We start from the raw sequence: 143,708 nt of genomic DNA on the forward strand, positions 1-143,708 counted from the left end.
ACTGTTATTTTACCAGGTAAGCGACGAGAACACTATTCTATTAATAGGAATTCATTCAAATTATCAAATGGGAAACGCCCACTTCTCCCTCTCAACTAAATTATTTTGAGAGATATCATATCAGTTGAATGAAAAACAACAATATTTCTACTAATCCCTATATTTACTAAACCAGATTCCTAACTGGCAGGGAATCGACGGCCGCCACCCAAGATCGTAAAAATACCAGCAAATCAGCTCCCAAGCGACTTTAATTTTGTAAATCTGTTCCAAAGTTATTCCCACGCATAATAGAGAGAATGAGTATACCAAACATTAAGAACACCTTCCTAATATTGAATTGGGTATGGCCCTGCTTTGCCCCTCAGAACAGACTCAATTCATTGGGGAATGGACTCCCCATAAGGTGTCGAGCATTCCACAGGATGCTGGGCCCATGTTGACTCCAATGCTTCCTACAGTTGTGTCAAGTTGGCTGGATGTCCTTTGGGTGGTGGACCATTCTTTAAAAACATGGAAACTGTGCTGAGTGGAAAACCCAGCAGTGCTGCAGTTTTGACACAAACCAGCGCGCCTGGCACCTATTACCATACCCTGCCTAAAGGCACTTAAATATTTTACATGTCTTGTCCATTCACAATCCATGTCTCAATTGGCCCCAGGCTTAAAAATCCTTCTTTAATCGGTTTCATCTACACTGCTTAAAGCGGATTTAAGTAACATCAATAAGGGATCATAGGTCACCTGGATTCACCTGGTGTCTATGTCATGGAAAGAGCAGGTGTTCTAATGTTTTTATACTCAGCATATGGGATCGTGGTACAAATGTAAGTAATGTTTTAAATGGTTATGTTTTAGTCTAATATTATATCTGTTTGGGCTTCTTAAAATAAATTTGCAGTTATTATTTGTGGATTATTACACCCGCCCTCTGACCATCCGCCAAGACAAAATGGGCCAGCAGCTGAATTCAGTTGATGATCCCTTATTCTAAACTGATTGTGAAGTGGGAAACCCCCCCCCCCTTCCCCCCCTCTCTTATCTCTCCCCTCCCTCTCCCCCTCCCATCCCTCCTCCTGCCTCTGTCAACTGTTTGTCTCATCTATAAGCTTCTAAATTGTAGTCAGGGCATGGGGGACATAAAGTATATGCGTGCGTATTTAAAGAACTCGAAAATATGTATTTGTCTTGGATAGTTTTCGAATCCTCATGCTAGTTGTGCTGTATGGAGAATTTGAGTTATGGACTAATACTCGTGTCAGTAATTACCTTTTAGTGCCGATTTTGGAGGTGAGGACAAAAGCCAAAGAGATTGATAGGCTGCTATGGTTCGCCTCATGTAATCACCAAATGCTGTAGGGCAGCATAAACCCAATCTCTTTACATCCTTGTAATGAACAACATGATCATCACCTACAACAATACCCTTGTCCGGAATAGGCGTCCATTTTCCTCTTCACTGTAAGTAACCTTCTTCCAGTATCAATGTGGACACCCACCCTCATCACCACCTCCTCCACATACCCCCAGTCAGACACTTTCTGTTAGGGATGAGTTAGAGGCTGAATGAGAGCGAGGCATCTTGGAGAACCAGGGCCAGTGGGTATCAATGTCTTAGCTTGGACCTGTCAGAAGGGCTTCTTCTCGGCTAGGGCTGTGTGCCTGGATTGCTGCCTAAGGCCTGACTTCTGCACTTATCCCCTGTCAGGTTTTCCACCTCCTCCGTCCTTCATCTCTCCCCCGCCCCTCCCACTTTTCTTGGGTCATACATCATATCTACGAGATACGGTCTGTTACAGTGTCATTAAAAAGGCAATGGATAAACCAAGAAACAAACAAAGCGCAGTGAGAAAGGTGGAGGGATGAGCAGGGCTCAGGGAGGGGAGAATGAAGTCTATACAGACAGAAATAACTCTAACTGTGGTGTGTGCTGGAGAACTGGCACTTTGAAAATAGTCCGTAACAAGTACATCATGAAATATAACTACGGAATCAAGCCTCCCTAGGAATAAGATGACATTTTTCACAAAAAGTGAACTATCCCTTTAAACACACAACATGCTAATCTTTCCGATGTATGATGTCACATTAACATCCATATGGAGTATGTTGATAATAACCAATACAATCACAAAACTCTCATAATAAACTGATATATTATCTAATGATTTGTGTTATGATAAAAAAACACTGAAGATGTCATCAGAGAGATACTACCAAGTAAATAGTGCAGAGTTATCCCCATAGCACCCCCTACTTGTTTGAACAATACCATTGCTCTGGACCATATTTAGTCACTGGGGCCCAGGCCACCTGCGCCTAGACTTTTAAGCTGCCCAGATTCCATCCAGACCCCACAGTCCTTATATGGCACAGTGCGTTGCGTCTCTGCATTTCTCTCTCTTTCTCCTTCCTTACCCACACCATCCTCCCTGATCTTGTGTTGACCAGAGCCACCAGCAGGTTCAACCCCTAGTCATCCCCACTCCATCTTGGTCCCTTGAACTGTCATCGTCGTTTTGCACACTATACCAATGGTGGTGTGCTCTTGCTTTGGCAGAGAGAGGCCCAGTCATGGCATCACAAAGCAAGGTGATTTATTGAGCCAATCAGGAGGTGTCTTATATGGGGCGTTCCATTGGACTAGAGAAGAAGTGAAGAGGGAGAAAAGGGGAATGTGGGGAACAAGGACACACAAACATGTGGGATCATCCCCCTTCCTCCCCCATCCTCCAGTGCAGTGTGTATCAAGGGAATCTCTCTCTTCCGCCTCCTCTAAAGTCCATCAAGATATATTTTCTCCTCTGGTAACAGCTGGGCTGCCTTGTTGGGAGTGGGACTGCACCCTTGTATACAATAGTACTGTATGTCAATGGGACTGGACCACAGAACCTCTGGGACAAAGTGCCGTTAAACATAATCAGAAGTGTCATGGACATCAGCCGATGGAGATGAATTGCCCATGTTATTTTTTTTGGCTGGCCTAAGTACCATCAAGTGAACAGACAGACTGGAGAGACACAGACTGTATATATATCCATGGGATATACTGAGATTCCCGTGATTTAGAGTTCAAAATAGAGAAAAGGGAGCCAAGTTTGAGTTAAATTGATGTCATTTCCGAAGGTTCTGTGTGATATGATGTGTGCGAGGGCTCTTGGTTTTGATGGAAATGTGCCATTTGGAAAGAGACAGTGACGTGTCAATCCTAAACATCATCCTTAAAAACGGACAAATGACAGTGATAACCACTGTTTACTATAGATGTTGTTGCATCCTTGACCTCCTCGGCCATGTTCCACAGTAGGCGTCAAATAGTCCTTGGATGACTCATCACCCACATATTCAACAGTTTCAATGAAGGTATAATATTAAATGATTACCATTAATTTAATTGCACATACAAGTAGGCTATACATATCTACTGTACACACACCCCATAACGTTTGCCATTATGCTCACTGAAAGAAAATGAATATGAAGAGATACTAAAGTGTACTATGCATACCAGATTACTATAAAGTGTGTCCGCGTCAAATTAAAATACGCATGTGCGCGCAGCCAAATTGCAATTCGTTCTGCTTTTCAGCGTCAACCACGCTGTGTACGCTTCAGTACCACGGAGTTTTCAAACAGTACCGTCTTGGACAGTACTTTTGCGCTCTGCCGTAGAATTTGATGCTTTTCTGCTGTCAGATCAGAGAGAGGAGGGTCTGCGTGCGACTCCACCCTCCGGGTTTAAATGGTAAAGCGAGGTATTATACCAGGGTAATTTGGACTGTTCGTCTTTGGAGTAGGCTACCCTGTCAACCGCAGGACGCTCCAAACCATAACTTTCCAAAACCCCCTGCTGATTCGAATTCATCAAATTTGTAAGTCATTTATTTTTATGCAAGGCCATTGTTTTACTTTGATACAAGTTGGAGAGAGTGAGAGTGCACTAGTTGTTTTGCGCGCACTTTAATTACGCACGCTTAGCGACATTGATTGTGGCTCTTGAAACTTGCATTTTTGTTCATCATATGTAGCCAATATTGAAATTCCTTCATGTGTTTAGGTTTCAAACACTGCATGTATTACTGAGCAAAATTACCAGAAATAGATATCAGATCTCAATTGTCACTGTTGATCTCTGTTACAATTGCATGCTTTTGACAGCTGTTTTTGCACGACTCTAATGTAAATGTAGAACAAGCCAAATCACCCCAGAAGAAATGACTATCAGTGGTAGCCTATACAATGTAACTGCTGTGCTGACATCTGTCTGACGCAGTCATATGATGATGTGGTTAAAGAGTCTGTGACCTTTGCATGTTGGCCATCTTTATCAGCGAATTCTTCCCTATATCAGTGCTGCACAACATTGCCTAACAATGCCTTTCTTTACCATGTTTTCTATACCCTAACCAGTAATGCTATCTATACAGTAGCCATGTTATTTATACTGTAACAGCTTGGAATAACAGCTTGACTGAATTATTTACACCAGTAGTGCCATGCCATATGGTATAGAAAGTAAGGGGAAGTTGACTTTGTATATCTGAAAGAAGAAACAGGCTGAACGCTAACCAGGGTGTTTCCTGTTCTCCTAATATGGTAGTTTAAAGCTGTCTCTGTCTCGATGCTGAACTTTGTGGTGTGGTGGCTCAGAGTAGACTTGTCACTTGTGAGAGTCCTATCCTCTCCAGTTTGCAGTGACACAAACCAGCATCAAACTGGAAAATGTCTGTGAGTGAGCAGAAAAACATTGGGGTCATCATCATAGTAACTGCGGTTGACCTGATGTTGAAACATAACCTAGTAGTTTGCTGACAGGAAAAGTGGTTATCATATGATTGTGCTGCATGGGAGTTTGAGTAAAGCAAGCATGTGGTTTTCTATCTCAGTCTGAGGACTTTGTTACTGCTCAGCTATCTTGTCTCTGGTTGACTTTGGCGATTCATTTTGACGGTCTTTGTCGATCCACCACAAAGAGCCTGCAGCATCATCTAAATGATGTTTTCAACTGACTTTCATCCAAGTTTTTGGTGAACTAAAGCACTGCTCTAAGGCACAAGTGAAAACAACATGGTCAGAAGGCCTATCAGGAGAAAATAAAGGCAGATCCTTTTAGAGGTGGAGAACGGCCAAACTGCCCAATAAGAAGAGAGATGTTTGGAGTAAGCAACACGTAAGACACAATAGCAGTAGAACCCAAGACTGAAATCCATCGTACTCTGACTATCTCTGGGCAGGTAGTTACAACATTAACCTTAATGTTTAAATGACCTAACACAAATGTGAGTTCATAGGCTTCATTCTTCTTCAATGTTACAGGACCAGGCTTTTACATTTTTATTTGGATGTACTGGATTGGAGTGTTGTTTATTCATCATCACATACCTCAGCATGCAAACCTATTTGAATCTGGTATCATTACACCTGGTTTTCGCCCACTAGGATAACTGTGTCTGTATTTACATGTGGGCCTATTGCAGTTCATCAGGACTCAGAGCACAGCAGATCAGTTGCCTGGCTACCCAAACTCCTTGCTCCGCCAAACGCTACGTTTGTTCTCCACAATGAGTCTGGATCTGAGTACTTCCCTGACGATTTCTAGAACGCAAACACATTCTAACTGTTCTGATTGGTCCCAGAAACCCGACTGCTTTTAGAATTTTTTTTATTGACATTGATACTCTGATTAGTTAGAAATGATCCTATTGCTGATGACTTTGTTTTGTCCAACACACCTCATTTTGACATCACCATAAACGACTTCAATGATGGCAGTCTCAGACTGAAGTATGTAGTGAACATAGAGCAGAGCAGAGTTTGAGTCATCAGGCAAGAAAATCAGGGCCTTAGTGTTAGTTGATACAGTATACCAGCTGATATACCAGAGTAGGGAATGTGTTAGATACTGTGATAGTTTGGGAGAATTACCTTTATTAGGCCTAACTCTTATCCTGGCATAGCTGAGTGCAATCCATTTGAGTCGTCAATGGATTGCACTATTATTAGGAAATTCGTTTTTGCAAAGAAGCCAGGAATCAGGGAAGGGATGGAATGATGAGGGAGAGGGTAAAGCCTTTCACAGGCCCAGGGGTCACCATTCAGCCCCTACAAATAGAAAGGTCAAGTGGTCTCCTGGGCAACCAGCCCATTCATACACAAATCATTTAAACAGTGGTTTATTTGGAACTGAGCGGGTCAGTGGATGTGCGTGTAAGACCACAGGAGGTTCCACTCTTTAATTAAGATGGTTCCTACTCAATCTCTATCATACTATTCTGTGATGAGTTGGACATTTGGCCCAGTCTGGTTAAAGATCAGCAGTATCAAGGACTCAATCACTCCTTCAGGTATTCGCTGTACATCGCTGTAGTGTACTAGATACCAGGGTTAGATATGACAATCAATGAGTTTTTATCTGATGATACATGAAGTGATTCCTTCTTATCTTCTGGCTTTGCTTCCTGGAAAGACCAACTTTGCTACTGAGAATTTCACCATCATTTTACTGTACCCTCCCCTTCCTTCTCCTCTCTTCTCTACCCTCTTTTCCTCTGCCACTCATTCTCCTGACAGTATTGACAAACAGAATCTTCTGAGACTCCTCTCCACCTCAGCCTCCCTCCTCATTTTCTCTCACTATCATGCTCTTCAAGTACGGTCTTAGTCTCTAGCCAGGCTGGACTGCTTCCTATCAGCAAACTGCCACCCTGTCAACCCCCTACTCAGACAGCTGTCCTCAGTGTACACTGGCTGAGAACAAAGGTGAACCCGCGTTGACACAAGATGAAGAGAGAGACGGAGAGGAGAGAAGGGGGTGAGGAACCACTGACCATGCGTTGAAATGACAAGAAGGGAAGGAAGGTGCTGAAATGTTAAGGATTAGGGATAAGAGAGAAAGATGTAGAGAGAGAGAGGTCTAAATTGTTTGAGAGGTGCAGAAAAGTTCAAGGGAGTGATGACACTTGTCTTGCTGCATCTACAGTACTGAAGGGGAGTGTCAGGAAAAGTCCACTTATCCTCAGTCAGTAAAGGAAATAGTTCATACTGAATCAGCTGTAATGTCTCCTCTTCATACACAACCTTGGACTACTGTGTTAGAGCGGCATGGTGTTGTGTACTAGTACGGCCCCAGGTTATTCTGTGCTGTGCTCTACAGCCATTGCAAATAAGGAACAGGATAGAGGACAATGTCCTTTTTCCTAAAAAAATGGTGTTTCAATCTGGCTAAGTGGATATTTATGCTTTTGTGTGTAGTTTGGCTCTGACTGGTCCCAGGGGACGCAGTGACAATCTTTCCCAGGAGGACTTGTGACTTGTTCGCATAGTTCCCATTTCTAGTCGTAGAAAGAGCATGCCAGTCTGTAACTGTGACTGGGCTGGATAGGAATGATGGGTGCAGGGACTCCATGATGTAGTGCAATGGATTATAGTCTGAATCTTATCGAGCAAGAGTAGTTTGATTTACCACCACAAAGGTCAACATTTATTATTAATTATGTCTTATGTCTGCGTAGTCTGATTGGACTTTAATGATTCTGACACACATTATCTTTTTAGACACTAGTATTATAAACTGGATACATTGCAATGGAGGCTGCTGAGGGGAGGACAGCTCATAGTAATGCCCGGAATGGAGTCCATGCAATGGCATCAACCACATCTAAATCACATGTCTGATACCATTCCATTGATTTCATTTCAGCCGTTATTATGAGCCGTCCTCCCCTCAGCAGCCTCCACTGACCCGTTGGTGTTTCTATTAGGGTGTTAAACACAGCAAGTTATTACCAAGATTCCAGTAATGCATTCATAACAGCACTGAAAGATAAAATACCAGCACTGAGTTTGCCATAGAACTGTGCACCTGCCGTGGCTCCACTTCCTACAGGTATGACTCAGAGCCCAGCAGCTAGCTAGCTAGCATCGCTCCCACCACACTACACTGTACAGCCACAGAGAAGAACAGCACAGCATGAACCATGAACATGAAAACCCCCCAAACGAGCTCTCCCACTCTGTCCGTGTTATCATTTTGGAGTAAACTCCAAATTGCGTGGACCAGCTGTAGACATACTCTTCCCTATAAGGGCTTTGTTTGGGAGTTGAACTTGCCTGGCTGTTTAGGTCCATCGAAAGGCCTGCTCCAGAGAAGCAGGCCATATATGGGCATCACAGCACGGGACTGCAATGTAGCGGACGGTGCTGCACACGGGAGAGAGGGATTTGTTTGTTTTTTACTTTATTGTTGGAGCATTTATTTTCTGATTACGGTATGGGTAAACCCCTCACTTGTAAAAGTGTATAGTACTTACAGTACACGAGTTGAGAAGATCGATGTAAGTCCTTATCGCATATGGTACAGTTACTTAGAACTCGTTTCCCAGAGTCTATCTTCATATCTAAACTAGGCACTATAATGGTTGTAGTCTCCCTTGTGGCTCGTGTGTGAGCATGTAGGAGGCTAAGCCCGAAGGGGGGTGTCTGTGAGAATTACTGTATTCTGGGAGTTTCTGGATGGATGAAGAAATGTTATTAACCCTTTGAGTGTCCATGCCTTCTGTGGACGTATGGCTGGCAGTGGTAGGAGAGTGTATACGTAGTGTCTGACTCATACACCATTTAGTTAATAACCCCTTGAGTATGTTTTTGAAGTGCTGGACTGAAAACAGAGTTTTCTGGGTGAGAAAGTATTTACAGAAAGAATCATGCAATTTATGGAGTTATACCACTTCTTTTGATATTTTTGTAATGGCTCGAACTTCAGGACCCCTGACCTTGTGGTTGCCGTGCACGACCCAGACCCATAACCCCCTTCTCTGAGTCAATGACTAGCCAAACAATAAACACATAAACCAAACCAAGTCAATCCAACCCAGTCTTTTAACATTTGAACATTTCTTCACTCTTTCTCCCACCAGCCCCCTATCTCTATCCCCATCTCCAGCTGGCCCCCCCAAAAGACAGAAGATCGTAGAAGATCCAAGATCCTCCTCCGACCACCAAGATGGCTAATAAAAAACAGATGACTGAGGACGAGAAGTTCCTCTTCCTGGACAAGGACTTCATCAACAGTCCCATGGCCCAGGCCGACTGGTCAGCCAAGAAGCTGGTGTGGATCCCCTCAGAGAAGAATGGCTTCGAGGCGGCGAGCGTCAAGGAGGAGCACGGGGATGAGTGCCTGGTAGAGCTGGCTGACAATGGGAAGAAGGTGACGGTGAATAAGGATGATATCCAGAAGATGAACCCTCCCAAGTTCAGTAAGGTGGAGGACATGGCCGAGCTCACCTGCCTGAACGAGGCTTCAGTGCTGCACAACATCCGGGAGAGGTACTTCTCCGGGCTCATCTATGTGAGTTGGACTCTCTACTTTCATACAGATACACACAGTCATACTTGTACAGTACACACTCTACACAACCTGAGGTAAATGAATTCTGTCCCACTGGGACAGACGTCAATTCAACGTCCATTCCACTTTGGTTCAACTTAATTTCCTTGAAATGACGTCGAAACAACGTTGATTCAACCAGTGTGTGGCCAGTGTGATAGGCCCATCTACATGAGAATATATGGTTGTAGAAGCACACAGACCCATAAATACTCACAATAATACTTAGTCTTCACAACCTTAGGAAGAAGTCCTTGATACCAGCAAAAAGGACTGTGATACACATGACAGTCAAGGGTAATTTCAAACACAGCAATTTAATAAGTGTAGAATAACCATGTTGGCTTATTATCAATAATTAACAGGTTGGTTCGAGCCCTGAATGCTGATTGGCTGACAGCCGTGGTATATTGGCCATATACCACATACCCCAGAGGTGCCTTATTGCTTAATAATAACCCTGCTCATCCTTGTTTTCTCTCTGCAGACATATTCTGGCCTGTTCTGTGTAGTGGTGAACCCATACAAGATGCTGCCCATCTACTCTGAGAAAATCATTGAGATGTACAAAGGGAAGAAACGCCACGAGGTTCCTCCTCACATCTACTCCATCACTGACAACGCCTACAGAAACATGATGCAAGGTACGTTCATCGTTCATAGTTACACCTCTTCCTGTTACTGTAGCTTCTTTGTCTGGGAAGGCAGGATTGGCGTCGATTCAATTCAGTCCATCAATTGACTGAAATGAAATGTTTGGAATTTCAGTTTACCTGCTGAATTGACTGAAATGAATGACATTTGATTTGATCCCAACCCTGCTTGAAGGCCATGGTATCTCACCACAGCTATTCTTCCTATCTAGCTAGCTGCTATCTTGGGAGAATTTAAAAGTGGTTTGTATAATATCAGCTGCTACAAAACAGTGATTGCAACAGTCTTGTGTCAGCTGTCCTTAGGTCAACAAACCAACAAAACAACATTTCCAATAACTCAACGATAGCTAACTCTTCAATACTCTTCAAAAGGTACAATATTTTATAAACTCAGCAGCAGCTGAACTGCAGTGCAGAATACTGCAGAGATATAATTAAGCAATAAGGCCCGAGGAGTGGTGGTAAATGGCCAATATATCACAAACCCTGAGGTGCCTTATTTCTATTATAAACTGGTTACCAACATAATTACAGCACTTAAAATAAATGTTTTGTTATACCCGTGGTTATACGGCTGTGAGCCAATCAGCATTCAGGGCTCGACCCAACCAGTTTATAATGCACATGGGCCATATACCACAAACACCCGAGGTGCCTTATTGCTTAAATATACTATAGCCTTACACGCTCTATCAATGCCCTCAATGGTCAAAAACCTCTCTTCCTGAAGTATGTGGGCTGTGAAACTGCATAAAAACAATGTGAAAACAGCTTACTTCAATGAAAGCTAATGAACAGAAGCAGAAAAAGCCTTTTAGTAGCTCATTCAAAGAGAAATCTGGACACGAGGTGACGATGGGCTAACTCTGCTTACAGTAAAGGGCTCTTGGCTTGCCCCTACAGTGCTAAGACTGAGAGAGGACAAGAGGCTAATATCCTGATGTGGACAACTCAGCATTTCCCACAAGGCTTTGTTATGTGGTGCCAGAGGTCAGGGGTCATGCGGACCTAGTTGACCCCAAGGATTTTATAAGAATTCTGGGGGATTTTCAGAGGAGCTTACTGACATCTGGCTTTAGAGAGATGGAGGACAGGAAGTCGGAAGACAGTTCCTGTTCGAATCTTCAATAAAATATGCTCTCCATTTTGCCTTTTCAGTCTGTTGCTTTAGGATTAAAGATAAACTTCCATAGTTTAAGTTGCTAACTTCTGACAATATTTCTGTCCATTTAAATTACTCATTTTGGCCCAAAAGCAAAAGTTCCCAGAGACAAACATTTCCGTATTTACCTCTTTGATTCAAGCACTTGTATAATTTGTTATTGTAAATTCTAATCAGATTTTAGATATCAGCCCCTTTTTTATGTTTTAAATTCTACATTTGACATTTTAGCTGTAAGTAAATGTTAACAGTTTATTTAAATGATCATCACTTTTGTGACGGTACATGTCAATTATGCGAAGATAAATGACACTATACAACAACATGTTCTCACAAGGGCTTTGTGGTTTTATCACATTTCTAAGACTGCCTTTTTTACAGCCAGTCACTGTGTTGCTTATCATGCATCAACAAAACTTAGATCTGACTCACTCAAACAAATCAATAACCACACGAAACAGACAAGGCTGTTGTTCTTCAGCTAAGTTTGTTGGCATACCACGTTCCTTACCAAGTCTCTACTTCAGCATGGCTACACTTCACCAGTTTAACACCACTGAGCCAAGCTGAGCCAAACGTATCGCACTGGCCTGCTTACTCGTCTACGGTAGTTGTGAAAAGAATGTGACACAAATGTATCCGAGTCAGCACAGCATGGTTCAGGTTGGCACGAAAGTCTAAAAAGAGTATTAGTGAACCTAACGTTGCAGTCAAACAGCAGATAGTCACCTCCTTGGGAAAAAACAACACCATCTCTCCTTTAGACCTCATTTTGACCCTTTTCTGACCAATGGGGTCCTCCCAGAACATGACCTTGAAAGCACATTGTAAATGATGTAAGAACCAACCCTCTCCATTGTTCAAAGTGCTGCAGCATGATGAGAGAAGTTAGAATAAGCCCTGTGATGCTGGCCAATCAGAAACACAATGACCTCACTCCTACTCGAGCTCAAGTTCCCTATTATGTAGTACCGGGTTTAAGCGCTGGATACATTTCTAGTCATACATTACAAAGAGGAGAGCAAACACACTGACTTGACTATCCTCTGTTTTTATCAGTCACTCCAACTTCATAAACTTGAAACCTCATGTTTATATCATTTGGATTTAGGTCTTAGATGGACTTTCTTACACTCGTAAATCACAGGTTAAGCCTGTGTATGTGTGCGTGCAGGATACCGATATACACACACACACACACAACAGGTCCCCCTAGGAGCTGCCTGCAGTTCTGTGGGTTCTTGTCAGATAGCATTTGACATTCCAGCTTAGTCAGAAGTAACACATTACTGTGTGTGTGTGTGTGTGCACGTATGGGTGTGTGCACGCAGCTCCTAGGGGGATCTGTCAGGTGAACAGGAAACAAGGCAGGTTGAGGTTAAACAAAACCACAACAAGAATGTTAAGCCCTCACTGGCTACATTTATGAATTGTGCCACTGACACGTTTATAACTACTTTGGTGTAGAATAACAAATAGTTAATCAATGTTTTTACCAGTGATTTAAAAAAAAAAAAGTTTTTACTATGTTTGATCTACGTTGGTCTATGATTGTTACACGATTTGATCTGTTTTGAGAAATGTGGAGTAATTTAAACAGCATTTTAGAATGTTTCTAGCTGTAAAGATCTTTTAAGCTGCTAGATGTGTAGGCGTGCTTATATGAAGAGTTTCTTTCCAAAACGCTATGTCCATTTTCAGAAATGTTGGAAAATTAGCTTTTATTGTTTAAAGAACTTATGAAATAGATTCGTTTTTTTTTCACTGTCTAATCATGGCATGGGGTTGTTCAATGACAGACATGTATTTGTTTGAAATCTATCACTTGATGGTTTCATTTCTGAGAGACAAATAATCATGTTTTTTGCAAAACTTTATATCTGCCTCAGTCTCAGAGAAATAAGTAGTACTGCTAGGTTTTACAAAGCCAAATGTAACAAATAACTACCTTTTTTTTTAATTAAAAAAAACTGTACAAATGATACATTTGTGACATCAATATCTAAAAATGAATCAATACAGTAATATGAGTATGTAAGTATGTAAAACATTTACATTTGACATTTTAGTCATTTAGCAGATCTTATTCAGAACAACTTAGAGTTAGTTCATTCATCTTGGGTGACCACATCACAGTCAAATATACAGGATATGAACATGCCATTCCAGCTAGACAATGAAAATACACTGAGTATACCAAGTATTAGGAACACCTTGGATTCACCTGGTCAGTCTGTCATGGAAAGAGCAGCTGTTCTGTGTATATACACTCAGTGTATAGCTTTTTCAAAAAACAAACACATTTTAATACACACCTAAAATTGATAAATAAAAATCTGAGAACAATAATATTTGAGGGGGCCCTAAGCAAAATGTTGCAAATTTCCTGCAATTCTACTCATTTTGTCATGGTGTGGAGAGAGAAATGTGCAGTTTTACAGCTAATTTCCTGCAATTCTACACAATTTATCATAAGGTGGAGAGAAATGTTTTTAAAATGATATCTGACTGAGAGACTAACAAAATCAATAGGGGCCCTCTGGTCGGTAATTCGACCATGATAACTACAAGTTTAGATAAGTTAGCTGCCTAGACTAACACCCCAAACATGTTGCTGACATGGGCTGACTGTCAGTGACTGACATAACAAGGGAAAAAAATGCAGATTCACAACAACATTTCGAAATTGCACCTTGTGTGTTCTACTATTCTAACTCCCAACAGTAAGTTAAGACCCCGACTCAACTTATTTTGTATTTATTTTTTATCAGAGGGGCCTACAAAAGCTGCCCATCTTTGGTGTAGTGTATGACTCATACTTTCTGTTGATATGCTGTATGTGTAGGAATCTACCATCTTAATTGCATGTACACACAGGAAATGTCAGTGTGTACATCTACAGCTATGGCGTGTGCATCCAGGGTCGTGAGTAAACATTATGACGATGGATGGTCAATAGCTTGCTGTCTACTCGGTCGCTATGTTTAGATTTGAGTGTTGGGAGTTTTTATTGTTGCTGATAGGATTTCCCATGACAGAATAGAGGAGATCCATACCCCTAAGAGGGATGACTAATGGTATGGTCCAAACAAACCCTTTAGAGGGGTGTCGCCGTGGCGATCCCTCCATGGGTCTACATGTACATTAAGAGGAGCAAGACTATCAACAACCTTAGCAGTGTCTGACATGGCACCCTATTTCCTACAGTGCATTCGGAAAGTATTCAGACCCCTTGACTTTTTCCAAATTTTGTTACATTACAGCCTTATTCTAAAATGGATTAAATAAATAACAAATCCTCAGCAATCTACACACAATACCCCATACTGACAAAGCGAAAACAGGTTTTGATTTTTTTCTCCAAATGTATTAAAAATAAAATACAGAATTACCTTATTTACATAAGTATTCAGACCCTTTGCTATGAGACTCGAAATTGAGCTGAGTTGCATCCTGTTTCCATTGATCATCCTTGAGATGTTTCTACAACTTGATTGGACTCCACCTGTGGTAAATTATATTAATTGGACATGATTTGGAAAGGCACACATCTCTCTATATAAAGTCCCACAGTTGACAATGGGTGTCAGAGCAAAAAACAAGCCATGAGTTTGTAGGAATTGTCCATAGAGCTCCGAGTTAGGATTGTTTTGAGGCATAGCTCAAGGGAAGCGTACCAAAACATTTCTTCAGCATTGAAATTCCTCAAGAACAAAGTGGCCTCAATCATTCTTAAATAGAAGAAGTTTGGAACCACCAAGACTCTTCCTAGAGCTGGCTGCCTGGCCAAACTAAGCTATGGGGGAGAAGGGCCTTTGTCAGGGAGGTGACCAAGAACCCGATGGTCACTCTGACAGAGCTCCAGAGTTCCTCTGTAGAGATCGGAGAACCTTCCAGAAGGACAACCATCTCTGCAGCACTTCACCAATCTGGCCTTTTATGGTAGATTGTTAGATTGTCCAGTTGGAAGCCACTCCTTAGTAAAAGGCACATGACAGCCCGCTTGGAGTTTGCCAAAAGGCACCTAAAGGACTCTCGGACCATGAGAAACAAGATTCTAGCAAGATTGAAATCTTTGGCCTGAATGCCAAGTGGCAGGGACTGGGAGACTAATCAGGATCGAGGGAAAGATGAACGAAGCAAAGTACAGAGAGATCCTTGATGAAAACCTGCTCCAGAGCACCCAGCACCTCAGACTAGGGCGAAGGTTCACCTTCCAACAGGACAACGACCCTAAGTACACAGCCAGCACAACGCAAGAGTGGCTTTGGGGCAAGTCTCTGAATGTCCTTGAGTGGCCCAGCCAGAGCCCGGACTTGAACCCGATCATACGTCTCTGGAGAGACTTGAAAATAGCTGTACAGCGACGCTCCCCATCCAACCTGACAGAGCTTGAGAGGATCTGCAGAGGAATGGGAGAGACTCCCCAAATACAGGTGTGCTAAACTTGTAGCATCATACCCAAGAAGACTCGCGGCTGTAATCTCTGCCAAAGGTGCTTCAACAACATACTGAGTAAAGAGTCTGCAAAAATGTATTAAAAAAAAACGTTTTTGCTTTATCATTATGGGGTTTTGTGTGTTGAGTGATGAGGAGGAAATGCACTGTATGTAGTGCAATACTTTTGACCAGACGCAGCCTTGCCTGTCTGCTACATAACAGATAAAAGTCTTAGATAATAGTCTTACAGCGTCTACACTTTCTTAAGTGTCTTAACAGTGTTATCTACAATCAGAGTCTCTGACAATTCTGTGAAATCTTGGCTCTCATCTCTCCTGGGAAGACTCACATTCCTTCACTAAGGCTTAGAAATTTGCCCTGCCTGCTCTTTGAAGTTTGAAGGCAATAGAGATGGGAAGTTCACATGCGATTGGGTTTTTTGTAAAAAGTTTCAGCTGGTGAGGATGATTTGGATGATGATTGAAATGTTGTTTTTCCAATGCCATTGTCATAAGGAGAATTTATATACATCTCTTATATGAAATGTTCTGTTTGATGGTGATTTGATGACAGGTCTTGGCTTTATCTCTCTGGTGAACTCGTGATTGGGATGAGACTAGAGGGACTTTGGAATTTTCCCTTTAAACCAATTGTAATTTGGGAGACTCCTTCTCTCATATCTTTCTGTCTCTCTCTCTCTTTTTTTCTTTCTCTCTCTCCGTATTTTATTTATCTCGCTTTTGCACTAGGAGATAGGGTGCCATTTCAGTTTGGCCCCTACTCTGTTTGGCGTTTTCCCCCTCTCCCAATGCCTCCCGTTCCCCTGTGAGGTTCTACTCCATGGCTCCGAGTTACATTTGGTGTCAGTGTTGTGTTTGAATCTGTTTTGAGCGTGTTTGGAAATGCTGCACAACCCTGGATGCCCCTCCTCTCCCTCTCTCCCCTCTGTGCCTTAATTAGGAAGAAAGGGGAACAGACAGCATTTTGCTGTGTGTGGAATGGAACCTAGCCCACTGCCAAGTCACGTCCAAAATGAGGAATAGCATCCTAGCGCTCGGTTCTTTCCAGCCTGAGCAAAGCCATACAGGCTTGCCTGGCTAGTGTAGCCTTGCGTAGCACATGCCCAGTAGGACCAGGGATGGGAATGATGGCCAGTAAGGAGAGATTTCAATCTTTGGGGAGTTACGCTAAATGACACAACATACGAGCCATGGGCTTTCTATTAGCAGATAAGGATAATGCACAGGGGGATTAACTAACCCTCTCTGCTGCTCTCTCTCTCGCTCTCTTTCTCTCCTTCTGCTCTCTCTCCCTCTACACCCCCCCCGCTGTTTCACATAGGTCATGTTTAGATTGCACTGGGCTCCAAATACTTTAACTTGATAATTGAACTAATAATATCCAAATGGTCTTTCTCCTTAACAGCATTCCCCAGACTCCAGACACACACAAGCACATAAACACCCTGTCAAGCATTTAAAGGGGGATACTGTTTCGTTATATCCCTACATGGACCTTTAGTATTTTCCTAGGATTTGTGATGTAATCTATTTTTGGGTTCACATATCAGGAATTGATAGTCATCGTATTGCTTAACACATCAGGTGGACATATTTATTTTCCAAAATCAAAGCATTTCCAAAAACAAATTGTCTTGTTTTCATGTTTTAGACATGGGAAAGCCCTACCAATTTCTCACTTGAGCAGTTGATTGAACTCATGCCCTGTTTGTACAAAGGTTCAACGCATGGCCGTACAAAGATGTGAATGCTTGGTTGATTTCTCTGGAGTAATAAAGTGTATGTTTCATATGATAGGCTGTGTGTGATCTGAGGACTGCACTGTACATCGAGACAAGAAACAACAGAACGTCATCATCGCTTAAGTTATTACTCATTAGCACCACTACTGAATACATCATACAGGAAGAGTTATAAAAATGAAATACTATCCAAATGTACAGGTAGCAGATAAACATACCAATACTGTATATGATTTACACACGTTTAGAAATGATTAATAGATATATCATTTTAAAGCAACTTAAAGTACAGTGAGTATGTTTTTGAATTTGTGGCCCTAGTGGGAATTGAACCCACAACCTTGGCGTTGCAAGCGACATGCTCTTACCAGGACCAGAAAAACACATCTTCTTGATTAACCAATCCAATTGTCTTACTATATGGTGTACTGATGTCAGATGCCCGTCTTTATACTGCATATGTGTATGTATGAGCAACCCTATCCTGACACAGGATTTTTATTTTTTCTGCAGATCGTGAGGACCAGTCCATTCTTTGCACGTGAGTAAAAAAAGAAGACATTTGACACTACACTATCCACTACACTATCCACTACACTTCACACTATACAGTACGTTTAATCCTAAATTACACCTTGTTGTTTTTTCTCCCCACATTTTTCCTAGACGTCACATGGTTGGATGAGGGGGGGGGAATTTAAGGAGGGGGATGTTGAAGAGGGAACAGTAACAGTTATGTAACCCATGGGTTACATAAACACACACTGTGTCCGAAATGGCATCCTATTCCCAATGGGCCCTGGTCAAAAGTAGTGCACTACATAAGGAATGGGGAGCCATTTCAGACACAGCCACAGTTAAACAAATGAGAGACCTCTAATGTCAACATTACCTTTTTCCAGCCTGCTACTGCACTACCCTAACACACTGTGGTCTGTCTGGTGGGATTGAACACTTTGGGGGACAACTATGGTGACATGTCTAATTGGTTTCACATTAAGGATGACAGGAAGTTCAGTGGGTATTTTGATGAATGACAGCTGAAATGCTCATGTCATACAGATGTAGGATTTTAATTTGAGACAGTTTGCGACAGCTGGAGAATAAACTTGCAGCATCAAGAAATGTGAATTATTATGTGTGTCACAGGCGTCGTATAGAGGAGACCAAGGCGCAGCGTGTTGCGTGCTCATAATATATTTTGATGAAAAAACGAACACTTAACAAAAGAAACAAAACAACAGCAAACAGTTCCGTCAGGTAACATACAACTAAACAGAGAATAACTACCCACGAAAACCCCAAAGGAAAACAGGCTGCCTAAGTATGGCTTCCAATCAGAGACAACGATAGACAGCTGCCTCTGATTGGAAACCATACCTGGCCACAACATAGAAAATGACAACATGGAATGAAACTCTAGACAACCCACATAGAAAACCCCAAACACATAGACAAAACACCCCCCTGTCACGCCCTGACCAATCTACTAGGGAACAATGACCTCATACCAGGGTCAGGACGTGACAATGTGGCTTATAATAAACATTTCTGTAGGGGTTGATGCATTTTTTGTTTATGGCAAATAAAGTCTGAAATTTGTAAGTGGAAATTACAAACTTTAGAAGCCGTTTGAAAAGTCAAATACACTCCAAGTTAGCATTTCCTGCTGTGAATGACAATGCTAAGCAACAAAATAGTGATCAAATTAAGATCCTACATCTGTATGTTGTGGGAACCATTATCCAGGGAGTTGTGGGGTTAGGGGTTAGAACACTTCTCTTTTTGTTCTCTCCTTTCTCCTCTTCTCTCCTCCCCTCTCTCCTCTCAGAGAGACAGGAAGTGTGCCCTGTCCTGATTATAAAGACAGATTATTTTTTGTTTGGACTCCATTTTGTTTGTTTACTCATTGCAGAGCAATTATTGAGAATCTCACTGGGACTGGGAGTGAAATGGAATCTCTTGTCTCAATTCTAGTTACTATATAGGCTAAGAGTTGTCAGGCCACACATTCAGGAACATCTTTGGGCCCTAGTTCTAGGGGTTTTAGCTAGTCAGGTCTACTACACATAACAAAACCCAATACACTTCAGCCCCTCTTGGCATGTTGTCTCGTGCCTATTTACAGTAAGCTCTACAGTACGTCAGAGCACCTTTCCTGTCAAGCCTCCAGTGTACCCAGTAGAGGAAATGGGAGGGTCCCTGTCTAAAGTAGAGTGCCCTGGAGCTCCGGGCTCCTTCTATTCTAAAGCGATTGATGACAGGATGCAGCATTCTCTGATCAAATCGACTCACTTCCTGAAGTTTTGCCTGAACAATTTACCAGAGGAGGCTTATTTGGAGAAGTGGGGTTTCATTTTTCTGTTTGTTTGTTGTAGTCAGGGAATGGGAGGTCGGTAATGCAGTAGGGTTGTGGATGGAAGTTTGGAGCTATAGGGTTTCAAAATTCCAGAAGTGTTCCTAATGTTTCCCCCATGTTTTTCCAAAATCCCCGTTGAAAGATTCCCGGAATCAGTAGGAAAAAATCTGCGAGGACATCCTCCAACAGGGATTTCTGAAAAACCTGGGAGCTTTTGGAAAACAAATTCACCTCTAGTTGGGTCAGCTAGGTATAAGCTAGGTATAAGCATGCTCTCTTTCCATATATAGGAGAAACATACGCTACGGGGAATGCCATTATTTGACATGCTCCCTGAGTGTGTATGAAATGAGACTGATGTATTATAAAAACATATGAACCAGGGACTGACTGTGTTGTCGCCATAGTAGACAGGGGTTTGACCTGGTGACGATAGCATTACTTTGTGAAGTATGTTGATGAACATGACATAGCACATGTCATAACAAGTCATGGCATACATAGTCAACATACAGATGTTGGATCTTAATTTGATCACCCTGGTGCGGGATCATTTTTCTACAATGCAGGAAATGTAAAGGTTGTAGTGTATTTGAGGCTTAAAAAGAGTTCTGAAGTTTGTAATTTACACTTTGACATTTCAAACTTGATTTTCCCATATGAAAATGTATCAATGTCTACAAAAATGTCCATTAATTATATTCCACATAATAATTCACATTTCCTGTTGCTGCTGGAATATTTTTCTGCTGTAGCAAACTGTCTCAAATTAAGATCCTACATCTGTAGGGTGGCAAACAATGTACTGTACCATCATCTTTTGAAGTCTAGAGATTTTAATTGCATTTGTTATGTCAATGTAATAGTATTTATATGATAGTGCTGTTTATAACAGCATTGTGTAGGCTTTGTGACAGACTCCTATTATAAATGGTTAGTTTTGTAAGACACATTTCACATAAAAGTGTGAACATAGACAAAACATGAGCTAATGGACTGCTGTTAGGGTGTGGTATGTTGACAATAACATGTTGTACACACACACACACACTGCAGTTTCCCATTCCATTGCTGAGTTTCTCCTCACAATCCTTAGTTACAACCAAAATAAGAATGCATAGGAAGTAGCCACATAGCTCACTAAATCCTTGCTTGGGGTCTTGACATCTCATTTATATGGGGTCATCTCTTTCTCTTTACAATAATTAGAGTGTAGTAAGAGACCTAGCATAATTTCCAAAAGTGAACCAGACCTGGGTTCAAATGCTATTCAAACTCTTTTCTTTCAAATACTTTGAGCAGTTGCTCTATTCTGCCTGGAGTGCCAGATGGGCGGGGGTGGACTGTTTTGGGATTATTCTATTATGTCCAATAAACCAGGCAAGCTCAATCAAGCACAGACAAAGTATTTAAAATAATTTTGAATAGCATTTGAACCCAGGTTTGGAATGAAAATGGCCAAAGCCCAGGATGCTGACCAGCTATCCAGACCAGTGATCCATGGTGGCCACCCTGACCCTGGGATGGTTTAAGACAAACTGTGTTAGAAGAGGAATCCCCTCACTTAGATATACAGAATGAGAGGTCTCTGTCTCAGGGCCTATAGGTCTCTCAGAGGATATTTTCAGGGATTATGGAGTTCTGTGTTTTTACAGTGTGTTGAGGCCTGGGTAGTGTTGTTCTAGACCTGGTGTAAGGAGTGACGCTGTAAGTGGTGTGTGAGTTGAGGCCTGTGTGTGTTGATGCACAGAGTTAGTGTAGTGTGATTTTAGGTTTTTGTATGACAGTTAATGTTGGGCCTGATGTGAGCTTGGTCTGTTGTATTTCGGTGAGGTATGAATGTTATGACGGAATTTTATGATAACATTCATAACGAATGTAGGTCTTCGTAGGAGAGTAGTGTGAATCAGACCTGATGCACAGTATATGCTGTAGTATGAGGTTACGACCTTGTATAGTGTGAGATGATGTCCTGTGGTTGAGGTCCTGTGGATGAGGTACAGATGTAGGATCTTAATTTGATCACACTTTTTATTGTTGAGAATTTTCCTGCACCTCAGAAAAGGAAGATGGGCTTCATGATTTACATAAATTCACTGAAAACCTGCACTAACACACAATTATATAAACAGTATTGCACTTTTCATGTAGTCTACTTTTGGCCAGCTAATACTTTTGGCCAGCTAACCACTGATCAAGCAACATTATGGACTAAACGTTAAAATTATTATTTTGCTATGACAATATACGTCAAATTATGATCTTACATCTTTATGGTGGATACTGGATAGATTCCTGTCGGCCCAGTCGGCCCCATGACAGACAGCCTCTGGTGGATCTTACGAACACCTCTCCTTTTATGGAGTTGTTAGAGCCAGCTGGACGCTAGACTGGGATCATTCAGACAGCAGCATTGCGGTTGGCGTCTCCAGCATCTAGAGATCAAAGGCCAATAAACTACTCTCCCTCATCCTTCTGTAGTTTCCTACCTCTGTTAAATATGTCAAATACCCACCCTTGGCCTTCTGGTTTAGAGGTGTAGGATATGTCTGATACATTTGTTCCCTGCCTTAGTCTTCCTTAAGCCTCAAATACACTGGATTAGGAATGCTGTTTTACTTGATCTGCCTTCAGTGTACATGGGTCTTTTCAGGTTATCAGACTTTTTTTTCTTTGGACCCCCTGGTTTGGTAGTGGGTCAGTCTGACCCTTTAGTTTCCTTTCATCATGGTATAAAGCAGTAGGGTAGAGCTAATCATTTGGTATAGGCACACAGGAAGAGGTTGGATGGCATTACATTACTTTGAACAATGACAAAAACGTTGTGCTTGGGAGTTGATTGTTGTTATTTCACTCTCACTCACGTGGTTCACGGTTTAATTCAAGTGAGTTATTGAACTGTGAACAATCTGTCAGTTCTGTTTTCCCTCTCTCTCGCTCACCCTCTGTTTTTCTGTCTCAAACTCTTTCTTTCTTTCTTTCTTTCACTCTCTCCCTCTGCCCCCTCCCCTCTCTTTCTCTTTCTGTACCCCCACCCTCTCTTTCTTTCTCTCTCTAACCCGTGTCTCCTGCTCTCCAGTGGGGAGTCTGGTGCAGGTAAGACAGAGAACACCAAGAAGGTCATCCAGTATCTGGCTCTAGTGGCCTCTTCTCACAAAGGCAAGAAGGACACCAGTGCTGTAAGTATACTGCAAACTACAACGTTTTTTGTATCTATCTATCTATCTAAGTGGCTATTGTGTGTCAAAAGTGGGGACCTCCCCAAGCCGGTTTCTATGCTCTAAGGGAGACTTGGCCAATGTGTGAGGAAACTGCCCCGTTGAATGATAATTCTGTACCGCAATTTCCTCCAAATAGACACAGCCAGGAGCATTTGTCCACGTGAGTAAAAAAGGGAATGACCCAAGTGTGTTTTGCGTGTGGTGGTGTATGCGTGTTTTCTCCTAGAAATAAGGATTGCATGCGAGAGTGGCTCACTGACAGGTTTTTTGTAGTAAAAAATATATTTCTGACAAGATCCCCCTCCTATCAAGTTCTCCATCTCCTTTGTTGTTGAGCTCAAAATAATACATTTTAAATGTACTATAACATGAGCAATATCATCCCATATCCCCATTGTGTAACAGTGTGCTCATAACTTCCTGATATTACCAGTTATGGACCTCACAACTAAAAAAAACTGCATGATAGTGATTTTTTTTAAATTAACATGCAGCCTTCTCATCCAAATACAAAATGGTAGATAATATGTCAGATGATTTACTTTATATTCCCCCTGAGTTTGGTTGTTAATGTTATGTCGTCCATGGTTTTCCAAAAACACTCTTTCACTGCTTGGGGTTGGAGCCCGGCATTGAAACGGTTAACCACCACCACAGATCGTCACAGATCAACAGAGCACAGTGTGAGCATGTCCATCTACCTTTTCCTGTCTATCAAACGACATCATATCCTGTCACCGAACCCCCCTTACCTCATCCCCTAATCCTAACATCCACCACCCGCCATTTTGTCCTGTGGGCGTTGTGGCGGCGTCTTGCTCCTCCGTAGCGTTACACAGTAGTTGTTCTACCACTTTTGATGATTTGCACCAGTGTGGAGTTTTTCAGACACCATGTGACCTACACGTGACCTTGTGATCTCTGACCTTTGCCCTTTTCATCACAACAGCCAGCTCTCTCGATCTTCGCCCCTGATTTAAAAAAAACAACAACAAAAAACGTGTATTTTCGGACAGCTCCCTACTGTCAGAATCATGCCTGAGTGAGATTCAAATAGTTGGGGGGTACAGGGAGGGGGGAGTAATAGTAATAGGGGGAGTAATAGTCATCATTGTACAGCAATGAAGGGATTAACTTCCAGGTCAAGGGTCAAAAGTTGTTTTTCTTTGCCATTACCCCTCAAGACCTTCAGGAGATGCAGTGAAGCCCAATCATAATTTCATTGTCCAGCCTTCTCTACTACCCACTGGGCACACACTGGTTGAATCAATGCTGTTTCCAGGTCATTTCAATTAAATTACATTGAACCAACGTGGAATTGACGTCTGTGCCCAGTGGGTACTTAGAATGCATGGCCAATACATCGCTTCATACTAAGTAGTATGCTAGTGTGGAGATTAGAATGTAATTCATTTTTTAGAAGCCTACCACCAGCAGTGAACTTAATATGCCTGCTTTAGAACTAGAGTGTCTCTCTCTTCTCCTCCCTCCTTCTCTCCTCCTTTATCTCTCCATTTCAACAGCCTATTAATGACTGATCCTTCCTGTCATCTGTCATTTCCCCTCGCTGTTTCTTTCTCTTTGTTTTTCCTGTCTCTTTTCTCTCTTTCTCTTAGTGGCTGTCTGAAGCGAGCAGGGCCTTCTTTTCCCTGCTGAAAAGGATCTGGTTGCTACTGTCTTTTCACTCAAGTACCAGTAACTCATTATGTTTTAAAATCCATTAACTTGGGTGAGGTTAATCTTTATCTTACTGGGAATTTGTCAATAAGAAGATTTGGCTGATGTGTTCTCATCAAATAGTTTTCTCATAGATCTAGATCTGAAAGGCATGTGACAGACACCTCTGAACACCAGTTAAATCATTTACCTCATTTACATTCATCTGCCCTGTGGTTTTGCACAACATTGTCCTGGTTTCAACTCTCCAGTCTAAAAACACTCATAAAAAAAAACAGGTGTAAGGACCACAACAAGCTATCATTCTCGGCTAGTCAAGATGGGAGAGGTTAAACCATCCACTGCTCCCCCCTCCCCCCTAAGCCAGAGGAGCATTGTTAAGTATGTGTGTGTTTGTGTACACGTGCACATTTCCGTGTGTGTGTTTGACAGAGGTATGCCTGCCTCTGACCCAGCCAGTAAGCTAACGCAGGCCCTTTGATCAAACTGCATATTATCAGATCTGTACAAAGCCTAGAGAAATGCAAAATATTTCATTCCTAGGAAGCACCTTTCTATAGAAATAACAATCCTGTCATCTCTGCGGACCTGGAACACACCCACTGCCTACCTACTAGCACACACTCATATCGCCACCCTCTGCTCTGGCCCCTCTCCAGACCAGCAACACTCTGAATCTACCACCTCCAGCCACTCCCTCCTCACATCCTTCCCCTGGCCCAGCCAGCGAACACTCTAGTGGGCCTCATTTCAACAATCAGGCCCTGGTTGTCTCAGTTTGAGGCAGATTAGTAGTGAAATAAGTCATGTTGGTAGGACATGTGTCCTCAGTGCATAGAGACTAATAGGGGATTAGATGTTCTGGAGTAGTAGGTGCTGTCCGCTCAGTTATAATGCTATTAGGCCCAGTCACGGTGTAGATATACACAGTGTAGAGATGATGATGATGATGATGATGATGATGATGATGATGATGATGATGATATAGGAGTCGAAACTGTTGAAAACAACTGGGTTTGTTGTTTAGGATCTATCTTTAGAAAATGTTCTTTTTTTTCAATTGACTTTCATAGGGCTTGTGCTGCTGTTCCAGCCTTTATTTGACTATTCTATTCACAAATGAATGTCACAGATTTAGTTTAATGTTTGTCATTACGTTGTCATGTCCAGGGGGAGCTGGAAAAGCAGCTTCTGCAGGCTAACCCCATCCTGGAGGCCTTCGGGAACGCCAAGACCATCAAAAATGACAACTCTTCACGATTTGTGAGTTCACCTTTCGCAGACGCGTAGGCCTAAAGTATTTGAGTGGGTCACAGAGTAGTGTCCACTTTTCATGAATCAATTCATTAATTCAAACTATTGATTCATGTAATTTGCATAATGACCTATATCTTTTTTGTGTTATTTAACATTCATCTGACAGTTGGATGTATACTGTACCTCATTGTGTAACATATGACCTACTGTAATCCTGGTGTACCTGTTCCCTTTAGGGTAAATTCATCCGCATCAACTTTGACGTGACTGGCTACATCGTCGGAGCCAACATTGAAACCTGTATCCTTACACAGTGTTACATACTGTAACTCTAAACTGGGGGATCCGGGTTCAGAAAAGCTGTTTTTTTTTTTTGTGTTCACTACCCTGGGAAAACAGCTACAAAAGCTCCTGTGACTTCTGTGTTTGAACAGTAAACATGAACCCAGACCCAAACCTGCGGTATTGGACTGTTGACACATTCCTGTTAGAAGTGTCATGGGTTCTCCTGTGACCGACGGTCAACACTGGGGAGGTCATTGGCATCTGCACAATCACAGAGTCTAAAAAGTGCTGTCACTCCAATAACTCTAAGTTCCCATGGAATGGAATGATGAGATAAGAAATGTTTAGGTTGGAATTATGTATTTGGGTCATGTTGTTTAAAGATGTTTTGGCACAGAGCCCTATTTGTAAAGGTTCATACATACTGTAGTTACAAGTTGCTGAACCGTCCATGTTATCACATACAGGTTGCCAAGAACATATCAGAAATGGAGATAATGAAGCGCCAGTGTCATCTAATATAATGTATAGTTCACCGTGTATGTTCACTGTAAGATGACAAAATAGACAAGCTTGTTTGTAAATAACTTTCTTTGGACTGTTTTCCTCTCAAGCATAAACTTGAAACTCCATCCAGAGCATTAGAATGTATATCCTTAACGGCTGTTCTCAGACCTGCTGGAGAAGTCTCGTTGTATCAGACAGGCCAAGACAGAGAGAGCCTTCCACATCTTCTACTACATGGTGGCTGGGGTCAAGGACAAGCTCCGCGGTAAGATCTGGGTTGTGTTCCCTATTCCCTAGGTAGTGTATTACATTTGACCAGGGTCCATAGGGCTCTGGTCAAAAGTAGTGCACTCTGTAGGGAATAGGGTGCCATTTTAGATTTAGATCAGGGTTCCTGATCAACCTGATGATTGTCATGGTGGAGGAGAGTAGGAGATTTAATCTGTACTGCAGGACAGGCAGTTGTGGAAGTCCCACTTTTCATCTCATTGACCCCAGACAACCAGAAGCAGAATCATTCTGTACACAATCAAATATTATTATTTCTTGATAATACAGAGCTCGAATTTCTAGAACTCTCCACTCCATCAATGAAAACCCTCAACCGTTGTTTTTCCAGATGCGCTCCTGTACGTGATTGAACGTAGAGCTAGAATTTCTAGAACTGTCATAATTAAACACACTGAATCATTGTCATTCCAGAGGAGCTTCTGCTGGAGAACTTCAGTGCCTACCGTTTCCTGATTGCGGGCCATGTCTCGATCTCGGGCCAGCAGGACGACGAGATGTACGAGGAGACCATGGAGGCCATGAACATCATGGGTATCACTGAGGAAGAGAGGACAGGTACTGTATCAGTCAATAAATTAATCCATTTATCAAATCAACACAAAAAGTCCTACATGTGACCATGAACATCATGGGCCTTACCGAGAACAAGAAGATGGGTAGTTTATCAATCAATCAACCTATTGATTAATTGAATCAGCTAATAAATGAATTGATACATCAATCAATTATTCAATCACCTTAACAAGTCCTGCATGAGACCATGCACAGCATGGGCCTCACTGAGGATGAGGGGATAGGTAGGCTACAGTACAGGGCTATTCTATTCAATCACAACAAACTCTTCATTACTAGAGCGATTACACTATACTGTATATATTATATGATATAACTTTCAGGAATAACCAGGCTATGACTTGGGTCTAGGGTTTTTTCTTCAAGATCACATGGTCAGGATAACCCGGTGGCCCTACATCAGTACGTCAAATACATTAGACCCAGTAAACTAGGTGTGCAGATCTTAGATAGCTAAGGGTGACTGACTAGCTAGGATGACAAGGGATAGAATATGGCAGGTCATGGCTGCCATTTTGATTTGTCCCTGTACTTACTGTAATTGACCTGTGCTGTCTGTGTCCTCTAGGCATCCTGAAGGTGTGCTCCACGGTGCTGCAGTTGGGAAACATAGAGTTCAAGAAGGAGAGGAACCAGGAGCAGGCCACCATGCCAGACAACACAGGTTAGAGGAGGACATGAGATGGCAGATAGTGCACAAGTTATGTATATATTATGTTGTTATTTGACATGGTATGTTATATGTTGTGCTATGAATATGGTATGTATTATGCCACTTATATTAAATGGAGTACATGCTGTATGTTATTAATGTGTAGGACAATAGCACATCTACTTTCTTTCTGGGTCTTTGTTTCTTACCTCTCTAGCGGCTCAGAAGGTGTGCCACCTCCAGGGCATCAACGTGGTAGACTTCACCAGAGCCATCCTCACACCTCGCATCAAAGTGGGCAGAGAGGTGGTGCAGAAGGCCCAGACCAAAGAGCAGGTACATATTGCTTTGGCAGGCTGAAATTCAGACAGTCCTGCTTGCCTGTTTCCCAGACTCAGATTTTATGTCCTGGACTAAAAAACATATTCAAAGGAGAATCTCCACTGTTTTTTGGTCCAGAAATAGGCCATACTGCTGGGCTGAATTTGAGACCGTTTTAAACTATGTTTAGTTTTCAGTTATCCATATTTTATTCTGTTTCCTCCAGGCTGACTTTGCCATAGAGGCCTTGGCCAAGGCTATGTATGAGCGTCTGTTCCGCTGGCTGCTAGCTAGGGTCAACAAGGCTCTGGACAAGACCAAACGCCAGGGAGCGTCCTTCTTGGGCATCCTCGACATTGCTGGCTTTGAGATCTTTGAGGTGAGTGAGGGGATTCATATGATTGCATGGAAGGATTCATAGGGTTCTATGTACGATATCTTGGATAAGACTTGGGCCACATGCTATACATCAAAGCTGAGCTATTAAGTTGTATTAAGGTGAAGGAAAAGACTTGGGGGCCTAGCACACAACCCTGCGGCACACCAAACTGTCTTTAGTGAAAACTCAAATTCTTCTTCTCTCCCGTCTCTTGCAGGATAACTCCTTTGAGCAGCTGTGCATCAACTACACAAACGAGAAGCTGCAGCAGCTGTTCAACCACACCATGTTCGTCCTGGAGCAAGAGGAGTACCAGAGGGAGGGAATTGAATGGAGCTTCATCGACTTCGGCCTGGACCTGCAGCCCTGCATTGAGCTCATCGAGAGGCCAGTGAGTGGGAAGACTGTAGAAAACACTCTTTAGGTGTAAAATGTATGCATTCAAGACATTAAATGGATACAGATTAAGACTAGTCCTTGACGAAATAGCATTCTCAGGGTAGATTCTACATTGAAAGAGCTTTTTAGTTCAGTGCTAGGCTTAATCTGTGTCCTGGAAACCTTTCCTAGATATATTAAGAAACCAGGAAAATATTTATTTGAGTTATGTTTTCTCCACAGAACAATCCTCCTGGTATTCTGGCCCTGTTGGATGAGGAGTGTTGGTTCCCCAAAGCCACAGACATCTCCTTCGTGGAGAAACTCATGAACACCCAGGCCAGCCACATCAAGTTCAGCAAACCCAAACAGCTGAAGAGCAAGACAGAGTTCTCTGTGCACCACTATGCTGGAAAGGTGTGTATCTATCATTTTTGTGGTGCTGTGTGGCTCAGTAAGAGGGTAAGAGGGACAAGGTTGTGAGTTCATTTCCCACAGGGATCACATACAAATACAAGAAATGTGTGGTGTTTTGCCTGTAGGTGGACTACAATGCTGATAATTGGTTGACAAAGAACATGGACCCTCTCAACGACAACGTCATAGCACTGCTTAACAGCTCGTCCAACACGTTTATCCAGGATCTCTGGAAAGATGGTAAGTCCCCCTGGACTCCAGTTAGTAGTTGCCTTTTTAGCATCGAGATGGAGTCTCAAGATGGATACATATACCCTTTCATTTTGTGTAACTAGCTCTGGTTGAAAATATTGCCTCCTAAGCGTGGTAACCAGATCTATTCCATGATTAGCCAACTGGTGTCATGTTTGGCATACAGGCTGCCAGTGTCCTAACCTAACCCAAATCCTAAAACAAACCCCCTCTCTGTCATAATGTGCCTCAGCGGACCGCGTGGTGGGCCTGGAGACCATGGCCAAGATGTCCGACAGCTCCATGCCCAGCGGCTCCAAGACCAAGAAGGGCATGTTCCGGACCGTGGGTCAGCTCTACAAGGAGTCCCTGGCCAAGCTCATGACTACGCTGCACAACACCCAGCCCAACTTCGTCAGATGTATCATCCCTAACCACGAGAAGAGGGTAGGCACTAGGCATAGACATTATTCACAATGTGGCCATTGTGCAATAGAACATTCAGCTGTGAATAAGATCTATTAGGCTGCAAGTCGAGGGAGGTTCCCTTCACCCTGTTGCCAGTGTCTAAGTGGAGTGAAGAAATCCACTTGATTCAATTTGATTTCTATTTGATTCAATTCCAGCCTACCTCAGTTCACCACTATTGTTCCCCTTGTAGGGGCATTCCATTTAAAGTGTAGTTGTTTGTTGATGCAGAGGAGAGGTGCAAGCAACTCCCTCTATAAAATGGGAAAAAATACCATATTAGATTAGCGGCAAGACGCCCTGTTTGTCTGATAAAGGCAATTTAAGACATTTGAATGGAATTAAGTGTTTCCTCCCCCAGGTGTGAAGGAGTGTTAAGTATTTTCTTCTCCAACTGCTTTTTCTACTATTTCACTTTCAATCTTAACCTTTTTAGAACAAATCTAAAGAATAACTTTATGTACTTATTTCTATTTGTAAGGTAAGGAGCCGTAAATAATCTCGCCCTTACTGTAATGTTTGCTATGCTTGGGTATTTGTAACAAATTGATGATGTTTGTATACAATATGTAAAGCAAATGTAATCACATTCATTGATCCTATATCCTGACCCGTTGTCCTCAGGCGGGGAAACTGGACGCCCATCTGGTCTTGGATCAGCTGAAGTGCAACGGTGTGTTGGAGGGCATCCGTATCTGCCGGCAAGGATTCCCCAACCGAATCCTCTTCCAGGAGTTCCGTCAGCGGTGAGTAGACGAATGGAAGAATCTGTTGCCTTAGAATGGTTAAACCAGCCTGGACACTGTCACTCACCATGGTTTCACCGTTCAGTCTGGTTTAACCAGACTATACTATTGCCTACTATCCAGTGCATTCAACATTGGCATGTATCAAACATAGCCAGTGGTAAACATTTCTCTTAAATCGGACTTTGTCTCTGTCTCAATATTTTCACTCTACAGTTACGAGATCCTGGCGGCTAGTGCTATTCCCAAGGGATTCATGGATGGCAAACAGGCGTGTGGTCTCATGGTAAGAAAGTGGAGCCATTTCCAAATCCTAGCATCAGGACTGTTATCATATCAAGTCTATAAAAACAGCCTTGCATATTCTCTTCTCTGGAATTCTACCAAGATGAGACACCAAGTACCAAGATAGAAACCAAGTTGGTACCAACTCTGCAACATACCAAGCTCAATTCCCCTTTTCTCACATTCCTTTCCTGTCCCATTTCCTGGTTCTGTAGATTAAGCACCTGGATCTGGACCCCAACTTGTACCGGATTGGTCAGAGTAAGATATTCTTCCGTGCACGGCGTGTTGGCCCAGCTCGAGGAGGAGAGAGATCTGAAGATTACGGTGGTCATTATCGCCTTCCAGTCCCAGGCTAGAGGTTTCCTGGCCAGAAAGTGAGCAATGGCCATAGTGTTGACACTGCTTTAATACAATAAAGCCCTCAGTCTATATATCAATTCTACCCAGCTAACAACATTTTGTCCTGGGAACATCCCCTAAATGTTAGCAAAAGTCCAGGGGACGTCGCAATGTAATGTTCCCAGGACAGACGTTTGTTCTATTTTTCTGATTCTGGTTCCGAAAGTGCCACCATGTATGCTGTTATTAGCACTGTCCACAATTGAAACTGAATCAGTGAAAATGGCTTTTATGAGCCAATAAATGCTACATTACAGTGGTCAATGTTGGTTCCGCTACTGCGTTCTAACAGGGCCTTTGCTAAGAGACAGCAGCAACTGATGGCCATGAAGGTGATTCAGAGGAACTGTGCTGCCTACCTCAAACTCAGGAACTGGCAGTGGTGGAGACTCTTCACCAAGGTAGAGTTTCAACAACATTAACTATTCAACACATTCCATTAGTTGATGTCTGTCCTACTTACCAAGGATATCAGATATAGACTTTGGTGGCGGATGCAGTGTTGACCAAGTCATGTCATCCTGACCTGCAGGTCAAGCCTCTGTTGCAAGTGACCCGCCAGGAGGAGGAGATGGGCCTGAAGGACGAGGAGCTGCAGAAGGCCAAGGAGTCTGCAGTGAAGTACGAATCAGAGCTGAAGGAGATCACCCTGAAACACACAACAGTATGTATAGGGGACCATTCGCCAGGAACACACTATGTGCTTTCCACAATCTTTGTAGGGATTATGTTGCCATTTTTCAGATATTAGTTTGAATTAAATTACTATTGTAACCCCTTTTCCCCACTTTCATTGCCTCAAAAAAAAGTATTGGCATTTACATAAGAAGTGTTATGAAATAAAAACATTAAAACTCGAGAAAGTTTGGTGTATCACAGGGTTGTGTGCTGGGCCCCCTACACTTTTCTTTCTATTCAGCTCTCTTTGCTTTTTCTCTGGCTCCTTTTCTATCCAGATTATGGAGGAGAGGAACGCATTGCAGGAGCAGCTGCAGGCTGAGACCGAGCTGTATGCAGAGGCGGAAGAGATGAGGGTGCGACTGGCCGCTAAGAAGCAGGAGCTGGAGGAGATCCTCCATGAAATGGAGGCCAGGTTGGAAGAGGAGGAAGACCGCGCTCAGGCCCTGCAGGTGGATAAGAAAAAGATGCAGCAACAGATGCAGGTTTGTTTGACCTTTTCTTTCCTTCTGTCTTTCACCTTGACTTTGTATTTTGGAGTTTTATTTCGGGGTGTGTGTTGCTAGTCATGTTAAGTCACGACGGTAGCCTAGAGGTTAGGGTTGCTGGTTTGAATCCTAAGTCTGGCAGTTCTTCTTGGTTCGTTTTTAGGACCTGGAGGAGCATCTGGAGGAGGAGGAGGATGCCCGTCAGAAGCTGCAGCTGGAGAAGGTAGCATGTGAAGGCAAGATCAAGAAGTTAGAGGACGATGTCTTAGTGATGGAGGACCACAACACCAAACTGTTAAAGGTCAGTTATAGTACTATGTCTCAGGCGTCATATGAGACATATTGTCAAGGCTATGGGCCATTAAAGGAACATTTGAGTGTTTTCGTCTATCAAGAGAGACTAGTGTGTCAGTTACCATATGTCTCAAGCATCATAAAAGAAGCATTGTCAAGTCTCTGGGCCCATGGGTCCATGAGTGCAATGAAGATTTGATAATGACTGTTGATCCTGTTTTCCATTTGTCCACTCAATCGGCATTTAATGAAAGCAGGGTTATGACATTTAGGATTTACACTGTGTGGTTACCTGTTTGCCATGTTTACCCTGTTTTAGGAGAGGAAACTAATGGAAGAGAGGCTAGCAGATTTCAGCTCCAACCTTGCAGAGGAGGAAGAGAAGTCCAAAAACCTGACCAAGCTCAAGAACAAACACGAGTCAATGATCTCTGAACTTGAGGGTTCGTATCAATCTTTTACCCCATCCAGACATCAAATAAACCACTCTCACTGGATACCACACCTATTCAGTTATCAAGCAACAATGCACATCTTTGTCCGTACAAATAGTGGCTTTGGGGGTTTTCCTGACCATGTGACCTGACCAGGAACAACTCCTAGCCATATCCATACAGGAGCATCCTATATCGTAACCAATCTGTGTTGTCCTTAAGTTTGTCGGAAGAACGTATTGAAGCTATTCAGCCACTACACACATCTTCATCCATGGAGTAACCTTCCATATATTTCTTTATCTTTTGTCCTCTAGTCCGTCTGAAGAAGGAGGAGAAGGGTCGGCAAGAGCTGGACAAAGCAAAGCGTAAGCTGGAGGCGGAGTCTAACGACCTCCAGGAGCAGATAGCCGACCTGCTGGCCCAGATCGCTGAGCTCAAAGCCCAGCTGGCTAAGAAGGAGGAGGAGCTACAGGCTGCTCTAGCCAGGTGGGCACCAAACACTGGATTTTGATATTTATTTTTGTAATTGTGTCACTTTTCATTATTCTTTCTTTTTGAGCCCCCTTCAGTTGTTTTATAGATCCTCACATGATACTGTGATAAAGTCAACATTACACTTGTATATGACCTCTAAAACACAGCACCAAATGTAACAAATGTAATATCTATTGATATTAACATCAGCTCAGAATACGCCTTCTTTTATTAGTGATACGTTTTATCTTGAAATCATCCACAAACAACGTATTAACAATGTATAAACAACATATAAACAATGTTCATCAATGTTCACCTTTTCCCCCTAGGCTAGAGGACGAGATGGCCCAGAAGAACAATGCCCTAAAGAAGATCCGGGAGCTGGAGGGCCACATCTCAGACCTTCAGGAGGACCTGGACTCAGAGCGCCAGGCCAGGAACAAGACTGAGAAGGCCAGGAGGGACCTGGGAGAGGAGCTGGAGGCCCTCAAGTCTGAGCTGGAGGATACACTTGACAGCACCGCTACCCAGCAGGAGCTCCGGTGAGTACAAATACTAGGCAGTGGCTCTGTTCCAATATCCACACTGGCATACCATTTAGTATGAAGCAATATATTCTTAGTGAATGCTAGTATGGACATTGGAACGTAGCCATTTGGTCATTTGTCTGTATATTCATACAGTCTAGGGTAGTACTTGGTCTATTCAATCACTCATGCAATTCATCATCTGTCCATCCATTCTTTCATCCATCCACCCACTCACCCATCCATCCATTCACCCATCCATTCATCCGCTCATCTCTGCAGGGCGAAGAGAGAACAGGAGGTGACCCTGTTGAAGAAGGCCATGGACGACGAGGGTCGGACCCACGAGGCCCAGGTGCAGGAGATGAGACAGAAACACACCCAGGCCGTAGAGGAGCTCACAGAGCAGCTGGAGCAGTCCAAACGGGTAAGGAAATGTAGCTACACTACTAGGCCTGTTCAAGTGCCCAAAGTTCTGTATCTGATTGTATAGCATCATCACTGGCCAGATTTGACGTGACTCTAACTGACTACATTCTGAAGCATATGATAACTTCATGTGTGCATGAATCCATCTTCCACAGAACAGGATACATTTTACTGTTCTATTATGGAAGCTCTATGTATTAGCACTCTGGTTTCAGGATACGGAAAAATCCATATGTATTAGATGCTGTGTGGGCCTACCTACATTATATAGTATTTCCATTGACTGGTTGAATCCCCTTCCTCTCTGTGTACCCCAGGTGAAGTCGAACCTGGACAAGGCCAAGCAGGCCCTGGAGAAGGAGACGTCGGAGCTGACGGTGGAGGTGCGCTCCCTGACCACGGCCAAACAGGACGTGGAGAACAAGAAGAGGAAGGTCGAAGGTCAGCTGAACGAGCTGCAGGCACGCTTCACCGACAGCGAGAAGCAGAAGGGCGAACTGGGAGAGCGGTGCTCCAAGATCACTGTGAGTGACGACGATGAGGGGTCGCACAATGATGACATCATCACACAGAGCCCATATGGCCATAATTCATAAAAAATGTGTACCTGCTGGAACACCCATAGACCCACACAGGGACCTTATTCTTTGTTCTTTGTAGAATGATATTAGTTATGTAGAATGACGCACGATGCAATAGATGAATGGATGAAATAGTCCATAGATATAGAAGACAAGTTTCACTAGCTAGATGAGATGCTGACTAATATCCCATCTCTTTCTCTACACAGATTGAGCTAGAGAGTGTCACCAACCTCCTGAATGAAGCCGAGGGGAAGAACATCAAGCTGAGCAAAGATGTCTCCACTCTCAGCGCCCAAGTCCAAGACACACAAGTACACACACATACATCCTGTTTATTCTGTACTGCATATTCATGCAAGCTAACATTTCATTGTAAGTATATTTTAAGTGAGATATTACCAAAAGGACTCACCGTAACTGCTCTATGTGTTGTTCAATGCTGGTTTATGATATCCTGTATGTAGAACTTGTTGCTCATTGGTTGGCGTTTGATACTGAACTTTGACCTTGTCTCTGCCCTCCTCAGGAGCTGCTGGCTGAGGAGACCCGTCAGAAGCTGCAGTTCTCCACGAAGCTGCGTCAGATGGAGGACGACCGCAACAGTCTGCAGGAACAGCTGGAGGAGGAGGTGGAGGCCAAGAGGAACGTGGAGAGACACGTGTCCACCCTCAACATACAGGTCAGAGTTCAGACACCGGGTCAGACACTGGCGTCAAATGGTAAAACCTCATTGAGATGGATACTGCATGTGAAGAGATCCATCTTGTTACCATTTCAAGTGGACATTTCCTGTGCGTTATGGTCCCAAAACAAGAGATCGTAGTGGTCATTTGGAGTTAGCGTATTGGGACAGTCAAATACAGCATCCACTTAAAATGAAGACTAGCTGGAAATGAGAAGGTGTTCTCAGTCAACAAACCTGGTAAAATAACAGTTAAATGAACAAATAATGAAAACATGAAGAAAGTACATTTATACACTTGTTTACACTATTTTCCTTGTATCACCAGCTGTCAGACTCCAAGAAGAAGCTAGAAGAAATGGCCGGCAACAATGAGCTCCTGGAGGAGAGCAAGAAGCGTCTTCAGAGAGACCTGGAAGCGTCCAACACCCAGTTCGAGGAGAAGGCCTCTGCCTACGACAAGCTGGAGAAGACCAAGAACCGTCTGCAGCAGGAGCTAGAGGACATCCTCATGGACCTGGACAACCAGAGGACCGTCGTCTCCAACCTGGAGAAGAAGCAGAAGAAGTTCGACCAGGTCAGTCAACCAACCAACTGCAAAACTGGTCGACATAACATTATAAGGATGGAAATGAGGCAATACCAACCTGTTTTGCCTGCTGGTACAACAGACATATCAAAATGCTGACAGTAATCAAAGCAATTGTGATGCATGTTATGTTAAAGATAAACAGGGTGTAGGAGAATGTAAATAAGGAGAAAATATTTACATAAACCATGCAACAACAAAAAAAAGACTTCTCTTTAACTACTTTCTCTGCCGTGTAAGTGAAATCAAATTTATTTGGACTTGAAAGTCATCTGAACTTACCTTCTCCACTTCACTCTTTCTTCCAGATGTTGGCCGAGGAGAAGACCATCTCCAGTAAGTACGCTGATGAGAGGGACCGTGCTGAGGCAGAGGCCAGGGAGAAGGAGACCAAGGCCCTGTCTCTGGCCCGTGCTCTGGAGGAGGCCCAGGACAGCAGGGAGGAGCTGGAGAGAGCCAACAAGTCCCTGAGGACTGAGATGGAAGACCTGGTCAGCTCTAAGGACGACGTGGGCAAGAGTGTGAGTGTGGACAATCAACTTCTCTGGAATCTATGGGCCAGATTCCCAGATACTGATCAAGCCTAGTCCTGGACTAAAAGTATCTTTCAATGGAGCCTCTTTCCATGGAGATTGAGCCTGATTTTTAATCCAGGACTAGGTTTAATCACTTTTTAAAATTTTTTTAAATGGCAATATTCTTAAACCACCAATAGGTGGCAGGCATGTCCACAACCTTTTCTCACCCACCCACCCCTCCATCCCATCTGTAGGTCCATGAGTTGGAGAAGGGGAAGCGTGGGCTAGAGGCCCAGGTGGAGGAGATGAAGACCCAGCTGGAGGAGCTGGAGGACGAGCTGCAGGCTGCAGAGGACGCCAAGCTGCGTCTGGAGGTCAACATGCAGGCCCTGAAGGCCCAGTTCGATAGGGACCTGGTGGGACGTGACGAGATGGGAGAGGAGAAGAAGAGACAGCTCATAAAGCAGGTAGGGAAAGAAGAAAAACTGTAAAGAGGAAAAGCCACCATCTTGTTACACAGAAAAGAAGTAGGTTCATGGATTAACTCTCCAGGGTGTTCAAACCAGTCTACACAATACTGACACACATTCACAGCAACAAATGATGTTGCTGAATTGAGCTGTGTACTCAGCCTTTGCTTTCTGTATGTGTGCTCCCCAGGTGCGTGAGTTGGAGACAGAGCTGGAGGACGAGAGGAAGCAGAGAGCCACGGCGGCAGCAGCCAAGAAGAAGCTGGAGGGAGATATGAAGGACCTGGAGGGACAGATCGAGATGTCCAACAAGGGACGCGACGAGGCCATCAAACAGCTGCGCAAGATCCAGGTGAGTGGGAGCGAACGATGATACTGTAACACATTACCTTACAGTGAAACTGTGATGTTTATGTGGCATTATGACAGCCTGTTCCTTATTTAGTCATATGTAGTATGGGTCTTATGTAACTGACATTCATGACACCCATCACAACTTATAAAGCATTATGAACGCCTTATGATGCCTTATAATGTAATTATGTCATTCCATCTCCAGGCCCAGATGAAGGACTTCCAGAGGGAACTGGAAGATGCCCGTGCAGCCAGAGAAGAGGTGCTGGGTACGGCCAAGGAGAGCGAGAGGAAGGCCAAGAGTCTGGAGGCTGAGCTCATGCAGATTCAGGAGGTAACGTCTGACTCACTGTAGATAGCATGGCACAGTGTGAAATGACACTCTACTTCCTATATAGTGCACTACTCTTGACCAGAATGCTATTTTGTGTGTGTGTGTGTGTGTGTGTGTGTGTGTGTGTAGGAGCTGGCTGCTGCTGAGAGGGCACGGAAACAAGCAGAGGCAGAGCGGGACGAGCTGTCCGACGAACTAGCCAGCAACACCTCTGGAAAGTAAGTAGAACCTTTACTAAATTAGTGTGATGTTAACAGCATTATAACACCTCTTGTATTTCACAATTTTTCCACAGTCAAATGAGTGGAATGAATTGGAAACAATGAATTGAACGCAGCATTAGATGGTGGTGTAGTGGATCATTGTGCAACTGAAACATTGTGTGGTAGTGGAGCATTCATTGTGTGACTGAAGCGTAGTGTAGTGGAGCATTCATTGTGTGACTGAAACATTGTGTGGTAGTGTAGTGAAATGTTGTGTGATTGAAACATTGTGTGGTGGTGTAGTGGAACATTGTGTGACTGACTGTTTCCTGTGTGCGGTTTCCAGGTCAGCCCTGTCTGATGAAAAACGTCGCCTAGAGGCTAAGATCTCCCAGCTGGAGGAGGAGCTGGAGGAAGAGAGCAGTAACATGGAAATCCTCAACGATAGATTGAGGAAGAGCACTCAACAGGTTAGACTGGCAGGATCCATCCTCCTAACGACCTGAAACACACTGTGACCACACCTTAAACACACTAGAACAGGGCTGTCCAACCCTCTTCCTGGAGATCTACTGTCCTGTGGGTTTTCAGTCCAACCCTCTTCCTGGAGATCTACTGCCCTGTGGGTTTTCAGTCCAACCCTAATTTAACACACCTGATTCAACAAATTAGTTGCTCAACAAGACCTTAAATAGCTGAATCAGATATGCTAAATTAGGGTTGACTGAAAAACCTACAGGACAGTGGATCTTTCCTTCCAGTTCTCTGCTGCCAATGACTGGAACGAATTGCAAAAATTGCTGAAGTTGGAGACTTATATCTCCCTCACTAACTTTAAACGTCAGCTATCTGAGCAGTTTACCGATTGCTGCAGCTGTAAACAGACCATCTGCAAACAGCCCATCCAATCTACCTACCTCATCCCCATAGTGTTTTTATTAACTTTTTTGCTATTTTGCACATCATCATCTGCACATCTATCACTCCTGTGTTAATTTGCTAAATTGTAATTACTTCGCTACTATGGCCTATTTATTGCCTTACCACCTCACGCCATTTGCACACACAGTATATAGACTTTTTCTATTGTGTTGTTGACTGTACATTTGTTTATTCCATGTGTAACTCTGTGTTGTTGTTTGTGTCTCACTGCTTTATCTTGGCCAGGTCGCAGTTGTAAATTAGAACTTGTTCTCAACTGGCCTACCTGGTTAAATAAAGGTGAAATAAAAAAAAAATGAAGAAATCTCCAGGAAGAGGGTTGGGCAGCCCTGCACTAGAACCACAACTTGACCTTTTATCAACCATGCTTTAAACCCTCATTGACCACCTCTTGGACGTACATTGACCATACCTTTAACCGTCAGTGACCAAGCTTTGAACTCACAGCGTCAGTTACCACATCTTGACCACTCTTCACACTCAGGTGGACCAGCTGAACAATGAGCTGCAGACCGAGCGCACCACCTCCCAGAAGAACGAGAGCGCCCGGCAGCAGATGGAGAGGCAGAACAAGGACCTAAAGGCCAAGCTGCAGGAGATGGAGAACCAGGTCAGAGATAGTAGATTTAATTTACGTAGATGTGACTACCTAGGGTTTCTCCCCATTGAGAAAATATTAAGTGTCCCTACTTTCCGGTCCATCTTAGTGGGCGTGTAGTGTACCGTTAAATTGTGGGGTATCGGTTTCTATCATCTCTGACCAGGTCAAGTCCAAGTTCAAGTCATCCATCACCGCCCTGGAGGCCAAGGTGGCTCAGTTGGAGGAGCAGGTGGAGCAGGAGAGCAGAGACAAGCAGGCCGTAGCCAAGGGCCTGCGCCAGAAGGACAAAAAGCTGAAAGATCTGATGATCCAGGTGGAGGACGAGAGGAAACAGGCCGAACAGTACAAGGAACAGGTATGCTGTTGTCATGCTGACAGCAGTCTTATGTCATATGAACACCCTCTTCTTCCTTTCTGCTAATGGCAGTGTTATGACACTCTTATGAACCCCCCCCATCTTACTCCTCTCCTCAGGCAGAAAAGGGCAACACGCGGATGAAGCAGCTGAAGCGCCAGCTGGAGGAGTCGGAGGAGGAGTCTCAGCGCATCACGGCTGCCCGCAGGAAGCTGCAGAGGGAGCTGGATGAGTCCACCGAGGCGAACGATGCCATGAGCCGCGAGGTCAACTCCCTCAAGAGCAAACTCAGGTACAGTGTGACCAATGACCCCAGAGTCAGGGCGGTGTCTTTGGCAAGAGTCCCTGCTCCTGACCCCTCTCCTGTGTACTGTAGTTTCACTGTGCTCGATAGAAAAGGATAACCCCACCCCAAATCAAGGCAGGTCCAATATATAACACTGAGTAGATTTACAACCACACTGACATTTCACACAATCACCCATTCGCCAACCACAATTAAATCTTCTCCCAATGGGCAAATGAGCATAAAGTACCCTTTTGGGGTTTGCAGATAACAAGTTGAACACTGTACTATAGTATATCTTTTTCCAACACCATGGCGAGTCCTCTGGAAATCAAAGCCTTTCTTGAATCTTTATTGCAGAGGCAACCCAATCCCAGAACCCAAGGAGTAACGTAGCAGGTACCTCTGCGCTCAGAAGTTTATCACCATTTCATTTTAACTTTCCATAACTTACCCCCATGCACTCTTGTCCAACTGACTGTGCCATTTCTCCGCCTGAAAGAGTGAAATATGGTTTATCGGTCAATATCTACAATAGAGCTTCTCTGATAGAGCTCATAGTCTGAAACAGTGCAAGAAAAGTGTATTGCACTTCCATTGTGTTCTTTCTACTACTGGTGACCATATTTTTCTCCATGCTTGGTTTAGTTGCCCTAAACCAAACTCATTTCTCTGTGTCTGTCTAGCCTGGTTCCAGATCTGTTTGTGCTGTCTTGCCAAATCCTATGGTCTCCGGTGACCATCGGAGTTGACAATACAGCACAAACAGTTCTGGGACCAGACTAGTGTTCGTCTAGACAGGAGTCAAATGAGTTAAAGATATAACCGGCCGGTGTGCAGCGTGCCTACTGTTACTATAACATCTTACTCATTCTGCATTTCAGCGATGCCATTTAATCTTCCTCGTGTTCAACACGAGTGTTTTTTACCCAAGTCTAACAAAACGTAATAGACAAGTTACATGAAATGATGTAGTTTGAACTTAATAGACCATTGTGGTCCCCACTTTAAACAAAGTACAACTTATAAAGGCTTTATATAGCATGCAAAAGGCCTCATAAGAACTACATAAAGGCTTCATAAATCATCTATAAGCATGTCATACTCTATAAAGGGTGACGTGACAACTAGAGTAGGGTGAATTGCCAAATGTGACATAACGCACTGTTTATACACCATTTATATTATGACATATGCTCACAGATGATTTGTGAAGTATTTATGTAGTGCTTATGAAGCCTTTATGTAGGCTATATAGAGCCTTTATAAGTTGTACATTGTTTAAAGTGGGACCATTATTGTAATAAGATGTCAATACTTTATTAACAGTGACGATCACAACCGGTCTGGTAGGTATTGTTAGACATCCATTTTAACTTGTTAAAACGAAAAGGTGGATAAAGGCAGAGTGATATACAGACGCAGACAATGGGAACAAAAAGTCCTCCAACATTGTCCTGAGGTTACCAGGAAACCTAGAATGGTCTTGCCCATAGCTCGTCTCATCTGTGTGTTTGTGTGTTTGTATGTGTGTCCTGTGTCTGTGTGTCTTGCATCGGTGCTGTCTGTCTGCGTTTCAGGCGCGGGACCGAGCCCTCCTTCAGCAGCGCACCGCGCCGTGTCGGGGCAGTGCCCGGAGAGGGGTCATCGATGACGCATCAGAAGAAGACGGGGACTCACAGGGGGACTACAATGGAACAAAGTCTGTTGAGTAGAAGAGCCCAAAACCATCCAATTAAATTCAGTATTACAAGCATCCAACCAATCAGACTCAGTGCCAGACAGACCCGCTTTACCAAAGAACACACAAGTGACTTCAACCTTACCCTTTCATATCACTTCCAAATATGATTCTCTATATCAATCACATATCGACTGCCTTCTCGTTCAGAGCACATAAGGCTTTTTACAATTCAAAATGGAGGCATAAGAGACAAAGGCGTAATAATTAATTTTGTTCAATTTTAGTGCCTGGGATGTTAGTGTGATTTTGTTCTTTTGCGACACTGTTTTGTACTGCACTGAATTACTTGTCCCTACGATACTTCCTTAGCATAATGTTGTACCCCTCGTAGGTACATAGGTTACATGTTGTTCCTTATACTCCTTTCATCTGGAAGGATAAATCCAGGTGTTACTATTCGTCACTTTAAATCCTAATTAATTATAGCCATCACATTGTATTTCTAGATTTATACATCTAGCGGTCATGTAAATCTATAATTCTATTTCTATGACGACATTATGACTTGTCCCGTCTTCTACACTGCTGTTAACTTTTAAGATCGTTATAGAAGGTCAATGTATACTATGACAAATGGTATACCTACCCAGCAAAAAAAAAAATGATGTAGTCCAAATGTATTTTGTTTGTATTCATTATAGCTGCCCCAATATTGGCGCACGGTTGCAACCATAGCAACTGTTGTGTTTTGTCTGTGGTAAGGACAGTGAATCGACCATATATATTTCATACTTCATACTTTGTCAAGTGTGGGTAGCAGAACACCTTCCTACTCTTAGAAACCAAAACCAGTCACCCCTTTCTCCTACATATTCCTATCAGACTTTTCTTGTTCCTAAAGTCTAATACTCATATAGTATCAACAAGACAGGTACTTTTTCAGTTGTGTACCTTGCCAAGTAGAATATCATCAAGGCCATTTTGTGCATGTCCAGATGCATATTCAACAAAAATATATTTTTGTTTTTCCTGCCACTGGTCACCTTTACAACAATGTTTTGTCTTTTTTTTACTCAATTGACGTTTACATGCCACTTCTTCAAATCTATAAATCGTGGAACCACCTGCACAATAAATAAGAGTGAAAAAGTAACCCTATTCCTCTACTATATGTCTGTCTCCACATCCTGAATGATATTGCCAAAAGCATGTTTAGAATGTTCATTTTATGTGTTCATTTTGATACAAAAAGGATTGCAAACCAACAGGTCAAAAGGTAGAGCACCTCAGGTGCATACATTTCAATGTAAATCCAGACAGAAGTTAGTATGTTAGTAACACACCCACAAACAGTTGCCAACGGTTACATGTACAGTTGTAAAAGAAGCTCTACAAACGGTACTTCCTGGTCCATACACAACAGCAGAGTACTTACATAAGAACAGTTGCTGTAACAGAGTTGTTTTGTAGACATATTATCCTGGTCTCAAATCTGTGTGTTCTAACCAACTCCTTTATCACGAGCATGACAGGGGAATTGGATAAAGCACATATGGATGGAGCCAATATAAACCAATGATATATATACACGTTGTAAGTACAAACGTTCCATCTGTTGTTGAGTAGTAACATGCCCTACGGTCATATCTGTCCTTGATATCGGACTATTGCGCCTCATTGGAAAGACATAAAAGGCTAAAACATATTTTAAACAGTACGTAATGAATTCCAAGAATTCACATATCCACCAGAATTCATACGTCCAGCATTAACAGTAACCAAGGCATCATCCATAATGGTTTTGGAAATATAGTATGAACTGTGCTTTATCTCGAAACCCTACTCTGTAAAATCGAACTCTAGTCTGTCAAATCTATTATTGCTATTTTGTCATCTTTGATAGCTCCTGATCTGATATGATCAGTCTTTTGACAGGAATTCTGGGTCAACTGACCTGCTCAAACTGAACCAAAGCTGTCTTTAGGCCACTTCCTATTAGAAACATCTGTAGTATAGATTCTATACATTCAGCAGTGCAGTGGTGCCCCTAACTCTCCAACTCATAAAAAATAAACATATTCAAACAAACGGAGAGAAAAAAAATCTAAAACTTAAAAACACCAAAGAAATGGCAACAGAAAGAAATGTCTTTGCCAAAGACTACATTTGAGATTCTCAGAAGTTTTAACTCAATGTACTTTCTCTGTTCCTATATCGTGCCTACCTTATAAAACATTCTGCAACTGCATGACAGGGTATAGGCTAGCTAGTCTGTGCATTTCTCACAGATAATACTTTTTCAAGTTACCGGGTAGAAGACCTTTAAAAGAAAGTATATTTGTACATTAAACCATTGCTTTTAACTCAAACATTGACCTGTAAAGTAGTAGTACCCATAACAAACTTCAGACAATCCTTTAGCTTTTACAGCAGATGGCAACAACACAGCACGAAGAAAGGAATAATACACATTCTCCAAAAGGTAAAGCTAGCCTAACTTAGACACACAGAAAGGAACCATGACTAGGCAAAACTTACATGTGGTGGTGATATATTGATAAAGGCAGCAATGCTAACACCACCAACTATCGACCAACTTCACTCTTCTGCTACAGCTGGCACACCAAGAATCCAAGATGGAGTCCAATCAGAGAACGTGGGTACAAGAAGGACCGGGTGTGGGGTAAGGGTTAGTGGCATAGTAGCAGGACTTGGGTTCAGAGGTCAAGGGATCAGCAGGAGGACATGCAGCAGGGTCAAGGAATCCTCACTTCTATTATTCATTAATAAAATAAAACTGTAGCGTAGCATCATGACGCGGCGGTTCTTCTCAGCAGAGTCCATGCAGCAAATAAGTTGAGAGGGAGCGGCTTCCTGGTTTGACTGAGGGGGAGGATGTTCAGCTGGTAGTGTAGTGAGAGGGGGACACAGTTTAAAGCCCTACTGATGGGTAGTACAGTCTAGTGCAGGGGTGTGGAGGGGGCAGGGGAGGCCCTCGTTTCATAGCAGGATCTTGACTCCCCGATGGTGACTGGGAGCCGTGGAAGGAGACCCCCCGAGGAGGCGCAGGTCCAAACTCTAACCGCTTCACCAAACTGAAAGACAGAACGTCTACCATGATGAGTAACACGTAAATCAACAAGTTATCAACAAGTTAATTTTAATGTAGAAGATCAGACAGAATGTTATGAGCAACAGGAACCAGAACAACAACAGATCCCACCCAGTTCATGTTCATTAGTTGTAGGATACCTAGTTGATTTCTCAGACCAGTATAAGTCTAAATGGAGAGTAAAGTACTTTTTAGTCCAGATGTCTGGCTATCTTGAGATGAATGCACTAGCTGTGGGTTGCCCTGGATGGGAGCATCTGCTAAATGTTGTGCCATGTACACCAAGTATATAAAACATTAACATCACCTGCTCTTTCCATGACAGACTGACCAGATGAAAGCTATGATCCTTTTTGATGTCACTTGCTAAATCCACTTCTATCAGTGTAGATGAAGGGGAGGAGATGCCTTAAAAAAAATATTCTTTAACCTTTGAGACATGGATTGTGTATGTGTGCCATTCAGAAGTTGAATGGGCAAGACAAAAGATTTTTCCATCTTCACCTAAAATAACATACCCAAATCTAACTGCGCGTAGCTCAGGACCTGAAGCAAGGATATGCATATTCTTGAAACCATTTGAAAGGAAACACTTAAGTTTGTGGAAATGTTATATTAATGTAGGAGAATATAACACATTAGATCTGGTAAAAGATAACGCAAAGAAACAAACATGCGGTTTTTGTATTTTTTGAAATGCAAGAGAAAACGCCATAATAATCTATTATGCCAGCACAGGCTCAATTTCGTGTGTATGTGCAACATTTTAGACTGACCTGATGAACCATTGCATTTCTGTTCAAAATGTTGTGCCAAAATGTGCCTAATTGGTTTATTAACACATTTTCAAGTTCATAACTGTGCACTCTCCTCAAACAATAGCATGGTATTATTTCACTAATTGCTACTGTAAATTGGACAGCACAGTTAGCTTAAATTCTTGTAAATCTTTCTGCCAATATCAGATATGTTTATGTCCTGGGAAATGTTCTTGTTACTTACAACTTCATGCTAATCACATTAGCTCAACCGTCCCACAGGGGACCCACCAATCCTGTAGAGGTGTTTAAGTGCCTTTTGAACGGGGTATGGTAGTAGGTGCCAGGCGCACCGGTTTGTGTCAAGAACTGCAATGCTGCTGGGTTTTTCACATTCAACAGTTTCCTGTGTGTATCAATAATGGTCCACCACCCAAAGGACATCCGGACAACTTGACACAACTGTGGGAAACATTGGCGTCAACATGGGCCAGCATCCCTGTGGAACGCTTTCAACACCTTGAGGAGTCCATGCCTCAACGAATTGAGGATGTTCTGAGGGCGGGGGGTGCAGAAGGTGTCCCTAATGTTTGGTATACTCAGTGTATATTATGCATTTAATTTGTGTTTTGATTTCTGTTTGGACCCCAGGAAGTGTCCACTGCCTCGGCAGCAGCTAATTGGGAATCCTAATAAATACTACTACTAAGTAAGCTGAATCTAGATACACACAATGCGACAGAAATAAAAATAAAATATATGATTTTCTCATAGTGACCCATTTACCTGTCGTAGTGTGGAGGGCTCATGCTGCAGGCCTGGATCTCTGTGCCCCCCTCTATAGCAGAGGGGGTACCGGGACACGACGGAAGAGCCGGTCTTTTCGGCGACGTGTCGTATACGAAGTCTCGACAAGAAGCCAACTTGGACTCCAGGTTCTAGAGCATCCAAGAGGGGAAATAAGTTGTATTACAGTCTCTGAGATCATCAGACACAGAACTGGAGATATGTTAAAAGGAAAATTCCATACAAATACCAAAAGATCGTTTTTGTATGGAGTTTTCCTTTAAGTCATTAAATTAGAGTTCTATTTTATACATCATTGAAGGTTCATGGTGATGTTATGAGGGTGGTATTAAATGCATAGGTCCTACTAAGACAACGTTTCTTACCCCAACTTTTCTTAGGAGCTCCCCGACGATGTTGAGTGCAGATATGCGAGCCGATGTAGTCAGGGGAGTTCCTGTTAGGTTATCCCCTAAACACAAACACATTTAGCACATATCACAACATCAAACTACAGCTACTCAGGCACAGAGTTTCTAAAGCCAGAGGCGCAACATCGCAAGACTTTCCCGGAACGCTTGCAAAACAGACCAGGCCAGGGTTTGGTGAAAAATTATTCTTTAGGTGTACATTTTCTCAATCTAAATGCGCAACCATGATTCGAGCCAGTGTCTTAAGTGGTTGAACATGTTATTACTCCAACCTTTTGAAAGTGACATGTTTTCATTTTCGTCAAAAACAACTTTATATCGAAGGATTGCCATTGATTTGACGGCCTGCTCACGCGCCGTTAAACCCGATGACGTGTTTCTACGCACGAGCTTAGCTAGCCAACGTCACCATGACATCGCCTACAAGTGTGATCGGGGATTTCTATTAGAAAAACATTTTTTGCCTATCTTCATACTGTACTGTCTTTGACTAAGGGATTAACTAGCATTCCACCATCATTAAATTATATATATTTTTTAATTAGGATAAAGTCATATGTCATTATTACAGTTTAACACAGCTACCATTGGTCTCACCCACCTCGACGAATGCTTGAGGCTGGGGTTTCTGGGAATATACCAAGTGGTTTGGAGGGGGTGGTCGGTATGGTGGAGCGTGATGATGATGATGATTCGGTCCTGTCTTTCTCTTTAGAGAGGCTACTGGGGGGGCGTCGCTCCTGGACCTGCTGTACAGCTAGCTCCTGTCGTAAATCTGCCCAACACAGAGAGAGAAGAGACAACAAATCAGATCTCAATACTGAGGACATTTGTGACATTGATACTACAGTACAAATATGGAAAAAGTCAATACAAGTAATCACTAATACGCAATGGAAGTCCCACCTACTTCCTGGTTCAAGTTTTTGAAGGGGCTTCAAGCTTATATCAAATTCATGAAAACGCAATAATTTAAGATACTGTACATGTAAAATTATATTCATATTTGTGGATTAATTTACTTTTAACTGATGTCTTTCATGAAGGTTTTCGATTGCATTTTCCCCCCGTAATCAAAAACCTTCATAAAGGCACTGGGTAAAGGTAAATTAATCCACAATTACAGTATAGATCTTAAAATGACCCCATTTTCATGAATATGATGATATATAAGCTTGAAGACCATTAAAAAACAGTACGGGACTTGAACCAGGAAGTAGACAGGACTTTTATAGCTGTAAATTCTACAAATAATGCCAAACTCATAATCTCACATTTGCTCTGCTTACTTTTTGAGGAATACAATGGGCAAGGTTGGATCAACCTGATATTACAATGTCAGTTACTCAACTATCAAATTACACAACATTTTCGAAACTGGTAACTAAATCTGGCAAAATCAGCAGTTCTTGATTAGAACATGAAATGAAAACCCTTCTTGTTCCACTGACTCACCTCTGGCTTCTCTCTCTCTCCCCCACACACAGAGAGAGAAACACATGGACCCCCATTCACCCCCTTACACACACAAACCTCTGGCCTCATCCTTTAGTCTCTGGACAGACTCCAGAAGGTTCTCCTTTTCATCCAGCTCACTCTCCAGGAAGGCGTTCCTCTCGATCACGTGGTTCATCCTCTGCTCAAAGTCCTCCAGGGACATGATGGTCGCCCTGTGAGACAGGACATTGGTCAGTCAGTTACTATAGTTATGTCTTAAATTACATCCTATCCTCCAGAGTGAGTGGAAGGACAGACATGGTTGAATCTGTATGTAGGCCTATGAAGTTTGTGACAAAATGGGTACACATTGGCTGGACACATTGTCAAGACACACACCAATCTCATTAGGGTGATTGGATAAAGAAGTGTCAGACAGACACTTCAGAGTTACAATACAATGACAACACAGCAGAGACAGGCTTTTTTTACATAGTTATTAAAAGTCCCTCATCAACATAACAACACTCAGTGTCATTACGCCACAATAATAACAACCAAGACGAGGGCAAAGTGTCCATACTGACCTCTTGGCCCTCTCCAGGTCATCGTTGGACTGCTCCAGCTCTCTGATGTACTTCTGGAGTTGGTCCTTGACCGCTGTGGTCTCTTCCAGGTCTCCCTCCAACATTGAGATCTGCCTAAACGCTTCAGAGTGCTGCGCCTCGTACTTCTCCTGCAAAAACACAGAACACTTCTTTTTGATGCATGTCTGCTGCTCATTTGTGGTCTTAGATGATGTTCTCCCTTCACTTCTTCACAGGCTTGTCCTTGACTGTCCCCCAGGCCCCAGAAATGTAGGCTTTTAGTACAATCAAGTATTCAATGACTTTAACCTTCCCTCTGGACTCAGCAGTATAAATAGTTGCTCAGAAGTCAGCTGCTCCGTGGTAATGAACACTCAGGGCCTCTGGTGATGGTGGCTATGATTTAGTGATGCTAGAGTGACTGTGTGTGTACTACTAGACAACTCAAGACACAGAAGGCGCTTTTAAGTCTACTAAAACATACCGAATACGGAGCCCAACCTTTACGTGATGGGATGCAGAGTATACAAGGTAATATGACGTGGTGATGCAAGACTACAGAATATGAATAGTGTTGGCCTTGACAATACAGGTGTTCTAGGTTCTAACCTGGATGTTCTCCAGTTCCATGCGTAGCCGGTTGTTGTTGGACAGTAGTTCTCTGTTCCGCGCTTCACACTGCTTCAGCTCAGTCTCCAGCTCCGCCTCATAGTCCCTACTCATTTGCTGGAACTCCTGCAACTCCTCCTGTGCCTCCTCAGCCCTGGACACAAACACACGTCAACAACGCATCTAACCTTCATAGCTAAACTATGTAGAAGGAAATCGCCACTGAATTCTGATCTAGGATTAGATTCAATTTTTTTGCTGTTACAGGGTGAAGTTAGGATGGTCATGGCTAGAAGGAATCCAGCTTTTGTCAAATTAACATCAGATTTGACTTTTCGTAGCAGGTTAGGAGAACTTACACAGCAGGTTAGGATAAATTGCTTAAAGTTAGGAAAAGGGTTAGCTAAACACACACACAAAAAATTAACTTTTGACGTTCATTTTACAAAAGCTGGATCCCTTCTAGCCATGACCGGTTTTGATTGATAAATGGTCAACTTCCTAGATATACAATTACGAACAACTTCAGAGATACAGATTCGGATTGTTTCACTTCTATCCATTATCCACACATCTAGGCCAACCAGTTTGGCTGCAAGCTACCAACCATTGGTAAAATTCCTTACCTTTGCTGGTGTTTGTCTGACTGATCCTTCCAGAAACTCAGCTCTTCTTCTATGGACCCAAATTTGGTCGTCTTGGGCTCCCCCATGTCTAACGTTACAGCTGACTCTATGGTTTCACAAAACCTAGTAAAACATCTAAAGTAAAGAAGGAACATGGCACTGGTCATGTTGAGGCAGGCTCTTGTTTGTCTAGCTAGTTAGCTATGGAGATCAATTAACCATGCAATGGAATGCATGATGCTTGCATGCATGTTGACACTTAACAGTTAGCCCAGTAGGGTTAGCTAGGTAACGTTAGACACATGATAGCAAACTGTATGTTTTTTTTTTTTTTTTTACAGCCCGTTGGAATGTCCAGTTTGATCAGATAACTATTCAGTTACTTTAGCTAGCCTATTCAATAAATACATTAAGATGTTGGCTAGCTAACTAGCTAGTTTAGCGACATCACAACCGTTACGCGAAAAACATATAAACTGTTGTGCGATACACGATAGTGAAGATTTCCGACTTTCAGAGAGTAAAATATACGGCAGAATGCTTACCTGAACGCTGATAGCTAAGAACATGTAATATTACCTACCTAGTTAACAGTAGATCAATAACATAGATAGCAAAACGCTATCAGGAAATAAACTGCCCTTCTACCCAAATCCAAACGATTACATCCCCCGCGTTTACAGCCCGCCATTGGTGGATTGAGAGGATGACGCAAAGCACAGGCATTTCAACCAATCAAGTTATATTTCCTGGAAGACTGAGTGTAGACAACGGGGTTCACTTTATTAGTCATTCGGTGCACCGTTACAAGTTCTAAGAAATTAAAAACTAGTTATGTAATAAATAAACCGTGTGGACACAAACAAAGGTATCGATTTGCTAAACCAATTTCCCACTAGAAAAGTGGGAACATTACACGATTTGAAATTGACGGACGTTCCAGAATAGAGAGAACGGGTGCATTGCCTTCCTTAGCAAATTATTTATTCCATTACAGGTTATTTAGTAGTTATTTTACATTAAAATGGCTACAAATTTGATCAGCATACTGTTGTAGTTATGGTAAGTTTCGTTTTGAGGAATTTGATAACCAGCTAGCAAGGATATAACGATAAGCTCAGTGGCAAGGACGCTTGAAACTAGTTGGGTGCTTTGTGTGCAATTGCGACAGTGGTTGAATCGTTTTTGGCAAATCTATGTTAAAAAAAACGTCTGGTTGCTAGGTAGACAGAACGCAAAACAGTACTACGAAGGGATATGATGAGAAGAAAGGAAGTAAAGTAGCTAGCTAGCTCGCCAGTCAGGTAAGAAATAACCAGTTATCTAGATAAATACCCCATTCAAATACGTTGACATAGCATGATGTTAGCCCTTGTACCTACTACTAAGCAGTATGTAGCGGGTGCTGTCTCAACAAACAATCGTCAGTTAGCGTTAGTTGGCTACCTAACCAACCTAGGCTAGCTAACTTGTCATTTGTCAAGGTAATGTTATGAGGAATTGCCACAATAGTTTTAGAGAAGAAGCTCTGTCGTATGGGTTGTGCCGCAAAATTGTTTAGTTTTTGTAACTACTTTCAAGCGAATCCATGTAGCTAACTTACTTTGGTTAGCTGCTAACCAAACACTGAGATTGGTTTACGCAAAGTCCTGTTAGCTAGGTACACTCCTCGTTTCACCACTAACATTAACCAGTGAATTATGAGGGAAGTTGGTCATGAACATAGCAAACGAACACGCATTTAGTTTAATGGCACGTGTAAAGCTAAATAGTAAATCCACACTAGCATGTCACAACTGCATAGGCAACTCAACTCCACGATTTAAAACGTTGAGTTTAATCGGCTAAACTCTGCAGTTAACAATTTGCTTGGTGCTCTATGCTGACATTTTCCACACGTGCTCCCATGCACACAAACAAACATATTTGAGGTATTCAAGCGGCCATCCGCAGTTGAAACGATAAGTAAGCAGGTTTCCCGCCACTGTTTCGGTAAAAGGTTGAGGGAATGGGCTGTGGGAAATGTAACCACACTTAAATTCATAGACCGACCATCATGATAGAAAAGTACAGTTTTAACCATGTTTGAGGCTATAGTGTTTATTTACATTTACTTTGTTTACAAACATGGGGAAAACAAGTTTATATTTTGGCTTCTGATGGGTTATGACAGTTAAACTAAGCTCATGGGGCAGTTTAAGTTCTACTCTTCAGGAATCAATGGGTTTATCATTTATTTATAAGTCCAAAAACTTAGTAGTAATTGCAGATTGCCCTTTCAATGATAAGAATTGCCAGCAAAAATACAGGGTTTATTGTAATTGAATAAATCTAGAAGATTTTTAAGATGGCCTACAGTAGGCATATATAAAGGTGGCAGGTAGCCTAGTGGTTAAGAGTGTTGGGACAGTAACCGAAAGGTTGCTGGTTAGAATCCCCGAGCCGACTAGGTGAAAAATCTGAGCACTTAATGCTAATTGCTCCTATAAGCCGCTCTAGATAAGTGTCTGCTAAATGACTAAAATAATAAATATATGAATCCTAGCTACTTTTGAAGCTCATCTCCTGAAGAAGCTACCTTTTCCTTTCTGTGCCACCACATGTTTGCATACTACTGAGGCTGCGGGACAGCGAAGAAATCGTTTCAACAATTATTACCTGGATTCTGTTTTTTAGGGGCACTGTGCTCCCAAGTTATAATTCCAGGCAGCACAGCTACATATTTAGGAGCATATGCCCCCAAAATGGTAGCTCTGTAGAGCCCTGTAGGTTTAAACATTCTGTGGTGGTAGCTAGCTAGATAACGTTAGCTACCCTATTGCAGCCAGTGGAAACTTATGAAGACAAACTTGGAAACATTTAAAACAAAGGGCTTCCTCTTTTCTCTATCTTAGGGAAGCATGAGAAGGAAGCGAGATGGTGAAATTCTTTGCTAGGTTGTATGATGGAAGGACTGGGAAAGGAGAGATCCATATGCAGTTCTAGGCCCTTCCCATGGCTCAGTCATCCCGAGAAAGAGGCCTCGTCCCGGCTCTGGAAACTCACAGACTGCTTCTCCACCTCCGAGCAGCAAAACACCCCAAGTTACAACACAGACAAACAAGTATGTAACATCTCAGCCCAAGAGAACATTACATTCTGCTTCAGTTAAGTATTGACATATTGTAGCCGGAGACCGATGATAGTTTACATTATATTACATTACATTTACATTTAAGTCATTTAGCAGATGCTCTTATCCAGAGCGACTTACAAATTGGTGCATTCACCTTATGATATCCAGTGGAACAACCACTTTACAATAGTGCATCTAAATCTTTTAAGGGGGGGGTTAGAAGGATTACTTTATCCTATCCTAGGTATTCCTTAAAGAGGTGGGGTTTCAGGTGTCTCCGGAAGGTGGTGATTGACTCCGCTGTCCTGGCGTCGTGAGGGAGCTTGTTCCACCATTGGGGTGCCAGAGCAGCGAACAGTTTTGACTGGGCTGAGCGGGAACTGTGCTTCCTCAGAGGTAGGGGGGCCAGCAGGCCAGAGGTGGATGAACGCAGTGCCCTTGTTTGGGTGTAGGGCCTGATCAGAGCCTGAAGGTATGGAGGTGCCGTTCCCTTCACAGCTCCGTAGGCAATCACCATGGTCTTTATATGATGGGTATGAAATACAAAACCCCCATCAGTCAATAAATTGACTGAATTGAATGTAGGGTTTATTACATTTATGTGTACCATATTTCTTTTTTTTATGGCCTTAAAGCTACTACTACTTTAAATGGTGTAGCTATCAATTGTCCCATCAACAATCGCCCACATGAGCAAGCTTATTTAATAAGTCCCTATCAGGTAATGAACGATATCAGATATCAGTCCACGATAAGTGGTCGTTGTCAATTTGCGGTTTCTCTTCCCAGCTCTAATCAATCGTATTATTAGGCGTAGACATTGAAGATAATGATTTCAACATGGAGGGACAAATTAATTTGAAGCTTTGAGAGGAAGCAGTGTGTGAATTGTGGAGAGTGAAGTCTGTGTAAAAAGAGGATTTGGGGATCCTGAGTGGCTAAGGCGAAGCAGTGCTAGAGGCATCATTACAGACCTGGGTTCGATCCCGGGCTGTATCACAACCGGCTGTGATCAGGAGTCCCATAAGGTGGTGCACAATTGGCCTAGCGCCGTTAGAGGAGGGTTTGGCCGGGGTAGGCCGTCATTGTAAAAAATAATTTGTTCTTTAACCTACTTGCCTTTAAATGAAGGTTAAAAAAGGTTACTAACATAATAGTGAAATGTAGCATTTTAGTCATAACTATATACATTGCTGTGTCCAGTCATTTTAGATAGACAACAGAGTAGATTACATCAGTTAGACAGCGGGAGGCTTCAAAAGCCAGAGACTGTTTGATCCTGAACTTTGTTGTTCTAGAATGACAGTTCCTCTTATTTCATATCGTGAATCCTCCCTAGGCCACTATTTGACATGTTAGACACACAGGAGCACACGTCTCTTTACTCTTATCAGTGAACTGAACTGGCCTACTTTCATCAACCTCGTTTTCTCTACCATCTTACGGCCATGCTACGCTATAGACATCGGGCATCCAGCATTGCCATCAGCCATTAAGGAAATGCTTCCTTTGACATCAATGAAAGTTGCTATACTGTTGTTTTGCGCTCGCCTTTGCGTCCCGTCCAACGACAGCCTCCAAGCTCAAGAATCGCTGAGGTTCAATTCTCGATGGCTGACGCCCACACTTTTGAATTTAAAGAATGAGTGAAAAAGGTAGATTTTTTTGGTTGCGTATGTCCTCGACTATACACCACTGGTTATTGTACTAAGATTTATGAAGTCAAGAAGCTACTAGCTAGCAGATGCTAGCTAGCTCACAATGTAAACAAAATCAGCTTGTGTAATTGGAGGATAATTTGGTATAACCACAAGCAATAATTTAATGAGTTGCAAAAAAACTGGGCCAAAGCTATTGTACTTGTGCATATTCAATGAATATGGTACAGTAGGGGAAAATAAGACTCTCCGCTCTCAAAACAATGTTCTGTGTAGCAGGTAGAACGTCACATTGACACGGCGCTGAAGGCAAAGCCTTCAGTAGTAGAGCTGAAGTGTAAGTTGTACAAAGATAGGTCAGGGTAAACTAGAATACATTTCCACATCAAATCAAAGTTTATTGGTCACGTGAGCACTGTTCAGTGAAATGCTTACTAGCTCTCCTCAACAATGCAGTACAATATCAATCAGGAATCGAATGCCAACTAAAAAAGTACAAAAATAAGTAGTAAGCATAAAATGATAATGCTGAGAAATTACCTTTTTTTGTTTGTTTAGTTTTGAAATAACATTTCTGTTTAACTTCTTTTCCCAGAACGATTACATGGACAACAGAAAGCCAGTATTGGAGCTGAAAGATCTGCCTCCTCCACCGCATCATACCGCTGCCTCCCAGCCCTTCCCCCTCGCCCCCCTCCCTCTGCCCCCTCCCTGTCAGCCTCCTCTTCCGCAAGACTCCCTCCAACAACTACCAGAACAGGGGGGTAGTCCCAAAGTAAGCGTGTGCACTCACTGTGAGCACTGCAGCACAGACCCATTAGGTCGGGGTGGTTATGGGGTTGTTAGTGGTGGAGGTAGCGCTAGTATTAGTAGTGGTGTCGAGGTCAGCAGCGGTGTCCCACTCTACCTCCCTCCAAGTTCTCAGGAAGCCTCTTTCAGCAGGCTAGGAGCCAATCAAATAACGCCAACCGCCCTCAACTCGCACCCGCACTTCCCCAGCCTTGGTGGTAGTGGAGGAGATGCTAGAGCCACGCTACTCCCCTCTGGGAGCTACAAGCTCCACATCCCCTCTGTAGACACCACGTCCCAGCCCCTACCCTTTCAGTCTCACTCCCACCTACCATGCTCCTGCTGTACAGGAGGCCTTCTCAGACCTCTCCACTCTTACCCCTCCATCCCTTTACCCTGCAACGAGTCTAAATTCATTACCACCTCCGCCCCCTACTCTACCCCCCACCATAGGACTTGTAACCTGGGTACTCCCGCTGGGTATTACCCCTGTGGTGGTGATTACAACCCTGCCACTCTGGGGGTCCAGAGATCATTGGCAGCACACAGTGACCCCCACATACCCACCTCGGGACATATCTGTTCTTCTAATGCTATGCACTTCAATCTTGAACGCACAGTTTGTCGCACGGGGTCGCACTACTGCCGGGATTGTTTGACGAAGGTTGGTGGAATTCTCTTTGTTCACTGTGGTGGTGGCACTCTATTGTATTGGGTGTCACTTGTATACAAGAACGGGCAGTACTTCGTTCAGTTACATGCATACAGGTTACAATTTGTGTCATTAGCCCATCATTTAGAAATGACTCTTTGCCCATCCCTGACTGTACAATATTACAACATTTGAAGACATGAGTTGTTTTGTCTGACTACAGAATGATAACTTGCTCTTTCCACGTGTTCAGCCTGCAGACAAGTTGTGGCCTAACATTCCTCTGCCCTCGGCCCAGTCGGCCTCAGTGCCAATCCCTGTGTGTAACGGCTGTGGGACCTCCTCCGACGGCCTGCTACTGCTGGGTTCCAGCCTGGGCAAATCTGCAACGAAGTATGGTATGTATACTGTAATGATGTGAGTCGTGTTCAGAAGGACACACTGTACCAACATTTTTCTCAAAAACAATTCTCACTAGAGACACGCAGGACAGTAGTACCTCCCAGTTTCGCTCAATTTCTGAACACATTTGGTGTTTTTCTTCCCCCCCAGGTTCTCCAGAAGGTCCTGAGAACATCCCTCCGGTGGGTGTTTTCTGGGACATAGAGAATTGCTGCGTTCCCAGTGGTCGCTCTGCTGCAGCCGTAGTCCAGCGCCTCCGCAGCCACTTCTTCCAGGGCCACAGAGAGGCAGAGTTCATCTGCGTCTGTGACATCAGCAAGGAGAACAAGGCCGTCATCCAGGAGCTCAACAACTGCCAGGTAACCTGTGTGTGATCTGATTCCCTCAGCTGGAAAAGTGTTGCGCTTTATTCTTCAGGCTCTGACTCTACCTAAATGAGCAATGTCTGATAGTCTTCTGGCAACATTTTTTTCCAGGTGACGGTAGCGCACATTAACGCTACCGCCAAGAACGCTGCGGACGACAAGCTTCGTCAGAGCCTGCGGCGCTTTGCAGAAACACACACTGCCCCTGCTACTGTGGTGCTAGTCTCCTGTGCGTGTGCTCATTTTACATTCTGGATGTTAAAACTGTTTTTCTTTCATTTCGTTCGTCCACTCCATACCTATGTAGTTAACCCCGGTTCCGAATCCATTTCGCAGCTGACGTGAACTTTGCCAGTGAGCTGAGCGACCTCCGGCATCGCCATGGTTTCCAGGTGATCCTGGTCCATAAGAGCGGTCAGACGTCGGACGCCCTGCTGCAGCACGCCCACCGCCACGTGGCCTTTGAAGAGATGGTAGCCGACCTGCCGCCCAGACAGGCTGTCAAATCACAGGTAGGCTTCAGAGATGCTTAATTGATATATGTAATCCATATTGCAGAATGGCAGAAGTTTACTTTTTAATAAATGTACAGTACTCTGACTGGTTGCTCAGAGAAGATATCTGCCCTTTAGGCATTACTTCTGGACGATCTGAAATCTTCCCTTTACTCTTCCAATGGTTCCAGACCTCTTTACATGTTACTTTTGAGTCATTTAGCAGACGCTCTTATCCAGAGCGACTTACAGTAGTGCGTGCATACATTTTCATATTTGTCCATACTGGTCCCCCGTGGGAATCGAACCCACAACCCTTGCCTTGCAAGTGCCATGCTCTACCAACTGAGCCACACGGGTCCTGTGTCTTCCCTCTCGTTCTACAGTATGATCTTTAGTAGTGTAATGCTACGAAACACAATCACAAGACTCCGACCCTGCAAACCTCTCGTCATTTCAAAACACATTTCCAAAGAATGTTCAAAAACGTAAACCCAGAGTGGTCCCCTCTTCTCTCTTTCCCTCCTCTCCTCCCCCCACCAGCTCGGTTTCAACCTGCTCTATGTGTACAACCTGCCGCCGGGCTGCGACGGCAAGAGCGCGGGCAACCGCCTGCGCCGCCTCTCGGACAACTGCGGGGGCAAGGTGCTGGGCGTCTCCATGGCCACCGGCACCGCCACCCTCCGCTTCAGCTCGCAGGAAGCGGCGGAGCGCGCCCGCAAGCGCATGGAGAACGAGGACGTGTTCGGCCGGCGCATCACCCTCTCCTTCTCAGCTCCGCCCACTGAGGAGGGGAACGACCCGACCCCACCACCCTCCTCATCTGAGACTCCACCTCCGCTTCCAGTTCAACCTCTTCCCTCCTCTTTTTTCCTTCCTTCCCCTGGAGAAGCCGCGCTCCCCTAGGAGGAACAGGCGTGCGAGGCGTGAGTGTCAGAGAGAGAGGGAATCCTCGCTCCCCCTCTCCGTTCCGGTGCCTGAGAGGCCCTACAGCCCCAGGAGGGGGAGCGGGGGGGGACCTTACCCCATTCCCCCCCCAAACCAGAACCCTTCCTCAGGTCAGCAGCATCCTGCCATCCCGCGTGCCGCCTGTCCTCCCCTAACCCTGTCCATGTCCTCCACTCTGCCTGCGCTAACTTGTGGCTTTTAAACTATAGCTGTGCTTCATCCCATGCTTCGTGTAGTTTAATGCCTGGTCTGTTTCTGTACTTTGTTCAACATTTCATGTAATGTTTTAGTCAGTGTGTGGCATTTTAACACTTTGTCCCATGCTTCATATAATGTCTGGCTGATTATTATTTTTATTTTTATTCATCGCGTCAATTAATGCCTCGATCAATGTTTCATCTAATGATTGCATATCTCTCCCATATCTTTGCTCTATCCCATGCCTCGTCTCGTCAGAATCCTGCTTCTGTTTGTAATCGCTTCCTGTCCTGCCGGCCGTAACAGTCTGTTTTTTATGGTCTCTTTCTTCTACGCTTTTGATCTCTGGTCTTTTTATTCTGCTGCTCAGATGCTTTGTCTCCACCCTACAATAGAGCTGAGGGGAAGACTGGAGAACGGTGATGATAATGTCACAGTTATGACAATACAAGAGGTTAAATAATACGACAGTGGGGGAAACGTATAGCTCTGATTTTAATAAATAGCTTTGGTAAAAATACCAGCATTCTCAAGGACCCCTTCCTCTCAGCTCTATCGTTTATCTATTAGCCTCTTCCACTTCACATCCATTCTGCCAAGCTGATGGCTATTCTAATACATTCACCACTACATATCCAGTAACACTTTGGTTGTCCCCCTGGTGCAGGAGCTAGGTGGACTGGAGACCAAGCCCAAGATTGGGGGCTTCCCAAAGGAGAAAGGCCAGCGCAACTCCTCCCCCCACAGTAACGGAGAGGGGCCGTCCCAGCAGCACCCTATCAAGGCCGGCCTCGTAGGAGAGTCTATGTTCAGCTGCAGGAGGTACGCTATGGACGCCAGAGGCCCTTTCAGACTAAAATGAAGAAAGAACAAATGTACTAATTGTTAGATGGTTCCATCACAGTTGGTTCCCACAGGCTTGTATGTGTTTTTACCTTCAATATTGTAAAATGGCCTGCAAAAAGTATCCCTGCTATAGAGGGGTCCATCGACCCAAGGAAGTGTAGAACACATAGGCAGATGTAGGAATTAATAAGCAGCTGTTTCTAAATGAGGTGGTTTGTGCTCAAACTACTGGAGCTGAGGTGATGCCTAAAACTCGCATGCAGTTGTTTTTTTCATAGAGCTGAGTATGCCATAATCTTTAAACTTCTAGTTAATGTCCTCTCTCCTCTTCCCCCATCAGGAGGGACCTCTCCAGCCCCCGCAGTGCATCTGACTCTGAGCGTCATGTGGACCGGAGCTCTGGAGAGTTCCAGGTCAGCACCCCGTCTGCCTTCAGCAAGCTGACCCTGCACAAGACCTTTAGCGCCTCAGTCCTCCCCCAGCCACAGGGCCTCTCTCAAGGCTCCTGGTCCTCACGGTGAGACCATCAGACACTACAGAATTACCAGTTTGTTTCCTTACCCTGTAAGCAGTCTTTAGGCGAGGAGAGACGTCAGTCCATGCCTTGATTTTAACTTGAGCCTTTTTTTATCCCAAAAAACAATGCAAGGGAATATCCCCCAAATTAGTTAAAAAATGTCCTGCACGAATCGTCTTAAAGTAACCTCATTGAGCTATACAAATATCTGACACTTTGATGATTTTGTCATGACATTTCAATCTATACCTTCCTATGGTGCTGCCAACCCACTCAACTCCTCTCTTTCTCTCTGCACCAGGAGTGGATCCCCATGCATGTCGAGCCGCTCCTCCCCCCCTAATGGGCCCTCCTCCCCGGGGCACCAGCAGCCCCTGTCTGCCTGTGGGCCCCCAGGCCTCGGAGCCATTCTTGGACGGGGCAGATTTACAGGTGGCCAACCTGGACTACAGGATGTCCCGTAAGGAGCTGCAGCAGAGCCTGCATGATGCCTTCTCCAGACACGGACGGGTGAGTCCTGTACAGACAGTATTCTGATGCTATTCATTATAGATGTATAGAGCTTTAATCTGTCTCCCGTTTGAGGCTAAAAAGCAAGATGGTGAGGTCAGGATTTAGTAGTTTAGTGTCATTGTATTGATTCAACCTATTCTGTCATTTTCTGACACGGCTGTGTGTGCTTGTGCCAAAAGTGCTGTGTCGTATTTACGTGGTAGACTGCACTCTATGCCAGCGTTTCCCAAACTCTGTCCTTGGGAACCCAAGAGGTGAATGTTTTGGAATTTTGCCCCAACACTACACAGCTGATTCAAATGATCAAAGCTTGATGATTAGTTGACTATTTGAATCAGCTGTGTAGTGTTGGGGCAAAAACCAAAACTTGGGGTCCAGAGGACCGAGTTTGGGAAACCCTGCTCTTTGCATTTATTACATAAAAAAAAAAAACGTATTTTGGTCGTGAGCTGAAAATGTCTAAGAACCCCTGCCCTATTGCAATGTCATTGAGGAAGGCGATTGGATTTCACTGTCACAATGAGGTCAAATTGCTTGTGCGTCATTCGTGGACACCGTAGACGACATGAGAAGCTAACGTGCGTGTCTCCCTCCAGGTTAAAGGCGTGGAGCTGAGTCCCCACACAGACTACCAGCTGAAGGCCACCGTCCAGATGGTCTCCCTACAGCAGGCCATCAGTGCTGTGAGCAGCCTGCACCGCTACAAGTTAGGAAGCAAACGCATCCACGTCTCCCTCATCACCGGGGCCGGCAACAAGTCTCTAGCCATGCTCCGGTATGTACAGTACAGCTAACATTGAGGTAGTACTCTCTCCCATACGTGTCACATCATTTGGCAGTTTTATGTCTTCGATCGGGGAACTCGTCACCATCCTTTTTTAAATGTTGCCAAAACATGATTTGTTCCTGGTTTGAGATGGATTCGGATGGTATGAAACGGTTTCCTCTTTCTACAGCTCTGAAATCTTCCAGATTCTCCAGGACGCGCCAGCCAGCTGTCTTCCCCTTTTCAAGTTCACTGAAATCTATGAGAAAAAGTGAGTCATGTTGCTTCTCTCCTCCTCAACCTCCCTCCACCTCTGTAGGAGTTAGTCCTATGCAATGTTAAGTACTGTGGCTGTGTTTACACTCCACTTTTTACCAAAAGCATCTTAATGCTAAGTTCAACTTAGAACTATGGGATCCTATGGTTCTAATGAACTTATCCTTAAGATGCTTTTGGGAAAACGGGCCCTGATCTTTTTTTTCACTAATTGGTCTTTTGACTAATAAGATCTGATGTGAGAAGATCTGATTTGATTGGTTAAAAGACCAATCAGTGGGAAAAGAAGATGAGAATTGGGCTGCCTGTGTAAACGGAGGCTAAGTAAAGACTATGTCAATGTACTTTATTAATTCCTTTCCACCTCTCCCCAGATTTGGTCGTAAGCTGGTGGTGAGCGACCTTTACAGACTACAAGAGGTGGTGGCGGTGAGGGAGCAGGGTGGAGGCAGGCTGGTGTGTCTCCTCCCCAGTAGCCAGGCCAGGCAGAGCCCTCTGGGGTCGTCTCAGTCCCAGGAGGGGTCCTCGGCTAATGGTAGTCCTGTGGTGTTTGAACAGTTGGAGTACCACGAGCCTGTCTGCAGTTACCACTACACACAGCAGAACTTCAGGTAGGGATAGACTGAAAAACCCATATGCACACACACATTTATGTCATCTTACAGGACTCTTTTTGAAAAAGTATTTCATAAAAGCTCGATCTCTCTCTGTCCCTCCCTGTAGTGAGGCAGACTTTGACCCAGACTCGTATAAGATTCCATTTGTGGTGGTGTCTCTGAAGACCCTGGCCTCCCAGGTCCACTGTCTGCTACAGTCCCATGAGGGAACCCTGCCCCTGCTCAGGTAACCAACGCTGTCTCTGCCTGGGTAGATTAACGGACAGTAGATGCTTAATAACGTTGAATTCAATAAATGGAGTCAGAGATCTGCCTTGAAATCAAAGTGAACTTTTATGGGAAAACCTTTTTTTAATTAATCAAATCAATATTTCTAGAACCCATTTCATACAAATGGAGTACAATGGCCATTTGGAATTTTGTATAACACTGTAAATGTTACTAGATTTTGTGTTTCATGAATATTCATTTTGCTTTCCTGTGACTCAGTTTCTCTGAGTGCTATGCATCAGAGTTGGGCCCCCTGGCGGTGTCTGAGGAGGGGGAGGAGGAGGGGAGTGTGCCCTTGGAGCACCTCATCACCTGTATACCAGGCATTAACATCGTCACTGCTCAGAACGGCTTCAAGGTCATCAAGTGGATCCACAACAAGCCGCCCGCATCCAACACAGGTATTGACCTGACTCTCAGGCCTAACCCTCGGGGAGAATTACATTGAAAACCTTTATTTAGACTCGCAGAGGAATCCCTTGGGGTTCATAAAAGCAATACAAACCTACAGAATTTAAACCCTATATTCATTAAAAATGGAAACCCCTATCGCGTAAGAACTTTCTCAAAGACACTTGAAGATACTCGGGAGGCAATAAGAATTGTGTCAGGGTTATGTTGAGCTAAAAACTGTTTTCCTGACATTTTTAGTAGGTGGATACTGTGCTGCTGACGCAGATACCAGCACTCCAAGACAGAGCTGCACCCGCACTACTATTATAATAGAAGTCATTAAAACCTCTTGCTGTGTGTGTGTGTCATAGACCAGTGGACGCAGCGGTGTAAGTCCCCGGTGGGGAACCCCCAGTTGATCCAGTTCAGTAGAGAGCTCATTGACCTGATGAAGGGTCAGCCCTGCAACCTGATGCCCATCAGCAAGTTCATACCGGCCTACCACCACCACTATGCCAAGCAGTGTAGGGTCTCTGACTACGGATACTCTAAGCTGCTGGAGCTACTGGAGGCTGTGCCTCACGTACTGCAGGTATGATATACACACACGCGCAGTTTAATAAATCGCTCCATTACACAGATAATCAAAGATGGCAGTTACTCAAGCTCAATTTAATTGACACATGATGGATCACTTTTAATCTTGCTAGTTTAGTGACTTCCTAGCTCAAACACACAATGAAAAGACTGGGAGACCATCTGCTATCCCTTCTGACAAAGCCTTGCCCACTTTGTTTCTCATTACACACTTCAACAGCCTTGAGGTTAGATCCCTGACAGAAACAATTAGTACAACGTCTAATAGATTATTGCAGCAGGAAGTGCTAGCATACACTCTGTGGTGGCAACCCTGATGTAAACAAAGCATGAATGAATCTGTTTTTCCTCTCTCAACTCCAGATCCTTGGCATGGGGACCAAGCGTCTGCTGACCCTGACCCACCGTGCCCAGGTGAAGAGATTCACCCAGGACCTCCTCAAACTGCTCAAGTTCCAGGCCAGCAAACAGGTGGCCATCACGGACTTCATGCAGGCCTACCATTGGTCAGTACTACCACAGGAACTGCCCACTCCGCCACTCTCTCAGCAAATCATACTGTCTAGCCAAAGAGTCTAAAATTCATGCAGCCCAACCACTGGTCAATTCTATAGGGGGACCGCCCATTCCCACGCTCTCAGCCAATCATGTTGTCTATCCGAAGAGCTAAGCACATTCCTGTCAGCTATTGTTAATTAACAGTAAAGTATTTGTTTTAAGACTTCGTTTGGGATTCTGTTTCTATTGGCTTATTTGGAGGTGTATTTACTTGTGATGGTGTTTTATATGAATTCATTTGGAAGTGTATTTTCTATGTCAAATGGCACCCTGTGTATGTTCATACAATGTGTTTCTATTGCTACAGGTGCTTCTCCAGAGACTGGCGGGTGCTGGACTATGGGATGTGTGATCTGATGGACCTGCTAGCTGAGATCCCTGACACCACCATCACCATCACACACCAGGACTTGGACACTGTCATCTCTGTACCCAAGAGAGGTGAGATGAGGTCCCACTGTATGGGTCTTAGGGTTGCAACATTCCGGTAACTTCCCCAATATTCTCGGGTTGAAGGATTCTGTATTTTTCATGGTTATTGTTCCGGTGTACTTCCACCTGGGATTTCTGGGAATTTAGGGCAAGTAACAAGAATTTTGCAACCCTAATGGGTCTGATATCAGGGTAATGGATAAACTACCAGAGGGTTGTTCTGTCTTTCTAGTACATTTTATCCCTTGGGGGGAACATACCCAGCTTTTGGAAGGAACAATATTGGCAACGTTTGTTTAGAAAATATGTTGAACTTGGGACCAGACGGTTGGGTTGTTGTTTTGTTTGTGTCTGTAGTTGTACATTTGATCCCTGGGGGAAAATTGTGAAATATTAGTCACTTTTTTATTTATTTTTTATTTTTTAAAGTTTTTTTTTTCACTCTTATTCAACCCAGAAATTCCCTTGGAGATGGATAACAATATCCTTGCCATGGGAGGGCATGGAATAAAGTAATGCATTTCACACACACACACACATGCCTGACTATCTCCTGACTGTGACCTGGCTGGTGTAGCAGTAATGCCGCAGCCTTCGGTACACGTCTACGGTGTCGGCATACAGTAGGTTTAAACCCAGCCTACTGCCTTTTGACACAACCTCCTATCTTTCCACACTGTCATCCTCTGTCTGTTCAATAAAGTCAGAAAATACCTGTTATACTTGTTTTTTTGTTGGGTTTTCCCCCCCATTTTTTAAATTCACCTTTATTTAATGGGTATGGGGTTGATGTGGTTGGGGATCAGGTTGTTTTTCTGTATTATCTTTAAAATGGCAATTTAAAAAAACGGCCAAAAAATTAAATGACCTGTAATAGGAATTACCAGGTGAGCAAAAACGAGAGAAGGTGAAGTACATTTATAAATACGTGGTTTATTACAACAGGGAGATGCCATCCAGCAGAGAAAATGTCTAACTGGCTTCTCTCTATATATATATATATATATATATATATAAAACTGAGTTTTTAACTCTTGCCCTCCTTTGTCTCGTCCCCCTCAGATCGTACATCAGATGAGATGGAGCGGACCAAGCAGTTTGGTAAGGAGGTAGTGGACCTACTGCGTCACCAGCCCCACTGTCGCATGGCCTTCTCCAAGTTCATCCCTACCTACCACCACCACTTCGGACGCCAGTGCAAACTCGCCTACTACGGCTTCACCAAGCTCATGGAGCTCTTCGAGGCCATCCCCGACGTACTCGTGGTGGGTGGAGGCCAGAGTCATTCTCTGTCCCAGGAGGAATGTGTGTTTTTTATTTGTTGACTTCAGAGTGCTGCAGGAGAAGCCATTGATCATATCAGATTATCCTCAATTTATCCACAGCACTACCTTCGTTTAGAATGACTTGGAAATTAATTGCAACGTCTGACAGTAATAACAGTCATACCCAGCAGCAATTTTTTTCCACCTGCCATAAATATTGTAATAAATATTGGTGTGCATCTCATTTCTGTCCTAATGGGTAATTTCTTATCAGTACAAATAACATTATTCCTAGAGTAGAGTGGACATTTTGTTATGGAACCTCTCTCTCTCTCCCCAGGTGTTGGAGTGTGGAGAGGAGAAGGTGCTGACCCTAACAGAGGTGGAGCGTGTGAAGGCCCTGGCTGCCCAGCTGGTCAAGATGCTCCGTTCCCAGAGAGACTCCAGCCTGCCTGCTGCCCAGCTACTGTCTGAGTACAGCAAGACCTTCGGCTACGGCCTGAGGCTCCAGGACTACGACGTCTCCTCCCTGCCCGCCCTGCTCGTCAACCTCTGCCACGTCGTCAAGGTATCAGTTCAGTCAAATACATCTGTAGTAGGCTGTTGTACTTAATAGATTTAGACTGATTTAAATGGTTGTGATACGGCATGTTTTGATGGTTGTCGACTCCAACACTGAACAAGAGCATCCTGAGCTATACAAGACCTCGTGTAAACAAGATAACATTATTTTGGTCCCTAAGGATGAGTCACAAGTATTTCTTGATATGAATTGATGTCACTGAAGTGGCTTTGATGAGGTTTGAGCATGCAGGCCCCTTATTGGTGCGTTGAAATGTCATCTTTATATTGGAAATGAGCTATCAATTCCAGATTCAGCCATGTTTTCTGAATACCAAGGTTCATCTCTCACCTCCAACTGTGAAGGCATTTTGATACCTGCTGCAGTATAAAGGGAGTTTTATAAATGCATCTGATTTTGATCTTCTCCTCAGGTGGTGGACGGCGCTAACGGCCGTGAGGTCCAGCTGATCAACAGGAAGTCTCTGCGCTCGTTAACGTGCCAGCTGCTGTCCCTGCTGATGGGCCTGGGGCAGCACGAGGGAGACGGCTCCGTCAGCGTGGAGGGCTTGAGTCTGCTGTATCATTCTGTACATGGGGTACAGCTCAACCCCTGTGAATATGGCTTCCTCTCACTCAGCGAGCTGCTGAAGAGCCTGCCTTACCTGGTGGAGGTCGGTGGACTGGACCATAGAGATATCATACTATACTAATGTTTAGTTCTAGTTCTATAGACAGGAACCTTTTTGCTCTGCCTATTTGTCTGATTTGAAGAATGAAGGATCATGGATTCCTGTGGAAAGCATTTTTTTAGGGCTTTTTCACAGGGTCTTAAAGTTGGGTAGCATTGTGTTAGTCGGGTTTTGTAATTGTCTGAGACGTATTGCACAATCCTTTTGAATGAAATACTGTGGTTATATGTTAGAATATTTGGAATGATGACCACTAGGTCTTTGTGTGTAGGTCTAGTCTAGACCAGGGGTAAGCAAACTATGACCCGCGGGTAAAAAAAAACTTTCTTAAACCTCAAACTAGACAAAATATGTTGAAAAGACAATGGACCTATACATTTTCAAAGAACTGCCCGTTCTGGCCCACCCCCCCAAAAAATGTGTGGCCCTCTGTTTCATTTCAAAATCCCAATGTGGCCCTCGAGCCACAAAGTTTGCCCTCCCCTGGTGTTTCTCATAACTTCACTTCTCTCCCCACCCCCAGCTGTTCTACGGTGAGGGTGAGGAGGAAGGCGAGCGTGGCGAGGAGAGAGTTAGACTAACCCGCCTGTACCAGTTTGCCCGTAGGGTGCGTGCCCTGCTCCACACCTACCACTACCACCAGATCTTCCTAACGGAGTTCCCCCGGGGCCTACGCCAAGTTCACCGGACGCGGCCTCCAACCTCGCTCCTACGGCTACGGCAGCCTAGACGACCTGCTCAACGCCATACCACAGGTACAGAATTAGGCCAAACTTTTTTTTTAAGTGCTTTTCTCAAATTCAAAGCTGATAGACAAGAAACGTCTAGTTAAACAACATGTTGGAAATACACAGATGTGTTATGATAAGATGGGAATTGATAACGCTTGTATCTAAAGAGTTCAGCATATGGACCTGCACTGGGATATCACTGTCGAAGCAGCAGATGTAGTCAATGTGGTTAGTTGCCTTCTCTGTCCCAGCACTGTGTACGGCTTTAGCCCCACAGCAGACTCTGTGGTGACGGATGGATGGGGTTTGTGGTAATTAAATGGGATGTTGCTTCTGCCTGTGTGCAGGTAGTGTGGATCAAAGGACATGGCCACAAGAGGATTATCGTTTTGAAGAACGATATGAAAGGTAAAGACAAATCAGCCTGACCGTCTGGCAGCAGGAACTGTGGAAACAAATGGCTTTAGCCTTACCTGCATTCAGTATTAACATACAGGAAGGGATTGTTATCAGTTCATCTCATGGGCATCATGTTGTATGATCCTTCAATATGAGACAAGTTGAACATTACATGTGATGGGAACAGAATTTGTGGTGTTTTACTTGTATGATGTGAACAGAAATGGTGTTTTGAAGGTCCAGTGTTTACTCTGTAATGGAAAGAGTGTAATAATTGTCTGTGGGTTGGCTGGTTCTCTTCAGCAGCACGAGCCACTGGAGCCAGCCCTGCAGCCTCAGAGGAGCCTGAGGACGGGGCCAGCCAGAGAGACAGCCCCTGTAGCAACACAGAGTCTGGAACTCACAGCCCAGGTAACTAGCCACACCACTGGAGTCATAGGCAGTATTACCAATGTTTTGATGTTCTTCTTTTTGCCTTGTAGGTGGTTTTAGGCTTTTTAATAGTTGTTTATACATTGAAGCAGAAATTAAGTCTATTTTTCTCCCTCAGGTGTTGGTGGGGTGGAGACAGAGCTGCTGTGTCTGACTTCTCCAATAGACCTGCTGTGTGGCCCAGTACCCTCCTGCCTGCCCTCTCCCCAGCTGCACCCTGACCCCGTTCTCCAACAGGCTGACCTCATCTACTTCGGGCAGACGCCATCACCAGCAGGTGAGCTGATCACGTGATCAACTGCGGTTCAAACCCAGGTCTTCTGTGTGCCATGAGACTGTTAGCCCTCCTAGGCATTAGCTTCAAGCTTACTCATGCTCCGCTATACACACAGCCGACATCTTCCCTTGGACTGACCTGGATATGTGTTGCCATTGTGTGTTTTTCAGAGCGTGATAAACCTGAGGAAGCTGTAGCAGAAGAAGTAGCAGCTCCTACTGTCTGTGACACATCTGAGCCTATAGAACCACTAACTGACAACAACCAGAATGTTGTTGTTTTGGTTTCTACAACAACCAAGCCTCCACAGAATGTGACCCGCAAAATGGCGTCCGTTGAAAACAGCCCCAGCAAGAGGGCTCCTCGCAATAAAGTGAAGCTGGCAGCTAACTTCTCTTTTACAGACACGCACACGCACTGACAATCACATGCTGGAACAAGCGCACACACACACACACACACACATTCATCACACACAACTCAAAAATGAAGAGTTGATCGGCTAAATTGTAAAAAGCCCCAAAAATAATGATTTGTTTTTAGTCATGCCCCCCGCAACAAACTGTGACATTATTTCCTTTCATTGCCTTTTCCCCTAATCTTTTCAAACTCAATCATCATGTTGATGTAGGTGTTTCTTCACAAAGCCATGCGTTTTCTTGTTGCAGTTATTTCTGCCACAGCCATTCATTTTTCAAAGTCGTGTAATTTTAGTCAGATTAATGCATGTCCAGAAAGGTTTTGTGGTAGATATTAATTATATACTATGGATAAACTGTTTGGAAACATGATTCTCTGAAAGGGGAAAGAGAACTTTCCCACATTGGACAATACAGCAACAACAAATACTGAGGTAGTTGGCACTGTAGCCACGAGTTTACACTGCAAATCGCAAAAGATGCCTATTTTACCACTGAATACCCTTACCTGAACTCAAAACCCCTCAGAGATTTAATACAGTAACTTGTTTAAAAATGGGAACTTATACAGGGATTTTATATCATGTGTCAAGGAAGCTCTGAGGGAAAGCTATATAAATATGTAGAGAAACGTCATTATTTTGATACCGCCTTGCTATGTTTCAAGAAAGGAACCGTAAAGTGTCTACTGCCCTCTCCGCTGTGTTGTCCCCTTTGCATTTTGTCATCGGACAAATGCACTTCTTCATACAGCTAGAAGTAAAAAAAATAATAATTAGAGCTTTGCCATTGAGGCAGCTTTGGAGGTAGTATTGACAATTATCGTTATTGAGTACCCATGCCCATCTCATTCTTTTAACTCTTTCTCTTGGGCAATGTTTACCATTGTGTTTAGTTCACACTCCAGTGTTAGAGTCCTCAGACATAAGTTCCACCTTGACTATGTTGTTTCATAAAGTAGTAGCCTATATGACTGGTGTTTTCAGTTTCTCAGTTAAGTATCGAGTCAATGGCAGGAGTGATCAAAATGGCTTCGAAGTAACTTTGATGGCAGTCTGGTCTCAGTCAAATCGATCTAAGCTTGTATCTGTGTGTTCTCAATGGGGTGTCGCAATCAGCGCTGTCTCCAATGTGTACGACAGTGTGAAAGAGAAGGAATTCTGATTCCTCGGTGATGAGTTTTGAACGAGCTCTTGACGAGGTTGAGGGCCAGTCTGCCTTGGGCCGTTATTTAGGCAAGGCAGAAGCCGAGACCCTGAATACTTGGACCAAGTGTTAAAAAGCTTAGAGGCAGCGTGAACAAAGATATGGTGACACTGTTTGCTGCCGGAAGCTAAGTCGAAATAATTTCTGTTTTTGTATTTTTAGAGATTGAGTGCGGTTTACACTTGAATAACTTATAGGTGGTGTGTAATATGCAGGTTGTGCATAAAAAAATAAACATTTTATGCATGGTGTAAACCTATTAGGTCAGAAATCAGACTGTTAGTGAACTGCATTTTTTAAAGAAATTAGTTGAAGTTGTCTTGTTTCCGCAGAAACCATATATTAGAGGTATTGTTTACATCACCCCCCCCCACTCCTGGTTACCGTTTACATCACACACACACACCCCTCCCCCACTCCTGGTTACTGTGGAAACGCCCAAGGTTGTTTTTGTTCAACCTTGTTGCTTTTTGTCTACATTTTCAGTGTTGTCTCTACTGGTTGAGTAGAGGAGCTGGGATTTTTGATTTTTAAAACATTGAGATAGACTTGGTGTTTTTAGTAAAAGTGGAGAGAAGAGATGGGCACTTGTGTGCTCCAGCTGCACATGAAACAGCAAGAGGGGCCCCTGGAGGCCCCCGAAAGGGACAAAGGCCCTCGTGCGGCTCTGGACAACGCCTGGCTCTTACAATGGCTTGTATCTGCCATGGCGCTTAGTAAGGGATGGCGTCTGAATGGACTGGAGACATACCAAACCTCATTCGTCTTTACATAACATTTTTACTTGTGATTGTCTATAGATTTATTTTTTGTTGTTGCCTATCCTACGTGTTGATGAGAGTGCTGATTGTACCAACCAACCCCAAGTTATGACATTGAGTTCCTACCGACAAGCATGGTTTGGAAAGTAGAAGGCATGACATGATGTAAGGGAAAAACAGCATCCCTATGAACGGATGTTGAAAGATGCCGTTTTCTCTCTTGTGCTACTGTTGAAGATGCAGAAAAGACCAGAGAATTGGGCCAGGGCCCCTGATGTCCATCTCCTTTGATCCAAAATGTCTTCCTTCTGTCAGTGTTACTGTATGTGTTGGAGATTCAGTTGAAGACCAGAGAAATTGGGCCAGAGCCCATGATAGTGATCTTCTTGCCAAGAGCCAATATGGCTGCTCAGATTCCTGTCCTGTTAGTGTTTTTCCTGTTGACTGTGTTTCAAATTAGCATCTAATTTGATTCTCCTCGTTAGTTACTAGACTTTTGTGTTTTGAAGCCCCTTCCTGTTTCTAATTACATTACTCACTCAGTAAAGGAGGTGGATTTCCCAGAATCTTGAGCGATTTCCGATACGGTATATTGAGGGATAACGGCTTAAAGGCTCAGAATCTTCCAAAAGTGTTAGACCCAGTTTTAACAATGGGCAGAATCTTATTTCTCTCTTTAACAAAGGGACAATCGGCACAAAAGTTGCCTTAAAATTGTGCTCTAAAACTTAAATTATACTTTAGTTTGGCCTCGAAAGATACAACTGCGTTTTACGTTAGAACTAACTCCCAGGTGCTACAGTGTCCACTATCTCAGAAGGCAGAGTTAAAAATAAGAGGTACAATTGTCATAAGTTTGCTTACATCAATAAAAAGCAGCATGTACTGGTAAAGTACTCCGTATGCACCTTTGCATAGCTTTGGTTCTTGTAAAAGGAGGTTTATTGTGGGTTTGTTCATTTCTGAGGTGAAAAAAAAAAATGTTTTGCAAGGTTTTGTCGTTGGATAATTTGTATCGGACTCCACTATAGTGCGAATTAATTGTATCTCGAAGTGAGTAGATCATGGTCTGCATCTGAAACGGCAGCATATTCCCTATATAGTGCACTACTGTATATGAACTCTGGTCAAAAGTAGTGCACTATATAGGGAATAGGGTGATATTTTGGATAATACCATGTCTGTCAATGTTTGTTTGCACTTCTCTTACAGTCTCTCTGTTGTACTCCCATGGAACTCACCCCCTGCAGTTTTTGTCATCAAGGTTATCCTTTGTGATAATTTTTCTGTTCTGTATTTGTTTCACTGAAGTGTTCTATCGTTCCTTCTCCCTGTTCCCCCTTCACCTCACCTCACCATACACATACAAGACGTTGTTGTAACCGTTTCATTGATGTTGAGGGGACCAAATGATTTCTGTTGAATAAATCACTCAAGCATTACTCCTTCCTCTTTATTTTTGACTTGAGTTTCTCTTAAAGGGCTAGATAAAGGTGTTATATTTTTTACTTGCTGAAAGTGACAGTAAGTGCAAAGGGTTTTATGGTTTGCTAGCTGGTAATTTAGCAATGTTACTAAAACTTCAAACTGAACGATCCCTTTAAATGACTTAGAAAAACAGTGAATTCCTGAAAGATGCCTTTTTATTGAAATACAGTACCATTCAAAAGTTTGAACACACCTACACATTCAAGGGTTTTTCTTTATTTTTACTATTTTCTACATTGTTAGAATAACAGTGAATACATCAACTATGAAATAACACACATGGAATCATGTAGTAACCAAAAAAGTTTTAAACAAATCAAAATATATTTTAGATTCTTCAAAGTAGCCACCCTTTGCCTTGATGACAGCTTTGCACACTCTTGGCATTCTCTCAACCAGCTTCATTAGGAATGCTTTTCCAACAGTCTTGAAAGAGTTCCTACATATGCTGAGCACTTGTTGGCTGCTTTTCCTTTATGGTCAAACTCAATTGGGTTGAGGTCAGGTGATTGTGGAGGCCAGGTCATCTGATGCAGCACTCAACTCTCCTTGGTCAAAAAGCCCTTACACAGCCTGGAGGTGTTATTTTTGGTTGTTGAAAAACAAATGATAGTCCCGCTAAGTGCAAACCAGATGGGATGGTGTAGCGCTGCAGAATGCTCTGGTAGCCATGCTGGTTGTGTGCCTTGAATTCTAAATAAATCACTGCCAGTGTCACCAGCAAAACACCATCACACCAACTCCTCCATGCTTCATGGTGGGAACCACACATGCAGAGATCATCCGTTCACCTACTCTGCGTCACACAAAGACATGGCGGGTTGGAATCAAATATCTTAAATTTGGACTCAACGGACCAAAGGACAGATTTCCTTTACTGCATGCTCGTGTTTCTTGGCCCAAGCAAGTCTCTTCTTATTATTGGTGTCCTTTTAGTAGTGATTTCTTTGCAGCAATTCGACCATGAAGGCCTGATTTACGCAGTCTCTTCTGAACAGTTGATGTTGAGATGTGTCTGTTACTTTAACTCTGTGAAACATTTATTTGGGCTGCAATTTCTGAGGCTGGTAACTCGAATGAACTCTGGTTCTTCCTTTCCCGTGGCGGTCCTCATGAGAGCCAGTTTCATCATAGCGCTTGATGGTTTTTGCGACAGCACTTAAACTTTCAAAGTTCTTAATTTTCCGCATTGACTGAGCTTAATCTCTTATAGTAATGATGGACTGTCGTTTCTCTTTTATTTGAGCTGTTCTTGCCATAATATGGACTTGGTATTTTACCAAATAGGGCTATCTTCTGTATACCGCCCCTACCTTGTCACAACACAACTGATTGGCTCAAACGCATTAAGAAGGAAATAGGTTTCCACAAATTCACTTTTAACAAGGCACACCTGTTAATTGAAATACATTCCAGGTGACTACCTCATGAAGCTGGTTGAGAGAATGCCTAGAGTGTGCAAAGCTGTCATCAAGACAAAGAGTGGCTACTTTGAAGAATCTCAAATATAAAATATATTTTGATTTAACACTTGTTTTGGTTACTACATGATTCCATATGTGTTATTTCATAGGTTTGATGTCTTCACTATTATTCTACAATGTAGAAAATAGAAAAAATAAAGAACCCTGTAATGAGTAAGTGTGTCCAAACTTTTGACTGGTACTGTATATGTACAGGTAATTTCGGCTCATTTATGCATATTGTTCAATTCGGACATTAAAGCATCACTAATATACTACAGAACAAAGTCCAGGGATGGGTCTCAGTGTTTTCCTCAATTCTTTGCTTCTCAAAACCTCCGATGGAAGCAAGGAGAAGGACTTGATGAGTCAAGGAAAATACTTCTGAGATCTACCCAAAGGGAGGCGTGGGGTTAGAGGAAAATAATCTGAAGTAGAGGGTCACTTTGTTGAACAGGACTCCCTAATCTTCTACAAACATTAGATTCCAACAAACTCTTTTCCAGAATCTTAAAGGCATGTACAATAAATTGCAAGACTTGTAGTATGACGCTAATTGTTTTCCTTCCGATACTTATTCATTGTAGGGTAATCATGAATAATATTGTAGTGATACCATGGTAATAACTACCACTATGTTTTGGTGAAGATAAGAATGACCAGTTGTAAGGCTGACTTTGTCTTAGCAACATAAATGCATGTATACTGGTTATTGACACGTTAATATACATCATAGAATAACAAAATAACTCAATCATGCGATTGTTCAGCTTGCCAATGTAAATGGTATCATAGCAACTGTGTTCAGTAATACTGTTTATATAGGAAGTATACCTTTACAATAAAGGGGTAAAAAAATGTACTGCAGTGAGTGAAGTGTTTCATTATCTACAGTTCCAGAGCATCAGGGTTGGATCAATTCATTTTAAAATCTGGTAATTCGGTAAGTAATCGACTGAATTTAAATGGTATTGACCCCACCCTGTTAAGCATACAGTCCTAAGTCTGAGAGGAGTTCTAGTTGTTCCGTTAAAGGGTTGGAATGGAAGCATACAGTAAATACCCGTTATCAAAATGACAAAGTGAATAACAATTAAGTCATGATGTCATTTCCTGGTGGACAGAGAACCTTGGTATGATGCGTTTGTGGTTCGGTACAGGATGTTGTGCTTTTTAATCTGAGGAATATATGTCATTATTGATCTCTGAAGAATGTTTCAAGAGGGATGTAATGAGTCCCTAAATGATCAATTGAAATGTAATTGTAGCTTATGTTGCTTGCTTACAATACTGTACAGGTCCCATATATTCAATTTCCAATTGCCTTTTAACATTATATAGTGCCACGTATTTCATTTCCATCATTTACTGTATTTACATGTGGCCATGCCTGTCCATCTATCACCTCTATATGGGTGTCCATTTTGCACCAGGGTTCTCTGGATCACAGGAAATGATGTAACTATAGGTGATATGACACCAAGAGACCAGGTCAGGTGACAGATGTACAGTGTGACTGTGTTGTTGTTACTAGGGTGGTGCTGTGAATGGGAGGGTGTACTGTCCTCAACTCCTCTGTAACCACGGTTACATGATACAACACTGGGTGGCTCCGCAGCAGTCCTTGATGATGGTGATGGACTTGGTGATGGTCGGCTTGGTGGGCGGAGGATCAGGGACTTGTCTCTTGGGCTTCTGGGGATCTAGGGTAAGAGAGTATGGGCAAATCTGAGATGTCATAGGCACCCTACTCCCAACATAGTGCACACATTTTTGCACTCCTACCAGGGGCTCGTATAGGGGTGCACATTTGGACACGTTCTCTGTGGTTTTAGATGGAAATGGAAAAAGGCACAGCCATTTCTCTAGGATTCCCATCTTTGAATCTGTCTGAATGAAGTCCAAGCCATGATTAGATTAAATCAACGCCATAACAACTAAGACTCTGTTCTCGAATCGATATTCTGATATGATTTGAGTCAGCTGCTATCACACTAATTCCATTACGTGGCTTGTCAGTTGTCCCTTGTTGCCACTTGATTTATCTCGGTCTTGACCTAATGTGACAGAGCCAGTGTGCCTGGTATGAAACTGTATGACAGTCAGGGCCACTCATGGTCTGTGACTCTGGATATGACAAAACTAATCTGCTTGGTATTATACACTGCTCAAAAAATAAAGGGAACACTTAAACAACACAATGTAACTCCAAGTCAATCACACTTCTGTGAAATCAAACTGTCCACTTAGGAAGCAACACTGATTGACAATAAATGTAACATGCTGTTGTGCAAATGGAATAAACAACAGGTAGAAATTATAGGCAATTAGCAAGACACCCCCAATAAAGGAGTGGTTCGGCAGGTGGTGACCACAGACCACTTCTCAGTTCTTATGCTTCCTGGCTGATGTTTTGGTCACTTTTGAATGCTGGCGGTGCTTTCACTCTAGTGGTAGCATGAGACGGAGTCTACAACCCACACAAGTGGCTCAGGTAGTGCAGCTCATCCAGGATGGCACATCAATGCGAGCTGTGGCAAGAAGGTTTGCTGTGTCTGTCAGCGTAGTGTCCAGAGCATGGAGGCGCTACCAGGAGACAGGCCAGTACATCAGGAGACGTGGAGGAGGCCGTAGGAGGGCAACAACCCAGCAGCAGGACCACTACCTCCGCCTTTGTGCAAGGAGGAGCAGGAGGAGCACTGCCAGAGCAATGCAAAATGACCTCCAGCAGGCCACAAATGTGCATGTGTCTGCTCAAACGGTCAGAAACAGACTCCATGAGGGTGGTATGAGTGCCCGACGTCCACAGGTGGGGGTTGTGCTTACAGCCCAACACCGTGCGGACGTTTGGCATTTGCCAGAGAACACCAAGATTGGCAAATTCGGCACTGGCGCCCTGTGCTCTTCACAGATGAAAGCAGGTTTACGCTGAGCACATGTGACAGACGTGACAGAGTCTGGAGACGCCGTGGAGAACGTTCTGCTGCCTGCAACATCCTCCAGCATGACCGGTTTGGCGGTGGGTCAGTCATGGTGTGGGGTGGTATTTCTTTGGGGGGCCGCACAGCCCTCCATGTGCTCGCCAGAGGTAGCCTGACTGCCATTAGGTACCGAGATGAGATCCTCAGACCCCTTGTGAGACCATATGCTGGTGCGGTTGGCCCTGGGTTCCTCCTAATGCAAGACAATGCTAGACCTCATGTGGCTGGAGTATGTTAGCAGTTCCTGCAAGAGGAAGGCATTGATGCTATGGACTGGCCCGCCCGTTCCCCAGACCTGAATCCAATTGAGCACATCTGGGACATCATATCTCGCTCCATCCACCAACGCCACGTTGCACCACAGACTGTCCAGGAGTTGGCGGATGCTTTAGTCCAGGTCTGGGAGGAGATCCCTCAGGAGACCATCCGCCACCTCATCAGGAGCATGCCCAGGCGTTGTAGGGAGGTCATACAGGCACGTGGAGGCCACACACACTACTGAGCCTCATTTTAACTTGTTTTAAGGACATTACATCAAAGTTGGATCAGCCTGTAGTGTGGTTTTCCACTTTAATTTTGAGCGTGACTCCAAATCCAGACCTCCATGGGTTGATAAATTGGATTTCCATTGATTATTTTTGTGTGATTTTGTTGTCAGCACATTCAACTATGTAAAGAAAAAAGTATTTAATAAGATTATTTCATTAATTCAGATCTAGGATGTGTTATTTTAGTGTTCCCTTTATTTTTTTGAGCAGTATATATCTACATCTTTACTGTATATGTGCTTTTAATATGTACTTGAGCGTTTTCATCAAGGCCACTGTGACCATGACTATGTTGTTGTTGCATTGTCAAGAGGGTGAACCTGTAAGCATTTCATTGCACTGCGTCCTACACGTGTATTGAATTTAAGCTATTGATTATGTACTAGTGTGTGTTTTGTATGAAGGATACTACTCACTTTGGGCAGCTTCTCTGGCCAGCTTCTCCAGAGGCATCAACTTCTGTCTCAGGAACTCAGCCATCTCCTTGTCCTCCTCCTGCTCCCTGTAGAGAGGATATGGGTTACAGTTAGTGGTTACCCCTTACTCAATGGCAAAACGTCACATAGTCTGTAGAATAGCCCCATATGTACGTACCAAGGCATTTGCCCCTAAACAGTTGTCACATTCCAGACTGTAACATACCCTGCGGCCATACTCCTATTCCATAAAGTTAGTGACTATTTACGGCACATAAAATCTCCATGCACATTGCTTTGTTTCCAAGAATGTCTCGCAATCTGTCCGTTGCAGTTTACTTCTCAATATCCTCAATACTCCATACATTCACTGAATGACAGACACACTGTGATCTCATATCAGCTTTGCTGTCTGTAAGTAAATGTCAAAGAAAGGAGGACCAAGATAGTACGCAGAGAATGGGGAGTAAGTGAGAGACCAAGGGGGACCAAGATAGCAGGCAGAGAATGGGGAGTAAGTGAGAGACCAAGGGGGACCAAGATAGCAGGCAGAGGATGGGGAGTAAGTGAGAGACCAAGGGGGACCAAGATAGCAGGCAGAGGATGGGGAGTAAGTGAGAGACCAAGGGGGACCAAGATAGCAGGCAGAGGATGGGGAGTAAGTGAGAGACCAAGGGGGACCAAGATAGCAGGCAGAGGATGGGGAGTAAGTGAGAGACCAAGGGGGACCAACGTAGAAGAGGAAGTGGAGATGATAAGGAGTTGAAATGTGGTCATGTGTCACCTCCCTCAGACTGTCTGGCAGTTAGACCGTAATCTCTCCACCTCCCTCAGACTGTCTGGCAGTTAGACTGTAATCTCTCCACCTCCCTCAGACTGTCTGGCAGTTAGACAGTAATCTCTCCACCTCCCTCAGACTGTCTGGCAGTTAGACCGTAATCTCTCCACCTCCCTCGGACTGTCTGGCAGTTAGACCGTAATCTCTCCACCTCCCTCGGACTGTCTGGCAGTTAGACCGTAATCTCTCCACCTCCCTCAGACTGTCTGGCAGTTAGACCGTAATCTCTCCACCTCCCTCGGACTGTCTGGCAGTTAGACCGTAATCTCTCCACCTCCCTCGGACTGTCTGGCAGTTTGACCGTAATCTCTCCACCTCCCTCGGACTGTCTGGCAGTTAGACCGTAATCTCTCCACCTCCCTCAGACTGTCTGGCAGTTAGACCGTAATCTCTCCACCTCCCTCAGACTGTCTGGCAGTTAGACCATAATCTCTCCACCTCCCTCAGACTGTCTGGCAGTTAGACCGTAATCTCTCCACCTCCCTCGGACTGTCTGGCAGTTTGACCGTAATCTCTCCACCTCCCTCGGACTGTCTGGCAGTTAGACCGTAATCTCTCCACCTCCCTCAGACTGTCTGGCAGTTAGACCGTAATCTCTCCACCTCCCTCAGACTGTCTGGCAGTTAGACCGTAATCTCTCCACCTCCCTCAGACTGTCTGGCAGTTAGACCGTAATCTCTCCACCTCCCTTAGACTGTCTGGCAGTTAGACCTTATTCTCACAACCTCCCTCAGACTGTCTGGCAGTTAGACCATATTCTCTTCCCCTCCCTCAGACCGTTGGGCAGTTATACCTTAATCTCTCCAGCTCCCTCCCTCCACCTCCCTCTCTTCATCTCTTTCCCTCTCTCCAGCTCCCTCCCTCCACCTCCCTCTCTTCAGCTCCCTCCCTCCACCTCCCTCGGACCACAGTTCTACCTTAATCTCTCCAGCTCCCTCCCTCCACCTCCCTCTCTTCATCTCTTTCCCTCTCTCCAGCTCCCTCCCTCCACCTCCCTCCACCTCCCTCTCTTCAGCTCCCTCCCTCCACCTCCCTCGGACCACAGTTCTACCTTAATCTCTCCAGCTCCCTCCCTCCACCTCCCTCTCTCCATCTCTTTCCCTCTCTCCAGCTCCCTCCCTCGGACCACAGTTCTACCTTAATCTCTCCACCTCCCTCCATCCCTCCACCTCCCTCTCTCCATCTCTCTCCCTCCCTCTCTCCAGCTCCCTCCCTCCACCTCCCTCTCTCCAGCTCCCTCCCTCCACCTCCCTCACTCTCTCCACCTCCCTCCCTCCACCTCCCTCGGACCACAGTTCTACCTTAATCTCTCCACCTCTGCATCGTCCACTAGGAAATCCCTCTTCTGCACCAGTTTATGGATTTTCAGGATCAACTCCTCCTCCCACTGTCTCTGTTTCTTGGTCTTCTCTCTCTCTGGAGGAAGAAGAGAGGGAGAGAGGGAAGGGGATAGAGGGAGGGAGGTAAAGAGGGGGTTAGATTTGAAAGATGATTGATGTTTTATATCAAACTAAAAAGTATATTTTTATCTTATATTAAATACATTTCTCAACTGATACAACATTTGTGAGATACTGAGCTACAGGGGAAGAGGAAACTTCCTGGGAAGGCAGCGCATGCTACCAAATAGTGATTCACATCAGAAACAGTAGGGTCCCTATTCAATCTGTAAAGCTCAAGTGATTGAAATGTAAAAGTAATTTCCAGTTGAGCCGACATATGCAGTGATACCGTGAATGCAGTCTCTACTAAAGCGGGACAGGTGCCTTTAAATTTCAATCATGCTGTAAAGCTGAACTTCTGCGATGCGGATTGAATAGAGTCCTAGAAATTTAGATTCTTAAATAGTCCTCCTTGTGTTTAATTCATGAGAACTAATCGGGAGACAAAATATGCAAATGCTGTTCAATGATGCAATGTCCTGTCTGAATGGGGGAATTTGCATAAGCAGTCGTATATTAATGGAATTAATCTCAAATGTTATCCTATGCCCTACACAGGACATTACTTTTGACCAGAGCCCAATGGGTTCATTTGCATAAGCAGCCATATATTCATAAACTCCGTATCCAATTCTCTGGAAAGGATTTTGACTTTATTCCCCTGACCTTCACACTGAAATCAAATCAAATTTATTGGTCACATACACATGGTTAGCAGATGTTAATGCGAGTGTAGCGAGATGCTTGTGCTTCTAGTTCCGGCAGTGCAGTAATACCTAACGAGTAATCTAACAATTTCACAACAACTACCTAATACACACAAATGTAAAGGGATGGAATAAGAATATGTACATATAAATATATGGATGAGCAATGGCCGAGCGGCATAGGCAAGATGCAATAGATGGTATAAAATACAGTATATACATGTGAGATGAGTAATGCAAGATATGTAAACATTATTAAAGTGTAAATATTATTAAAGTTTAATAATATGTAAACATTATTAAAAATTATTTTTAAGTGACTGGTGATCCATTTATTAAAGTGGCTAATGATTTGAGTCTGTATGTAGGCAGCAGCCTCTCTGTGTTAGTGATGGCTGTTTAACAGTCTGATGACCTTGAGATAGAAGCTGTTTTTCAGTCTCTCGGTCCCAGCTTTGATGCACCTGTACTGACCTCGCCTTCTGGATGGTAGCGGGGTGAACAGGCAGTGACTCAGGTGGTTGTTGTCCTTGATGATCTTTTTGGCCTTCCTGTGACATCAGGTGCTGTAGGTGTCCTGGAGGGCAGGTAGTTTACCCCCGGTGATGCGTTGTGCAGACCGCACCACCCTCTGCAGACCCTTGCGATTGAGGGTGGTGCAGTTGCCGTACCAGGCGGTGATACAGCCCGACAGGATGCTCTCAATTGTGCACCTGTAAAAGTTTGTGAGGGTTTTAGGTGACAAACCACATTTCTTCAGCCTCCTGAGGTTGAAGAGGCGCTGTTGCGCCTTCTTCACCACACTGTCTGTGAGGGTGGACCATTTCAGTTTGTTTGTGATGTGTAAGCCGAGGAACTTAAAACTTTCCACCTTCTCCACTACTGTCCCGTTGATGTGGATAGGGGGGTGCTCCCTCCGCTGTTTCCTGAAGTCCATGATCATCTCCTTTGTTTTGTTGATGTTGAGTGAGAGGTTGTTTTCCTGACACCACACTCCGACTGCTCTCACCTCCTTTCTTTAGGTTGTCTCGTCATCGTTGGTAATCAAGCCCACTACGGTTGTGTTGTCTGCAAACTGGATGATTGATTTGGAGGCGTGCATGGCCGTGCAGTCATGGGTGAACAGGAAGTACAGGAGAGGGCTGAGCATGCACGCTTGTGGGACCCAGTGATAGACTGAGACACACACACACACACACACACACACACACACACACACACACACACACACACACACACACACACACACACACACACACACACACACACACACACACACACACACACACACACACACACACACACACACACACACACACACACACACACACACAGCAATAGATGGAGAACAGTGTGCAGTGTTGTTGACAGTAGTAATAGTAGGTGGGAAAGCTGAGGCACCAAGCAGGAGAGGAGTGCAGTCTCAGCTCTTTCTCTCCCACCGGGATAGAACTGGATCCGTACAGCCATTCCCTGGAGTCATAGTGTCCCCGGAATGCATAGACGGATGCAGAAATCGGAATGTCAAATGGAAAAGGAAAAGCAGTGGGGCTATTGCCTTTCTCTGTACTGAGGTAATAACAAAGCTTGTTGGGTCACATACATATTGATACATAGAGTATGGTATATTATGACTCATAATGGTGTAAGGAATTAGATTTGATTTGGAATGTGTGCTAAATGTCAATGAATGTCATGCATAATGTCCTGGATTTAGCTTCTATGTAAGCAGTATGGCATCTGTACAGTATGTAGGCTTTATGTGTGCTCTAATGAACAATTCATTCCATTGTTCTTGTTTGTTGCGATTCCAGATTATCACTAATACAGATCCAGTCACTATGTCATCACAAGTTCATAAGCAAAAGGAGAAACTAGCCTGGTACCAGATCTGTTTGTGCTGTCTGGGACCAGGCTAGACAGCTAACTCTAGACTGTGACGTTGTAGAGTTGTGAAGTTGTAGTGGCTATTTGACTCCATCTGCTGTCAGCCGTGGCCACAAATAGACCTAACATCATTTGTGGAGGAAAGTATAAATAAAGTAGTATTCGTTGAAATAATCTTTGGCCACAGTCTCAGGAAATGGACCATTGGCTCATATAGCCATTACGGTTAGCTATGCGTGCGTGTGTTTGTGCGCCTGTGTGGCCATTATGACTGTGCCTGCTCTAAACTACCTGAGGGGAAGAACCTCCCCGCCTCATAACTCTCCCATGTCCCTGAGAGTTACAATCAATTGTGCGGCTACTTTACCGCAGTGAACCTACCCACAAATCACCTCACCATGTAGCAGTAGGTAGCTGCATACAGTAGCAGTTTTTCTCCTCTACCCTATTTTTGGGTCTATACTCACTACAGCAGGGGTGTTTTTCCTTTCAATTAAGACCTAGACAACCAGGTGAGGAGAGTTCCTTACTAATCAGTGACCTTAATTCATCAATTAAGTACAAGGGAGGAGCGAAAACCCGCAGACACTCGACCCTCCGTGGAATGAGTTTGACATGTGCTCTACAGCATGCAGAAGCAATTTGGCTAAGCTAAGGGTACATTGAGGATACATCCTGATATGCTTGTTCTATTTCCTAGAGGGACAGACAGTATGGCTCATTTTTCTCCCTGTTATGTTGCCGGGTAGAATAGGACAGGGCAGGGCGGTGAAGTGGATTTCTTGGCTGTAGTTATGTATGGTTAATACTATATGGTACATTTTTCTCTCTGTTGCCAGGTAGTATAGGAAAGGCAAGAGGACAGGAGAGGGCAGCCAGTGGAGGTGTTGTGATGTCTGTGTTGCCGTTAGTTACCTGGATATATGGTTATTGATAAACTGGGTGGTTTGAGCCCTGAATGCTGATTGACTGACAGTCGTGGTATATCAGACCGTATATCACAGTTATGACAAAACATTTATTTTTACTGCTCTAATGACGTTGGTAACCAGTTTAACCTCCACGGGATTGGTGTCGCCCCCCCACGGGGAGGTTGAGCTAACGTGCGCTAATGTGATTAGCATGAGGTTGTAAGTAACGAGAACATTTCCCAGGGCATATCTGATATGGGCAGAAAGCTTAAAATCTTTTTAACCTCTACGGGATCAGTGTCCCCCCCTGCAGGGACGGTTGAGCTAACATAGGCTAATGTGATTAGCATGAGGTTGTAAGTAACAAGAACATTTCCCAGGACATAGACATATCTGATATTGTCAGAAAGCTTAGATTCTTGTTAATCTAACTGCACTGTCCAATTTACTGTAGCTATTACAGTGAAAGAATACCATGCTATTGTTTTAGGAGAGTGCACAGCTATGAACTTGAAAATGTATTAATAAACCAATTAGGCACATTTGGGCAGTCTTGAAACAACATTTTGAACAGAAATGCAATGGTTCATTGAATCAGTCTAAAACTTTGTACAAACACTACTGCCGTCTAGTGGCTAAATTAAAAAGTGTGCCTAACCTGGAATATTACATGTTGGCCTTTCTCTTGCATTTCAAAGATGCAAGATCTAATGTGTTATATTTTCCTACATTAATTTCACATTTACACAAACTTCAAAGTATTTACTTCAAATGGTATCAATAATATGCATATCCTTGCTTCAGGTCCTCAAGCTACAGGCAGTTAGATTTGGGTATGTCATTTTAGGCGAAAATGTTTTAAAAAAAGGGTCCAATCCTTATTATAATAGCAATAAGGCACCTCGGGTGTTTGTGGTATATGGCCAATATACAACTGCTAAAGGCTGTATCCAGGCAATCCGTGTTGAGTCGCACCTAAGAACAGCCCTTAGCCGTGGTATATTGGGCTTATACCACACCCCTTGTGCTTTGTTGCTTAAATATATACCTCAGGTATATGGTTGATATATGGTCGATTTTTCTGCCTGTTATTGGGTAGGATAGCTGTGGGCAGTGGAACTGTTGTGACTGTGATTGTCTCTATTTGTTGCTGTTAGTTACCTGGTACAGTTACCACCTTCCTCAGCTCCTGTTTCAGACTCATGATGTCTTTGCAGAGCTGGATGTCATCCGCCCTGGAAAAGACAACAACATTTATTCCAGTTAGGAAGGGTAAAGCACAGTGTGACTCTATGGCCCTGTTCCATTTTGGTTCCTCTAAGTGACCTGGCTATTGGAGGCCTATTGACATAATTTGCATTCATCTAGTTATTTCAGATCTGTGAGCTAGGGGGAACGGGATAGGATTTGAAAAGGTATGGGGCCTGCTATCCATTCTATCCATTTCCTAACATAAAAATGCCCTACTATATATCAATGCGGCCCAGTACATAATAAACACACTGTGCAGTCATACTGACAGATATCTTATAAAAATAGTGTTTTACAGTAATATAGGGAATAGTGTGGGCAGATGAAAAGTGTTGAATGAATCACTCCTCTACCAGATCCTCTGGTCCTGAAGACCCACCCTGAGGACCCTACTGGTACCTCTCTGTCATGTCATCCCCCTCTCTTCTCCTCCCCTTCCTCCCTCCATCCCTTGTTCTTCACCTCCCCTCCCTCCATCTCTCCTTCCCTCTCTTTCCACTCCTTCCCATCCATCCCTCCATCCTTCCCTCTCCTCCCCTCCATCACTCCATCTTTCACATTTTCTCTCTTTCCCCTCTCTTCTCTGCCTCCTTCCTCTCTCCCTCTCCCCTCTCCACCCCCTCACATTCACCTCTCTCTTCCTCTCCTCCCCTCCTTTCCCTCCCTCCATCCATCCCTACCTTTCTCTCTGCAGCGCTGTGACAGCTACCAGGGATTTAAGTCTCTTTGTTGTAAATCACAGACTGATGACTCATCCACCAGCTCCAAACACCTCTCCTTCCTCCTCCTCCCTCCATCTCTCTCTCCCTGTTCCTACTCAGTCTCCTCTCCCTCCCTCCCTCCCTCCATCCCTCCATCTCTCACCTCCCCCTCTCCCCCCTTTGCCTCCTCCACTCTCTACCTGTCCCTCTTCTTCATCTCCCTCTCCTCTTCCTCCATCCCTCTCCCTGCTATCCTCCCTACCTCCCTTCATCTCTCTCCACCTCCTGTAGTTCCCTCTTTCTCCCCTGTTCCCATTCTTCAGCCTCTTCTCCCTCTGCTCTTTCGAGCCCCTGTAATTTCTCACCCACTCACTTGTTCCTGTCTCTCAACCTCAACATCTTTTCTCTCCTCCTCAATATCCCCTATCGTCCATGTGTTGTTTACTCACTCACTAGAACCCAACGGTGCATCCAGAAGGCTTTGCACTCTGCCACTCCATCTGCTACAGAATGTGTGTGTGTGTGTCTGAGTCACACATAGCTGGAGGTATTGGCATCACTGTTCACTGATGAAGCCATCCAAGCTAATGAAGCCACACTTCCCATCGATCTCTTTCCAGTTTCTATTGATTGTATTTGCCATCACACCAAAACATTTCACTGTATATTTTCTCAATGTTTATAACTCAATAGCGACACAATATGGTGGTAGAAGATCCCCTGAAAATCAAGCATGAACTTCTGATCATCTGGTCACCTGACCCCGTGACAAGACCAATAAGATCCCCAACGACCTGCTGATGGCGGCTGCAGGCTCCCCTGTCTCCTGATCGTCCTGGACTTGAGAGCAGTGTTTGACACTGTCAACCACCCCATCCTCCTGGAACACCATCGGACTGTCTGGATCAGCTCTGAGCTGGTTCCACTCCTACCTCTCAGACAGGACTGAGTATGAGTATTGTGGTGTCCCACAAGGATCTGTTATTGGACCCATCCTGTTTGTCCTGTACATGGTCCCCCTCGGTCGTGTCATCAGCCGGCATGGAATCACATTGCACTGCTATGCTGATGACACCCAGCTGTATCTAAAAATGGCCCCCTGTCCCTCTGATGCAAGTGCCCGTCTGAACACCTGCCGTGAGCAGATAAGGGCACGAATGAAGCAAAACTTCCTTCAACTGAACAGCAGCAAAACTGAGGCCCTACTTCTTGGCACCCCCCACCAGGTCCAGCACTCACCGTTAACACACCTCATCATTGCAGGACAGATCACTCCTCTCTCCCCCTCAGTTTCCAATCTGCCTGTACAACTTGATTCCTCCCTGACCTTTGACAGCCACATCAGACGACTGTGTAAAGTGTTATTCTATCACCTCAAGAACATTGCCAAACTCCGTCCCACCCTCACTCAGTCTGACGCAGGGAAGCTCATCCATGCCTTTATCTCCTCAAGGCTGGATTACTCTCTTCACTGGGATCCGTGACAGGAGTCCTCAGAAGCTCCAATACGTCCAGAACAGGACTGCCCGGTTCCTGATGTGAGTGAGGAAACACCATCACATCACCCCCATCCTGGCATCTATGCACTGGCTGTCTCATTCCGGGTTGAATTCAAAACCCTTCTGCTGACTTTCCAGTGTATTCATGGCAAAGAACTGCTCTCCCTCCATAACCCTACCCGCACCCTCAGGTCCTAGCTCCTTGTCTCTTGTAGCGTCAGCTGGGTTCTTTGTGTCAGTTGCCCTCTCTAGTCATGTAACGTCCGTTGTTGGAATGAGACCAAGGCGCAGCGTGGGTTGGGTTCATCATACTTTAATATAAACGGTGAACCAGCAAAAACCAAAACAAGAAGCAACACAACGAACGAACAGTTTCGCAGGCTTCTCACAGCAATGCAAAAACAACTTCCCACAAAAGACAGGTGGAAAAAGGGCTACCTAAGTATGGCTCCCAATCAGAGACAACGATAGACAGCTGTCCCTGATTGAGAACCATACCAGGCCAAAAACCAAAGAAATACAAAACATAGATAGGGAACATAGAATGCCCACCCCAACTCACGCCCTGACCAAACCAAAATAGAGACATAAAAAGGAACTATAAGGTCAGGGCGTGACAGTCGTGTCCATTTCTTTCCTTCTATTTGTATTTTATATATTTTTTATGCACTTTAAGAATATCCGGTATAATGAAAAGCGCTTTAAAAATGCAATACGTTATTATTTTTATCATTATTATATGTAAGTATAATGAATTGTCATATATACGATATGAATGGGAATGTACAGTACAGTGCCTTCAGAAAGTATTCACACCCCTTGACTTTTTCCACATTTTGTTGTTACAAAGTGGGATTAACTTGGGATTTAAATCAATCTACACAAAATACTCTGTAATGTGAAAGTGGCCTTGTGTTTTAGGTTATTGTCCTGCTGAAGGGTCAATTCATCTCACAGTGTCAAGGTGGAAAGCAGAGTTAACCCAGTTATCCACTAGGATGTTGCCTGTCCTTAGCTCCATTTAGTTGATTTTTTTGTCCTGAAAAACTCCCCAGTCCTTAACGATTACGAGCATACCCATAGCATGATGCAGCCACCACTATGCTTGAAAATATGGAGAGTGGTACGCTGTCATGTGTTGTATTGGATTTTCCCCAAACATAACACTTTGTATTCAGGAGAAAAGTGAATTGTTTTGCCACATTTTTTGCAGTACCTTGTTGCAAACCGGATGCTTATTTTGGAACATTTTTATTCTGTACAGGCTTCCTTCTTTTTACTCTTTCAATTAGGTTAGTATTGTGGAGTAACTACAATGTTGTTGATCCATCCTCAGTTTTCTCCTATCACATCATTCAACTCTGTAACTGTTTTAAAGTCACCATTGGTGAAATCCCTGAGAGGTTTCCTTCCTTCTGGCAACTGAATTAAGAAGGACGCCTGCATCTTTTAGTGACTGGGTGTATTGATAGACCATCCAACATGTAATTAAGTTTCACCATGCTCAAAGGGATATTCAATGTCTGCTTTTTCATTTTTACCCATCTACCAATAGGTGCCATTCTTTGCGAGGCATTGGAAAACCTCCCTGGTCTTTATGGTTGAATCTGTGTTTGAAATTCAAGTGCTCGACTGAGGTACCATACAATTATCTGTATGTGTGGGGTACAGTGATGAGGTAGTTTTTCAAAAATCATGTTACACACTATTATTACACACAGAGTTAGTCCATGCAACTTATTATGTGACTTGTTTAACGGCTGAACTTGTAGGCCGGCTTGGCATGACAAAGGGGTTGAACATATTTCAGCTTTTCATTTTTTCTTAATTTATCATTATGTGGGTATTGTGAGTGGGCCAGTGACAAATGTAATATATATTAAATTCAGGCTGTAACACAACAAAATGTGGAAAAGGTGTGAATACTTTCTGAAGGCACTGTAATAGAATGGATACTGTTCTGTCTCTGCTTTAGCCAACTCCTTTCTGTACTGGCATGGAGCAGGCTGGCAATCACGTTAACTGATTATTCACAGTGTCAGAAATATGGCTTTACTACATCTACATCAGGATAATATCATTATCATCAGGATACACAGTATAAACCTGTTAGGCTTATGTGTATGGGTGTCATTATTTTCAAGGGTCCCAAAGAGTCTACGTACTCTCTTTAATGTACATAATACATTCACCCACTCTTGGAAGAAAATGGAAATTCAATGTATCTATTCCAATGAGCTTCAATATTATTCAAATCCAACACGTCTTCGTGTCTCCTGACCCCTGCTGTCTCAGCCTCCAGTATTTATGCTGCAATATTTTATGTGTCGGAGGGCTAGGGTCAGTTTGATATATCTGGAATATTTCTCCTGTCTTATCCGGTATCCTGTGTGAATTTAAGTATGCCCTCTCTAATTCTCCCTCTCTTTTTTTCTTTCTTTCTTTCTTTCTTTCTTTCTTTCTTTCTTTCTTTCTTTCTTTCTTTCTTTCTTTCTTTCTTTCTTTCTTTCTTTCTTTCTTTCTTTCTTTCTTTCTTTCTTAGGACCTGAGGCCTAGGACCATGCTTCAGGACTACCTGGCCTGATAGCTCCTTGCTGTCCCCAGTCCACCTGGTCGTGCTGCTGCTCCAGTTTCAACTGTGTCGCCTGAGGCTATGGAACCCTGACCTGTTCATCGGACGTGATACCTGTCCCAGACCTGCTGTTTTCAACTCTCTAGAGACAGCAGGAGAGGTAGAGATACTCTGAATGATCGGCCAACTGACATTTACTCCTGAGGTGCTGACCTGTTGCACCCTCTACAACCACTGTGATTATTATTATTTGACCCTGCTGGTCATCTATGAACATTTGAACATCTTGGCCATGTTCTGTTATAATCTCCACCCGGCACAGCCAAAAGAGGACTGGCCACCCCTCATAGCCTGGTTCCTTTCTAGATTTCTTCCTAGGTTCTAGCCGTTCTAGGGAGTTTTTCTAGCCACCGTGCTTCAACACCTGCATTGCTTGCTGTTTGGGGTTTTAGGCTGGGTTTCTGTACAGCACTTTGTGACATCAACTGATGTAAGAAGGGCTTTATAAATACATTTGATTGATTGATTGATTAAAGCCGCAGTCTGTAATTATTTTATTGTGGTGTTGATGGTCTCTGTACAGTACTCACATAAAGCGCAGTTCGGACTCCCTCCTTACCAGCACCTCCCTGAGGCGCTGGATGCGAGCCATCTCCACTTCAATCTCATCTGGAGACATGATGCTCTCTGCCATGGACACATCTGACTGACCTGGAGGGAGAGAGGAAACTTTGTGTTTTAACACTATTGTGAGTTACATCATTCTAACACATCGGGAGAAGGGCAGGAGGGAGGGAGGGAGGGAGGGATTTCTAAATATTTTGGTCTTAAATATTTCAATAGATCATTCATAAAATACCAATACAATACCAACTTCTGGACTTCAGTACCAAAGGGCCTATTCTATTGTTGGCACCATCAAATAGTCTGAAGAGGAGACCTATTCCCTATTCCCTCCTTCCTCTGACTTAAAGAACAGTACATGGAATCACAATGGACTTGGTCCTGCCAAGCATTACTGCATTACTGTCTAGCCTTGCATATTATTCCCCTCCCTTTATCCAGTACAATGCCCAAGGCTTGTTTGGCAGAATTATTTTACAGTAATACAACACTACTCCCTGCTCCATCCAACGTCCAAATTATGAATGTGGCGCTCGAGTAAGTCAAGGGACAAGATACGCATAGTAAATTATCTGAAATGTAAATGGAATTTCTCTCTTGACTAAATGAAAAGCACGGTGTTGCTTTTGAGCTGTCTTTTTCAAGTCTTGTCTTCAAAGCAAAAGCTGGTCTTCAAAGCAAAAACCTGACTCACTCACACACTGTCAAAGTGCTTCTTGGCAAACTTAGACAAGTCCAGATGATAGCTACGGTATGTGTCATTGTGTCTCACAGTGCCCACCTAAAAGGAATAGAAGGTTCTAGTAAAATGGCTGATGACTAAGAAAGAAGTAGCTGACTACCATAAATTCGATTCCAGATATTCAGGCACTCTGGTGTGACGCTCGCTGAATCAAGAGCATAAAAATACATAATGGAAGGAGTCACTGACTCTGAGTGTTAGTGAGGCTTTGGAAGGGCTGACGGGTTGAGGTCTTGAAGGCGGTGGTTGTTTCCCAAATGGCACCCTATTCCCTATATAGTGCATTATATTGGTAAACAGAAAGCCCTTTGGGATGCAGACATTGGGAAGGGCCTCAAGCCAAAGAGATGAGAGAAATCTGATACTGGTTCTGACATAGATCAATGACCTGGAGTAACTCTTCACCGATTGGACTAATTCACCCTGAACCGGGGCCAATGACCTCACAAAGCCACCTATTCAACCAATAGCAATCAAAGACCGGACATAGCAACACAGTGAAGCCAATAGAAATGCAAACTGATGGAATAATAAACCTATATTGCTAGTCACTAATGCAGCGTTCAAGTGCTATTGGAGTTATCGTGAGCTCCTAGTTCCTAGTGGGAAATTTCACTTTAATAACCCTCCAAGCGGGAAACTTGGAGAAAAGGTTGTTAGCCGAGTTGCTGAGTTGTGAAGTTTCACCACAACCTTTCACCTTTTGAACCAAAAGGTGGCAACAAATCTGTTTTTGACAATTACAACCTTATCAATATGGAGAATGTAGTTAGTTTCACCATATTGTCAATGTTAAACAAGCTAACTAACTTTATTATTGGCAATGTTAGCTAGCTAAAATCTTATTGTTTAAAGAATTGTTCCGACTTCAAAATCACTTCAACACAATCATGTCAGACTTACGACTTCCCATTTTCCACGAGCACGTGAAGCCAGCATAAGCAACTGAATGATCATCGCAATCCCAATGTCAACCAACTGAACACACTACTAACAATAATCCTAGGCTTCTCCAATGTGTAACCTATGTCAGCAAGAAAGCAAACTGGGGGCGATTAATAAACGCATATTGCAGTCAATAGCACTAAGCCACAGAACAATCATCACGCTACCATTGTCAGAAAGAGTGCATAGGTCACAGGAGGCTGCTGAAGGGAGAACGGCTCATAATGACAGCCAGAATGACGGAAATGGAATGGTATTAAACATCTGGAATCCATGTGTTTGATGTATTTGTTACCATTCCACTAATTCCGCTCCAGTCATTACCACGAGCCCGTCCTCCCCAATGAAGGTTCCACCAACCTCCTGTGGCATAAGCCTAGGGGGCAACCACCTATCCTCTAATGTCACACCTTGGACATCCATTGTAAACTATAGCCTCCCATCCCCCACTAGGCAGGACGTAAATATTTCAGTCAGGGTTAGAAGGACGTACTGTACAGTACTGCTGGGAGACAGGCCTTCCAGACAGATTTTCTCTGTGGAGAGAGACAGGCTACGAGGCCAGAATGGTGAACTGACTGTTCTGTGACTCCTCAACCAACTACTGGTAATGCTATCCATCCAGAGACCTTTACAGGGTGCTAATGTGGAGGCAGGACTCTTAAAGACAATCGACAAAAGGGAAAGTAGTGGCGTTCCAAATCTTGGAAGTAACTAACAAAAAATGATGTCACCTCAATTTTGTCCCTCTATTGTTTTTCTTTTTGGCTGGAAGAGATTTTGACATTCATTTGAGTGACTGTTTTTGTCTAAGACAAATGTAACAAGAATCGAAATTGCATCCTGTGACTGTTCATAGCTGATGAGATTCAATGCTTAGCTCGACGTCGAGTCCTTGAATAAAAAGTAGCGGCTGTGTTTTCCCTGCTGTGGTAACCGCAGCATGAAAACATTGCTGATACCAACATAGTTGTCTCTGCAGTCAATAACACAGTGTGGTAAACTGTGGAGGATTTATACCAAGTGGTTTCTCTCTCTCCCTTTCTCGACCCCTCACTGCTCTCTCTATCTTTCTCTCCCTCTCTCCTCTTTCTCTCCCTCGCTACTCTCTTTCTACCTCATACAAAGACACACACACACACAAGTTGCTGCTGACTGTCAATAGGACCGAGCCACACAAAATCCTGACTGGCCCATTATGATGGCAGAGAGCCAGGTCTATAATGAACAACACCCAAAGGATCTAAACTGCCGACTGCTCTGAGTTGAGGAAGTTATCTTAACGCAGTACATACTCAGTCAGCACACACTCCCGTACTCAGTAGTCCACATTCAGCCATCAACAGGATTAGAGAGGAGGAAGATATTACTCATGGGGGTCTTCAGATACACTCCTGGCTACATGGCAAATGTTAAGTATGGAAGATTAGTATGAAGCAATGTATTGGGCATGCATTCTTCGTGGTATGCTTGTGTGGGCACCATGGCAGGCAGCATTGAAAGACAAAGTAAGAATCATGCTAAACCTACTACAGGAAAACAGACCCAGTATGGCCTACACACAGAACTGTATCGAAAAGCAAAAGCCTAAATAATAATCGCTGAAGTATCACGGCCTTATAGCTGAAATTTAAAGGCAAGGTTCCCGCGTTCGAGAAAACGCTGTATATGTCGACTCAATCCGGAAAATACCTTGACATTTTAATGCAGATCTTCCGCAATACGGATTGAATCTAGCACTAAATCTATACAGTAACAGCATAATTTAGTCCTCCCCAGTCCCCACAGTCACTATTATTAGAAATACCAGGCTTCCCTATCAACGTAGCTTCACTGTCATCACTGGCAGAACCAAGCTAGTTATTAACCCAATGTAATCGCACTAATTGCATTAAAACAAATTGCCTAATCAATACCCTGAACATCTCTTTATCAATCAACTGATCAGCATAATGAGAGCCTTGACAGAAGGAGGAGGGTGGACAGATGTCTGCTTGATGAGGAGAAGCAGATCTGTCATGTGAATATCATCTGCGTAGCAGCCACTTCAGGGTTATGTTCATTAGGGCATGCAATGGATAAAAAAAAGGTTTTGTAATGGAAAACGAACATGGGATTTTCTTATTGGACAAAGTCTGGTAGCCCCTCCCTGTTTCAGTCTGCTTTCCTCCTAATGAACAGGGCCCAGACGTACTGTGTTAATTGTAATGTTCCCCACTGTGTTTTAGTATTCAGCTATGCGTCTCCCAACACAGATGGAAGTTGAAAGTTGGAACACACAAGGAGGAACCAGGGGAAGGGAATGATGAATAGGTGGGTGTGTGTGTGTGTGTGTGTGTGTGTGTGTGTGTGTGTGTGTGTGTGTGTGTGTGTGTGTGTGTCTGTCTGTCTGTCTGTGTGTGTGTGGGGGGGGGGTTATGTACTGGATGGGGAAGGAGAATGGGGAAAGAGAGTCTATCTCTAAAAATAGATGCAGTCTTCTTCTATTCATATTCATGAGCTGAAGAATTAATCTCAGACTTTCTGCACACCCCTCTCGTCTCTCTTTTTCATTCCTATTCTAACAATGGAATTAATGAAGAGGACACTCAAAGAATATATTATTCCAAGATCCAATGGGCTGATTTCTGCTGAAAGTTTGATTCAGGCTGTTATGGTCAAATAGCACAGGAAGACATTGTGAGCATCTGAATGCAGATAAACAGTCATAATTGCAGTTAGGCCTATACAGATGTCACACAGACAGTCCTACACAAAATAGACCATGAAACATAACTACCGGTATAAGTCAAGTGAATATTGAACTTAACCCCTGTAGGTGTGTGAGGCTGACTCATGACAGGACTCTCTGCTGTGGATCTCTGGTTACATAAAGCACACAATATGACCTCTTGTTATGACTCTGTCATTCCTGACCTCTGACATCTGACCTCTCACCTCTGACCTCTGTTTACCCCCCATGACTCTCTTTATGTCTGTATTATTAGACATATATCATACTGTTCTGATGACAGCTTGGTAGCCTAGCCTACCCATAACATCACAAATAGATACCAGTAAAATTAAGAACAATGACCGTGGGACGTCATATAAACAACATTATTGAAACATTTATTTTAAAATGTATCTTCCTTCGAAAGACCTTTCATAATGCATTGATATCTTACTGATAAAAAAGGGATGAAAACGAGGAGGATGAAAATCTCTGGCCTGTCTCTACAGTTTGTTTATATCATCTTTCTTGCTGGTATCAGTGCTGGTGATGCTGGTATTGACTCAGACACTCACAGCCCAGCAGGTAGGCTTCTAGCTTGTTCTACCCTGCTGCATCCATCGACTGGAAGGGGTGCAGTTCAATATATTAGGCCAAAGACCCAGTCAGACAACTTTGGAATGTACAGTCAGCTGAAAGCGAAGAGCTGGGCATATTGCAGTCCTTCTTTAGTGTTATGGAAATAGGCTAGTAGATATGGGGTATTACATACCTGTATACATTTCGGGGCTCCTCTCCTTTGTGCTGTAGTAATATATACCGTTAATACAGTGGGTAAGCTATTATAAATGGAAACTTTTTTTTTTTATATGATTCTGAGAAAGATCTTCTCAAATATGAATGATATGGTTATTATCACTGAATAACTGGTCAAATGCACCTCCAAAATGCATTGAAAGCAAAGCACATGCATGGAGATTTGTTCTATTTTCAAGGCACTGGGAATGACATTTGGGAAACAATAAAGATGCACAGACCCATTGCAATTAACGGGTGTTGTTTTGCAACGCAACATCCCTTATCTGAAACCACATGCTTTATTCTGCACAGAGCAATAACCATTTTAACAGGCCAAAACGTTACTTTGCAATGAATGACGCTCACCTTTGTCTTTTGTCCATTCCGTTTCCGATACAGAGCCGTAGCTCTTCAATGAGCGCTCGGTATCAGAAATTGATTTCTTCAATTCCATAGCTGGAATTGATTTATGATACACTATGACTTTAATGGGTTGTGGAAAGGTGTGTTAAAATCCTATATTGAGTTCTGCTCTTCTGTTTTCCTTTCAGGATAAATCAGTTTCGCCGATTCGAAGGCACCGCGGAGCCGAGACGTCGAGCATCTTTATTTAAGCTTACAAATTCCTCGAAGTGTGGTACACAGATGGATGCAGAGCGCACGCGCATTGCGAACCAGAGAAAGGGAGAAAAACGGCACCAAGCTTGCGTTGAAACAGTGTCATATTTTTCAAATACAAAGCTGGAAATCGGCATTTTCTATACATTTCTACTAGTGTTCCATAAAATTATTTATTGGAAGAATTTCTAGCAATAGCATTTTTTTCCAATGAAGATGTCACGATGACACTAAGCGTAGGTGCTGAATATGTGTAGCAGAAGGCTTACAATAGGAAAATGTTTCACTAATACAGTATCACTCTCGAAATAGCAAGTCCTTCAAACGAGTGAATGTCAAAGAATTGAACATACTCTAGGGCTATGCACTGAAGCTGAGTAGCCAGAGCAGGTGGGACCTTGTTAGGGGTCTGTTCAATATGACTCTGACGTGATGACTCATTTCACGCTGTTGAACCTATAGGCTGTTGCTATGTTGATGCACGACTGGGCCAATAATCAGTTTCACTTGGACGTTTTTGATGTGTAAAATATATGTGTTAAGAGATTAATTAAAAAATAGAATAGACCAGCATTGATGATGTTTTTATTTTAATAGACAATAATAAATATATTTAATCTGAGGCAAGGTTAGTCTCTCAATAGACTTGGATTGATGTGCCTCAATAGGCCTACATTCGAAATATTTAGTGAAATATCATATTAATCGTATTACAATGTATAACAATTGTGTACTAGTAGAAATACAGATATGTTTTTAGATTGATCCCACAGATAAAAACAATTGAATATAGCCCTATAGTACCGACAGGTACATACTGCCCTGCTAAACATTATGTACTAGTTGGATCATGTACAGACATGATAGGAAATATAATATATATCATAACAACAGCAGTAGTTTCAGCGTTCTCCACACAATATCTACTGTAATCCCAGTTATTAAGACATTCAGTACAATTTGATCCTCCCCAGTTCCCACAATCACTATTAAAAGAAATACCAGGCTCCCCTATCAACGTAGCTCCACTGTCATCACTGTCAGAGCCAAGCCAGACACAGATTCTAATTAACCCAGTGTAATCCCACTAATTGCATTAAAACAAATGCCTAATCAATACCCTGAACATCTGTTTATCAATAATGAGAGCCTTGACAGAAGGAGGAGGAGGAGAAGGAGGAGGAGGAGGAGGAGGAGGGTGGGCACAGATGTCTGCTTGGGGAAGCAGATTCTGAGGGGAAGCAGATCTGTGATGTGAATATCATCTGCGTAGGAGCCACTTCAGAGTTATGTTCATTCAGGACGTGCAATGGAAAATCTTTTCAAACATTTTTTAACGGATAATAATATCAAGCAAAAATCTATATCGAGCATTGATTATCAACTATTGTAAATAGTGTTAACATATGTATCTACTTCTATAGATTGGATAAATTATTAATGTTGTCAGAAATATGTGATGTTTGACAGGAGATAGGAAATATTGCAAACAAATAAATAACAAGATTTGTGTATCACTGTAAGTCAATGCTAATTGGAAATGCATACTCATTCCTTCAGACTTCAGAGATAAGAGCAGAACATTTAAAATAGCCAACATTGTACAACACACTGATTTTACAAGTTGTCTGTCAAGAGGGGAGAGAGAGAGATAGAGAGAGAGATGGAGAAAGGGGGAGATCAAAATAGGTACAGTAGTACAAGCACTTCTATGTTCAAGTATGGTTTGTTCAAGAATGCTGGATCCAATTGTTATCAATAACAATTTCAATAAATACAAAGCCCCTTTGTATAGTAATACGTTACACCCTGCCGATATCTTGTGCAGTAGCATAGCACATTGGAATTGAACATTTCAAGATGAGAACATTTTGAGATATAAGATTCATAAATAGACAGTATTCTTATCTGAAGGTTCTATAGAACTAGAATCTGCCAGCGATTCATTTTGAGTCAGTGCTTGTCTGTGGTCCCGTCTCCTGGCTAGGTGTTGTGTCAGTTTGTGCTCCCTTGTTCAAACTAGCCTCCACCTCTGTTCGTGCTTGGTCGTCCTGCTTAACGGTGGGTGTTTGTCTCCTCTTTGGGGCTTGGGTTCTCTGGTTTGGGTCCTTCTGTGTCAGGTTTGGGCCCTGTCTGGTCCACTTTTGGCCCTGTCTGGTCCACTTTGGGCCCTAGTTTCTCCGCTTCAGGCTCTGTCGTCGTATCCTGTTTTGGAGTAAACATCCATGCGAGGGCGGCGTTAGCCGTGCCGTCCCCACTCTGACGTGAGAAACACAGGAAGGTGGCCCAGACGAAGGCACAGCACCCTGTGAAGGTGGTCCGCATGTACAGAGGCACCATGGAAAAGTTCAGGAACTTGGAGAGAGGGGAAGCAAGAGATGAGAGGAGAGGAGAGGAGGAAGAGTGGGAGGTAGGTGAGAGAGCAAAGTTTTGTTCATTGTACATTTGTAAATGTTCATGGGATAGAGTAAATATATCATGAAACCATAATGATTGACATTGTTCAAGTTAGTGGTACTGGGTGGACAGGATGTGCATTGTTCAAGGCTTACATATAGACTAAGATATGATTATACAAAGACAGTAATTTACTTGCATGAATGGCCAGAACATGAGTCCAGTCTGCAAGAGAAAAGCATAGCAACCATTACAAGATCAGACTTTGTCCATGTTTTTAGACTTTGGCCTGTTTTTAGACAGCCCAAAGGCACTGCATCGCGTCACTACAGATCCAGCTGGCTGTGACCAGGAGACCTATGAGGCAGTGCACAATTGGCCCAGCGTCGTCCGGGTTAGGGGAGGGTTGGCGGCTGGAAAGTCCTTGTCCCATCGCGCTCTAGCGACTCCTTCTGGTGGGCTGGGCGCATGCACACTGACTTTGGTCGCCAGCTGTACGGTGTTTCCTCCGACACATTGGTGCAGCTGGCTTCCGGGTTAAGTGAGCAGTGTGTCAAGAAGCAGGTCGGGTTGGCGGGGTCTTGTTTCAGAGGACGCATGGCTCTCGACCGTCGCCTCTCCCGAGTCCATATGGGAGTTGCCGCGATGGGACAAGACTGTAGCTATCAATTGGATATCACGAAATTTGGGAGAAAAAGGGGTGAAAAGTACCTCCACTCCCCCAAAAAATTATGAAAAAAAAGAAGGAGGGCTGACTATATGTGATAAAGTGAAAATCTAACACGCAAATATAGAAAATGCATTTTAGGCTACAGTCAAATATGGCGGAAACTATTTTTGGACAGTTTGTGCAGGATTTTTTTGTTGCATGGTTTAGATATGTTTCTGCTTATAATTTTCGACATTTTGGTAGGCTATTTGTTAGTCAACTTGTCTATAATTAGATACATTCAGCTTCTCTTCTGTCATTATATGTTGCCCTAGAAGACTAAATAAATCCTTGCTCACCAGAATGTCATAAATCGATAGAATGAATGCTTCAATCTAGTTGACATCGGTAAAGTTTTCTCTGTCATCTTCTTTCACAGAGCAAAGATGTTTAGGGACCTGGGAGAAAACGCAAAAAACTAAATGGGAAAGATTTTCTGTGCGAAAAGTCCAAATGGCACCAGTTGACTGGTTGTAAGGAAATAGAAAGCTGTGAGAACGACCCAACATGTTTCTGATAAGATTTCAGTTAGGCTTGCATATTTTATGTGGTTGAAATACTAAGATTTTACCACCTCTACAGATGATATCTAACTGAGCATTCTCAATCTCTCAAGATGCTGAAAAAAAATAAATCATATTTCTCGACTCCTGTTCCCAAGTGAACATTTTGCCTACATTTGGTGTATTATTTTACTGCAAGAAAATATTACTCTGCAGTAGTTAATATTAAGGCTATGTGAAAGGTTATCAGTGGTGTAAAAATACTTGAAAGTAGTACTTATGTAGTTTTTTGGGGCATCTGTACTTTACATATTTTTGACTACTTTCACTTTTACTTCACTACATTCCTACAGAAAATAATGTATTTTTTCACCATAAATTTTCCTTGACACTCAAAAGTAATAGTTACATTTTGAATGCTTAGCAGGACAGGAAAATTGTCAAATTCACGCACTTGTCAACAGAACATCCCTGGTCATCCCTACTGCCTCTGATCTGGCGGACTCACTAAACACATATGCTTTGTTTGTAAATTATGTTGGAATGTGCCTCTGGTTATCTGTACATAAAAAAAGAAGAAAATGGTGCTATCTGGTTTGCTTATTAAAATGAATTTGAAAGGATTTATACTTTATTTTGATACTTAAGTAATTACATTTACTTTGATACTTAAGTATATTCTAAACCAAATACTTTTACTCAAGTAGATTTTTACTCAAGTATGACAACTGGGTACTTTTTCAACCATTGGAGGTTATAGACCTCCAGATTATTATTTTTTTAACCTTTATTTAACCAGGCAAGTCAGTTGAGAACAAATTCATATTTTCAATGACGGCCTAGGAATAGTGGGTTAACTGCCTCGTTCAGGGGCAGAACGACAGATGTTTACCTTGTCAGCTCGGGGATTCGAGTTTCCAACCTTTCAGTTACTAGTCCAATGCTCTAACCACTAGGCTACCTGCCGCCCCGAGTTCAGCTTCCATTTAACCCAGCTGAACAGCAGGCTATAGTTCCCTTGAACTTCCCTATTTAAAGTCCCCGTCTTGTGACTATCGAATTTGTATAGCTCCTCACAATCATCACGCATAACATAGCCGGCACTGCGGGTTATGAGTCAACCTGCGCATCACTACTGAGTAGCGCCAGGGTATTTCCTAACCAACTGACTGACCTGACCAGTAAAACAGGACCCTATAACGGCAGGCATGATTGGAATTTCCCTTCAGACTATAGACTCACCTTATATGTATTCAGGAACTTCTCCCTCCAGTCCTGGAAAATGTCCTCTTTGCCCTCCAAGAAACTCACCCCTAAGGGAGAACACAGCTCAGTGTGTTTGGTCAAATATCTATTAGCCTACATTTAGAGACAACAATTGACTTGAATGGCTACTTTATTTGGTTGAAACCAACATTAGTAGGTTTTAAATATCAGATAGGTCATATATGGAGCTCACATCTGTTCAAGTCTTTCACGTGACCTCAGTTAGGCCTACACACAGACAGATAGAGTGAACTTTGCGAATAGATGACCAATTACAGAATGAACCGTTTAAGGTCCAATTGTTACATATTCACAGAAAGGGCCTAGAACACGTGCTGGAAGTGAACAATTAACTGTCAAGAATATATCACATAGGCTAAGCTATGCGGAATTGTTTGTCAATGAGTGTTCACGATCGTTCTGACTAACCTGTGTAGAATACACTAGTGGCCAGAGGAGCGGCTGTGGTCTGGTCCAAGAAAAGTTTACGCACAACCATCCTCACCGAATTCCCGGGAAATCTACGCTCCAAAAACCGCATCCAGAAGAAGTTAAAGTTGCCATGGAAACTGAAAGCGACCACTGCCACATTGCGTGTGTGCCTCCAGTCCATTTTGTCATTGCGCGAGAACAACTGGTGGACGAAATCCCCACCGGCAAACAGGCAACCGTAGAGGGTTACGTTGGTAAGCCACGGAAACCTTTTGACGTGTTTTATGAATGCCTTTCTCATGTTGTCGACATCAGAATACAGAACCTTGAATAGAATATGACAAATGGAACGAGGTCGATATCAAGCAGTTGACGGATGGGGTCTTCGCCGTCTTCTGTCTGAAAATCCCATTTGGTATAATCTCTCACTTACACATAGGCCTATCGCATTTCGAATGTAACATACATTTCAATTCAATTATATTTTGACAAAATATCAACGAATTTCACTAAATAAGGCTAAATTAATGTAAAGCAAGAGCATAATACTGGTGAAACCAGCAGAGGGGTTTAGTGCGTAAAATCCGAAACGTCAAGTGACATAGCGCCGTACTGAATTCTGCATAAAATGGGAACGCCCCCTAAATCAGAGCAGAAGACGCCATGTTCAGGTGGAGCTTATTGGCCACTGTATTACAGTCCAGTACACAGATCTCAAGCAGACGATAATTGAAAGATTATATCTTTATTATTCAATGAACCTTTATAATAGAATAGGATTTTTATCTTAAATGTTAAAAAATGCACAAAGCCCATAATGTGCACTGTGCAAAGCCAACTGAGTTTTTCCAATGCTGTACAACACCAGTCTCCACTGTAAAATGTGCAGAATAAAAATATAGACAACAGGAACTTCAGGATTAAATATTTACAAAAAACGGAAATATTCTGCATAAATGTGACTTTTTGCTAATATTTACTTTCGTCTCCTTCTGCACACCACTGTCCACCTCTGCTTTCAGCTCATATTGCTTCTGCATGTCCACCTCTGCTTTCAGCTGATGTAGTTCCTGGTTCTGTTTAGGTCTGCTTTCAGCTCATGTAGTTCCTGGTTCTGTTTAGAACCTGTTCCTCGTGTCTTCTGCATCTTCAGTCACTTAAAATGGGGGTAAAAAACACAGACAACATACATGAATACAGAAACTACTCTATTAATATAAATTAAGTTAATAATGGTACAGCCAGAATAGGACTGGCAACCCTCAGCCTGGTTTTCTGCCCACTGTGCTTCTGCATTGCATGCTCTTTGGGGTTTTAGACTGGGCATCTGTAAAGCACCGTGTGACTACTGCTGATGTAAAAAGGACTTTATAAAAAGTAATAAAATATAATTTGATTGATTGATTGCAATACTCATCCATCATTATTGGGCTGTTTCAACAGAACAACATTTGTATGCAGAGCTCAGGGAGTTGCCCCAAGCCACATTAGTTGGGATTTATTGTAAAGTTACCTCTGTATTTAGCTAGTGTCATTCATTCATATGCACATTTAGGGGGAGCAACCCGTAGCTTCCCCGCCTCTTCAATCCAGGTTTCCATGTTGACCCCTCACTATGACCCCCAGACTCAGCCATGTTTTGACCCCCCACTATGACCCCCAGACTCAGCTATGTTTCGACCCCCCACTATGACCCCCTAGACTCAGCTATGTTTCGACCCCCCACTATGACCCCCAGACTTAGCCGTTTCAATCTAATTTCACCCCTATATATCTTCTTACCAGTGGTTGCTGTTTATGGCCTGCTGTCGGCCTCTTCCTTGTGTGCCATGTTTCTTTGTTTTGTCCTCATTACACCAGTGCGCTACGATCCTGTGCTCGAGATTGGCACCTGCACGGATCGAAAGGTGAAAAGATTTATTTTGGATTATCATACAGGTTTGAGCATGAATTGGAATAATAGTATGACCAACAGAAGTTCAAGATCAAGAATGATGTTGCCGTGCAATATGAGGAGCAAGCTGCACATGTGTTCTGCTACATTTTTGGTTAGAGTATATTTTCTTTAAAAAAAATCTGATTATGTATATAATGTTTTTAAACATATTGTCAGATGAGAAAAAAGGAGAAACCCGCACAATGCTCTTGCTAGTATCACTACTCTTTAATAAGCTTTACGTAACGACCTCACGGCCTTCCTCAGAGCTTTTGTGAGTTTTTTTTATTAGCACCCTTATGTAGACATAGCTCCACCCACATTGCATTGAATGGTGTTGGAGTCGATGGAAAATAAGTGTTACCAAATATAACAATGTGCATTTCATAAGTATTCGAATAAAAGGTGTACATATAACACATTAAACACGTCTGTAACATATTGTGAGCAAATGTGTTAATTTAAACAATCATAATATGAAAACATTTAATTTAGAGAAAACATTCAAACAAAGACACATAGGCGTCTATACTAGGATTTGTGTTTTTGGTTTTTCATATCAGAAATAACAAAAATAAAAACATTTATAGCTCAATAAATCATGTTAAAGATGAATTAAATATAGAATAGAATGTTCAGTGCAAAAATCTGCTGGTTAGCTGGGTACCAGTGTGAGGTGCACTGTAATAAGGTGGGTTTAGTGAGTGCCTCAGGGCAGACTTTTGAGTGAACAAATACAGTATGAGAAAACTGTGGGTCAACAGAGGAAATTCTGTGGTGATACATATTTGAAATAAAGTACAATATGAAAACAGAACCGTTTTGAATTCATCCTTACAATGTATCACCTTTTTTATATTGCAAAAGAGTATATGGCATCTCACATTTGTTTATTTAATTCACTGAAATATATGCATTCATGCTCAAGCCTACTGTGCTGTATGTTAAATGTGTCTCTGTGAAATCCTTGAAAAGTGATCATTTAAAAAGCTGAGAAGAAAATGATTAATGTCTTCCGAAGTTCTCAAGTCTGCTACTATCCTTCTCTTCTGCGGCTGTCAGAGTAAATCCAGAGCAAACTGCCCTTTCGTTTGAGTAAATTCCCTTGCTGTTTGTACAGAATGATTCTACTACTGATATATATCTACAGCTACTGGATAACATGACTACACCAGAAAATAGTATAGTAATAGTATAGTAGGACTCAGATCAACACAATCCATCAGGTCGCAAAGGGTGCAGACATTCACCCCCACACAATAATAAAAACCTCTCAACAACAACCATCAGTTACAGAGAGAGAGAGAGAGAGAGAGAGAGAGAGAGAGAGAAGAGAGAGAGGGCGAGAGAGAGAGAGGGCAAGAGAGAGAGGGCAAGAGAGAGAGGGCATCTAACAAACCAAAATTGTTTCTCTGAAAATTCCCAGGACATTTGTTCGGTTGCGGCAAATGTTATCATAACACAAAAAAAGTCCCAGAACGTTGCGCTTAAATTTTGTTGAGTGCCCCCACTACAGCAGTCATAATCACTATTAGTGGTTTGACGTAGTGGCCCACCACAGACAAGGCCTCTTCCCTGTATCCTTGCTTGACGGCCTGTAGGTCCACCTTCTGATGGTCAGCCATTACCGACCTGTCCTGCTTCTCTGTGCTTACTTCAAAGAACAAACACACACACACACACACACACACACACAGACAGTTCATGAATCAGATCACAGTTACCGATGTAGGATCTTAATTTGAGCCAGTATGCTACAGCAGGAAAATAAACCTGCAGCAATAGGAAATGTGAATTATTGTGTGGATTATTTTTAAAGGACAGTTCTGTTGTGGTTGATACATTTTTTGTTAGGGCAAATCTAGTCTGAAATGTCAAAGTGGAAATTACTAACTTTAGAAGCAATTTTAAACTTATCATACTTACTACTGGGGGGAAAGTAGTTGACTGCTACTTGTCCTCTTCATCAACCTTTCTTTAGGCTTCTCTTCTTCTCTATACTTCTTCAGCTCTTCTTCCTTTTCCTTCAACTCTGTTTTGTATTTCTGTTTCAGTCTGTCCTCTGTCTTCATACATCCTTCTCAGCTCGGTCACTTCTCTTGGCATTGTAGTCTCCATCAGTTCATAGTATACTTGGGGGATTAAGAATTCTTCACAGTTTTCTGCTACCATGGCGTCTATCTTTTTCAGGAGCTCAGAAATCTGGGAAGGAGAATTCCCACACTCAAGGAGATGGTGTCTGTCTCCACATTTCGCTAGAATACTTTTTGCTCTGTCGATCATCTGATTCTGTTCAATGGATGTGCATTTCTCCTCAGCCTCACTGACAATCAAGACCATGGTAAACTTCCATGCCCTTACTGACAATAGCTCCATGAGATACTGAATTGCCTTTCTTTCTGCGGAGGAGAGCGGGTCACCCATGGGCACCACCAGAAGAAGAGCATGGGGTCCTGGAGGACATAGGGTCACACTATTCTTAATATCTTGTTTGATGTGTGTGGACGTGTACATCACAGTGTCCCAGCCCGGGGTGTCCACCACGGTGATGGTCCTTCCAGCCAGCTCACCCTGCTTCTTCACACACATGCCTCCTTCACTCCGGAAGTTATCTCTGCCCAGGATGGTTTTGGCTACTGTACTCTTCCCAGCTCCTACTCTCCCAAGCAGCAGGAGTCTTAAGATCTGACTGGGGAGGAGGACCCCTTGCATCAGAGGGTAATAATCAGACACAAGCTTAGCACACAGTCTAACTAACACAATGTGTTTCAAACACATGCTGTGTAAAGCAAGGAATTATCAAAAAGTAATGACGTCCAAATGTAGGCTAAACATTCAGGAAAGCTGAACTGGAATTGACTTACCATAAACATTTGGGGAGCGTTCACTCGCCATTGCACAGGTGAGTAACTTTGTTTTAATGTTGTCACTCAGAGGTTTCCTCTCACATGCTGTTCTTTAGCTGTCTTGCATTGAAACATATTAACGCAGGTTAAGTTATGGTGCAGGTTACTATGGTTTATACACTTAAAGTGTCCCATACCATTCACAATAATACACAATTTATAGAATATGACTATTTGATTTGGATCTCTTTTAGTCCCCATTTGGACTAATCTTCCAAGAGTCCTTAAACATTAAAACACAATTTATAATACGAACACATTTTCACATATAACACACTATTACAAACATACATAATATACTAACATAATGACCCAATAAATACTCATTCTAAAAAATATTAATTCTTCATCTACTATAGTCCCACAACATTTCTATGTATTATATTGAAATCGTTATAAAATAATGTTTACATTTATATATTGAAAGGTTTCTGGTTTGCTCAGTTAATTTATTCCATTTCTTTATTGCTCTAAATTGAAATGTTATTTTGCCTATTTCTCTTTCCTGTCTGGATAACGCATAGATGGTGGACAATCTATTCCTAGTATTTACGGAATGTCTGTCTCTTACCAACTGAATACCATTGTGAATAGAACTTGGCCGTTTTAAATGATGTATATTATGAAATAATATAAGCATGTTTTTTTCAATTATCTTGTCGATTGATGACCAACCAAGAACATTGTGCATGACTGCAACAGAAGAACCACATCTCCACCGTAAAACAATCCTTGCTGCTTTGTTCTGTGCAATCTGCAGCCTCCTAACTTCACTTGATGATGCATTTCCCCAGACCTCAGAACAGTAGTTCACCTGACGCTCAATTAATGCTTGTGTTATTTGCTGAAGAATTTTTCCTGGTAAATATTTAGCTATCCTTCTGATCATGCATGCTGTTTTAATATTGTTTTTACATAGATTAGTTATTTGAGACGACCATGATAAGCAGTTGTCTAGCTGCACTCCCAATAGTTTGGTTTCTGCCAGTTCTTCAATTAGTACACTTCCCATACTTAATTGTATCCCATGCTGTTTTGGCCTTTTCCTAGTGGAACAGACCAACATAACTTTGGTGTTCTTGGTGTTTAAAACAAGTTTGTTTTGGCAAACCCACTCCCTGATATTCTCCAAATCTCCTTGTAAAGCTTGCTGTACCTGTTGAACCGATTGTCTTGCTGCATAAATTGTAGTATCATCTGCAAATATAGTAGCCTGAGTTTCAGCTAAGGCATAGGGAAGGTCGTTGGTATATATTAAATAAAGAACTGGCCCAAGGCAGCTGCCCTGCGGTATTCCACAGTTTAACACATGAGGGGAAGAAAATTAACCATTGATATAGGTGGACTGTTTCCTGTCAGTTAGATATGACTGTACCCAATTCAATGCTGCCTCCTTAAAACCATAATGCATTAATTTTGTCAAAATTATTTCATGATCAACTAAATCAAATGCTGCACTGAAATCTAAAAATAGTACACTCACAAACTTGCCATTATCCATAGCATTGAGCCACTGGTCAGTCATGTCAACCAATGCAGTAGTAGTGGAATGGTTTTTGCGATAAGCATGCTGATTGGCTGTAATCAGATCATTCTTTTCCATGTACTCCCATGTTTGTCTACTCACAATACCCTCCAATATCTTACTGAGTGTAGGGAGTAGACTAATTGGTCGACTATTGGCAGGAGAAATGGGTTCGTTGCAGTCTTTCGGAATAGGACACAGTTTCGCATGCTTCCATACATTTGCAAACATCCCCTTTTCCAGTGACCAATTAAATATGTATCTCAGTGGAACTGCAATCTGGGGAGCAGCACAGCGAAGCAAAACATTGTCCATAAGATCATAACCTGTAGATTTACCATTAGGTAATTACTTCAATTGGTTTAACACCTCCTCCACTGACACCGTTTGCAGACTAAAAGAGCAGACCTTGTTGCTCATAATATGATCATCAATCCATTGGACAATAGTTTGTTTGGAAGAATGTATGTTTACATTGTTGCTCAGTAAATTAATTTTCTTTGTAAAAAAATCTGCAAAATGATTGGCAATATCAACTGGTTTTGTTATTATTCTCCCGTCAACCTCCACACTAGATGGGCATGATGAGATAGATGTACCAAGTAAGCCCTTAACTGTGTTCCATACCTTTTTAGAATCATTTTTACAATCAATAAAAACATTGTTGTAAAACTACTTTTTTTCCATTTGATTCAATTTAACTGCATAATTACGTAATGTTCTATAATTCTGTTCATCAATTTCTAATTTTGACTTGGCTGCTAAGACCTTTGCCATATTTCTTTGAGAAAAAGCCTCATCCAGTTCATCATCAATCCATGGAGATGGACGAGCACCAACTGTACTCTTTCTTATAGGGGCATGATGGTCCATTACCTCAGTGAGCAAATCAATAAAACATTCTGTAGCGTGATTTAAATCATCCTCTAGGTAAATCAGCTCCCAGGGTACAGCAGCCAAATCATTTAGAAATAGCTCATGATTAAATGTTTAAAAATTTCTCTTGACCACAATCCTAGGGGGTTTCTTTGGAACCTTCATGTTCATGGTTATGGTCACAATATTATGGTCTGTCCAGCCCACTGGCATTGATCTGGCTTTTAAGCATTGCAATGGTATATTACAGAAAATCTGATCAATGCACGTGTCTGAACGATGACCAAACTTAATTGATGATGTAGTATCATTAACCATTTGTTTCAAACCACAGTTCTTGGCATATCTCATCAAATTTGTTCTATTCGAATTATTGTGATCCTTCCAATTAATATTAAAATCACCCAAGATAAATACCTCTGTTGCTATCTGTGGTCTGATCAAACCCAGTACATAAGTCATCCAGATAGGACACCTTAGAGCTAGGAGGTCTATACACACATCCTACCAATATGGGTGCCAGGTGAGGCAGATGTACTTGACCCCATAGAGCCTCTACCTGACATACCTTTTAAGAGAAGGGATGACCTTAATGTATCTGATTCTGAATGTACAGTGCTATACCTCCACCATTCCTATTCCTGTCCCTTCTCAATAGACTATATCCATGAATGTTAATTTGCCCATCATTTACAGATGCATCTAAATGCGTTTCGGTCAAAGCCAATATATTAATATTATTTATCTTGACCAAGTTAAAAACCTCATGTATTTTGTTAGGAAGGCTACATACATTAACCTGAGCTATATGCAACCCTTTCCTTGTCAAGTGAAGATCAATAGAGCATGTATTCATTATAGTTGAAGATGTCATGATACACTACAACACACAAACTCAAATTTGAACATTAAATTAAAATAGCCAGGGAGTTACTCTAGAGTCCCGATACAATTGCCCGCTGATATAAATAAAGTTTATCCATCACCATGGAGACTCGTTGATTCAGGCAACGCTTTTCCTTCACGATGGGATATTTTTTCCTCCTTTCATTGATCTCGGTGGGGAAGTGATCATTCATTCCAAAATCAGTGTTTCTGAGTTCTCTGCCCATGTTCTTCGTCATTTCCTTTTGCTTAAATTTGTCAAAACATGCAATAATAGCCCGTGGCCTATTTCCAGTGGCCTTACCTTTTCTATGGACTCTGGAGAAAGTGACATTACGCACAACATCAGTGGGCAGTTTTAGTTGAGTTGACATAAAGTCTCGGACTGTGTCCTCACAGCCTCTGCTGTTGTCATTCTCCGGTATCCCTGAAAATATTAGATTGTCCCGCATTGATCGACACTGTACATCAAGCAAGGTTTCTTTAAGTTGTTTGTTCTCCCTTTGCACCACCTCCACCTTGCCATTAATAGAGTCTACAGTACCTTTCAGCGCCGTGTTCTCTTTCCTTAGATCACCAATCTGACGTTGGCTGAATTCTAGACTGGCACATAATGCATTGATGTCCTCTCGTAGCATATCTTACTAGGGGATGGTTTGGTTCCATCGTTGATACCAATTGGCCAACCTGGTTTTGATTTGTTTTGTTGATTCGGTTGGTTGTCCTTGTTGGCATGTGGACTAATATGTTGTTGAGTTGTGTTCTTACACTGGTACAGTCATGCCCTATGAGAGATGTATGACTGCGCATGTGCGAAAATAAATAAAAAGTGCATTTTCCCCGTTCTGGTTAAAACACCAATGATGAACATGTGTGTTTATTCCTCCGTTAAGTAAACCGGTATTCCTGTCCTGAAGATGTCAGCACCAACAGGTTATGGGCCCAGGAGGGAACATGGAAGCCGATGGAATAGATTATATTTCGACGGATATGAAAAAAAACTACGAGTTATGGGAGACAAAGTTTTTGGGGCACTTGCGTTTGCTTGGGCTAAAGGCCGCCATATTGAGCGTGGATGAAGATGAAGAAGACAGAGAGAAAAATGAAGAAGCCTACGCCGAATTGATACAGGTTTTGGATGATAAAAGTCTTTCCCTGATAATGAGAGAAGCAGCAGATGATGGGAGAAACGCGTTGAAGATATTGAGGGAACATTATGCAGGTAAAGGGAAGCCACGTGTGATTAGCCTCTACACTGAACTAACTTCTCTTCAGAAAGCTGCTGACGAAAGTGTTACGGACTATATCATTCGTGCCGAGACGGCTATTACAGCACTGAGAAATGCTGAAGACTTTAAGTGACGGGCTGTTGATTGCAATGATTCTGAAAGGTTTGCCTGAATCATTTAAGCCGTTTGCCATCCACATAACACAGAGTGACGAGCCGACAACTTTTGGCAAGTTCAAAACCAAGTTGAGGAGCTATGAAAGCACAGAGAAGTTTAGCGCCATTTCCACTGACGACAACGTGATGAAGGCAAGTAACATTAAAGTTAGCTGGCCAAGAGGGAGAGATAAAGGGACCGAAATAACCTGCTTCAACTGTGGCCAGAAAGGGCACAAGGCCCGGGAATGTACCGTTACTGGAGAGCGCAAAGAACGGAGACAGTGGTGTAGTTTTTGCAAGAGCTCCACTCATACTGACGCAAATTGCAGACGAAAAAGAAGAGACAATGTGAAACAAGCAACAGATGCTGAATGCCACACATTTGCATTCAGAATACGTGACTGTCAGGTTAGTGGACTGAAACAGAAAGGGCTGATGGTTGATACGGGAGCAACGTCACATATAGTCACGGACATCGGGAAGTGTACGTAGTAACAAGGAAGTGAAGGAACAGTAACACAGGAATCCCAGGTGATAGAGATGACATTTGATAGTGATTACACATGCATTTTAAATCGACAATGCCTCGTAAAATAATTATGTTAAACTTACATTTATATTACTTTGATAGTTCTCAGTTTCCAATAGCTAACAGTACGACATGGGCAGAAGCAGACAGACGTACACGTTAACGCTTCCTGAAAATGTAAGGTGGTTTATGACACGATGGACTTTAGTCTAGTAGCATAGAGTAGGCCTGTACATAAGTCACATGCAACACTATAATTGTGTAAAATAAAATGTAAGGACAAAAAAAGCAATTTAAAGCTAAATGAAAGTGATGTCATCCATCTATGTTTCGATGTCTATCCCTGTGGGCCTATCCATCCATCTGTCTATATATTTGTGTGTATCATACTGTACTGGAGTCTGTGAAACTTGAGGTTTCACTCACTTTTTCAGGAAGGCTTTCTCATGTGATTGACAGTGATGTAGTTTGGCAGTATGCCTAGCTCCTGAAGAGTGAGGAACTCTGATGAGCTTTCTCTGTAAGACAGGCCATCATTAGCTCTGGAACCAGTGAGCTGAGAGCGAACAGGCAATTCATTTGAACACATGGATGTAACTGGCTACTGTAGAGCACAGCATTAATTCAATACTAATCAAGGTAACGCTAAACCAAGAAGACCCTTGGATGGATGTAAAATCATCCATATTTGCCCCAAAGTGTAACCAGGAAACCAGTAACAACAGTTACAAAAGCTTTCTCTACGGAAAACTAAACTAAAATGGCAATAACTGGGCTGAAAACGGCAAAGTCACAAATAAGACCTATACATCAAGAAATACAAGCAACACAAGCGGTTTGAATAGCAGTCAATGTAAAATGTATTTGAAACTGAAAATTTGAGTCCAGTAATTTACGCAATAATCGACATTGACCCGTTTGTATTATGACATCACCACTAGATGGCGCGCGTTGACAATAAATAAAATAAATTCAGTGCTGCAGGACAACATTGTATTCTTCATCTCTTTCCGTAACAGTAGGCTATCCTGTGTGACAGAAATAGAAAAACGCTGCAAAATGTGAAATCTTATCAAAAATGAAAATGTCCACCTAAAAAAAACACATTAAAACACATGGGTTGGAAACATCAAGTTTATTCAATTTTCGTCCAATAGCTTCGTTTCATACTAATGAAAACAAGTTGATTACGAAACCCAAGTGAATTAATTGTATACAGGTAGCCTATTTAAGGCTGGACAAACAATCATTGATATTCAATTGCAAAATAAACTGTCGTAAGCCTACATTGACAATCAGATGTTCAAATAAATTCTCTCTTGAATGTAGGCCAACCCCAAATAGGTTACATGTTCGTGATCAAATAAACTATTTGCATGAACATTTACACGCGGTAACCACAGGATAAGGCACCTGCCTCCACAAACACTTTCTGCCTGCAACACCTGTCCCCACCACCACAGTCTCCCTGTCGATCCCGGCCATCCCTCTTAACCCATCCCCGCCTCTCTCTTCGCTGCTCCAGCAGTGCCAGGCCAGTATCTTTATCTGTGTGGTTTGGGCCTGCCGGCATGCCATCCCGCTAGGGAAAGAGCAACTCCGCGAGCCACCAGATTTTTCGCAGTCGGTGTGGCGTAACCAGCGGGGCCAGAACACTGGAGCTAATTTTACCCACTGGTAGCGCATTCCACAGGTGGCCGAGCGGACCAGCCAGTCACGCAGAGTGCTGGCAACGTCTGCAGGAAGTTCACTCAAGTCCAAATCCTCTGCGTCGTTTTGTAGTTTTCGTTGGTAGCGCGCTGCACCCTCTGTCAGCTCTGGAGACGCGCCGAAGTTGAACCCCTCGTTGGTGGTGTAGTTTGATGAGGCGGGAGGAGCGGGCGGGTCACCACGAGACGCAGTTTGACCACCAGACGCATCGGTGTCGACCCTTGCTTCGGCTGGGCGTTCTATGGACATCCAGAACGGATCGAAAGACGAGCCCAAAATGCGCAGGGAGCCGGTTGTGCCGCAGGTGTTTGGGTTTCGGCGCGTAATGGTAATCGCCCTCATTCATCAAGAGTGAATATGGCCGAATCGGCTGCGAGGAAGATACGAAACTACTTGATCTGGTCCGTAGAAAGGATACATCATCGAAATCCGTGTCCTTTTGGCCCATTGGGGTTTCACTGCGCACCTGCTCCTGGTTGGGAATCATTGAAGTTGCGCGAGTGAGAAAGACAACCAGATATGTCCAGCACAGTAAAACGCTCCTTAACCAATGTATCAATACATTCATTTTCCAAAGAATGGATGTCTAAAGTGAAGTCAATCACAGTTGTAATGGGCCTAGGGCATTGAATCAATAGGTACAAAGGACAGTCCCACTTCACTGGCTCCTCTCCACTAGCTCTGGCAAGTCTAATGTGGTTTCTCCTTCTTCCTCTCATAATACATGGTTGTTTTGTAGTCTTCATGAACCCATCCAGTCAGTGTATCAGTGCACACATCCTTGAACAAGGACACAATAATACACAAATAGAGCTGATGTCAATAAAGTAGGAGCTGGGAGGAGTCTCTCTTATCACCTGAACAACAGGGATTTTATCAGCTATGGCTGGAACAGGCAATACTGTCCACACTGCCTTTCTCTGGTATGATCACTCAGTCAAAGACCTAGTGTTGAAACACCATAGGCAGGAAAGGAGAGAGAACGCTAGAGTGGGAATGGTTTGCAGTGGTGAGACGCGTGAAGGAAAGGTGTGAGTTGTTGACCTTCATTTTATCACAATGGCCTTACAGTACTGGAAACAGTTGATAATTCCTCATACCATCCCATGTACGTAGCTACAGTAGGCTACTAGGAACAGGTGGGAAACCCTGTGGCCAGGGGAGTGTCATGCGAGGTCATAATGATATGTCAAACATAACTTGTATCTGCAGCGTGTGGCTCACCCTGAGTCTGAAACATAAACAAACTGACAGCCCAGACCAAATATGTTTGTCAGGACAAGAGCCCCTTTCATTTACGGTTACTGGAATCCCCTCTTCATGGTCAAAGCCACACAATAGCACAACAACATAACATATCAAGACTGAGGTTTCACTATAATAAATAATAACTGTACTATTGTTTTCAAATATCAATTTATTTTATTTTCATTCATAATACTAGACTTCATATATATATATGCACATACACACAGTTCACATAGTGCAGTATATGAACTACTAAACTTCAGAATTAGAATTAACTGTGAATCTCCATTAAAAAAGGTTGATATTGCTTTCTGCATTGATTCAACTGGTCTCAGCATTCAGGAAATGTACATAGTGTATACTTACAGGTCTGTGCTAAGTGTACAAAACATTAAGAACACCTGCTCTTTCCATGACAGACTGACCAGGTGAATCCAGGTTAAAGATATGATCCCTTATTGAGGTCACTTGTTAAATCCACTACAATCAGTGTAGATGAAGGGGAGGAGACAGGTTAAATAGGGTTTTTAAGCCTTGAGGCAACTGAGACATGGACTGTGTATGTGTGCCATTCAGAGAGTGAATGAATGGGCAAGACAAAATACTTAAGTGCCTTTGAATGGCGTATGGTAGTAGGTACCAGGCGCATCGGTTTGAATGTGTCAGGAAGTGCAACACTGTTGGGTTTTTTATGCTCAACAGTTTCCTGTGTGCATCAATGGTCCACCACCCAAAGGACACCATCCAACTTGACACAACTGTGGGAAGCATTGGGAGTCAACATGGGCCAGCATCCCTGTTGAACGCTTTCGACACCTTGTAGAGTCCATGCCCAGACAAATTGACGCTGTTCTGGGGGATCAATATTAGGAAGGTGTTCTTAATGTTTTGTACCCTCAGTGTATAGGCTTTTGAATGACGTGATATCCGAGTGGGGGCTCCCGAGTGGCGCAGCGGTCTAAGGCACTGCATCTCAGTGCTAGAGGCGTCACTAGACACCCTGGTTCGAATCCAGACTGTATCACAACCGGCTGTGATTGGGAGTCCCAATTGGCCCAGTGTCGTCTGGGTTAGGCCGGTGTAGGCCGTCATTGAAGATAAGAATTTGTTCTTAACTGACTTGCCTAGTTAAATAATTATTCAATAAAAATAAAATAAATACCACCACGCAGTGTGTGTGTAACCAAGCACGCATACTCAGGAGATATAGATATATATATATATACACACACACATTGATAAGGTAAAGTGCCACCATAGCATAACCGATCGTCATCATGTCCTAGACTAGCAACAGCACAAAGTGAAGACTGAAAAACATCATTTCAAAGTAGAAGCACTATGATTAAAAAGGTAGCAAGGCACTATGCGTGTTCATCCTATGTGTTGGCTAGGACTATGTGTCGACCTGTGAGTCCACCTCTGCTGTGCGTGCGCCGTTCTCTCAGAGTGAGAAAAGCTGGTCATGGGAGCTCTCCTGTTGCCGGGCGGATTGTGGCGGGGGCCTGGACGAGACAGGGGGCAGGCTGCGTGTTGAGGGAATGTGGTCGGCCACCTTCGCCCTTTCCTCCAGAAACTTGTCAAACTCTGAGAGGGAGGGAGAGAGAGTTAATGGTGTGGGTATTTTGCAACACTGATTTCTACCGACACAGGCTGAAACAGGATCTTGGCAATGATGATGGAAAAGGGAAGAAGGAAAAAAAAGACTTACCCTCACTGGTCAGCCCTTCCCTGTCCCCAGCCTCTGGTTGCTGTAACATGAAACAAGTACACGTAGCAACCTATACATGTAGCAACCACGTAGCAACCTAACATTCATGTTTGTTGAAACGTCAAGAAAACACACCACATTAAAAAGTCACCGTCTTACCGTTTCTGTGTCCGCAGACAGCCATCTGTCAATGTCTTCCAGGGCGGAGTTCTTAGGGCTAGGCTTAGACGAAGGAATCTGAGGGGAGGGAGAGAAACAGAACAAAGAAGAAGAAGGGTAGAAAGGAAACAGAGGAATGTTTGAGTCTTAGTAGAACGGCACAAGGCAGATGTTTCTAGTGGGGTCTAGTCCTCAGGGCCTCAGTGTGTTTTCATTCAAACCCATTTCTGCATCATCGCTAATAGAGTAGTTCCTTAACTGTTATTTAACTGGGACTGTGTGTTGGATATTGGCTCATTGCTGTTGTCTGCATCGAAACAGTCCCTTCCGGAAAGTTACACCCTTATTGCTGGCAATAACAGTATGATTCAGAATGTAAATCAACAGTAAATTGAAGGCCTTTAAGTCAGTATTTTTAGACCAAAATATATATATCCTACCCTGTGCTTTCCGTAGGATATGTTATGTTGACCGTAGATAATGAATGAGAAACATTACCGCTCCAGTGACCTGTAACCTGGTGTCCAGGGCTCCAGCCAGTCCTTCCACTGCTCCTGGGTCCTCGTACCGCATACTGGACACACACAAGACTACATCAGTGGAGGCTGCTGAGGGGAGGACGGCTTATAATAAAAGGCTGGAACGGAGCAAATGGAATGGCATCCAACAAATGGAAACCATGTGTTTGACGTATTTGATACCATTCCACTGATTCCGCTCCAGTCATTACCACAAGCCGTTCTCCCCAATTAAGGTGCCTACCAACCTCCTGTGGACGACATACCATAATATGTATAACAGTCGTCTTTGGTGTACATTTCTTCGTTGTGTTTTGATATTTGTATTCTGATAGAACACCCTACAGCACCACAGTGAAGGTGTCTCACCTCTTCCTCTGATCGGCCAGAGAGCTGCCCCTGGTCTGGGCAAACATGTCAAACTCATCCTCCTCTGGTGCACCTGACACACAGAGACAGGCTGTGAGACAGAAACCAACATCACCTTCTCTTATTCAATGACCACGGCCTCAGAGTAGGAGTGCTGATTTAGGGTCTGTTTTGCCTTTTAGATCATAATGAATACCATTATACGGACAGGGAGGATCTGATCCTGGATCAGTACTTCTAGTCTTGAGACTTTTTGAATACGGGCTCTGGTTTGTTGTGTACATGCTTTTTGTCAATGTTTTTTCATACTTTGGTAATGTTAAAGAGAGATTAAGAAATGGAGACCGGCAGGCCTTGAGATTTGATGCAAAACAGATGCTACTCACTGTGGTTGGCTGCCTGCCTCTGATTAGAGGGAGCGCTGAATGCGGGTTGGCTGGCGGCCGCAGAGGTGGTTGCTGGTTGGCTGAGGGACTGGGGCACAGGGCTGAGGTCAATGAGGTTGGCCCTGGCAGGAGTCTGCTATAGGGCAGAGGGAGAGGATACATTGGGTCGTGTTCAGGATGGTGCAGCGGATTGAACGTTGCAATTAAAGAGAGCTGAAATGACTGCTTACTGTACACATCAGTGAGGCATGTCTGAACATTGTGCCCTACTGAACTAGATGTAAAACACAAAAACAAAAGGTGAAAGATGACTGTACCTGCTCTGTAGCTGTTCTCTGGGCCTTATTGAGTCTGTCAAACCTAAACAACATGGGAGAAAAAGAGAAAGTACAGACTTCAGAACATGGACTCTGTACTGTGTAATACATGTGCCTCATATTCAATGTCTTTCTGACTGCAAGTAGCCGAGTATGTGCGTGTCAGACCTAGGTTAAAATAATATTTAGGGTATTTCAATTATTTTCAAAGATATTTGGAAGTACCGTAAATTCCGGACTATTAAGCGCACCGGAATATAAGCCGCACCCACTGAATTTAAAAAAAAGTATTACTTTTGAACATAAATAAGCCGCACATGTCTATAAGCCGCAGGTGCCTACCGGTACATTGAAACAAATGAACTTTACACAGGCTTTAACGAAACACGGCTTGTAACAAAAATAAATAGGCTTTAACGAAACACGGCTTGTAACAAAAATAAATAGGCTTTAACGAAACACGGCTTGTAACAAAAATAAATAGGCTTTAACGAAACATGGCTTGTAACAAAAAATAAAAAATTAGCAGTAAACAGTAGCCTACCAAGAAAGTCATTGCTCCAGACCAAGCTCCCGTGCAGCAGCTCTATTTCCTTTTCCAACAGCCAGATCAATCGCCTTCAACTTGAAAGCTGCATCATATGCATTTCTCCGTGTCTTTGCCATGATGAGGGTGACAAAATGACTACCGTAATCAGAATGATGGGAAGTTTGAGCGCTCGATTTAATCTAAACAGTAAACAAAAAAGTTGTTTGACCTTAACCCGTTCGGCAATTTCATTGGTCTAATGAAAGCTTCATGCCGCCAAAATTTGAAAGCGGGAAATATCCATATATTAGCCGCGTCATTGTTTAAGCCGCGAGGTTCAAAGCGTGGGAAAAAAGTAGCGGCTTATAGTCCGGAAATTACGGTAAGTACCTGGATATTTGAAAAGACAAGTAGTTGAATATTGGAATGTACAGAATTTGGAAATACACTTAGAAAGTATTGGCATGCATTTGAAAATACTCATATACAGTAGTTCTCTGACTCAAATACAATCCCATGTATGCATTCACTACTGTAAGTCGCTCTGGATAAGAGCGTCTGCTAAATGACTAAAATGTAAATGTAAAAATGTATTTGAAAATAGTATTCAAAATAAGTATTTGAAAATACTTTCAATACTTCCAAGAGAAGTAGTTGATTCGAGCCACATTATTTCAAAATACTCAAATACACAGAACATAAGTAACCCAAGTCTGGTGTGTGTGTGCACGTGTTTGTATGTCCCCGCCTTACCTGTCGTAGCGGATGAAGGCATTGTTTAAGTCATCGTTGACGACCAGCAGCTCCTCTATGAGGCCCTCGTCCACCAGCCTGGGGATCAGCTCCACCACACGGCTCTGCATCTCCCTACACACCTGGTACAACTGCTGCTCACTCAAACAGAGGGGGTTGGGCGGGAGGGGGTTAGAGGGAGAAGAGAGAAAAAGAGAGTGCGGCAGATGGGGGGGTCAGAGAACATCCAGGATTCCCTCAATGATAACACTGAATTGGAATACATGAAGGCAATAACCAGGGAAAGAGACCGCAAGAAGAAACGGAGTGAGAGAAAGAGAGGGAGTAGAGAGGCAGGAAAGGAAGAAAGACATCCAGACAGACCTGCAGTAGCTCCGAGTCCTCCTGCTGGCTCTGTCCAGGCGTCAACTGGTTCAACATCTCAGTCATCACAGTCAGGTTCCCCCTGACCAGAGCCAGGTCAACTCTCAGCTTCTGGGCCTGAAAGTTCATCAACAGTAGCATCCTTAGGCTCTTTGTCAATGCTTTCTCAAATGAGGCTTTGGGGAAAGTCATGAGGAGAGGAGGCAAAGAATCATAGAGGCTACGGAGTCGTCGTCATGGATGGGCAGGCCTTACCACTTTAACCACCATGGTACATACAGAAGTTTCCCCTAGGCACTTTTTACAACAATTTTGAAGAGATCATTCAAAAGTGGTCTTAAAACAGAACCAACACTTTAAACACCAATGTTTAACTGTAGCTAGTATTTACTCACACTGTGTGTACATGAGTATTACCACAATATCAAAAGGGTAATGCGTTTATGATCTATTCAGTACCTGTTCAGGAGAGATGGAGATGGGTCCATCGCTGAGTTGTGGGGGCACGGCAGTCAGCGCAGCCTGGGTAGGGGACGAGGCAGCAGGGGCAGCAGGGCCACGGGGAGTCTGACTCTGAGGTGGTGGAGCTGGCACTGTAACAGAGGAGTCGTTCTCTGGAATGCTCTAGGAAACAACAGAAAGAGAGCCACGTAATAATAGAGCCAGTTAGCACATGATCTGATCCAAAACAACACATGCGGCTCATGCAGAAATGCAAACATCATGCGCCAAACCAACTGAGCTATCGGAACCTCAACATAGTAAACAGTATGTTTTGTGGGAAGGCGGTGTGTAAGATAAATAGTGATCTATCCAGAGATAACAGACATGGAAGGTCAAAGTTCACCATAGAATTACATAACAAATCACCAGTAAATTATAGGATCTCTATGAGCCTTACCCTGAGGGGGTGTGGATGGGGGAGAGGGCGTCCAGGTCGGTCATAGGGAACTCCAGGCCCCGCCTCCTCAGATCCTCGTACACACAGACCACACCTCCCAGAGAGGGAGAGCTACGGAACGCATCGGCCCACGCCTGAGAGACAGAGAGAAACAGAGAGATAGAGACAGAGATAGATAGAAAGACAGAGAGATGGAGAGAGAGTGGAATAGAGTCAAAAGAAGATGCTTTATGAATGAGCAGAGAAAACGTGCATTTGTCTACCATAAAGCTATGCGTTTGTAATGAATGTTGTCATTCCAAGCAATTTCTCCATCATCTCTAATTGATCAATGACTTTACATTATGTATGAATGACCATAGATGATTGACGTGATAATTAAATCACTGCATTAACCCCATCATAGCCTATAACAAGGGACTCTACAGTCTTGCAATAGTGGGATAATGTCCAAGCTAAATCAACAGTCAATAAACAGCGGAGTGGTACAGTGCCTGTTTATGATCCAAATGGATCGTCAGAAATGGCCCCCCTATTCACCAGAGCCCAAACGTGGTGCACTATATAAGTAGGGAAAAGGATGCCATTTCACACTCTACCTGTCAGATGCAACCCACCTGTATGAGGCTCAGCACCCGGTCGTGCAGGGTGGTGGGAGGGTTGTTCTTGGGCAGGATGGCTCGGACCAGAACCCCCCTCCACAAAGTCCTGGGACGCCACTAGAACATGGAACCGGTGGCCACAGTTCTTTACACATGCCTCCAGAACCTAAAGATAGATACAGGAGGAACGACTGAGAATACACACACTGCAAGGAACACACTGAGCAGCATGTACTGTATATAACCCCATTTAGTTCAGTCACTTCCTGAAGTCACTCAGTTCCCGTTTTCTTCAATCCCCAGTGAGAGACCCAGATGATTCAACATTCCCCATCAAGAGAACTCCAATCCTCAGAAAATGGAATAGTAAGACCTGAAATAACACTCACTGTCAGAGCCAACATGATCTCCCTGAAGCTCTTATTACCAACAATCCTCTTCTTTATGGCTTTGACTGCATCTTTGGGTCTAGGGAGGAAAACCACACATACGCACTTCCAGCATCAACTCCCAGAAAGACTGTATTTATTGTTATCATATTATCAGTGGTGCTAACGGTTTGACATCGAAAATGACGCAGTACAAAACAGTCATCAATAAAAACACCATAGAAAACAAAATGGCCTATGTGACTCCATCCATAGTTACCCTTCGTCTGTCTCGTTGATGATGTCACATATCTCCATGTTAAGGGCCCAGTCCTCTGAATGCAGCGCGGCGCTGGTGGCTCGTTCTGTCAACATCAACAGGAGATATTATCCCCTTATTATGACTGTCTGAGACGACAAACAATATGATATTATACTCTTATTATGACTGTCAGAGACAACAAAGAACATGGATGATTAATCATGCCTACTGTGTGCAGATAGACACACAACATGGATGATTATGCAGATAGGCAGACTACAAAGTCCCATTTTATACCCCAGCATTATCAATTCTTATCAATACATATCAATGCAGCTCGATATCAAGATAACACATAGAATACCACCTAGCCTATGAGCGACCGTAAACATAGGCCTACTGTAAAAGCTATTCAGCAGTCTTGGCCTACATGTAATTGTTATAAACAATTGCTGGTTGATTTTAATTGAATAATGATTCAGTTTAAACTATTTACAATCCAGCAAATTATCTAAACTCAGCTAAATGGCATTTATTCAGGAATGTTCGTTCCCATTTCATCCTCTTTACACTCCACTCCGTGGCCCCTTGAGTTGGTCCTTATAATTCTCTGCTAATCTCCTTCATACTCACACCTTTCCCCACTCAATTAAATTCAAGGGGCTTTATTGGCATGGGAAACACATGTTAACATTGCCAAAGCCCCCCCGTATTTCCTGTGACTGTCAGCTGCTTCTGTTCTCATTCCCTCCAGGGTAGTCTAAGCATATATGCCATGTGAGAGAGAGGGCGAAGTGGATGAAGTAAGAGGAGTTTGTTGGTGTGTGTGTGTGTGTGTGTGTGTGTGTGTGTGTGTGTGTGTGTGTGTGTGTGTGTGTGACATCAGGAAGTAAGGTCAGCAAGGATGTCAACACTTTCACTAGACTGGACAGTAGACATAACTTTCCATAGTTCATCTCCATCAAAACAGCTGTGACATAAAAACATGATCTGCATTTGATATAGACCGTTTGTTGATATCAATGACATAATCTGTTTATGTATGCAAAGGCCCTTCAAGACATGATGTGGAAGTTGACCAACTTTGACTGCAATAATGCTATGTCAGTTAAGAAACCAGATATCTAGGATTTAAATTCTTTGGGCATAAATTGTGAAATGTTCATTGGTTAGGCTGATAATAATTTCAGTCTTGAAATGGAGCCTAGTTTAAACGGTTTATGAGCCAAGGTTTTGAATAAGGAACTAAGCAACAACTCTATGCCCCTAAACCCACCCATTGGCATCAGTGATTCGTCAATATTGCTGTCATGTCACCACAGATTACGAATCACATGAGCGATAAGAGTAATTTAGACTGCTTCTAGTATTTTATTGGTTTGAGAACACATCTTTCAAGGCAGATGTCGACCATAAGTTCACATTAACGTTCGTATATAGTACTTAGCAAATAAAAGTAGCTGCGATTCCTATTTTTCTGTCTGAACCTCTATAACAAAACAGCCCTGTAACTTACACAATATGTATTAAACGTTTGAACAGAAATAAATAGCTAGCTGGATAGATACAATTTGCAAGTTTCTAAAGTTTAGTTGCGATGTCATTCAACGTTGCATATCGAGCGACGCATAATTAGCTTGATGGCTCCGCTTTGAACAACTTTCTGCAATATTTCTCCCGACTTACCAATTCGTTGTCCAACAGGAGAAGAGAAGGGGCTTCCTATGAGAAACTCCATATTTTCCACAAAATCGTAATTCCAAAACGGTACTTTTTTCACTCCCAATTCACAGTTATTTCCCCGTTCGTAAGTAGACCTGTATGACGCTAGACACAATAAGGATTAGCCACAATAGTGGATTTTAGTGGCCTTCAAAATAAAGGTTCCCCATGGAAAGTAATGTAAACGGATGCAAACAGTGTAATCATGTCATATTTGGACTAGATAATGCTAAACAAGGTTAAAATGTTGTTACATAATTTAAAATGAAGTGGAATAATGCATTATTTGTGCCAATAAACATATATATATATATATATATATATAATGTATATATTTAAGTCCTGCTGTGGATATATTAGACCACATAATTGCCTTTGGGGCATACTAATATGCACTGTACAGCCTAAACTAGAGATTGTGCTCCCTTGAAATGGGGTATCAGCCTACTCAGTGACACCCACAGAAAACAACTTTGCGATTATTAGGGAACTTTAACTGTGGGAAATCAGCTCACTATACAGCCTATTGAACATTCATATTGGACTGTGCAAGAGCTAAGACACTAATATTTGTGTAAAGTCTACACATTTGTGTTCTGTGAGTGTCAGTGAGTTGGCTGATACCCCATTTTATGGGTGCACAATCCATAGGTTACGCTGTACAGTGTAATATCAATGTCCAATATGCACAATAGACTGACTGGAAAGGTGATTGCCCTCAGTCAAGTCCTGCAATAAGAGCAAAGATGTGAATATTTGTGTAAACTCTACACAGTTGTGTTCTGTGTGTCACTGAGCAGGCTGATACCCCATTTCATGGTCCCAATATCCATATGTTAGGCTGTACAGTGCATGTAAGTATGCCACCAATGCAATTCTAAAGTCTAATAAATCCACAGTGCGATTTCAACTGAATTTAACTTTTTGGTGTGAAATTAACAAATTATTGTATTTTTAAAAAAAAATTATAAAATAACATTCCGACCTTGTTTAGCATGATCTAGTCCAAATATGGCATGAATCAACGATTTGTATTGTTTTGAATCACTTTCGATGGGGGACATTTATTTTGAAGGCAAACCGCAAATTCCCCTAGTGTGGCTAGCTTCACACAGATCGTAGGTTGCTCTGTGGACGCGCGCGGTCACGTGAATACTACCAGGCCAGGCTATGGTTATAAGAAGGATTACATACTATACTGTGTTATGAAGTGGATGTGTGGACAGGACAGAATACATATTTTTTCACGGCACTTCGATACAAAGTGATTTTCGTAGCAGGTTAAGAGAGCATTTTTGCGAACCCTAACCCTTTTCCCAACCTTTAAGCTCAGTCTTCTAACCTGTTACACATATTCTCCTAACCTGTTAAGTTTTCCTAGCCTCTACTAAAAAGTATCTTCGGAATCAAAGTGCCATGAAAATAGTTTTTCCCATGTGGACACTCAGCAGTTGAAGGGCTGTTGAAGGGAGGACGGCTCATAATAATGGCTGGAACAGAGCAAATGGAATGTATTTGATACCATTCCATTCATTCTTCTCCGTCCATTACCACAAGCCCGTCCTCCCCAATCAAGGTGCCACCAACCTCCTGTGGTGGACAGTCTGCAGAATCAGTGATGACAGTCAGTGAGCTATGGCCTCGTGTTAATATCTTGTCTTTAGGTATAAAAAGATTCAAACAAATACCGAAAAGGGCAATTGAGACAGACTGGTTTAGACACCTACATGGCCTAGATCCCAATACTGTACTCAATTTGCTATAAAGAAAACACCCAAACACAAAATATTAAAATGTTCTCCACTTTATTCAGCACTTATGTGCAAGACAGTAGTCAAAGTGGCATCAACAAGTTTTGAGTTTGCATACAAACTGTGATGTACTCACTCTTTCTAAACCCCTCCTTGGAAGATTGTTATCAACACTAAATCAATCAATACAAATCTATGACAGTATTGACTATCAGCAATAGTTACACTATGAACAGGATACAATAATTTAATATTTATGGTTATAATACATTGCAGATAAATGATAATGTGCGCTTTAGCCTACCTAATACTACAAAACGGATAAAGATTAATACATATATGATACAATACATTTGCAGTTTTAGCACCATTCTTTGTGATATTGTGTTGAGCAATTTACATTAGCAGGTCCCTATAACCACAGGACTCAGTTCCTATATGCGTCTAGCTTCTCCTCAATATTACAAAAGTTTGGATCAGACATGCCTTTTCTTACATTACCCAAAACATATAGTTACAGCCAGCACTACGAGTACTGTAGCTACCAATTTCACTTGTGGCTGGTCTCGCAAAGTCCCATAACTGCTCCCTAAAATGTGGACGAAACCTGTTTGTGTTTGTTTTCTATGCCCTTATAAGGACACTGTTGGGAGTGGTTGATCCCTTCTCAAGAATGTAGCTTCATGATGGTGAAATGGAAGAGAGTATTTTCTCTCTCTCCAGTTTGCGTAGTAAAGAGTCTGTTTAGAAGGGAGGAGGTCCATAGTATGCGGTGTATGCTGCAACGATGCCTGCTGTCTCCGCCATGTGCTCACAGGCCAGGTTGAGCTCGCACACCTCACTCAGACTGGAGAGCGCGAGAGAGAAAGTTGGGGTTAATTGACTTCTCATCAATTACACATTACAATTACAACTGTAGGATAAATGTACTTTATCAATTTGTTTCATGTGATTTTTTTTACAAAACAGCAGTGATATTCTGTATATTTTGCTCCAGTCATTTGGCTTGTATGAAGTACAGTAAGAGTGTTGCCTAAATGTAAACATGTGTAGGGTGAAATGTAAACAGATTATTTGGCTTCTTGGCGGTGACGATGCAATTAACATTCCACACACTTTTTCCCAAGCATCATTGCAACATCACACATTCTAACACCAAATCATGTGAGGTAACACCCTTGACTGTTAAATGACTAAATGAGGCATTCAGGAAAGCGAACACCCCTAATTATAGTAGGTCACATTTGACATGTTTGTGACAGCTGTTTGCTGGCAGATAGCCATAGTAGAGTGTGTCTATTTGCTATAGAGAATGTTGTCTTAATGTAGAATAGTCTATTAGCTTGTACATTTGCTATAGAGCAATGGTAGAGTAGTTCTGTGATGTGTTCTAGAAGTGTGTGTGTTCTAGAATTTCGAGTTCTAAAAGTGTATTGGAGCCTACCTCTCCACCTGGGTGAGGGTGAAGGCAGCAGCTGCAGGTCCAGCCGCCCTCTTCCTCCTCAGCAGCACTGAGGCCAGGTCTCTCTTCATAATCACGTCTGGCTCTGTAGCTGCAGCTGGGTCCTCTGCCGTAGCTGGAATACACACACACACACACACACACACACACACACACACACACACACACACACACACACACACACACACACACACACACACACACACACACACACACACACACACACACACACACACACACACTTCAACCCTTACACAGTACAAATGGGGTTTTGCTTCCTTTTTAGAGCAGCTACGGTAGCCTATATTTATGAACAGTTTAACTTCCCATTTTGTTTTATAAATGTCAACACAAACCTGTACACATACTCTTACACATTTCCTTAAACTGATACCATTACAAATCTATGTAGATCTGCATATACTGCATACACTATCTGCTCTTATCAATGCATCTGTTAACTTTACATCAGCACACTGCTGAGCAATGACACCATTTAGAGTTAGTTAGAGAGATGCCAGACCTTCAGCACTAGCTGACTCTGAAGAAGCAGACTCTGAAGAGGATGAGGAAGAGTCCGAGGAGGAAGAGGAGGAAGCTGATGAAGATGCGGAGGAATCTGCGGCTGGTGCTGGTTCAGCGGCAGGGTCAGGAGCAGGATCGAGGACCACATCAGGAGCCAGATCTGTTGAACAGAGAAAATCCCATTGTCTCGTTATAAGCATGTATGAGCGTTTATGTCTTATTATAAAACATGTTACGTTAGTTCTCTCGTTAGTTAGTCTCGTTCAGAATACATTGTCACAATCAGAAGTTATGATGAAACAACACAATATGCTTTCCCAACTTACCGTTCATGGACAGGGAGACCGACAGAACGGCCCAAATGGTCAGGAGAGTCAGAGACCTCATGTTGTTTTGGGGTTGTTGTCTTGCTGCTTTCTTGAACTACCAGTGAGTGGTAGTAGTAGAACTTTGGTTCTTTCTCTCCTTCTTTCAATGCCTTCTTCACTATATATCCCTCCATGGTCAATATATACTGTAGTCATCCCCTCCCAATCAGATACAATATGGTCAGATTATGTGATTGGTTAGGGAATCGAATGTCAACTTGTACCACTTCCACTTTCCTGGACACTCATCACATAACAACCCACACACCCGACAGGCACAGGAACTGGCTAAAACACACCCACACAAACATACACACTCGATGTGGCATACATACATGTACACGCAACCCATATAGCGGAACCAATAAAATGAAACAAGTAGGGATGTGTAAGAAGGTTTCTAAAAATGGAATTCTTCTTCTATGTAGCCCCTTTAATTGCACAGGGAATACTACATTTGATATAGAATGGACCTTACATAATCATCACACCAAGAATATTGTGTCTGAAAACAGAAAAGTGCTGGTTTGAAAATTAATATAGGCTTTGACTTGAGAAATATTATGAGGAACATAGGCTATTTCTGGCATTGTTATTGTTGTAGTGTATAAGTAACTTCCAAACTAAAGGAAACATCATCATAAAACATCTTCATTCAATTTGGTTGAGTCAAAGATCTCAGATGTCACAAACTAAATAAAGGTCAACTGGGCCTGCCCAGCTTTTTTTTCTACATGACCCTAAGCATGATGGGGACCAGGAACCACACCTGTGTGCAACTGGTTTTAATGTCTATTGTCTGGAAGCACCTGCTTTCAATATACGTTATATCCCTCATTTATGCAAGTGTTTCCTTTATTTTGGCAGTTACCTGTATGTGCATGCTAAATTAAATCCTGTATGAGTTATATTATTCACGTCAATTATTCTGAATTCCAACCGATAATTTCCCCATTTTGGTCCAAATGGAATCAAACCTGAAATTCTCTGAATTATTCCATCCCCACCATTCATTAGTGGTATAAATAATCCCAACAGAATACAAAAAAACGGGTCAGAATAGAAGCAATACATCCTCTAAACTAAGACATTGTCTACATAAAGTTGTGATTGGATTTAAATCAGGCCCCAGCCAGTGGCGTTTAGCGGAGACCCTGGATCTGAGTTGCTGAGAGGCTCAGCTCCTGCCTCAAACTCCCACCCCCACAAACCCCAAACTACAGCCCAGCTCTACCACACACTACTAATCGAGTGACTGGGAACAGCACCGAGACCATTATGTGACAGAGATTAATTACAGCCTACCAGTGTCCCCACTGAAGCCACAGCCGTTCACTATATAAAGGCTGGGGGCCATTCAATTCCAGACTAGATCCACAGCCATCACGGTTTAAACTAACTTTTAACGACCCAACTGTTACAGCCACACTTGATGTATTTTTGCATAGCACAGGTATAAACAGCTTGCCAGGGTTGCCCATATGTTAAAATGCACAATGAGTGTGTGTGATATGCATATGGATTGGATAGATTTGTTTTGGTGGGGGCCTAATATAGACTGTGGTTGGTCGATCATATAGAGATACAAGCTTGCATCTGATATTGGCTGATTTCCATATTTCAAAAACCAGATTGTAGACTGAGAGTAAAAGCCATATTGAAAGGTAAATATGGTAGATAATCAATATGTCTTGATGTGATATATTTATATATTTCGGCGCCGACACCAGCCGCTCTACGGTGTGTGTTACAATGAGAAATACCATGGCCCCTTCAGCTGTAGCAGACTGATCTTTGTTGTCAATCTCTTTGCTGGTCTGGTCTTGGTGCGAAGAGGAATCTGTTGTTGCTACATCCATTTTTTGAAAATATATGATGTACATTGGATTTGAAGAATATAACTAAAATGCTCATGGAGCTTAGTTCAACTGTCAAACCCCATACAGAACCTTATGATAAGGAGCTTGAGTTTAATCTTTAATGTTTACAAAGTGAATGTAAACAAATCACTGTGTAGCTTCTCAAAACATGGTCAAAACTATAATTTTGAAATCCTGGATGGTCAGTCCCTGAATTTGCTCTGTCTATGAATTTGAGACTGGTTATATTTGTCCATAAAGTTTAGAAATGGGAGAACGCCTTGTTTTGTTTCAACTGTTTGGTATGGTTTAACTGCTGATTGCTGCAAGGTTTGGATAGTGTTGAATTTAATGTCTGGGTCAGCATCCATTTTTGTGAACGCGTTTAATGCAGGAGGACAAAGTTTGAGAAAACATTTACCACAAAATCCCCGGTTGAATAAAAAAGTAGGTTAAGAGTTTAGGCTTTTTGCAGATCAGGTCTGTTTTTAGTGTGCATTTTGTTGAAAATCACATACAGTGCAAGCCACATAGTAATCTGGACAAAATGTTTTAGGTTCTCCCAGTGCCGAAAGTATTACAGACAGAGACAAGGGAATTTAGCTCATTCAGGCAGAGACAAGTGGGCCCTGTGAGTCATTCAGATAGAGACAAGTGGCCCTTAGCTCATTCCAGACAGACAAGTGGCCCTTAGCTCATTACAGACAGAGATAATAGGCCCTTAGCTCATTCCAAAGACACAAAACTCTGCTTCACCATGGGAACAGTATTTTGATTGAGTTTCTATTTCCCGAATTAACTCAAAGGATATCAGAATATCGATTTTACAACGTCGCCTAAATTAATCAATTTCCTCTACAGTCTCATTCTGAGCGATCGCATAATCCCGGAATCTGCACGACCCGGGCTTCCCAATGAGTTTACCACACCAATCTTAGTTGATTGTTTATTTACTAGCAAGCTAAAATGATGATTAAAATACACATACACAAAACACAGTCTAGATATTGATTAGGACTTGGTATAGCGGGCCAACACACTATGGCGCGTGTTACCCAAAATAGGGATTTAAAAAGAGAGAAATCAAGAAAGTACACAAGAGAAATATACATTTGGGTTCATTTGTCAGCCATGCTTATTTAAACCTAGCCTTGCCCCGAACTGCCGCTCTTATGGGTCCAGAATATAATGATGTAATTACGTGTTGGGGTCTCAGGTGGGAAGCTCCGCGTGTGTCGTTTAGGCTTCTCTGTGGCGCACTTCTCAAGGCGCAACTCTCTGGTTGTCCTCACGATGTCGGTGTCCTTCTTGGCTAGTGGTCTGATCCTCGCCCTTGTCTGAAAGGGGTCTTCTGGGACAGACAGCTCTGTATCAACTCACACTTGACTCGAGCGGTGTAATACCACGATTCAATGGAGAGTGGGGGTTGGGAATTCACCCGTTAGACACAGCTACTCGTCCGTGGCTCGTGTAGAAAAGATTTCTTTGTCTTCAACCTTGTGTTTCGTTTTGGGGTTCGTTGACTTTGTTGGACCTTAGCTGCAGCTTGGGGTCAATAGTCTCCTATGTTAATTCTTCACTCTCCTGCTTCTTATACCCTCGGGTCAGAAGTGGGCGTAACCGCCTTTGGGGCAATTCTCTGGGCGGACCAAGTTAAAGGGCAAGGCCTACATTTTAGACTAAAATCCTATTTTAGACACTACCTTCACATCTCATCTTTACCAAAACATTCTCTTTGTTTGGATATTTTCCACACAGCGTACAATGTATAAACATCAGGCATATACTGGGAAAACTCTTAAAGGTACAATGTTTTCATAATAGCGTCATCTCTTAACCTTTAATAACAATTCAAAAGTTACATACATTTTCATATTCCACCTCTCGTCATGACCACCATTGTGGCTGGCGGAAACCATTGTTCCAAAGTCCCTTTATTGCATGTTTTAATGTTCTGAGGCCAGAATTTCCATTGTGAGGACAAAGGAATTTCTCTGTGGCCTAAGGTTTGTTATAGGCGTGAGGGGTCATAAACCCCCACATCTTCAGACCCCTAGATCTCTCCTCCTCTGTTGGGGGTTTGGGGATAATCTGTGGGGTGGTGGTCTCCTGTACCCTGACTGATCAGACAGTCATACAGTCCCCCCTCTGGTAGGTTCAACTTGGAATGATTCTGCATGTTGCAGCCCACCATAAGAGTACCATCGGATGTCCTGGTCTGTGGATCATCACAGCCCCCCTTTGGTGGTTCACCTGGTGGCTTTCCGCAAGCTGTGGATCACCACCAGATGGACCTAGGAGGTCTGGCGGTGGCTCTGTGTTCCGGCCGTCGTCCGGTTATCCCGGCTAGTGGCCCTAGGCAGTAACGGGCGTTAATAACGCACAACACTCAGGCAATACATCATTACATTTCCTCCCCAAGCGGGCGGGTCTTGGCTCTAAGGCTTCTAAGTGTCAAAGGTAATGAAAGGAAAAATTGGAATAAAAACATAAAAGTATACAAAATATGTCTACCACACCTTAATCATCTAATATGGACTATGTTCTATATATGTCCAAGGTCTTGGCTAAATAGCTCTATCATGGCATTGTCTCTAATGTATGTCTAGGGTGATCCTACTTGCAGGTGGGTAGTTAAGGCACTTGGAAAAACTTGGCCCCTGAAGGCCCAAAGCTTACATTAGGGACATTACTGGGCTGACCTAGCGGTTCGGGAGAGGAGGCTGGGACTGGGCCCTGTAAGAGGTTTTCGGATCCATTGCCAACTTTCCAAAATCGGGATCGCTTCCGTCCAGGGTGATCCTAGTATACGACCTCATTAGGTTTCCTTGCACGTGTGCGCCTGTGTGTCGTAGTGGTGCCACGCCGGGAAATGAGACCAAGGATCATAGTCACAGTCAGGATACTGTCGGCACCGTCCAAGAGCGGGCGACGGACCAATCTTTTGGTCTGTAGTCGTCGGGTCGACTAACAGTGCCTCATCCAGTACGCTAAGATCAGCAGTCATGGGTCCCTCGTGCTGGATTTGGTATTGAATGGCTTGTGTAACTCAAGGGAGCGTTTAGCAAAAGCGTCCGGCATTTCAATCTCTGTGTTATCCGGTCGTCGGGAAGGTGGTATAGAGCGGGTCGTCTCGTGAATAATCGCGCCCCCTCTGGTACCGTAGCAAAAACAGTCTGGTTGGGGAGGTTCAGTTGGGTGATGGAGTCATGGCGTTCGTAAGTCATAGTGGCGGGCGCGAGCGGTGTGTTGACCAACCATCGGTTCCCTACCACCTCCACTTGTGTGGTGGTGGCCCCATCCCTAGCTGTTAGTTTGGCTCTACGGCGTTCTTCGCTGGTGATAGCTTTAATACCACAAAGGCGCTCGGTGTTATCCCTGACAAATGGTTTGCTAGGACAAAGGTAGTGGACATCTTTGGTTAGAGTGCACATTAGCAGGTTAGGGGTGAGATAGAAATCTGGGTTGTTTTCCTGGTAAGCTACAACTGGGGCGTGGCAATCTTTGCGTGGGTACTGTCGCGCCAAAATCCTACATTGAGAACCGTTTTCAATCTATAGATATTCTCCAGTTCAACAACCGGCGGCGTCAGTAGAAAACCCACTTCATTCGATCAACATCAGCGTGTATTGGGATGGCCGACCCCAGACGATAGGCCAAATGTGACTGTACGGCCTTATCGTGGTTGAAGTAGCTGGGTCAATATGTCGTGCACCATTGAGAGGGGCACTAGATATGAGGGATTCTATTCATGGCCAAGTGGTCCATAGAAGAGCTAACTTCACGGAGAAAATCCTCCAGTAACAATCGAACCAATTGGACATGGCATAGTCATGGTTCATGACCTCTGCTAGCTTTCCTACAGACAGGATAGTTTTGTTCAGGAGAGTAGCGTGTGTGTTGACCACCAGATAGTGTCCTGGAGAGACTTTCCCACATGTTGCAACCTAAGGGCCTGTGCCTTCATCTGTTGCTGGATAAGTGGCATTTCTTCAGTAATCTCCCTAACATTCCTCTTGGCTGTGGCTAGACTGACTGCGTTGGCGGCAGTGGTACCTAGGGCAAATAGTGACCCTACGGCTGCCCCTATCGATAGTAGCGCCCCGCCGAATCGTTTTCTCGCCTGGGCTCAGCTAGTTCTGACTGTGTTACTGTGAACTTTTGGAGTTGGGCCAACATATGGGCAGTGTCTAGCTGGGCGTGTAATTGCCTGGCTGGTCCAGTCAGCCCCGGCCCAACTCAAATGCGCCGCAGGTGGAATGTGTTGGCGGTACACATTCTCTGCATCTGGCGGACATATACCCTCTGCGTGTGTACTCGGCGGTTGGTTGTGAGGAGTCCTGGATCGTCGCGGAGAACGATTCCCGTCGGAGTCCGTTCGTGATTCGTCTGCTGGGTTGGTTTTGACCAGGGCGCAGAGTGTCAGGATCATCCAAAGGAACTCCATCCTACAGAAAGCATAATCAGAGATTGTTGGATTATTTCAGTTATTTGTGTTAAGTAAACAAAAATAGTTTTGACAACTATTTTTCTGTTTTTCTTATTTTTAATCAGTACAGCGCAGGGCGATATCACTAGTGACAACAGATGTATATCTGGTAGCTGGGAAGAGAATAAAAGATATTAGGTGCAGCGTGCTGGTCTCCTGGAAGGGATCACTGGTATTAAGAATTTTCTTAGTACCTCTGGTTTTGCTGGGGTTTTTATCTATTCGGTGCTGGCTAGCACCCCTTCTATTCCCATGGGGGAGTGTACAACTTGATTTGGTTCGGTGGCCCACTTTAATGTGGCGTTTTGTCGACCTTTGCTGATTTTGATCTGGTAAGCTCGGGTGATAGCTTCACCACAATCTCGTGTGGCCCCGTCCAGTGGGGCGGGAACTTTGTTGCGGCGCCCGCGGGTTTGGTGTATATGTAGTACCACACCTTATCTCCGACCTCGAACACCTGGTGTGAGGCTTTTTGTCGTAATAGGTCTTGTCACCTTCTGCACTTCTTTCCAATTGTCCTTGGCGTACGCAAGGTAGTCTGGAGATGGTTCCGCACGTCGGTCACGTGTTGATGAGCCGTGTAGGCGGTGGCTGCGGCGACATCTCCGGTTGGTACAGGAGATGCAGTGGAAGGGTCATTTGCCGGCCCGTCATCATCTCAAAGGGTGTCATTCCCGTAGACCTGTTGCGTGTGGCTCTGATTGCCATCAGTACCAATGGGAGTTTGAGGTCCCAATCTTTGTGGTTGGCTGCCACATATTTCCTCAAGATTCTGACAATTGATTGGTTGCTCCTTTCTCCCCCCGAGCTCCTAGGGTGGTCGCGATGTGGAGTTTAGCTTTGACTCCCAGGAGTTTCCACAGTTCGGTCGTTACAGCTGCCGAAAAGTGGGTTCCTCTGTCGCTGTCCACGGTTTCTCCTGGCAGGCCGAAGCTTGACTGGCGTGGTTTAGCAAAAAAGCGGCAGTGGTTTCCGCTGTGTCATTGGTCGGCGGCGGGCACTCCACCCACTTTGTGAATGCGCAAGTCACTGTGAGGAGGTACTTGTTGCCTCTGGCCGACCTGGCAACTGGGCCGACCCAGTCGATCTGGATCGAGCTCCAGGGGAAAGACACACCCTTGCGTTGCAGGGGTGCTCTGTGAAAGTGGCTTGGTGGGTTGAAACTGGCAGCAAACTAGACACCCCCTCACGTATCGTGCCCGTTTGTTCCATGTGAGGCCAGTGGGCCACCTGTCGCAATGTTTCACATGTACCTTGACCCCCTATGGCCTCCACACGGCTCGTCGTGGGCATGAGCTATCATTATCCCCCTCTGTGTTTTGGAACCACCCACCTTCGAGCGGTGTCGGTTTCTGAAACATACACCAATAGGTCATCTACAAGTGTGAGGTGCTGTTTGGTTGCGTACAGCGAGACGCAAGTCGTGTGAACCTGCCAAAGCCAGTTCGGACACTGGGTGGTTGACAGGATCCGACGGGAATGCCATCAAAGTGGCGGGGACTCATCTTGGTGTTGCATTGCTACCAGGTCGCCATTCATGAATGAATGCGTTAGCAACACGTTATGTTCGTGCGAAGGCGTTTTCCGTGGTGCTACGTGGCTACGGCGTTACCGCGGACACCATAGCTTCCTCAGTGGGTTTCTCGTCTCGAGCATCAAACACCCAAGGGGTGCCGTGAATTGCACCAGATTTCGCCATGCTGTCAGCATGGTCGTTTGCTAAGTTTGTCGCGACCAGGTGATTTGGAGTGTCCCTTGACTTTCTTCCAATACACCTGTATGTGGTGTTTGGTGATGAGGTCATCACAAGCTAGAATGAGCTCTTTGTTTTTCACCTCTTTACCACTTGAAGTAGTCATGTGCTTTTGTTTCCAAAACGGCAAGTGGCATAAGAAGGTGAGTCTCGCGTGGTTTGGTCGGTGCAGATCGCCAGTTCTGCCAATTCGTGTTTTACCGCTGTTTGCAGGGTGATCAACCCGCCAGCCACTTCTGCAAACTGGCTGGTCTTGTTGCCGAGCTGAAATTGAAGTGGTTTTGCACGGAATGTCGTTGTGCCATACCAATCCCACCCCAGCTTGCAAGTGGTCTAGATGGCGGTAAGAACAGCCATCTACAAATGCCATCGGCATGTCGAGACACACGTTCTCTTGAAATAGTGATGGTTCGAAGGCAATGGCGGAGGCGATGTCACGCGGGGGTGGTCGGTCGGTTTCATCGTCACCACAGTGTTGACACACCGCCAAAGCACTGCCCAAAGGCAGGTTTTTGCTTTTGCGTAGTTGATTACTACATCATGGCTCTGCAGCGTCATGAGCCAAGCCGCTATCCTGCTGTTGTGTACAGCACCCTCACGTTCGTTGGCTTTTCAGAAAAGTCACAGGCTGGTGACATGTTTCTATGATCACCTTTTGTCCCCGACATAACTGGTGAAGTGTTTGATTGCCCAGACTGTCGACAGCGGCGCTTTTTCGCAGTCTGAGTATTTGTGTTCGGCGGGGTTGGTGTTTTGCTTGCGTAAGCAACCACACGTTGTCTTGGTGTATTTTTGGTACAACCCAGCGCTAAGGCAGTGCTCTGAGAAACCGACTTCCAAAAAGAATGTCTTGTCTTTGTTGGGGTATACCAGGCAGGGTGCCTCGCAAAGCAGGTTTTCAAGAAGCCACCGCTTCGTTGTGAGTGGCATCCCAAGCGAATGGGGTGTCTTTCTGAAGAAGGTGAGTCAGCGGTTTTGACAAGTCGGCGTGTTTTCGATGAATTGGCGGGAGTAATTACATACTCCCAAGAAGCTGCGCACCTCGTGAAGGTTTGTAGGTGTTTTGATGTTGCGGACTGCTTGGATTCGGTTAGACTGTGGCAGGATGCCTCGGCACCCACCGAAGCCCAGCGTGGTTTACCTTGGTCCTGCACCATTGTCCTTTCATGATGGCCAACTTAGCCCCTGCGGTCCGAGTTGGGTGAGGCGTGGTCATTTCATTGGGTGATGTGACCAAGTCTCACTTCTCATGAGAGCGTCGTCCACGTAAATTATCGTCCCCCTAGAGGCTGCGTCTGGCATCGCCTTGTGCAGGAAGATGTTGAACTCTGAGGGGAGTTCGCATACCCGAATGGGCAACGATTGAGCGTGAAGAGCTTGTTCGAGAGAGAAAGCCAACTTGTGTTGGTCACGCGGGTCGACTGTCATGGTCCAGAAACCATTTGCCACGTCGGCGGTGGAGAAGTACTTGGCGTTTGCCACCTTTGGCAACTCTTGGTGAGCTGTGTCTTTGGCCAGCGAGACAAGCGGAACCAGTTTGTTGAGTTGTCTATAGTCAATGGTAAGGCGCCATTTACCCGTTGGTTTCAGAGCGGGCCACCCGGGAGCGCTGTGCGTACTGTTACATTCCCTGATTATCCGTTTAGCTAATAAGGATCGATAATCTTTGTACTGCTGCGTATGCTGCGGCGGGATTTTGTATTGTCTAACAAGCGTAGGAGTTGCTCCGGGTGGCGTGGGAATACGCACCACATGGATACCCGTAACCCCGCAATCCAGCGAGTCTGTCGGCCAGATCTCACTGTGTTTATTAAACAATTCTCTCAACTGACGGCGTTCAGTGTCATTGACCAGAGCATCAGCCTCCGACAGTAGTTGTATTACCTGTGCATGGAAACCAGGATATGGTTCGGCGACATTGTAAGGTCTTCATCGGGTGGTGGCGGCATGTCACTTTTGGAAGAAGTCATCGGTTGTTACCTCACAAGAGTGGCTGCGCATGCGGAGGAGGCGCAATATCATCCTCCGTGGCGATGGAGTATATTAACAGGTTGCTGTCAGAATCGACATCCAGCGGGCGCCGATGTGTCGTCAGTGGCAATACGGGAGTTAGTGCTATTGCTTTTGACTGACAAGTAAACAGTGTACCTCCCTCGCCATCTAGGTCTAGGGAGGACGGAAGAGGCCCAATCACGGGAACAACTAGTTCAAAATCATGGAAGGCGTAATCGATCAATGTTCCTAGCTGAGTGTGCCGAGGAATGGAAATATCCGCTTGAGTCAGATTTTGTACGGGAGGTAAGTGGATCTAGCGGTTGGTTCCAACATTGGGTTGCCATTGATAGTTAGCCCCAAGTCGAATAGTTTTGGAGAGGGTTGGAAGAGGCGCGGTGGTGCCTTCCATCCGGTATCCGGGCGCCAGGTTCAGTCTTACAGAAACCTCTGTGGTTCTTGCCGGTATCAACATGGCGGACTCAGTTATCGCCTTGCAAGCTTCAGGAATAGTCTGCCCGGAAGCCATTCGCACCGGGTCGAAAGACAAGGCATGTTGGTTTGGCTGCGCCAAAGACCAAAGAACTTGGTGTATGGTATCAAGTTTAACACCCAATCTTACCAAGATATCCGCTCCCACATAGACTGTATGTGGGAGGTCCATGTCAACCAGTAGGTAGTGGGATAATTCCTTGGTTCCAATGCGGATCGATGGCGCACACACCCCTATTGCGGTGAGTGTTGTCTGGGAAGTCGTTCCCAGTGGAAATCTAAACGTTTTCGGCACAAGGGGATGGCAGTTAGCTGTTTTCGAAATTTCGTTGAACATTTCCAAACTGATTGCGGATTTTTCTGACCAGGTGGCCAGCCTGGTATCCTCAGCCATAGTGCCGTTCAGGCCCGCGCCCCCTATCAGAGGAGGGCGGTAAGTGTCGGCTGGTGAATCACCCAAGCCGCACACGAAAACCTCATGTTCGGTTAAGTTCGAGTCGAACTCACATTGTCGTTTGCCACAAATGGCGGGCTCGTGGCCAAGTTCACCGGGTTTGCGTCAGATGCTGGCGTCGGACCCGCGTCGTTGCACAATGTTGGCAGGTAGCCTTGGAAGAATGCGGCGAAGTCAGCGGAGTTGGCATAGGTATTTGTGACCAGATTTGATTGGTTTTCCAATCCATTAGTGGTACCAAGCGGTCAATTAAATCACTCCCAATCAGCATCCGTTCGATTTCGATGCTAGTCACATACACGGGGTGTATCGGTGACACGCTTTCGAAGTTGAGTTTAAGTAGGAGGCGTTTGGTTAGGGCGAGGTAGCTTGGTGAAACCTCGAAGATTACGTATCGCAATGTTCCGTTTTCAACCAGCGTTTTGTTGGGTCCACTGCCCTTTTTAGTTCATCCAGCAAGGTTTCGGATGTGAGGGAAGGTGTCGAACCCGAATCTATCAGGCGTGACAGGTCACACAGTCCTCCAGGACTGTTCTAAAGGTATGGCCTGTTCGGAGTTGGTTTTTCTCGTCATATCCCCAACAAAATGGAGTGGGTTGGGAGAACGGGCGGTTTGTAATCTGCGTCGATTTCCAAGACAGATAAGTCACCTACGTGACCCAGTGGGTCCTCTATCGGAATGGGAGAGGAATCATCTGTTGCAAAGCTGCTTATCTCGTGCATCTCCACCTCCGTGTCCAAATCTGTAGACAACCTGTGTTAGGTGGGGGTTGGTTGCAGTTCGGCGCTCGGCCAACGATTTTACGCCTAGTCAGAGCCGTGCAGTTCTTTTATCAGAGCTTCTATATCATTTCGGTTGGCGTTTAAATCATTGTTGAACACTTTGTTGCCCTTGTTACGCTTGTTACCCTTGTGTCCTGACCCTTTGTGAGAGTTAGGCGGAGGGGCATGTCGGCTAGGTTGATCTCTACGGGACCTGTTAGATTGGGGGCGTTCATCGTAGCCTATTGTTGCGGCGGTGGTTGTTGGGGTGGTGGTTGCTTGGTAGCCACCCCTTTGGTCATCTTTTACGCATATTCCCTGATGCAGCCTCCCCTTCTTATTCGAGTGATGGTTCCCGCCCTAAGCTCGAAAGTCGGTGGCTCTTGGCTTCTTTGATGCTTCAAAGCGGTGCCTGCCAGCTCTCGGAGCGTCGAGGTTAGCAACCCGGCAGGGGGCAGTAGGGCCCAAGTAGTTAATGAAGTTGGGAGACATGTTTGACAGAAAAAAATTGTTTGGGCTTGGTAGTAGGTCTTCCATTCCTGTTTCGATGTGAGCATGCCAAAATAGCTGAGCAAGCCGGTCGGTATGTAGGCTTGTGGGTGTTCATTTTCGAGCTTGTCTGATATTGTTAGCCCAACGAACCTCGGATGTTCGCGAGTTCGCAGAACTCACTGAATTCTATTTTCAAAACCAGTGGCAAGTTTAGCATAGTGCGTTTTGCGTGTTGCTCTTGTAAGACGGATGAACCGTGTCATCCGCGTGTCTGTGTGGATGTTAAGCTTCAAAAGATAGAGCCTGTCTGCATTACAAGCGTTTGGGTAGCGTCCAAGCGTCCTCTATGTCTGCTTGTAAGAATGTCTCAGTGTGTTTGGCTTTCCCCGGAACGGGGTCGAAAGCGCGGAAGTTTTTGACGATTTTTGTCTCCTCGCCAAGTGCGGGGGAACATCTACACTCTCCGTGGAGAATTGTGGGCCGAGAGGCCAAGAGGAAGAATCAAGCTGTGGTTGTGTTGGGGGCCCCTTCATCTGTGGGCCGAATGGCCAAAAAAAAGAAGCTGAAATCTCCTGTCATCTACATTCCCTCGTTCTCTTAGCTCGGATGTGAGCTTTAGGTTGCTTGGTTTGGTTGGCCCCGATGGCTCTGTTGGCTGTTCTGGAGTTCTCCAGATGATACCTAAGGGTGGTGTTTGCTGCCATCGCAGAGGCCACCTGGGAGTTGAGGTGTTTATTTTTCGACACGGTTGGGTGTCGTGCCCTTGCCTTCCTCGGCCTCATCGCTTATCTGTCATGGTTTGCAGGGAGAGGTCGCGAGTGTGGAGTGAGAGATCCAGTGATGAGATGTCCTCCTTTTGTTTAGAGGTCACATTTTCCAACTTTCTCACCTGATCTTTCTCATCATCTCATTAATCAGCGACTATTCAAGTTCTGCTGTTTTGTCCTCAACTTAGTCATTGTGTTCATTAACTGATAGTCTTTGGTCTGCAGCTTTTGGAGATAGAGCATTATTGCTTTGAGTGGTTTTCCATTCTACAACTGCTTTGCAGGGCATCGAATTTGCTACCGCCCGTTTTCTAGCTTCAATCTCGTCCGATTCATCTAGTTTCGCGTGGACTTCGCCATCATTTAGGTTTGGCTAAACCGAGTTAGTTCTTTTAGAATCACGGGCTGGTCAAAGTTTGTTTTGACCTTTTGTTATAAGTGTTAGACAGATCTTCCAACCTATCTGTTCTCACACACAGTTCCTCAAGCTAGCAGTAGCTTATCTTTTCGGCTTTCGATGCCAGCTCCTTGGTTCTCTCCACCTGTACCTGAACTCCCCGTTCCTGCTCGTGCCTCTGCTGGGCACTGAGGTACATTGCACTGTCATCTCTGCTGGTGGGCATAGTTGAGGGCTAAACTGGAGAGAACCTTCACAAGGCCTCCGCCTGATGGTCTGTTTTTGAAGAGCGTCTGTCGCAATGTCTGCATTTTTCTCGCTTATGGCATTGGCCAAATCTAACATTTCCAGCCCCTCGGCATAAAGTTAGGGGATTTGGCATTGTTGTGAGGTCGGCGATCAATCTTCCGTGGGTGAAGGTCCACTGATTAGAGGGGAAAGTTGGGTGGAAACCCATCTGATGGATTGCTCATTATTATGATTGTCAGTTGGTTTCAATTTACGTAATGTTTGGGTTTTTTAGTTGGAGGCTGCAAACACGATTTAACTCAGTTTGTAAACGTCAATGAATCATCAAGACTGGGTGCAGTAATGTGAGTTAGTTATTACTGAACTTGCCAAAACAGGTTTAATTGATTAAATCGATTTTAATGATAAATCTAACCTGTATAGGCTATTTGGGAATTTTATTTTAATTCACCTGAAAGAGTTGCTATCTCTAAGTTAACGTTGAGAAGTTTAACTATGTCTCATTGGTTAGAACACATTGGTTTCGTATTAATTCCAATAACCAACCTGGACAGGTAGTGTAGCAATTTAATGTATATTCAATTGAACGAGACAATGATATCCAATCAGTTGAGACTGGTTAGATATCGTACAGTATAACCTGAATTATTTAAAATAATTACTGTGATTCTTCACCACCGGAGGTCACTGTTAACACAAGTAAAATCGACAGCGTACCAGTGAAAATAGAATTTTACAATACTGTTAAAAAGTCTACCTAAACACCATTAAGCTGGTAAACAGCTTTAATCTATTAATCAATTTGAATGATTAGTGTTCAACTGTAGTACGCTAAAGGAATTAGCTTTAATTAACCTGAAGTAGTTGCTATATCTAAGTTAACGTTGAAAGTTTAACTATGTCTCATTGGTTAGAACACATTAGTTTGCGTATTATTCCAATAACCAACCTGGACAGGTAGGTGTAGCAATTTAATGTATATTAAATTGAACAGAGACAATGATATCCAATCAGTTGAGACTGGTTAGATATCGGTACAACCTGAATTATTTAAAAATAATTACTGGTGATTCTTCACCACCCGAGGTCCTGTTAACACAAGCTAAAATCGACAGGGTACCAGTGAAAATAGAAGTTTTACAATACTGTTAAAAGTCTACCTAAACACCATTAAGCTGGTAAAACAGCTTTAATCTATTAAT

General features: G+C 43.5%; 8 protein-coding genes and 1 long non-coding RNA gene across 10 annotated transcripts; 2 read left to right on the forward strand and 7 right to left on the reverse strand.

Annotated features, from left to right (window-relative positions):
* The first annotated feature begins 8,921 nt into the window (after nt 1-8,921).
* Nucleotides 8,922-43,939, forward strand: LOC100380663 (myosin-11). Its single transcript, XM_014130762.2, is given in 43 exon segments — nt 8,922-9,346; nt 9,873-10,029; nt 17,919-17,946; nt 22,844-22,943; nt 23,122-23,145; nt 25,833-25,925; nt 26,156-26,219; nt 26,878-26,976; nt 27,414-27,557; nt 28,144-28,239; nt 28,445-28,563; nt 28,775-28,927; nt 29,145-29,318; nt 29,549-29,722; nt 29,848-29,962; nt 30,207-30,400; nt 31,046-31,167; nt 31,384-31,453; nt 31,668-31,733; nt 31,735-31,829; nt 32,147-32,255; nt 32,387-32,518; nt 32,811-33,017; nt 33,184-33,321; nt 33,634-33,757; nt 34,066-34,237; nt 34,558-34,770; nt 35,038-35,182; nt 35,502-35,708; nt 35,975-36,079; nt 36,295-36,447; nt 36,779-37,027; nt 37,348-37,560; nt 37,812-38,024; nt 38,218-38,379; nt 38,587-38,715; nt 38,845-38,933; nt 39,265-39,388; nt 40,345-40,470; nt 40,625-40,816; nt 40,936-41,108; nt 42,683-42,723; nt 42,726-43,939. Coding segments are annotated over 43 exon segments (5,940 nt in total). The 5' UTR covers nt 8,922-9,001; the 3' UTR covers nt 42,818-43,939.
* Nucleotides 43,940-45,718: 1,779 nt separating this feature from the next.
* On the reverse strand, nt 45,719-51,860 carry LOC106564612 (nuclear distribution protein nudE homolog 1). Its single transcript, XM_014130776.2, has 9 exons — nt 51,716-51,860; nt 51,133-51,267; nt 50,507-50,660; nt 49,898-50,046; nt 49,407-49,543; nt 48,475-48,648; nt 47,829-47,914; nt 47,443-47,594; nt 45,719-45,881 (listed from the first exon to the last, which is right to left on the reverse strand). The coding sequence occupies exons 2-9, from the start codon at nt 51,216-51,218 to the stop codon at nt 45,719-45,721; spliced, it is 1,101 nt and encodes a 366-aa protein (XP_013986251.2). The 5' UTR covers nt 51,219-51,267; nt 51,716-51,860.
* Nucleotides 51,861-52,034: 174 nt separating this feature from the next.
* On the forward strand, nt 52,035-73,723 carry LOC106564611 (meiosis regulator and mRNA stability factor 1). The gene is given in 28 exon segments (XM_014130774.2): nt 52,035-52,436; nt 54,027-54,235; nt 56,501-57,358; nt 57,600-57,744; nt 57,899-58,107; nt 58,225-58,342; nt 58,450-58,625; nt 60,421-60,575; nt 60,940-61,116; nt 61,418-61,515; nt 61,517-61,626; nt 62,226-62,404; nt 62,586-62,666; nt 63,046-63,282; nt 63,395-63,514; nt 63,778-63,959; nt 64,323-64,543; nt 64,912-65,054; nt 65,414-65,547; nt 66,601-66,803; nt 67,144-67,371; nt 67,799-68,038; nt 68,580-68,723; nt 68,725-68,811; nt 69,135-69,195; nt 69,490-69,597; nt 69,737-69,895; nt 70,066-73,723. Coding segments are annotated over 27 exon segments (4,983 nt in total). The 5' UTR covers nt 52,035-52,436; nt 54,027-54,076; the 3' UTR covers nt 70,317-73,723.
* Nucleotides 73,724-76,138: 2,415 nt separating this feature from the next.
* Nucleotides 76,139-97,492, reverse strand: LOC106564575 (bMERB domain-containing protein 1). Its single transcript, XM_014130718.2, has 6 exons — nt 97,174-97,492; nt 91,576-91,696; nt 86,124-86,197; nt 81,317-81,431; nt 79,178-79,263; nt 76,139-76,935 (listed from the first exon to the last, which is right to left on the reverse strand). The coding sequence occupies exons 1-6, from the start codon at nt 97,259-97,261 to the stop codon at nt 76,820-76,822; spliced, it is 600 nt and encodes a 199-aa protein (XP_013986193.2). The 5' UTR covers nt 97,262-97,492; the 3' UTR covers nt 76,139-76,819.
* A 501-nt stretch (nt 97,493-97,993) lies between these two features.
* On the reverse strand, nt 97,994-103,327 carry LOC106564577 (mpv17-like protein). Of its 2 annotated transcripts, XM_014130719.2 has the most exons (4): nt 102,730-103,327; nt 102,277-102,347; nt 100,018-100,047; nt 97,994-99,780 (listed from the first exon to the last, which is right to left on the reverse strand). In XM_014130719.2, the coding sequence occupies exons 1-4, from the start codon at nt 103,031-103,033 to the stop codon at nt 99,481-99,483; spliced, it is 705 nt and encodes a 234-aa protein (XP_013986194.1). In that variant the 5' UTR covers nt 103,034-103,327; the 3' UTR covers nt 97,994-99,480. The 2 variants fall into 2 exon arrangements, with proteins under 2 accessions (XP_013986194.1, XP_013986195.1); XM_014130720.2 differs by lacking the exon at nt 100,018-100,047.
* Nucleotides 103,328-105,140: 1,813 nt separating this feature from the next.
* Nucleotides 105,141-113,757, reverse strand: LOC106564578 (uncharacterized). The gene is made up of 4 exons (XR_001319501.2): nt 112,860-113,757; nt 107,533-107,634; nt 106,595-107,322; nt 105,141-106,322 (listed from the first exon to the last, which is right to left on the reverse strand). It is a non-coding gene; the product is annotated as an uncharacterized lncRNA (long non-coding RNA).
* A 144-nt stretch (nt 113,758-113,901) lies between these two features.
* Nucleotides 113,902-114,828, reverse strand: LOC123736110 (noggin). Its single transcript, XM_045713151.1, has one exon. The coding sequence runs from the start codon at nt 114,826-114,828 to the stop codon at nt 114,145-114,147; it is 684 nt and encodes a 227-aa protein (XP_045569107.1). The 3' UTR covers nt 113,902-114,144.
* Nucleotides 114,829-115,888: 1,060 nt separating this feature from the next.
* Nucleotides 115,889-124,832, reverse strand: LOC106564534 (target of Myb protein 1). Its single transcript, XM_045713154.1, is given in 16 exon segments — nt 115,889-117,321; nt 117,446-117,485; nt 117,605-117,682; nt 118,103-118,178; nt 118,492-118,564; nt 118,878-119,013; nt 119,195-119,237; nt 120,477-120,610; nt 120,840-120,956; nt 121,299-121,461; nt 121,741-121,874; nt 122,358-122,435; nt 122,437-122,508; nt 122,732-122,810; nt 122,991-123,075; nt 124,659-124,832. Coding segments are annotated over 16 exon segments (1,503 nt in total). The 5' UTR covers nt 124,711-124,832; the 3' UTR covers nt 115,889-117,178.
* A 1,650-nt stretch (nt 124,833-126,482) lies between these two features.
* On the reverse strand, nt 126,483-128,953 carry LOC123736111 (osteocalcin 2b-like). Its single transcript, XM_045713152.1, has 4 exons — nt 128,759-128,953; nt 128,431-128,592; nt 127,890-128,022; nt 126,483-127,292 (listed from the first exon to the last, which is right to left on the reverse strand). Exons 1-4 carry the CDS (start codon nt 128,817-128,819, stop codon nt 127,190-127,192), a joined length of 459 nt encoding a protein of 152 aa, XP_045569108.1. The 5' UTR covers nt 128,820-128,953; the 3' UTR covers nt 126,483-127,189.
* Nucleotides 128,954-143,708: the final 14,755 nt, after the last annotated feature.

The sequence above is a fragment of the Salmo salar genome, unplaced genomic scaffold (assembly GCF_905237065.1).
Source record: "Salmo salar unplaced genomic scaffold, Ssal_v3.1, whole genome shotgun sequence".
Taxonomy (NCBI): Eukaryota; Metazoa; Chordata; class Actinopteri; order Salmoniformes; family Salmonidae; genus Salmo; species Salmo salar.

What these genes read in the sequence shown, in the direction of transcription:
- LOC106564577 (XM_014130719.2), bottom strand. Translation starts at nt 103,033, where the DNA reads ATGAGAAAGGCATTCATAAAACACGTCAAAAGGTTTCCGTGGCTTACC. An exon ending in CACTAGTGTATTCTACACAG is followed by an intron (nt 102,348 to 102,729) that starts GTTAGTCAGAAC and finishes GTTCTCCCTTAG; the next exon opens with GGGTGAGTTTCTTGGAGGGC. An exon ending in AGTTCCTGAATACATATAAG is followed by an intron (nt 100,048 to 102,276) that starts GTGAGTCTATAG and finishes TTTCTCTTGCAG; the next exon opens with ACTGGACTCATGTTCTGGCC.
- LOC123736111 (XM_045713152.1), bottom strand. Translation starts at nt 128,819, where the DNA reads ATGAGGTCTCTGACTCTCCTGACCATTTGGGCCGTTCTGTCGGTCTCC. An exon ending in AGAGTCAGCTAGTGCTGAAG is followed by an intron (nt 128,023 to 128,430) that starts GTCTGGCATCTC and finishes TGTGTATTCCAG; the next exon opens with CTACGGCAGAGGACCCAGCT. An exon ending in ACCCTCACCCAGGTGGAGAG is followed by an intron (nt 127,293 to 127,889) that starts GTAGGCTCCAAT and finishes CGCGCTCTCCAG; the next exon opens with TCTGAGTGAGGTGTGCGAGC.
- LOC106564612 (XM_014130776.2), bottom strand. Translation starts at nt 51,218, where the DNA reads ATGGGGGAGCCCAAGACGACCAAATTTGGGTCCATAGAAGAAGAGCTG. An exon ending in TCAGACAAACACCAGCAAAG is followed by an intron (nt 50,661 to 51,132) that starts GTAAGGAATTTT and finishes GTTTGTGTCCAG; the next exon opens with GGCTGAGGAGGCACAGGAGG. An exon ending in GACCTGGAGAGGGCCAAGAG is followed by an intron (nt 49,544 to 49,897) that starts GTCAGTATGGAC and finishes CCTGTCTCACAG; the next exon opens with GGCGACCATCATGTCCCTGG.
- LOC106564575 (XM_014130718.2), bottom strand. Translation starts at nt 97,261, where the DNA reads ATGGAATTGAAGAAATCAATTTCTGATACCGAGCGCTCATTGAAGAGC. An exon ending in GAGTCCGAACTGCGCTTTAT is followed by an intron (nt 86,198 to 91,575) that starts GTGAGTACTGTA and finishes TGTCTTTTCCAG; the next exon opens with GGCGGATGACATCCAGCTCT. An exon ending in GAAGGTGGTAACTGTACCAG is followed by an intron (nt 81,432 to 86,123) that starts GTAACTAACAGC and finishes TTCTTCCTCCAG; the next exon opens with AGAGAGAGAAGACCAAGAAA.
- LOC123736110 (XM_045713151.1), bottom strand. Translation starts at nt 114,828, where the DNA reads ATGAGGGCGATTACCATTACGCGCCGAAACCCAAACACCTGCGGCACA.